We start from the raw sequence: 144,179 nt of genomic DNA on the forward strand, positions 1-144,179 counted from the left end.
ATAAAATGTTAGCAAAAGTGACATGTGTTACTTCTAAGCAGAGACTTGAAGAGCCATGGCATGGTTTGTTATTCCTTCTGCCTCAAGACCGATAATAATGTCCCAGAGAGAGGCTGCTCGATCGGCCTGGGTTCCAGAGTAAAGCACAGAGACTTGTAGCATGGTGAGAAACAAATCTTTGTTTGTTGTGAGCTTTGGAGATAAGAGATAATTTGTTACAGGGGCAAAACATAGCCCAAGCTGATCGGTTCAGGTGGGGATTATTCTCAGCTTGAAGCAGCCCGACAGTGCCCCATTAATTTATATGACTATCACATTCTCTGCATAATATAGATTCTTTTTCAGGGAGGAAGCCATTTAGAGGAAGAGAAGTGAGAGCCATACCAAAATTATCTGAATCCTTTTTAGCCAGCCAGCAGTGGCACTTTAATTTGGAGTCATGGAACCATCCCAGAATCCAGCGAAAATTATAAACCCTGCCCCCAATGAAAATGCACATTTGAAATCAAACACACACACATACACACACACACACACACACACGTTTTGTGAATAATTTCAAGAAGAAATTCACATCACAGACTCTCTGAAGCCATTCGTGAATCCCTGATTTAAGATTTAACTTCAGTCTTAGCTTCTTCAAAAACTCCCAATAGCAGAGACTAAGACCGCTAGCTGAAACCTGACATAGCACTTAAAAAAATTTCCACTAGAAGACAGGGACTGTATCATTCAGCTCTGGGTCATTACAATATTTAGCACAAAGTAGACAGTTAAGTAATAGAAGCTGGAGCCAGTTAGCTCAGTTGTTTAGTGCGTGGTACTGATAACACTGAGGTCCAGGGTTTAATCCCTATATCAGCCAGCAAAGTTGTACTAAACACAGCAGCCCTGTGAAAAAATGCATTGTTATGACCAGTTGTATAAGAGAAATCCTCAAGGTCATCCAGTTATTAACTGATGGGTGAATTTGAACCCCAAATCTACTAATCTTAAAACCTTGCATTGTCCATTGTCCCAAAGTTACTCACACTCAGGGGGACGGGAGACTTAAGGAGAATTGTGGTACATTTTTCTGGGGCATCAGTTTCACTAGGATTTCTTTTTATCGGTTAATATTAAGTTCATCTACATATAAAAGGAAAGAAACCCAAAATAATAGTGACTTATATAAAAGAGAAGTTTGTTTATGTCTCACTTGTAGGAGGTCAGGGGCTAGACAGGGCAAACCTGGGATGGCAGCTCCATTGGTTCATTGGGACATAGGCTTCTAGCGTTCAGCTCTTGCCATCCTTAGTATGTGGTTTCCATCCTTAAGGTTCCCTCATGGTTCAAGATAATGGATAGAGTTCCAGGCATCACATTCAAGTTCCAAGTTGGAAAGCTAAAAGATGCTTACCTCCCCACCCCTACCCACCCCCATCATTCGAGGACATTCCCCAAAAGTGACACATGACACTTCAGCTTGCTTCCTCCTGGCTAGAATATAGTCACATGGCCATACTTAGCAGCAAGAGAGGCGGGGGAATGTTGTCTTTATCCCAGAAGGCATCTACCCTGATTGGGATTCCACTATAAAAAAGAAAGGACATAATGGAGATAAAAAGTCAATTAAGAGTCTCTACCACACAATTGGAGATGGCGATGTTTTTATATTCAAATACAGCCCTTCTACTCAGATGCACCTGGTTTTCAGTCTGGCTGTGCACTTTGTGACACTGGGCAGGGGGGGCTCGAGACATAAGGACTGTCATGTGTGTGCACGGTCGAGGATGGTTGTTGAGTGGGAGGCCAGGCCACACTCTCGTTTCTGGGGTGGATGCCTTGTGGGAGAAGATTTAAGGGAGGGTAGAAGTGAAAGTAAGTACGACAAATGGAAAGGCGGCCAGACCGAGGCACACACAACTCAGAGGACAAAATGTTGAGCTGCTTCGAAGCCACAGTGGCAGGCTGACCAGCATCTCGGCTCCTCTCTAGGGCCTGCTGCCTCTTGGGGTGCAAACCCAGCAGGATCCGTGGCCCTGGAATGGGAGCGCCTGTTCTCCAAGGGGATTACAGGGCAGAACAGGAATCTTTGGTGTGGGGAGGAGTTGGGGAAGGGGGTGAGGGTATCAGCTAGGTTACCATCTTGGAACCATGTCCTTTGAACATCAAACAGCTGCAGAGTCAATGCTGGTCTTCCTGAGGGGGTACTAGTTTTGGTGGCGGGGGGGGGCAGAGACAAGCTAAGAAGAGAGGAAGGCTCTGGGCCAACTCTCACATGGTTGGTTCTCATGCTTTCTAGAGGCATTCAGGAGCATGTGTGAGAGAGGGCTGCTGGCTCTATCTGCCACCTGCCAGAGACTAGCAAATGCACATGGTAGGGCCTGGAACTCATGCCTTGTCAAATATATATTTACCCCTCCTCCTTGCCTTCCCAAACTAGGCACCATGTAGTAGAGGGTAGGAAAGTAGCAGCTTTTCTCAAACTTTCCAACTGAAGCCCCCATGGAGGCAGAAGAGTGTACTGAGAACAGGAAATTTCTGAGGTCTTGCATCGTGTTCTTAGAATACGTGTTGAATTTGCATTTCACCACACTCCATAATTCTGTCGATGACATTATCTATTGAGCTCCTGCTCTGTGCCAGGTGGCATACCACCTCCTCTCTCTTCCCTTCGGGGAATGCCAGCCACTCCAAGGCAAGCAAGGCAGGCACTGATGAGGGAATTAGCCTGGCTCAGGCGGAGCTGGTCCCAAGGCTAGACTCGCTAAGCCCCGACACATCTCTCCAGCAGCAGAGTCTATTAAGCAAAATCTTCAGATGTCTGGGTCGCAGGGCAGCTGGGGATTTTCACAGGCACTGAAGTGGATGGTCACGTCAAGAGGCTGCCAGCGTCTCACCTGCTGTCAGGAAGAAAGGCTTCTGGTGTCCAGGGAGTCAAGAACGACTCACTTAAGCAGGAGTGTGACTAAGATGAGAGCAGATTCAAGAGCGCCACTGACAGCCAGAGTACACTGTTAGATCTCTCCCAGAAAATGACGAACGAGGAGAAACCCACCAGGAGGGGAGGGTAGCTCCCTGCCAAAGCGCTGAGCCACGGCCACACTGCTGGCACACAGACACTCTGGGAGCATTTTCTAGTCTGCAACCAGGATGCTAGAACTTTCTGTTTTCTGCAGTTTGGGTCGTGTTTGATGGCTCTGAATGGTCCTATCTGTAACTATTAGGTACCTGAATGTGAAATGAGCTGCCACTTTGCAAAGCTACAGTGGTTCCCAATGTGGCCTTTATGGTGGGAAATGGCAGGTTGCAGGATACCCGACTTACCCAAGGGCAGGGCAAGGAACTAACATTTCTGAGCATCTACAGGGAGCCAGGAACTCAACAGCTCACTAAATTCTTACAAGCACTTTAACATTATACAGAGAAAGAAACTGAGGTTCAGATAGGCTCAGTGATGTGCTCAAGGTCACAGAGATGCAATTTTTACCTAATATGTCTGAACTGCCAAGTCCCTTTCTCTGTTCAACTAAAGCTTTCTCCAAAGTTATATTAGTTGATGGAAAGTAGGTAGGTCAAATAAGTTTTAAAAACACCACAGCAAAGAAAGTTAAATGGGTCTCTTCCCTGCAGGACTTCTCAGAGCCTCTGATATGCTAATGATCACTATGAAACTCCAAGAGGGCATCTATATTAAACAGTATTTACCAAACATATTTGGCCACAGCTGGGCATCTGGCCCTAGTGGTGTTCCGAAGAACACACTCTGAGGCCAGCTGCCTATCCAACCTCCTGAAAACTAACAGACAGGACTCTGGATTAGATAACCTTGATTTGAATCTTAACTCCTCCACTTACTAGCTGAGTGACCTCAGACAAACTTCTCAACCTTTCTGTGCCTAAGTTTCTTCATTCATAAAACAGGGAGTGAGTGATTCCTTCATTCCACAACTATTTGAGTGCCAACTCTGTGCCAGTAACTGCCCCAAACACTGAGGGCTATATCAGTGCTACCTCACAGAATGTAACTAAGAGGGAAGCATATTCCTGGGGTTAGCACACAAAAAGTGTGCTTCTGTGAAGGGCCAAAGTGTAAATATTTTAGGCTCTGTGGGCCACACAGTCTCTGTCACAACAACTCCACTCTGCCATTGTACTGGGGAAAACAGCCATAGACAATACATAAATGAGCAAGTGTGCTGCGTTCCAATAAAACTTTATTTATAGATACTGAAATTTGAATTTCATATTTTCACATCACAAATATTATTCTTTAAAAAAATGTTTCAACCATTAAAAAATGTAAAAACCATTCTCAGCTCCTGGGTTATACAACAACAGGCATCGGGATGGATTTGGCCCACAGGTGCCCACCTCTGCTGGATTCAACAGAGACACTGCAAGGATTAAATGAGTTGCTATATGAGGCATTTGAAATACCAGCAAAACGTGCTTTTCTTTCCACTCAAATTTTACTGTGCCAATGCTGGTCCATGTTGTGTACAACCGGTTTAAGGACTCAGACCACAACGAGGACCTGTCATAGAACAGGAAACATAAAGACAGGTCACAGAGTGAACTGCATTTCTGCCACTCTCCATTCGTTTCCATGTCTCCATTTCCAGTTCACTCGGCCTCATTTGGGCACATACGCCCGTCAGGGATTCATCGCCTCTACAGAAGAATGGCAAGCCCGGCCAAGTGTTGGCAGGGCTGCATCTGCCCATCAGCCTACCAAAACGGTCCCCATCTCCTGCCGGCCACCACACATGATTAACAGCACAGGCAGCTGCTGATTGTTCCAAGATGAATGGGAGCCGCTCGCAATTCTCTCTTATTACCCTATTTGTTTGCTCCTTCGTCTGCATTATCACGGTGATCTCTGCAAGCAGGAGTCACTTGGAACTTTATAGTGTAATTTATTAGAGGGTCTTGCCTCTTGGGAATGTCTCAAATTCACACATTTTCCAGATTGTTATAATTCCGGCCAATGAGATAACTCTACTGTAGACTTCTCCAAACAGATACAAATTCTTTAAATGTGAAGAGGCAATGAATACAATTTATAAATCTGCCTTGCTCCCAGACACCGAGCTCTTTTTATTCTGTGGCCACTGTGATGGTTGCATTACTCAGGCTGAAAAAATGATTCTCATCTAGAATTCACTCTCTGTGAGTATATTTGTGGTTTATCTAGTGGTTTGTTGCTCAAACTTTTCTGTGCTAGGAGCTTGTGGCATTTATGCATCAAGGAAAGAATTCCATTCTCAATTAAAAAGAAATATGTGTGTGTATATGTGTGTGTATACGTATACATATGAATACATGTATATGTAACCCAGCAACTAATGCTTATTAATAAGCTTCTCCTGTGTGATAATGGCAGGTACTCTGGATCTGTAATTCTCCTGACTCTAAACTTTTTCTTTCTTAAAAATAACGGGACAATAAACATCATTTAAAAATCAAACTTTAATAATGAAAGAAAAGCCATATTCATTGTAACACCATTTGTAGACACAGGAACATCAAGCAGCTGTCAAAAATACCACTGAACTTTATTTACATGTGGTCTTTAACCAACTGCTCCTTCCTCTGGGCCAAATTAAGTAAAACAATCACAAAATAAACCCGTCTTGTTCCTGTGTTATCAGTAAAGCATCAGAATGAAAGTTCAGAAAAAAAATTTAACATGGTAAAACAACCAACCTCTGGGGCATTGTTCCACGACTCCTTGGAGCAGAGAACAGGGCAGGAGTGCATATGCTGCTTGTCTCTGTTTTAGAAATGAGGAAAAAGAGGTCAGAAGACTGACCTGCCCAAGGTCACCCCGTCACGTGGAGGTGGGAGTCTCGCCCAGCTGTCTCCAAAGGTTAGCCTGTTGTTTCCAAGAATCACATCCATTTGGTATTCTGCCCTGTTATTTGAGAGCCTGAGGTTGACAGAACCGGTACAACAGCCCAGGCAGGTCCTGGTCTGGCCTATCTGGCCTACATGGCAAGACTGGCAGGCAGGCCTCTGGGTCTGGGGTTCAGGGCTGCGTTTAAAGCAGCAGCAGTGCTCAACACTGGCATCCCTAAGAATCATCCAGTCTGGAGCTGTTTTCAACAGGAAACAAAGTTCTTTTAAGAGTTGGGTGTTGAATACTAATTTTCTTGTTTCCTGACTCCTCCAAGCCTCTCAGCCAGTCTACTCCTTGGATTCCTATGGTTCCACAATTGAAGAGTTGATTAAATACTGTCTTGTAGGGTTCCCCAAAGGTTTTGGCTGGGTTTTTGTCCAGGGCAGGAATGGCAAATGGGTTTTAGCTCAGGGGAACATGTGCTATTAATAGCTGTGTTGATTCTGAGTCTGGATTCAGCTGCAAAAGAGGACTGTGATTGACTAGTGATGCCAGGTGCAAGTTCAAGGTGGGACCATTACAGGTGTCACTCACTTGCCAGTCTACATCAAAAGCACTTGCAGAAGTGGGCCACTTTTAGTCTGTGCTATCCCCTCCACATATCCATACCTGTTCTGTTTTTTCAGCACAGCACTGGATGCATAACTGGGAATATATAAATGCTTAGTGACTGGATACCTTATAGGGAACCCCCACCCCAGCCTTGTGGTTCATGCCTGGAGAGAAGCATTATCAGGCAGAACATAACAGGTGCAGGTATACTTTCACTCCAGTGACTTCCCACCCCCCAACCCCTCTCCACGTTTTCAGACATGTCCTATGACTCTTTCTAGAAATATCAGAGGCTTTCCAAAAGCCAGGACAGTCAGGTCAGTCTCAGGCTTCTTTCAGTGATTAACAAACAGGACCTTGCTTGAGTTTTGATCCTAACACAAGGATGGCTCTAATCCATTCCTTGCTATGATTTTAAGGGTTAGGAGTGGTTCTTCCAAATTGCTGGGAGGTCAGAAGAGACAGAGACCAAGGGTCTCCCTGACATCCCTCCCGTTCTCACTGCCCCAAGAAGAGGCTAGCTGGTTTCCATTTCCATGCCATGTGACTGTGAAAGCAGATGAGCACTTTCCGGCTTAAGACATCATTCTCTTCTTGATCAGGCTAAGTCAGCAGGAGCCTCTTACCACTACGTTGTTACACCCTAGCTTTTGCATTCCTTAATAGGGAGTCTGGATGCTTGATGTCCACACTAGAATTCAGCTGAGGACAAATCAGAAGTCTTTTACCTCCCTTCCTGTCTGGAAAGAATCTATACTCTTCCTAAAAGACATCCTTGCGCTTCCACTGTAAATGCCAAGCACTTGCTGCTCCTATCCTCCCAGAAAGGGTGGTACCAGTGCCACCAGAAGCAAGGACCCTCACGAAGGACTCCTCAGATACCAAAGAAAGCAGAGAGGAGCAGAGGCTACAGCAGATTGCCACCTGTATCCAAAATGGCCTGTGGGAAACAGACATGCCACCTAATCCCTGCCCTTCAATCCTTCCAGATCGAAGACTTTTCTGAAGCCAAGCTTGGGTCATGACACGGTACTGGAAAATGAAGACAAAGAAGAATGTAGTATTCTTTTACAAAGACAAACCCATTTTCAAATATCACGGTCCTGCATTACTTACACTCTCTTCCTTTCAGTTCTAACTTGAGGGCAGACCCAGGACAGAAGCAATTGGGGATGGATCTTGAAGTGCTGTAAGTGGTTTCATAATCCTTTGGAAGGTTAAAGTGACTGGTGTGGCCTCAGCAGCAAGTAGGGAGTCTTCCCAGCATGGGGCAGTAAGCCAGCTTTGCTTGTGTGGCTTTAAGGTTTGACACCATTCTTCGTGAACACCTGAGTCATGGTTGACCAACCTGCAGTTGGCCAGAAACAGGGTTGTCTTTTGAGAGTTTTGTCAAAAACACTGAATTAGCCATTTTTAGCCATCATCTTTACTTCCTTTAAATCATTGCAACTTATCTCAAAGGATGCACTTACACCGGTTCATTTTCTTCCAAATGCTTGCAATTCTTTTGCTCAGTTACATCTTCTGCTGCATCTCTGAGGCAAGTACTAAGACACCCAAGGCAACTTCAGCTTCTGATAAATAACTCAAGTTCTAAAAAATGAAATGAGCTTCCTATTCACATTGGAAATATTCCACAAGTTAATCTGGGTAAAAAAAAAACTATTTTTCTAAGGGCTAAAATCTACACACACAAAAATAAAGATTTCCAATGTAAATTTTACTATTTTATTTGTGAAAAAACTACAAGCAGGATTCATAAATAGACATTTCTATTTAAAGCAGGAAAATGATAAAGTGGCTTCTAATAACATAGTCGTGCACATGCCAGTAACAGGAATATATTAACATCTTTTATTTGCTAGACAAAGAGCAGTGTCCAATATAAATTTCCCCAAAACATTTAAGACCTGTGAATTTCTGACCAGTTCACAAAACCACCAACTGACACTTTAGCATGAAGGAAAAAACAAACCTAACAGACTGTCAGCTCTAAAGACATTACAGAGCAGAAACTTCCAAAAGCGTTATACAAGCTGTCTTTCTGGGCAAATGAAAAATATAGCTCGTATAATACATTAACAAAAATTCACAAGATAAGATTATGTTTTGACATACTTAACAAGCATTCTCTATTTGTCTCCAACAAACAAAGCTAAGGAAATAATGTAACCATCTTTACACAGTAAATTAAGGTTACAAGTCATACACAAGAACAGAACTGCTTGCGCATTAAAAACTGTTCAGCTCCATTGTCATACTCTAAATGTTGGCTCTTAAACCATTTTTCGGGTACATACAAGCAAAGGTTATTATATATTCAGCAATTAATAAATTTTCAATAATTTAAGATACGGTAGCTTAAAAAAGTAGACTGAGAATGGTCTTGATAAGGCAGGAGAAACATCTTAGTGGAACTAAACTCACAGAAGCTTCTGCCAATGTTTTGAAATTTCCAGATTGAAACCGAAAGGTTTTGATTAAAATATTTTGTGGGTGTCAAGACGTCTTCATTTTTTTTTTTTTAAACTGCATGACAAGCAGAGCAAGTCAGGTAAGCTCTGTGTGTGCGTGCACACGCACAAGTGTGAAAGATTGTGTAAAACAAATGGAAACTTGCAAGCATAACACTGTGCTTTTGTTTGTTTTGTTTTAACCTGCTTTCTGTGCCTCTGAATACCAAGTATTTCTGGTCCTCTCAATATATGTCTTTATAATCTACACTAGTGTTTTACGCATCGCCTACTAATTGTAGGGCAAACTGTGAATGCAGAAGTTACAGGAATTCCATTTCCAGATACATGCCTGAGGGATGTCATCAACTTCAGAAATTAAAAGTCTAAAGTACCTACCACACCATCTCACTACCCCAACAGAAAATATAACAGCAGCTAAAGGGCTGACCCTATAACATCTCATTCTTAGGTAACTCCTGCTGTTAGCTGCAGTTTCTACCAAAACAGCAATTTAATCCCACTTGTTCCAAAGCAATCCTCCCCCTCCTTTACCCCTCCCCATTCTTTAATTTATCACGGAGGCAAAACTGAAAAACCAAGACACTGGCAATGAATTAATTAGCAGCCTATGAGTAGCTGGTTAATCAGCTTTTTCCACTAATCTAGGGGATCCAATCACTTTACATGAAACTAATTTTGAAAAAGTACACAGTGTTTCTGAACAAAGTGCATACCAACACTTATTGGTTCAAAGAGCAGTGCAACCCACATGAGTTTGGTGGCATTTAAATTTCTTTTTAAAAAGTTAATTTAAAAACTTAGCAATTTCTTACACCTCTGGAAAATAAATATGGCTGACTAATTTACCCTCCCTGAGACCCTTAGTAATAAGGAATATTAAAACCTTTTAGTTTTTAGAAGGAATGTCTTTGCAATATCCCACTAATATTAAAATGTGGGTTTAAAATTCATAGTCAAATCACTATGTATTATATATTCTGATACTTATAGAAAGCATCTGATTTCCTTTGGTTCATTAATAAATACTTTAAAAATGTATTTAAAAAGATAAGCATAGCTTGCATCCCAGATACAAGCATTATTTTACAAAGAGGGGAACATTGTCCATGCACTTGAGAATAGGACCACAACAACAAATGGCACTGCTTTATAATCTATATCTTTGAGAACAGAATTTAAATTATGACGCATTAGTGACTACAGAATAGTTTTAATGTAAATGTGAAAGGAACCTTTCCTGTTGGCTACTCAATTCAAGCTGTTAATTTTTTTTTACTCGTTGCCTCCACAGACAGAAATTACTTCTATAATTAAGAATACCAGGTTTTTAACACCAAAATGTGGTGCTTCGTTACAAATTGGCTGCCCTCCCATGAGTCCCTAAGGTATGTCAAATAAATGAAGGTAAACATCAAGTCCTCATGCTTGAACTGACTCTGAAGTACTATAAACTCTGTGGATATAAAGTTAAAGGTCAAAAAGAAAAGAGACCCCAAATCCAAACAAAATCAAAGCAAAACCAGAAAAAAGAAAGAAAACCCATCTTTCTTAAAAATGACGATGGGTAGAGAATCTTATTAATGGTCTTTGATTTTTTGCGAGACAGTATTAAAAAAGAAAAAGAAAAGAAACTTTAAGAGAGTTTACTCAAACTATATGTTAAGGAAGAAAAAGATCACGTGCTGCTCACAGTTAAGTATGAGCTCTCCCTGCAACTCTACCTGTTAGGGCTCAAGTCATTCACACTTGAGTTCCTTCCCACAGCAGGGAATTGAGAAATGTCTCCCAACAGTGAAAAGCTCCGTGTTGGGATTGGATGTGTGGTTGATAACCTTTGTTCAGTAAAATAAGTCATTGTAGGCTTTAAGAAAGAAAAAGAATTCTCACAACTGAACTGCTAAGGTAAGGGGTTTATGAGACAAGGTGACATGAGGCAAACAAATTTGTTACAAAAACCATCACTGCAATGTTACATAGAAAGAAAGTGGAAACAAGGGATTGCTTCCTGTATGGACCAAAAATATAGTTTAGAATGTTTCAATCCTAAAACTAAGAGACAATTTCTAGATTTACCTCAGACACGAGTAGAGGTCTGGAAAATGGATGGAATTCGAGTTACAGAATACCATATTTTCATGAATGCTTATGTAAGAACAGCAATAATAACATGTAACTGTAATTTACACGAATACTTGGCATTCTGGAGCTGTTACTTATGAATGATCCAAGCCCTCCCCAACTAAACCACCTGTGATTTGTCAGTTATTCCATTGCAAATGCAGGCTACTGGAGCAGTCTTTAAACTTGAGATCACATTGTTTAAAAAATATATATTTTTATAACATCCAGTATTCTTTAGACAGATGAGAGAGTCAAGTTCCCATGCGAGCTGGAACATACTTCATGTAAGACTGATTTTAATTAATTTCAGCACTTTCATAGAAGGGACTGTTCCAGATCTGTAACTGTTCAATGTTGTATTCACTTCACAGTGTATCAAGCACCAGCGTTGCCATGGATTGGTTTCAAATAACCCTTTATATATAATTTTATATTTATATATATATATAGTTATATCAAAACTGATAGTACATAGTATAACTGGAAGAGAAAGAACTAAACTTATAAGGATATGCTGAAAGGATGGAGTTTGTGAACACAATAAATAAAAATTCCCTCCCCCTCCCAACCCTCCTCCCAACAAAAAACAAAAAACCAGTTGCAATGTACATGTAAAATTGTGCACAGCAGATTTTTTTTTTTTTTTTTTTTATAAAAAGTAGATTCAGGAGCACATCCAATTATAAATGATTGTTAGGAAAATCATATAAAACAATGGAATACATAAAAGTGTCAAGAGTAATCGTCAGGGTGCGAAATTCCTTGGTGGCCAGATGCCCATGGCAAGCAGAAATCATCCTGGCAGCATCACTAAGAGGTCGATGTCCACAGAAGATTCTCCAGGGGTGCAAGCAGCATGGGCAGGTGGAGGATTTGAATTTCATACCCTGATTCATAGTTTTCACAATTCCATGTGCAATTTCAGAAAGATTCATCATTTACTGCTGACATGTCGCCCTTTGGCGTGGAGGAACGGGAGGAGCCCTTGTCTGTGCTCTCTGACCCCGAGCTGCTCTGGTTCTGCTGTTCTGACCCTGCACTGGAGGTCACTGTGGATGAGGATGTTGAGGAGGAGCGAGTCTTTTCCTTAAAGTCTGTGATAATGACGGTGACATTGCCCACAGTTACTGCCAACTGCTGTGCGGTGCTCCTGTCCACGTTTTTCAGCCGGGGCCTGAAAGCAATACCATGAGGGAACAGCCAATTAAAGAAGCTATGGATTAAAATAGCATCTGACAGAAAGTCGCCAATACAAAGACTTCATGACACTGTGGCAATGAATCTAAACTGCCTACCACACATATCAAAACTGACTAAACAAAGTTTGCTGATCGACGTTAGCAATAATGGAAATGACCATCAGCTAGCAAAGCTCTGCACCACTGCAAAATTACTATTAGTTTATCTTTTTCCTGTTTGGCCACAGTATTTAAGCATCAAAAAACCCCAAAAAACAAAAGGTCAACAGCCCTACATCTAGTTCTTCACCCCATCGTCTTAGCCTATATACTCACAGGCACAAAACTACCCTAGGTTCTTGATTGTGAGTAAATAAATCAGAGCAGCAAATTTAGTATTTCATTCTAGTTTCAAAGTACCTTGAGGTGTGATTCGTTTCGCTGGTCTTTGTGGTGGCATTCGCAGACTGTATACTATTCGCTTCGCTAGGAGGATCTTTCAGAATATCAGACTTTGGTCTAAAAGTAGGGGATACAAACAAGAGGCATTCAAAAGATAGCTCTGATTCACCTGCAGATCAATATAATGTGCTTACCCAGCAACTTACTTTGTTTTCTTGTTGGTATTTTTCTTGGTAACACTAGGACTAATTTCCTTATCTTTCTCAGGCTTCTCTTTGTCTTGCTTTTCCACTTTTTCTTTCTTCTCCTTTTTCGGGGGTGGGGGAGTGGCGTACTGTTGTGCCACTTGCTGTGCCACCAGCTGAGAATTGATCCGAGGTTTTCTAAAACGTCCAAGAAAAGATATATCATTACTTGCTTTATACACTTTTTAAAATTTTTTATTTGGTGTCATAATTTCTTAGGTGTTTTAATATTGGTGTCTGGCAACTCTAAATTACATGGTAGGTGTTATTTGTACATTATTATTTTAATTTAGTATGGGTAAGTCCATAAAACTTTTCCTTTTTCAAAGGAAATGATATATTCCCGTGTGCTCACACAGACACACACATCCCTGTGCAGTAAAATGGTCTTGCAGTAAAATGGTCTTTCAGCCAATAGAACATGACAGGATTTGTAAGAGTGCTGAGAACACTACTACTTTTGAGCTGTCAAGATTATACTGACTGACAGCTTTCAAATACTCCTGCTACAGGGGGTTAATCTCATTTTATTAAATGGACACCAGTAATCCCTTGAAAAGAGAATGAAATTAGAAGTGTGACATTCGTGCCTCAATCTAATTGTTCCGACTTGTTCTGCTCCCCTGCAACTCTGTGATTGGCACGGACAGCACATATAGAGCAATAAAAGGTAACTGTGGTTCATACTAGCTCCCAAGGGGATGAAGACTGAAAGTCACTATTTTAAAAAATCTTAGACAAGTGATACATTCATTGTGCCATCAACCATTATGTCTGTCCCAATCTCCAACTGACACTGACTCTTAGCACTATTGTTTACAAATTTTAAGGGGTGCCAGTAAACAAACACTTCTCAGAAAGCAGGACCATTCACAAACCCAAGTGAGAAAGGGAAAAAAGGAATGCCTGTGCGCTATTTCCATATAACAATTTTCCCATCTAGACAGACACTTAATAATATAAATTCTCCAGGTACAAGATAGAAAACAAATATTCAAATGAGTCATTAATGAGGTGAAGCAACTGGCTGCCACAATGTAAAGGTCACTTTCAGATTCTACAGCTCCCTTTCCATTCTCCAGGATGAAGGAATTGACCAGAGAAAAATAACTGGACAGACGAAGTCTGGCTCATCAACGGGACAGTCAGTGGAGGATTGGAAAAAACAAAAACAAAAACAAATCCAGGAAATACAAAACAAACAAAGCTGCCTTTTTACATACTTCTGCTATTCTTCACCAGGAGACAAAGAGAGACAGCTAGTTGCCAGGACCAACTCTAGGTCATCCTACAAAGTTTTATGATGTCACTGACCATGCTAGCTGCCAATCAACTGTGTACTCCTCAGTGGCAAAGAATACATCTCACTCGCCTTTGTCACCATGGCACTCAGCAGTGCCAGGTAGTCAGTACAATTATCTACTGGATGAAAGACAAAATAAAATGCAGACTGAGAAGAGGACCCCAAGTTTTGGTGACAAAAGGGCCGCTGGTGTTATTTAGGAGAGCAGGCCACAAGGGATCAGGGGCTGCAAAGATTAAGGGACTGAAGGCTGCTGGAGGAACAGCACACAGGCGTCAACAGACTCCGCTTTGAGATCTGTGGTGCTTGACTAAGGGGAGGCTCTGGCCGTTACCCGAAGGAGTAAGCAGGCTCTGGGAGGATTTCTATAGGAAAGGGGGTCTTGCATCATGCTGCACATTGGAAGAAAGAGAAAAACTGAGGGCAGGCAGGAGAGAGGGATTAGCTCACAGGGAAAAGAGAGAGAATACGACCAAAAGTCCTAGGGAAAGGAATGAGGACACTTTCTACGGAGACATGAGAAAGATGCTAGGTAAAGATAAAGCGACATTTTTACTAGGAAGATGATAACCTGAAGAGAGCTCTCTCTTCGGGCCTCTTCCTTTCCAGGGGAAGTAGGTGATAAGACAGAGCTAGGGTGGGGGTGCTCGTGGGCAGAATCTGGAAATGAGAAATCAGAGATTAAAAAACTGTGATTAGAAGTGGCACCTGGGGTTGGTGAACAGCAGGCACTAACAGTACAGTAGAAAAGAGAGCTGGTGATGAGCAAAGAGAGAGAAGGGATTTACTCACAAATTATCCTAAATGGCATAAGTGTGGTATGCCAAAAAGCAGCAGCTCTCAGCTACCCAGAGATCCAGCTTATCCCGAGTGTGTTATTCCCTAATGAGGCCAGCTTGCCAAGGCTCTGGGCATACTGTAGACAGCAGGTAAGGTGCGTGTCTGAATGCTGCTGCCACTGTAATCACACAACACTTTAGCAAATACATTCTCAATTCTTCAGTGTATGCAACACAATCCAATACCTACAGGACAAAATCTATCACACAAAAGGCAAACTTCAGGCATAACTCCTTCAATACGCAGCAAATGAGCACAGCCGTGTGCATTTCTCACTTGATTCTAAGAAAACATTTGAGTAGAATGGTGAAGTAAGGGTTCTCTCTCTGCTGGTCAACAAGCCAAAGTTTCACAAATGAGAAGCACCCAAGGCTAATTGGGATCTGATGATTACCAAGAAAAATGGGGCATCTGCTAAAATCAACGCCTGTGTTGTCTGAAAAGTACTGATGTGTTCTAAATGTCATACATATATCTCTAAATGACAACCTAACTTTTAAGCCACCACTCACCCCTTCCCCACCAAAACCCCTCAACAACGGGTAAGCACTCATCCATATAACTGCTTTTGCAAACTAGGTTCTCCCAATAAGTGCCACTGTATTCTAGGTCAGGGAGCAGGGTATGAGGCAGGGAAATTCACCTATTGGAAAGGGAAGGTAAAGAGAAGGAAAAGGGCCACCAGTGAGAGCCCTCCCAAGTAGAGGGGCCAACCTGTCAGAACTGTTCTGGCAGCTCTTGCCATCTGCCCCCCTCTTTACTTCCAGGCTAATACTCTCCTGGCTGCATGTGGAAAAACGGGAATGTGCCATCTCCACTGGGAGAGCTACATACTTTCCCATGAGGCCGCACTGGGTTCTAGACTTGATATTACAAACTGTGCCTGAAGCAGGAGAGGAAGAACCATTTCACAGCCATCATAGGACAGGCACAGCATGAAGCCAGATTTAACACAACAATCCCTAGAGGAAGACTGTCATCTCTTTTACAAATTACAAAGACTGAAGAGCAGAAAGATTAAGAAACTCATCCGAAGTTCACAGTTAAGTGCCTGAGCTGGGATTTGAACCTGGCTCCCTCTGAACTCTCTATGGACCCCTTCCTATGAAGGTATCCTCAAGCTAGTGTTCCTGCCTTTCTTTGAAGAGCCCAGCCTTGTCTTCATGTGTGTATAAAAGTTTGTGGGGGGGGGGGGGGGGGACAATGTGACTTGGGCATAGGGAACTAAGGATGGAAAACCCTGGTTCACCCAAGTTCTGGTTTAGCTAAACACCTCTCCGAGAATCCCAATGCCCTCATTATTCTCTACGTCTCACTCTGGCAAGAAGGGTACTACCTGGTTATCCTTAAGGGAAGAGAAAAGGGCAGAGGGAGCTGGCTAGATTGTTTTCCTTGCTTTCCACTGCCTTTGGAACATTCTCTGTAAGGAATGAACCCATACTATTCAACACCGCTGATCAATGAGAAACAGTGACTTCCCACAAATTCTCATGGCTTAATAAAGTCTTCTAAGTGTCACACAATGCACTGCAAATGGCTCTTGTTTAATGGGCAGAACTTTCAACAAGTAGAGTCAATTCTTCAATGCGGAGCTAGCTGACAGCCTGTCTCCAAGATTTGCCAAGTTTCCCAACTAATAAACCTTTAAAAAGCAACTAACAGTCTTCACAATACAGTGGAAAATATCTGATCAAAACACATGGCCTATAGCTTTTCGTGTCTAGACCTCAAATTAAAACCAATCAAGTAACAACAACCAAAAAATCCTACAAAACGAAAAAACTACTTCAGAGATATAATATAGTAAACAGAGAACCAGTTTCTCTCATAAGTTTGGCACCAAACAAGTTTCTAGTATCTTCTTCAAGACAATAATTTCTTATGGGAAAAAAATCTTCTTGAAATACATTATTTTATAGGTTTATTGTTGCTATTTCAATAGTTTACAAATGAAAATGTGCTATGAGATTTCAATACATAGACATCAAGAAAACATTTCTATTTATTTGCATTTATTTTTTATTTTTTATTTTTGTCTTTTTTTGTGACCGGCCGCACACCAGTGAGCGCACCGGCCATCCCTATATAGGATCCGAACCAGCGGCGGGAGCACTCCCAGCACCGCACTCTCCCGAATGCGCCACGGAGTCGGCCCTTATTTGCATTTAGATGGCTAATATTTCAGAAAAGAGTCCATTTCATAAAAAATAAAGGAAATCTTTACCTGGGACATCCTTAATTTTTGAAAAGGAAAAATTTCAGAGTTTGAGCACATGTGAACACAAATGAGAACACAAGATACTTTTCTGGATGGCTTTGATACATGTACTCATACCACTCCTGGAGAACACAGGCAAAAGTGGTTTTGTTTGTTTTGGGGGTTTTTTTAAAGAGGAATTTCCCCCACATACCTTTTTGTTCCTTTTCCTCTTATGTTCTCATGGAAATCTTAGATCTTACTGCTCATTTCTCAAGTACTTCTGTATATCTCAGCAACCATAACAAGCAATGAGACAAAGCCATCTTCTTGTGGTTCAGGCAACAAAGACCATGAAGAATCTCAAACAAATTGTATTTTTCCTTGACTGTGTTTTGCCTGCTTTTGGAATTCCACCTGGTGTTTCACCTTTCAACTAAAATACCCCAAAGGCTCTGGAATCAGAGATCAACTCCATCTCAAAAAGGGATACTTTGGGGCCGGCCCGTGGCTCACTCGGGAGAGTGCGGTGCTAATAACACCAAGGCCCCGGGTTCGGATCCCATATACGGATGGCCGGTTCGCTCACTGGGTGAGCGTGGTGCTGACAACACCAAGTCAAGGGTTAAGATCCCCTTACCGGTCATCTTTTAAAAAAAAAAAAAAAAAAAAAAAAAAAAAGGGATACTTTACAATTAACAATTCCTTACAACTTACAAAATGTCTTCACCAAATCAGTTTACACAGTCCTTGAGTTCTTTGTAAGTTGCTTTTATGTTCCCCAAGACCCTTCCTTGCCTTGGTAATCTGTTAGTTGAAGAATAAGCAACCTCAAGTATTTAACAACTTTGAGCAGGCCTTTCCACTGAGTATACTTGTTGTCAGGATTCTTTATGACAGGTCACATCATGGTATGGTAATTAACAGGAGACTTCTCCACATGACCTGTTGTCCTGTGCCTACACTCAAAAGGCCATCCTATGTACATGTATGGGTGGGCTAGAATTTTACCTCATTCAACAATGACTGGAGTTTTGTATTACTGCTGCCCCAAAATGTACATATCCCAGCTGGGAACATACCAAAGTACTCTGTGCACAGTTGCAATCCTATAACACCTGCTGACTAAAATGTTTTAAAAACAAAACAAGAATGGTAGTAAATCCAACCTCAGGGAACCGAGTAGGCCAAATGTGTGAAAAGTGCTTTATAAACTGCCCAGAATTTTTTTCTTTGCAAAAGTGCCTTGATAAAGGTATACTGAGGCTAAATAAATCGATCTTTGTTTAAACTAGTTTGTATAAGGTGATATAATCTGAGTTATAAACACCAAATTGCAAATACATTTTTGGAATATGATCCATTTTTAAATTGGGTAATGCCTGTATTTACCTTTAAGGCAACACAGTGTTAAGAATCAGAGTTTTTCTATTCCAAAAGGATTGTCCACTAAATACTAATGGTCCCTGGCTTTGATGACTAGTACAACTCGTTTTCTGTTCACCTGACCCACCCACTGCTGACCCATTATATTTTCTAAATACCAAGGAACCTATATGACTTTGCGATTTCACGGAAGCCAACACTCATTATAATATAGATAATTATACTCACCTATCAATTAACTTTACTAGGATCATGTATTGCAGTGCATTATTAATTTTCCTTTACTTCCCAAGCAGTATGTCTTTTTACAGTTCTTTTCTCTCCTAAGATGTACTTTCCTCTCTCATGGAATCACTTATCTTCAATTTCTCAAATCCTTTGGCACATTGGATCAATCCACTAGGTAAGGGGTCTTGGTCTCTTTCTAGATTACTCTTTCCCACCAGAAATACATCCTTGACTTTAGAAAATCACTCTGCTTTGAATTAGAAAACTAAAAACTTCCCCCAAACCTGACTCCAACTATTAAATTTAAAAACTCAGGTCATACCCTTTCTCCCACATATCTATCCTTTGGTCATCTTCACAGGTAATAGGGAAATAGTATAGTATAAAGGAAGAAAAATAAACAAGCAAACAAATAAACGGCTTTGGAGTTAAGACAACCTTTGGATTTTATCCAGACCCTGCTACTGAGCTTAGGTAAATTACTTGAAATAGGAATGGGTCCACACCTAATTTACAGTGCTGAAGTCTAGATGAAATGAGGTATCGTTCACTTAGCTTTTGTCATAGCACATGTAGACAATCTACAAAATTATTCCCTGTGAAAGTAATACACGCATTCCAAAGCACTACTTTTCCAGCTGTAGATGTGTGTAACACCCTTCCTCAGATACTAGTGGGAGACAAATGGAAAGATTTACAAGTGAAAGAAGCTGGTACGCCTGCCCTGGGAAATGGTTCTAGAGACATAAATCCTTCACATACGTTAGCATCCTAGTTAATTAGGCTGTCTACCAGCAAGAGCAGCACGAAGGAGCCTCATCAACATACTGGCTGCCAATTTTTCTGTGTATTTCAGGGAGAATTTTGGTTTTGCAGATATCCTTTTTAAAAGAGGAGACCTTTAGGAGAGGCCACCAGACTTTGATTGTACAGTATACATGGTATGACACAAACTCTCACCAGATACAGCTTGGTTAGGAATAACTGGCTCCAATGGAACTAATGAGCATCCTTAACTTAGAAGGTAGCAGATTCTGAAATGTTCTGCCCTAGATTCAAAATTGTCACTTTGAATATTCAAATGTCTCATCCCCTGAAAACACACTTACTTAAATACTTGATCACTAGTAAGTGAAAAGCACTATAACTATTTGCAAGTCAGGAACATATTTTCAACAAATAAAAGGAGCTACAAGTGGTTTTGATTCTTGGAAACAAAACACCTATTTTATAAACCAATCTGGCAGCAATGGACAGACTACAAATCTGGCATCCTTCCATTTCCTCTCCCCTGTGGTGCCTATAACAGAATTCTATTGTGGTCAAATATTTTAAGTAAATGTCCCATAATAAATATGCCCTGTAGGTCTTCCATAGCACTTCAAAAAGCAAGGCCACTGGCAAAGAATGTATTAGTTGAATGTATCATGTAATGAAAAACATTTTCTGAATTGTTTTGAAAATGGACCTTTTTTGAAGATGGCTAGATTTGATATCTCCATTGCACATTTTCAACACAAATTTTATTCCACAGTAAAAAAAAAACTTCACTGTTAAGACTGAAAAGGGCCTTTCTTTTGCCTGTTGAGGATTTGGTCTCAGTCACGTTTTAGGATTATTGTCACACTTGAGGAAGCGTGAGTCTCACAGCAAGTGCTGGTACTGCAACTACAGGCAAGGTAGAGACAAACCTCTCTGCACCTGCCTAGTCTGAAGGAGGAAAAGCCTATATGAGTGTAAGCATCCAACCCTACTCCCTGGGGCCAGCATCCTCTGCTTCTGAAATACAGCGTGAATAAAGGGGCAGAGATGTAACATTCCTTGTGCCACCTCCTCTCCCATCTCAGTTTCACATTTGGCATTTTGGCTTATGTTCTGAAATTCATACACTTTTCCTGGTGCCTACTATATGCCAAGGCAGGGTGCTGTGCATTTGGTGTATGTGTGGACATATGCTTATTTTCCAAGGTGTAAGCTAGATATGACACAACAAGTTTCAATGGCCCAGACCTCTGGTTTTATGTGGAGTCCTCCCTGTCACACGAGCTTGGAAACAGGACACAATAGGAGAGTTGCCTAAGCTCTCCATTCTCTGCTTTTTTGTATTTATTTTCGATCCCTAACTCTGTGACTTTGGACAAGCTATACAACCTCTTCAAAGTTTAGTTTCTTATGGATAAAAGCAGTGGAGTAGGCGATCTTTAAGGTTTCTTTAGCTGAGACACTTACATTCAATATTTAATAGAGACAACAATACAAAGTACCTGTTCTTGAGGTGAGGTGCAGGCAAGTTTCCAGTTTATGCTGTTAGTAACTCATTTAGTTTGTTTTTTACAGTCAGAAATAAGCACCACATTTTACAAACATTCTACAAACTATATACTGTTGATTTAGTGACCAGTACATGACCTCTCCCTCTTCTCCAAATATATACTAAATTACCTTATAAATCATGTCAATGATTAACATGAATACAAGAAACTACAAATCTCTAAGCAAACCATATTTTCAGATGCAAATAAACTTGATAAATCAAGTTTTTCTCCAAGAAACACTATACTAAGGCAATCCAATTTGCTCTGCAAATTACTTTATAGCTGTCAAAGATCCCACTTAAAGTACATTTAACCATTTTGAAATTAACAGTTCATGTCACAAAAGTTGATACTTGCAAAACACAAAATAACTAGTAATTCTTCAAAGGAAAAGAACTATTAGATAATTCAAAGAAATTCAAGGTCTAATAAATTGGTTGCCTTCCTCAGGTGTTGGTTTCCTCATCTGTTAAATTAAGGGTTGGACCAAACCAAGATAATCTTTGATATTTCCCTCCAATCTAATCTTTAAAACAAAAACTTACGTGCTGTACTAGAAAATAACAGTTCTGACAAACAAGCTATTTCATGGTCAAGTGACTGCGTTATAACAGGTTTTCTAAATCACTGGTAATTAAAACATACTTGAAGCCCACTATCACTTCAGAAGGCAGCCTCGTAGTCTACTGCAGTGTTTTCACAACCTCAGCACTACTGATATTTTGGTACTCATAATTCTCTGTAGTGGGGTCTTGTACTATGCACCATAGGATGTTTAGCAGCCCACTAGATGCCAGTAGTATCACTCACCCCCCTCAAGTTGTGACATCCAAAACTGTCTCCAGACATTGTCAAATGTCCTTGGTGGGTGAGGAGCAAAATCCCCCCAGGTGAGAATCACTGATCTCTTACCTACCCTTATACAGTATAAGGGAATAGGAGTATCTGCAAAATGGGAAGGCAGCCCAGAAGAAATAGAACTTCCTCCATCAAAGTTTTATCAAAAGATAACTGCCCACAACATCCACGATGTTGGACGTTGTTAATTACTCTAATTGACGGGGTAGCTACAGGAGGGTAGGACACAGGAAGAAAAACCTAAGAACGCCGAACATACGATGCCGTGTTCTCTCTACACAAAGCTGTGTGATCACTCTTCTCATACCAGACAAACCCTTGAGGGAAAACCACTTGATGGTCTCTACACAATTACAACTCTGACAATATCATCTATACCTTAGACATTTCAGGTTAATCATGGTCTTTATTTCCAGTAAGGGAAGAAAATGGCTTTTGAATAAGGGAAGAAAAACTTTAGGGTATCTTTATTACTTTAAATGGTTGAAAAATTAGATGTGAATGAAGGTGAAGACTCTGAAATTACCAAGTGAGTTTGACAATTCCTTCAAATCAATAAATATAGTTTTGTTTTGCTGGGAGTGGTGGGGGACAGTGTGGCACGGGAATAAGATGAGAACTCATATGCCAGTTAAACAGTAATATTTGAATTTAATATTGGTCACATTTATTACATATATATGAAACATTTCTCAGAAGAAATAACCAAAAATAATTAGATGCATAAAAATAGAAATTTGAATGAGAATATTTGGAGACACATTGTGAATAGTCATGCGTCACATCCTAACACACCCAAGCATATACCATATCTTTGCGTCTAAGGAATTAATTGCGCAAGTATCAAAATTCACACTAGTTAGAGAAAACATCTGTCAGAAGATCTTAATAGTCAATGCTTTCTAGACTGTGCCTTTCTCATTTTGAAGGACCAAAGGAACTGGTGTTTAAGACACTACATTAACAAATATTTCTATATAAAAAATTAATTCTGTATCCCCCCCACCTTGGGTACTTTTCTCATGTAGGCAAAATTCTCAAAAGAACTTTCCTAGCAAGTAAGTTTGGTAAAACGATGCTAAATGAATGTAGCAGAATGGGTGCTATCTAATTTTTTCAGCATCAAAATTTATGACTATTATGTTCAGAACACACTGTTGGGGATACTGTGGTATGAACACTCCCCCCCCCCTTCCTCATTCTTCATGTGCCAGTGGGACCTCATAAAGGTTGAGAAAAGAATCTCAAATCTATCCCATCCCTACTTCTCATCTTCATTGCCTCCCTCCATCCTAGTTCAGGACCTAAACACTTTCCAAGGTCTCATCTGGTCTTTTTTGGTCTTCCTTCTAGCTATCTCATACAATGCTATGAGACCAAAGGTCCTAAAAAGAATAGGTAATTGCCTATTTTTCTCCTTCAAAGCCCTGCCACAGCCTGCTGCTTACAGAATGAAATTTTAACTCCCTCTTCTTGACATACAGGGGTCTTCACAATTCTGTTCCAACATTCCTCACCAGCTCGCCTTTCCTTCATACTCACTACTCCAGGCTGTTTATGCATCATAGCTTAAGCCACAATGGATAAAGTCTCTTTCAGAAGATTCACCACTTGCTCTATGTGCTTAACTGCTATCCCTTAGTGTTTGAACAGCCCTTCTCCATACTTCATCTGCAAAACCCATACCTACTTAAAATGTCACTTCTTTTTCAATTTCTCCTGGCAAGTAACAGTTTGTGGCCAACTTTTCAGGGTTCCCAAACCACCTTAACATACCTCCACCACTTAATGCTCTACACTGTAATTTGCCATCCTATTTGTCTCTCTCCCTACTAGATTATGAACACCTCTGAGGCAGGACTGACCTTTTCAATGTTATGCTATACTCCCCAAACTTGCTTCAAAATAATTGTTTCTTGACAGTAGCTCGGTTAATACTGGCTGTAAGAACGTATGTCCTCTGTATAACGTGGTGCAGACAGCAGATGCTGTATCAACATGTAGCATAACACTTTGTTATGATGCTGTACTTAACTGTCTCTCTTGGCCTCAGAACTGAGCTCTTTAGGGACTTCCTCATATATCATCTTTTATACTGCCATTCCCTAGCAAAAAGCCTGGGAAACAGTAGGTTCTCAATGAATATAAATATCTACCCCAGAGATAGAACAACTCCCAGTTTACAAGAGGGGAAGTAGTAAGAAAATTAACAGGTAATAATGCTTCCTATGAGGAGGCACCGTGTTAAGCGATCCACGTACATCACCTCTCACAATCCTCACACTTTTTAAAGTTATTAAAGGAACCAAAGGCTGAAGGTCAACAACAAATACAAGGCTAGTGAAAGAAGATTTTAATCCAAGTTGCTGCCATTTCCACTAACCCACACTCAATGAGCTTTACCTTAAGAAGTTAGAAACATGAATGGAAGACAGTAAAAAAAAGGAAAATGGGATACTATTGGGGGGGGGGCGGTTGAGGGAGAAGAGAGAATATTTCCAGGAAAGGATGGTCAATAGCATTAAAAGCTGCAGAAAATGAGGACTGAAAACAGGCCTCTGAATTTGGCAATCAAAGAGGTATCCTTCCAAAGTGTTTCTTTTCCAATTCCTTCACTAGATTACATACATGCCCCTTATCCCATCACCTTTCCTTCCATCTCAAAAACCCCAACCACTTAAACATATCCCACTTATATTCACAACAATACCGTTTGAAAAAAAGCAAAGTTTTACAATCTGCTTGCCAGTGCCTGTTATGTTTAAATATCTAAGGCCAGAAACTAGGACAAAATTCTAGGGAAGTCTAAGTCCTTCAGAAATGGTCTCGGTCTTTTCTGTTTCTCTACCAAAGTAAAAAAAAAATCTATGGGTAGTAAAATTTGAGTCCCCAAAGCATGGCACAATTAATAAGCTGCTTAACCTTAGAGAAACCACATTATCAGAAGAGTAAGTACTGTGGCATCAAGTGGGATTCCCATATTACCAGCAAGGTCTCCAAATACACAGATTTATCTAAATCCTTAGCTTATAAAAAAGTAATATTTGGATAAACTGGAATGATCATATATTGCATACATGACAGTACCTGCATGGGTCTAATCACTCTGATTTTGAAATGTCTGTCTGAAATGAACAGGACTTTTCCCCTCTAAAACTAAATTTGTACAAATGCACTTTCTGCAAAGATTTGCTGCAAATCTGATTCACTCATGTGCAAAGACAAATTAGAGATTTTTCAAATGCTTTTTTAGAAGTAGAAATCTTAAATGTTTTATTTTTAACTAATTTTAGACTTACAGAAAAGTTGCAAAAATAGTACAGTTCCCATATACCCCTCCCCCAATTTCCCCTAATGTCAGCATCTTATGTGAACATGGTACAATGATCAAAACCAGAACATTAACACCTGTATAATATGCAGACCTTTTTTGGATCTTACCAGTTTTCCCATTACTGTCTTTTTTCTATTTCAGGATCCTATCTAAGCTCCCAAACCACATTCTGTTGTTATTCCTCATTTTTCAGTACCCTCCTATAATAGTTTATCAGTCTTTATGTTTCATGACCTTGATAGTTTTGAAGAGGGCTGGTCAGTCACTCTGCAGAAATGCCCCTAAATCTGGGTCTGTCTGATGTTTTCTCAAGATCAGAATGAGGTTGTTCATTTTGATAGTACCTTGGCAGTGATGCTGTGCTGCTCTCAGTGCATCATATCACAGGGTTCCTGATGTTGCTATGTCTTGTTTCTCTACCTTAAAGTTAACCATCTTTCAAATAATTATCTTGGCGGAGATACTTTGAGATTATATAAGAGTACTTCAAAAAGTTCATGGAAAGAGTCTATTATCTTCCCATTTTGTATTTCCACGAACTGTCTGAAGTATTCTCAAATACCCTGTTTCTCCTCAAACTTTCAGCCACTACATTTAGCATCCAAACATGGATTCTGCACAAATTACTACTGGTTTTTGTGGGTTTGGGTGTTTTTTTGTAGTTTGTTTTTGTCCTGACAGTGATTTTCTAGTTCCCTCTTATGTTCTACATTTGTTAATTGGGATTCTTCTTTAAGAACTCTCTTCTCTCCATTATATTTGTTTATTCAATTATTTATATCAGTATAAATTCATGGACATTTATTTTATCCTATGGGTAAAAAAATCCAACACTACATTATGTATCTTTTTACTCAAATTGTACCAGCTTTGGCCACCAGGAGCTCCTCTTTCAGGATGACTCCTGTGTTCTTTTGACAAGCCCCCATCCTTTTTTGAGCCCTTAAAAATCTACAAATTTTTAAGGACCAAATGTTCCTCAGACTATTTTACATTCCTAAGCACTGCACTCAAAGAAAACCATTAAAGACCACCTAGAGAAGAAATAAAATATTCTAACTAGTCAGTCATGCAAAGTGATAAATCATTACCACCCTATACTACCTTATATTCCAGACAGCATAACCAATGCCAAAAATTAAGTGAGGTCTAAGCAAGTGGGGGCTCTGGTTACCACAATAAGTACATTTTCTTAGAGTTTTAAACCAATTCACACCACTAATCAAATGCCTCTGCTAAAGGAAAACTGCTGTGTTCTAAAGACATATCTGATAAAAAAAATTTGTGGTCAAAAGCAGAAATGTCAGGAGAAATAATGATAGATTCCAGTTAGTTAGATAAATTGTTCTTTAAAACATAAAATATATGTTTTCTGGGGAGTAAAAAAGAAAAGATTTCAACTGTGAAAAAAACTTGGACCTATTTTGCCCAGGAATAATAAGGGCACAAGAGCCAAGGCTAAGTTCATGTTCCAAAGAAGACCAAATAGTTTGTAATGGAGGAAAGCAACAAAGAATCCATTTCTTGACTTAATCTAGCCTTCTCCACAGCTCTAGTATAACTAAAGACTAGAATACTTTCAAAATTTCTCCCTGCTTGCTCACAGGTACATGATCACCTGCCATCCAAACAAAATTAAAAACAAAACAAAACAAAGAAGGATAAGAATAACTGGTGTTGCAGTTTGCTGACTCAGCCAATTTTGCCTAGGATACATTTTAATGAGGTGGAATTTACATATAGTAAAATACACATAGTTTTGTGTGCAGTTTAAGAAGTTTTGACAAGTGCATACAGCAGTGACTCACTACCCCCAATCTTCCTCTGTGCCCTTTCCCAGACAATCTCCATTCCTAGCTCCAGGAGGCCACTGATATGTTTTCTGTTACTATGGATTAGATCTGTTTTTCCTTGAGTTTCACATAAACAGAATTATACAGTATACACTCTTTATGTGTATGGCTACTTTCACTTAGCATAGTATTTCTGAGAGTCATCCATGTTGTTATATGCTTTTTTTTTTTTTTTAACCAGTCTCCTATTGGTGGACATTTGAACTTTTTCCAGTTTCCCACTATCATGAATAAAACTCAGATGAACACTGACATGCAAGTCTTTGTGTGGATGTACGTTCTCATTTCTCTTGGTTAAAATACATGGCAAGCGTATATTTAACTTTACGGCAAGTATACATTCAACTTTATAAGAAATCGCCAAACTTTCTTCCAAAGTGATTATATGATTTTACATTTCCTCCTGCAAAGCATGAGTGTTCCAATTGCTCCACATTCTCAACAATACTTGGTACTGTCAGTCTTTTTAATTTGAGCCATTAAATGGTTGCATAGTACAATAGCATCTCAAAGTGGTTTTAACTCCCAACTCCCCAGTGATTAATGATGTTGAACCAACTTTTTACGTTAACATGCACTTTTTTACAAATGTAGTTGATGGCTTAACAGAAACAATAAGCCTATATACAATTTGAAGATCAAGAAGTCTGCCAATATGATAACTGTCGAAGCTGGATGAAGAGCAGGTAGACTGTTATTTCTTCTTTTGTGTTTCAAATATATTCATTTAAAAAAGTTACAAATAAACCAGAAACCTGCTGAGTTGTGTACCCAGAGAATGTCTTAATGTCTTACTTGAGGTACGGGGACTCAAAGTAGACAACGAAAGTAAGAAGACAGCTACTTGCCTGATTGAGGCACAGAGTAACAGAATACAGCATTTCTGACTCTGAGCTAAACAGCTTTACAAGAACCACTGCCAACCAACTCTTAAAAATTAACCAACTGACTCAGATGAGTGAAAGCATATGTACTATACAAAGGTTTATAAAATCAGCGAATTGGCTGTAGGCACAGCAGACAGGTGACAAGACTGGAAAGGTTGGCTGGAGGGATACCTAGCACTTCAGTCAACATTATCAAAATCTGAAGGGGTTCAGTGAACTGGAATAGTGTATTTGAGATCAGACAATAAGATTTCACAGGACAGCAATATTTATGGGAGATAATCTGCTTGCTGTATTTCTTAATTTGAATGTAACGGGTGTACTAAAAAGAGTAAAAGATGTTAAGAAAATGGCATTTTAAACCTGGTTCTTTTTTCAATTTGCAGATGACTTATAACAAAGAGCCACAGCCTTCAGCCTCAGTTTTCCCAACTGTTAAAAGGGTGAAAATACCTGTCCTACAGTCCTCTCAGCATAGATGAGGATAAAATGCTGGAATCAGTAAAATAAACAATTGGGGGAAAGAGTACAGAAGAGCTATTTGTTTCTCATACACACTTTTGTATACATATTCATAAAGCAAACTGAAGTTTTAAAAACTTTGTTTTAGTGAATCCATAAGATTATTTTCCCCCAAGTTTCAGAAAAATATATGCCCTAGAGAGTTGATACAGAATAATCCCACAGGAAAAAAAAAGACAAGCTGTAATTGCTACACTATATTTATTGAGCACCACCAGTGATTCTAGTTTTTAAAAACTGTATTTCATATTCCCTGTATTATTAAACACTATATGGAAAATAATTTGCCCCTCCTCTGACTGCTTTAGGCTGCAATTAACAGTGAGATTCCCTGGAGACGTATTCAGAGCTGCTCTCCCCTGTTTTCATGGTCTATAGCAATGATAGTGCCCTGCAGTCGGGCCACTTCTGTTACACTAGCAGCTGTCCGTGGTTCTTGCTGTTATCCTAAGAGTCTACCACACTGGCACCCAGCTCTCATTCTGGGAGACAGGAATGCATTTAAAACAAAGTGCTAGAATTGAGAATACAATTGTTTCAGAAGACCACATTTTCAAGTTCCATGTTGACCACTAATTCAGTGTCTTTTAAAGGGACTTATTCTCATAAATGAGGTATTACTGCATTAAATCTCCGTCATAAAAAGTACATTTAAAACTTCCTCCAATACTTAACTGTTCCTAATAAACAGGCCACAGCCATGTTATTTTAGTTTGTATCCATATCCCAAACTTAAAAATTAGTAAGGAAAACTTCAAGAAGACCTGAACATACCAATAGCCATATTCATCTATTAAAATGAAGTATTATCCCATGCAAACAACTAAATACAGTAAACTGTAGCCAAAACCCTCTCCCCTTCAAACAGCTAGGAATTATATTTTTGATTGGCAGGGATATGAATGAGGATATATCAAGACTAACCATTATAAAAGAGGTGATGCCTACCCTACCAATGACCCATCTTTTCCTGAAAGAATTGGTGTGATGAAAAATATCTTTGGAGGAGGAGGAGGTTTCAGGTGGACTGTAAGGAATAAACAAGATTTGCAAACTTTTGAAGACCTAGCTTAGACTTCAGTCATAACCCGACTTTACAGAAACCTAGCAGTTCCCAGGTAGTGTCTGATGAGGTGCAAGTAGATGTTTCATGAAGAAAAGAAGTTGGAAACCATGTCATAGTATCCTCTTTAAGGCTTACAATAGACAGTAAACATTAAAGACTAAAAAGTTCTATATTAAATCTGCATAACTTTGTTTTTACCCAGATTCCACATTTATTTGATCACAGAGCCTTCTTTGGCTGTCTTGCTTGTTTTCTGTATTTATAATTCACTAAAATCCTAACTTTCATAGGGTTTTCTTTCTGTGTTCCATCTGTGTTACCATCAAACTAAAGAAATTATGAGGACAGGTGCTGGAGCGGGGAAGGAAGATATTCTGTTATCTGAAAGAAAGTTATGGTTCATTGTTTTCCCTTTTACTAGTAATGAAAGCAAACTCCAAAAAGTGCTAACTGTCTGTGATAAAAGTTTGAGTTAGTAACCAAAGGATAATGAATTTATACAACAATATAACTCTCAGGGTAACCTTACTGCACAATTATAAATGACATCAAGGAATGGTAATACAGAAGCAGGAGAGTACCTGCAGAGGAGACAAGAGTAAATTACATGCTCTCCCTTTTTTGCTTTGTTTTGAAGTAACTTATTTCATAATAAACAATGAAAAATTCCTCCTACTTTACAGATGAGTAAACAGACTTGGAGAGAACCAGTAATTTTCTCTAGAATTCGGATTTTAATCTGCCTCCATGCTATTAACAAATAGGTAAGAGACTATCAAAGATTCCTAAAATCTTTTCCCAGTTTATAACAGAAGGGTCAGGACCTAACTGTTGTTTCATCTACTCTATGCCTCAAATGATGCCATGTTTTCTTAATCTCACGAGGTGTCAAAGGGAAATTTTTACACAACTACTTCACACTTCCACTTTCCAATACTGACTGAGATGTCAACAATTTCAATGTGTGCCACAATTGATTCAGAGAGGTGAAATATGGAAAACATGTATCAGAACAAGCAAAATGGGATGATTTGATTTATCCCTATGGGTCACTTAACACTTGCCTAGAGTAGTTACCACGGCAATGAAAAGACATAGTGCTTTAAAATAAATGAATTAATTTTAAAATACTTTAATAGTCAAGTTTTAGGTCAGATTGGACTTCTGCCCCCCCCCCCCCCCCCAGTTAGTTCAAAATGGTTATTAACACTTATTACCATTTAAGCTAAAGCTTCAGGGAGGTTTGACTAAAGTTACCATGTCTATCAATTGCCTTAAAAAATGGCTACTATTACTTACAAAACAAAATTATTTTAAAGGCTCCAGGAAATATGATTTCCTTAACATGCTTTGCATTTTAGGTGAGAGGGTGGGCAGTAGGAAAAAAAAAAACAAAATTTGTATTTTATTCTGCCATTCTGGGCCCAAGTAGAAACAGGAAGCAAGAACATGGGTCAGTGAAGGGAATTACGTGGCATCTACAATAATTCATTTTCCCAAAAAAATACCAGATTGTGTCCCTGGGAGATATTTATTCACTGTGCTAAGTGCTAGGGAAACAGATGAATATACTCTACCTCAAATCAAATATTCAGTACTTCTTAACTTGGGTGGGTGAGTAGGGTCTCTCTTAGAAAGCTTTTGTGAAGATGATGAAAACTATGAATCTATTCAGAAAAAAGTGCATGCACATGCAATTTCAGATTTTTGGATCCCAAGTTTCAAACGTCTCATCAGGGCCCAAGAGAGAGACTCCTCACCCCTTCCACCACGTAAGGATACAGTGAGAAGGCGCCATAAACCAGGAAACAGGCCCTCACTGAACGCTGAGTCAATTTGCCAGCACCTTAATACTGGACTTCCCAGCCACCAGAACTATGAGAAATAAATTTCTGTTGTTTACAAACTATACAATCTATGGTATTTTGTTAAAGCAGCCTGAACAGACTAAGACAGGGGTGGTGGTGGTGGTGGTGGTGGTAATGTTCCCAGCAAATAAATCTATCATCAAGCAAGTAAGGAGTCTGAGTAGCAAAGCTGACATACTGGTTGCCCGATGTAGAGGCAATCAGACAATTTATCTTCAACTATTACTATTAACACATCCTTTGGCTTTAAAATTCTCCAAGTCACAGGCTTCCCAGTATATTTATAAGAAAATAAATAAAAAATAAAAAAAGAGCACCCAGTGCTGTAAACTCAACTTATTTGGAACAATGGATGCCTGGAATGAGGTCACTTGGATTAAATTAGCCCTCATAATAGTCAGGAGGCCTCCAGCATCTTGCCTCACACTGCAGCTAGCTGTGCGACCCTTGCCCAATCACGTTTTCTTTGGGATTCAGATTCTTCATGATGGAGCTATAAACTTATTATACCTGAATGCTTTGAGTGACAAACCTCCATGACTCTAATATATATTTAAAACAAATATGAAGAAGCCTGGAATAATTTAATTTTGTCTACTTAACAGGTATTAGATGGTGAGCAGGTGTTCTTAAACTAAAAGGAGGCAAGAAAAAGAAAAGAAAGTAAGGTCTGAAAAATACTCCATTTGCTCAGGTTCTCATTTTAGGAAAGTTTTCTTAAGAAGTCAGTGAAGGGCCGCCCTGTGGCTCACTCGGGAGAGTGCAGCGCTCCCACCGCGGGTTCGGATCCTATATAGGGATGGCCGGTGCTCTCACTGGCTGAGCGCGGTGCAGGCGACACCACACCAAGGCTTGCAATCCCCTTACCGGTCAAAAAAAAAGAAAAAAGAAAAAAGAAGAAAAAAAAAAAAAAAGAAGTCAGTGAAATGTTTTCTAAAAGGAATGCCAGTCTCCTTGTTTAATTTGCCTTAATATAGTGTTTTGTCTCTGTCTCTAAAATTATAGACCCATTAATCATCTCAGTAGAATTCCTTTTCCCCCAATAAAAGCTTCCCATTAAATGTCCTTTCTCAAGTGAAAATATCACTGAGAGCACTTGAAATCAGTCTAGTAGGCCAATCTATGACCCTAAATACCCTCACAGGAAAAATAACGGGATCAAGCTACATCTGCCAAAAATGGAGAGCCAGGCACTCAATGGGAAATTACATATATAAAGTCTAGCTTTCACTTGGCTACATGGTCTCCTGCTTGGTGGCTGAGAGCATTTAAGGAAGGCTTCATTACCCTCTATTTGGTATCAGGCAGCAAGTAAAGATCCAGCTTGAGTCCAAGTATAAATATGTATTAAAAAATTGCTTAAAGTCTTCAATATTTCAGACATATGTAGCATAAAGCTGTGAATGTATTTAAAAGAGTACATACTGAAATAAAATCCTTTAAAAATGGAAAAATATCAAGTATCTTAGGAAAACTAAATATTTTAAGAAAACTTTATTTTCTTAAATTTATTTTTTAATAAATTTAGTACTGCATTATGGCTAATAAGCTCCCCTCCAATAAATCTATTTTATGTATTACTATTTTAATGGGGTTTGAGGAGAGGAATAGAAAACATCTAAATTGTTTTGAAGAGTGGAAATGAAACTCATATTTAAATGAGCTTGTTTGGGATTCCCATTCTAATTTAACCAAGTATTTCCCCTCCTTTTTGTTCCACAAAGGATGAGGTATGGCTTACAAAAAATAAAAAATAAAAAAAATCACAAACTATAAAAAAGGTATAAATAAAAAATGAAAGCGGAAAATTAGGACTAGGAAAAAGAACAAATAAACAAGTTTTGCTGCAGTTAGTTGAACTTCAAATTTTGGTTCTGAGTTTCTAGGTAAATTTGATGAAAAAGAAGAGACAATGAGAAAGGGGGCATAAATGGGGGGGAGTGGAGGGGGACAGACACAGACAGATACTCTAGCAACACAACTGAGTTCCTTAGGGTAAGAAAAATAAGGTTCCCACAGGACTGAACCCCACTGGGCTTAACAATCTCTGGTTAGTGCCACTTGATCCTTAAGAAAAGCCTTGTGGCAAATGAGATAAGAAGTCTCTAATCTTCCTTAAATATATATATATATATTCCCCCCCCCAATTTTGGGGAGAAGTTGAATAGAAAGCAAGCAGTTGGAAGAAGCATTTTCTGAGAGTCTAGATATTAGAAACCAGATACAAAGGTAGGTGCTGAAGCATGACAAAAATTCAGGCAGTTCTATATCACAGGCCATTTAAGGCAACCTTTTCATGGAAAATTTTTGGAGCAGGTGCCCACCATGATCACAGTAAATCCTTCAAGATATGGCCATGGATACTGGCTTTGACAATGCTTTCTGGTGAGCTTAACTGTTAAGCAGGCTTAGCCTTCCTGCAAGGCTAGTCATTAGCAAAGCACACTGATAAATCCCCATGCATTTTATTATCGGGACAATTAAAAACAGAAACAACTAATGAAAAAAATGATAACCATGATTACCATTTTTCCTTGTATTAGAGATATGTTCTCTTTTAAGCTGTGGATAAGTCCAGACAATAAAAAATAGTAGTTAATCATGGTCTGTTGGCTCTCCTCCACTTAGAATATATTTAGTCTTATTTCTTCTATTTTACAGACGGCAAAAATAAAAGGCAGATACTAAGTGATCTGCCAAACGTTTCACTACTGTTTAGTGCCTTGCCATCAGCACCCAAAACTGAAATTCTACTTAAACTAATCCCTGATTTTAACATCTGGGTACAGTGGTCTTGCTTTTTTAATTCTATAATACTGCCTAGAAGTAACGTTCATTGATATGTGAGAATACATTCCAAAAGTATTAGAATTTTGTCCTAAGACTCATCTGCTATTAATAAGCATCAAACAATTAATGAACAAGTGGTTTGCCTGCCAATTTAGAACTTTAAAAGGTTTGGATTATTCCTCATCTCTTTAAAAAAGCAACTCAGAAATCCTAACTACTTTCTTTATGTCAATAAATTTCGCTATAGCAAGCTTTAGCTATCATTTGATAATAACAGTTCTTCTAAAAATTAACCACTCTTTATGAACACTGGCTATTTACTTCTCCTGCACAGGTTTCTCACATGACTCCTTACCATTCATTCGTCCACAGTCATCCCTTAAAGCCCAGAGATGACAAATACCCAGCATACATGCTCTCCCTTCCAAACCCGTAAGAAACACATCAAGAGCCCAAAAGGGGCTCCAGAATCCTTAAAACTACACTCCAGGAAGCTGAGGTAAAACTCATATCCTACTCTTTTCTCATACTTAATACTCCTAGTTCTTTCTTGCCCTTCCCCTTTAGCCTCCAGCCTAATGCCAAATTTATCTTTTAAAACACTGCTTTGATCTCTCCTCTAAGGCCTTCAGTGTCTTTCAACTAAAGCTGAAATCCCACAATTTGATACCAACCTAAAACCTACCTTTCCCTAGCATGATCCCTATACCCTGAACAAATAGGTCTGGCTACTTACTCCTTTTCCCATTACCTCTCACCCCCAAACCAGCCAACCATTACCCTTCCTCCCTACTTCTATCTCCAATTCAAAGCTTTCCCTGACTGCACCTAACAATTTCTTCAGCCCCAGGAGCCTTTGCATTATTATTGTGTACTAGCTATCCGATTTGGTTCTATAGACACATAACAGCTAATGAAATTCTGTCCATTTACCTTGTACTTTATTTTATTCATTCATTCAATATACCCTATTCTCAAGCATGTGTAGATCCTAGAAATCCAAAAGTGGATAAAAACAGGCAGATCCTGCTCTTTAAGAGCTTGGTCTAATAAGGGAGCCAAACAGGCAAATAATCACACACATAAATAGAAAGCTGCAACTGAGGGAAGTGCTCCAAAGGACAGGAACATCAAGGGCATAGTCAAAGAAAGTGGCCATGTCTGGGGGTGAGGGAGTTAACTAGAATTGACGGGGAGGGAGATGTCAAGGATGGGTGGTCTCAGGCAGGGGAAACATAAAAAATGGCCCTGTGGTAGAAAGGAAAATCATACATTGCTAGTTAACACTAACAGAAGACCAGGGTGGCTGAGTTGCGGATACTGAGCACTACGAGATGAGCCAGAACTGCAGTCAGGGAGCCAGATCAAGCACTGTTTTTTAGGGTTCGTGTATTCAGCTACAATGAGCCCCCTATACTATTCACTACTGTACTATTTAGTTGGAAACTGAAAATTCACCTGCTGAATGAGTAAATTAAATGCTTCAATAGAAATGTGCTGAAAGATTAAACACAACATGCACAAATTGCTAAAGAAACCAGCAGTTGGGTAGGCAATTCCTCTAGATCTATCAATGATTCTCAATGATGCTTACCTTTAGACCAGTACATTCCAAATCTGACTGCACATCAGATCAGCTGTGGAGCTTTTAAACAAAGATGCTCTGGCCTCCACTAATTACTGACTTAATGGGTGGGATTTGGGGCCCACCTAGGCAAAGGTATTAAAGGTATTATAAATAGCTCCTCAGGAGACTCTAATGTGAAATTCCAGTAGAGAACCACTTGTCTTAGTGATAGCTCTCCTAACAAGCTTCTCAGAAATACCCTTCTGTTTCTCACAGCCTTTCCTTCAAACGCTAGAAGATTTTCTACCTGATTCCTCCTAGATTTAACCCAACTGCTGGGGTCCTCAAACATATCTGAGTAGATTAATCCCAGGACTCACAATCATTCTTTTCATACCGTTTCAAACAAGCAGCTTGCAACAAAACAAAGTGTGGGGGCGGTTTGGGGTTGAAATAATAGAGCTACCCTAAAAGTAAGCAGTTCAGTCTTGAATATTTTAGTCAAAACTCTAGTTTGTGGATGAGGGGGTAAAACCCATAAAGTGGCAGGCAAAATGAGAAGAGGAGTAACTTTTGTCCAAGAAAGAGGCTTCTCTCCCAACCCTATCAAAAAAAGAAAGGGAAACCATGGGATTCGTATCTGCTTGTTGTGTTCCAGGCAAAAAGCTTTTGAGAATCGGACAGACACAAGGTCCCAAGAAACTGGAGGAAGGGAGTGCACTCAAAATTGCTCCTGAAATTGCTGGCATATTACAGTTATAAGAACTCAAATACAGGTCAAATATAGGTCAATTCTTAAGCTATTAAAAGCTATCATAAACAGAGAACACTTGGCTAAAGCTTGTGCTTTGTTATATAAGAAAACTGCTAGCCAATGTTACCTGTAGTAACAGGCTCAGGTTACCCCAATACTGGTTATATACACAGGTAATGTTTATAATAATTCAAAATTAAATACTCCTTATGAATAATTTTAGATTTCACTGGCTACTTTGTATTATCTGCACACCTATTCAGTATCAGGTTGTTAAATTAAAGCATTAGGAGATTTTTAAGCATTAAGTAGCCAATTTTACATATAAACAAATAAATGAAAACTTGTTTACCAAAATTCATCTCAAAAGTAAAATTGACGCAATGCAGTTTTCAGTGCTTCTATTTTAAAACTAAATCTATTCTAAGAACAATTAAAATGCCATGATGAGAAAAATTAAAATAGTACCCCTCCATGAACTTTCCATTCTAAAATAAACCTGGGCCACCTGTAAAATCACACCATCCTGGCACTATTATTTGAAGTCATTTTCCATTTTTCCATTTAAAGTCTCACATCAATGTCAGAAGTGCCTTTCATTACTCATCCCATTTAATGCCCACAATCTCTCCACAGCTACACTTGTAGTGTCCACTGACGAGAGTATACAAACTGAGGTGAGAAAGAATTATGAGGCTTTTTAATGCTTTTACCTCCTGATAACTAAAGGGTGAACACTTGGCATTTTGCCTCAACTATGTAACACATGTGGGTCTGTCAGCCTGACACAGATGTCATATGGAGTACTGAATGAATGAATGAGAAGAAAAACAATTTCTGCTGAGCAAATGCCTTTGGCCTTCAAAATTTCTAAGTTTAGAACATTCATTTGAATTGTTATTGTTCCTTTAAATCCATGAGCAAGAACATTCCTTTCTACCTTTTGATGACATAATTTAAAGTACATTTCATTCATATTTTTATTTCCTTCCCAAACACAGTTACACTTTGGGGGAAAAAAGGATGACTTGAAAATGTCTCAATAGAAATCCTTCCTTCCTTCCACATTCCTGCCCCCCTCCTCAAGGTAATATTTAATAAATCAGAAAAAGATGTTAAAGTGGCAGAAGAAATCCTTCTTTTAACAATAGCTGCATTCTCGGAAATGTGTTCTGCTCTACCATCAGCATTAAGATTACAGTATGTCTTTATACTAAATACTAAACAAATCTTAGGGCTGGCAGAAATAATGCAAAATTACTTTATCATGCATCAGGCATCTTTTTGAAATACATTTCTTTTTGTGTAGTACTTATAAGTTATTTCTATAAATTCAGCAATTTCATACTTCCAAAGCCATTTCCTCTACTTTCAGTATTTCGTCCAATTGATACAGCTTAAAACATTAAAATATATTAAAACTTCCTACTGAAACTTTTTAAAAAAGTAATGAGCCTGTTTCACACTTGACAAATAAGTTAAAGTTATTACAATTCCCCTTTGGAGATCATCATCTAAACCTATAAACAACAAAAAACATTCAGGGCATACAATCTAAAAAAAAAAACAAAATATTTGAGACACACTAAAAATAGTACATTCAGCAGACTGCTGAATGAACAGGTGAAGGAATAACAGCAGTACATGCAATAAATCGTGACTTCCTATAGAATAGTTGAATGTTTCTTCTTGGTATTATAAGAATTTACTTGATTCAAATCTCTGGGGGTGAAGGGAGAAAGCTGACAAGATGTGTGCAGCCAAATACTTGAATGATGAAAATTTTATTTTCATCTCTTCTTTGGATGGCTAATATGGTTACATTACTCATTGATGTGAGAGGTTAGATTACTGGATGGAGTTTTCAGTTTTACTTTCAAAAGTATGTAATTTTTATTTTTCTCCAAAAATTCAGAGTTTTCATAATACATTACCAACCCTTATTCATCAGATGATCTTTTAAAAATAATATACATTATCAAAGTGTGAACCTTTCTTACAGTAAAACCAATATTCAACATAACACAACAAACTTAAAGGTCTGACTTACTCTTAGAACAAAACAAGTAACTAGTTTCCAAAGGAAGCAAAACCAGCATCACCTTAGCTCCTCACCAAATCTCTGAAGGGACTCAGAGGTCCAGCGTGAAGGGCAATCCTTCACAACAACACAACACACCCTCGCCCGGGCTCTCCCCTCCCATGGAACTCCTTTCTCTGCAACCCAAATGACTCTGTCATACTACTTTCTATGTCATACTGGATGGGTTATTCCTATCCTCATCTTTTAAATGGGGGTAATAACTGGTGCCTTCAGGGCTGCTGTAAATATAAAAATCATCTCTAAAGTGCCTAACATAATGGTTACTCAATAAATGCTTATCTCACCTCCTGCTTTAGATCAAAGCACAGCTAACCTGAGCTTAGTTTATCACAAGGAATGTCGAAATTCATTCTTCCACTGTCATTGCTTACACCATTCCCTTCCTCAATAGTATCAGTATGGGTTCCCACAATGCACTGTGTCTGTTCCCATGTAGCACTGGCTCTTCTAAACATTCTTCAGAGGCACCTTTTGCCTAGACTTCTCTTTGTGGGCCCCAATTCAACCTGTAATGCCACTATTGTTAATTATATCCTGATGTCTCACTTCTTTGACTGACAACAAATATTTACTGAACATCCACTATATGCCACGCTTTATTTATTAGTCTCTTTCACTGACAAGAGAAGTGATATCTAGAAACCTATCAACAATGCAAAATTTGTTAGGTTTCACTACATTTCACGTTTATTTTGTTGCTTTCTCACTTGCAACACATGTTTATATATATTCTCAAGAAATTCTCTCAAAACAACAATTTCACAAATGAGAATGTAATACGAGAGGCCCAGAGATGGTAGTAACCATTCTGACTGCATAGGGGAAAAGGAAATTGACCACCTACAATGGACGTCTTGGGGCGATAGGGCTTAATTCTCTCAGAACTGGTTAAAAAAGGCTGTCAAGTATAAGAACTCTGTCTTTGCAGTTATCTCGGTACTGAACACAGTAGGTACTTTGAGAATACTTTGGAAAGTTCATGGAAGCAGAATAAAAGACAATACAAATCTTTCCATGAACTTTTTGAAGTACCCTCATACAGGATGAGTATCCCCCTTATCTGAAATGCTTGGGATCACTGGTGTTTTGGATTTTTTCACATTTTTGAATATTTGCATTACACATACTGGTTGGGCAACTCTAATCCGAAAATCTGAACTTCTCCGATGAGCATTTCCTTTGAGCATCATGTTGGTGCTCAAAAAGTTTCAGATTTTGGAGAATTCTGGATTTCAAATTTTCCGATTTGAGATGCTCAATTAACTCAAGCTGAGGTTTGTGCTCTTACCTGAAAGCTACTAAAAGGTAAGGAACTTCCATTGTTACACTTTCCTATCAGATGAGAGAAAAAAAGCAAAAGTATGCTATTTTCCACAATCTATAAAATATTTACAAATAATTTAACTGCTAAGCATATCAGATGATGTACTTACTGAAAACAAAACTTTAAAAAAAAATCACAATGCACAAATTAGAAGATTTGCAGCTGGAAAGCACTGCTGAGATCTAGTAAGTCTGAGCCTTTCATTTCATAGATCAGAAAACAAAAACCAGGGAAAGTTTAGGTGACTTGCTCCAAGTCCTACATGTTGCTCAGGGCAGAGCCCACACTGAGCCCAAGGTTTCCTGGGCACATCCTTTCAGTTCACTAACCATCCTTTTTTCATTCCACAATACCTACCTTCAAAAAAGAGACAATGGATGTCTTCCTTGAGTAATAATTAGCAGTACCAATAATGGGGAAGAAAAAGCATTACTTTGCAATGTTTCCCAAACTCAGCATTTACATCCACTTGAATACATGGCAGTATAACTTGGCTTATCTAGTTGTATTTCAGTGTTGACTTTTTAAAGTCTGAAAATACTAATTTGTTTACTGTACTACTGACATTGTTCTAGTCAGTAAGAGAATATGGTTACTATCAGGAGGGATATTCTCTAATGTGCTAACATCTAACAAATATTCAGCTTCGTAGTAATTAAAAAAATAAAGTTAAAAATAAAACTTCCATCTTTAAGGCTTCTGTAAGAAGATATTTTACAAACTCAACTTTAATAATATATCTTATACCTCATTTACACCTTTGCTTTACCAGAAGGAATAAGCAAAGTTTAAATTTACTTAGCTCAAACAGTTATTTTATTTTCATTATCTATACTGTAGTTTTTAATAGCATTTTTTACTTATCTTTTGCTATGAGCTATTAAGAAATTTGAAACTGTACCCTAAACCATATAGACATCTTGAACACAAATCTAAGTACATTTTATATATAAGGAGAATGCGCAATCAACTTTAGCCCAGAGGACACATTCTAGACCAACAAAGAGCAAAGATTAAGAATGACTCAGACAATTCATATATGTGATGAGAAGTCATCTCAGTGTTAATCTCTGGAAACTAATATTTAAAAATACCCCATGAAACCATTTCATAGGTGACCAGGACTACACAGATGCACCTCAGAAACATTAAAGGCCAAGATCTACAGGGAGGTGAAAGTGAGACTGGTTCACTCTTTCTTTTTCCCCATTATAACTTGTAGCAATGATTGCTATCAAACTCCACTCATTGGGCTAGAGATCCTTGCAGTGTTAGCGAAAATTTGCCCCTCATATAGCACACTACCTACACTTGTGAGTTCGCTAGCCAGTCAATAGCCTCAACTCTAAGCTCAAAAAATATGTAAGGTTGGTTCTTTCTTATCAGTCTCAAAATATTCAGAACAGTTCTAATCAATCCTTACACAGCCATACTAATGATACCAAAAAGAGAATAAATAATTCAATTATTTTTCTATATTGCACCAAATGGAATTGCAGTATTTGTTAGCAGATTTACCTTTTTATGCACATTATGCCTATGTAAAGTAGAGCAGCCTAGAGAATAAGGTGGCAGAGCCGAAGTCTCCTGGCCAAATCAGCATTCCTTCACCAAACACCCTCCTTCCCAAAATACCCTCCCCCTCCCCACTCTCAAAGACACTGGCAAACAAGAGAATCAGAGATCACTCTTCAAAAACAGAAAAATAAAATGCATCATTAGCAGATAAATGTTGTTAGTAAAACCTAATTAAACCTTACACTGAAAATATAGCTAAGGAGAGCAAAACCTATTATGCTTGGGGAAAAAAACTAAAGAAGGGAGGTTAAGTCCAGTCACCTGCTATCCACATTTCTTCAACAGTCTGCAAAACGTGCTTTCTGGTTTGTAATTAAGCATCCAAATCAGCTTGGGGGTGGGGGAATGATCCATTCAGTTTATTGAACTATGGTTGGTGACAGGACAAGATCAGACTACCTATATAAAGCTACACACTGCTTTGCTAACTGTAGCCTAACCAAAAGCCTGTAGTTAACTCTGCAGGATTCATTACCATAGAAGAATTGAAATAGCTTACACGAAGTCCATTTCAGGCAAACTCCATGACAGTAGATGTTTAAAAGATTATAACATACTTATTAAAACATTTTCCATATATTCCACATTAGCATTTCTGTGTATCAACTTTGTTGGGGAAAAAAATTGTGTTAAGTTAAACGTCTGCAAGAAGCAAGTGCTCCATCTATAAGATGAACCTCCACCTAATTGTGTACAATGCAAAACAAAGGAGACACCTTCCAAAAAGGCATAGCTAATTTTCTAATGGGAATGATCTTGCACAAGAACTTCACATGTTGCTCCACCAACACTTCAAATGCCACACACATTTTCTCTTTCACAGAATTCACTCATTTGAGAAGCTTCTCTGTGAAGTCCCAATGAAATTCCAATTAACTTTTCCTCCATCTTACCACCTAGTTTAAATAAGTCGTTTTACTTTTTAGCAAGAGAAATGTGTAGCTTTTGCAGGCAAAAAATATGCATATGATTTAGAAAATGTATACTCCTGCTAAGGTTTGAATGTGTGTGTCCCCTACAAAATTCATGTTCAACTTTAATCCCCAATGCAGCAGTATTAAGAGGTGGGGGACTTTAGGAGGTGATTAGTTCATGAGGGCCTCAACCCCATACTAATCAGTATGGGATCACTGCCTCATAGAAGGGCAGTGGGAAATTAGCTATGCCTTTTTGCCCTTCCACCTTCTGCCATGAGAGGACACAGCAACAAGGCCAGAAGCAGAGAGCAACCTTCCTCACCAAACACAATATGCTGGTGCCTTGATCTTGGACATCCCAGCCTCCAGAAGTGTGAGAAAATAAATTCCTGTTCTTTATAAATTGCCCGGTCTCAGGTATTTTGTTATAAAGGCACTAAGATAACTCTTTAGTCTGTATTACCCTATCCCAGCTGAAACGTGATGTAGGCCCCTGCAGCTTCTGATCTTCATTATCAGAGTCGCTTATATGACATGTGGTCCATACATTTTTATACACTGCCCAAAAGCCAGGACAGTTTATCAAAGAAGAGATTCATGAAAGATGGTTGATGCATAGAAGTGCAAAGGATACAGAAAAAGTACTCAAATCACCTCTTTAACTTGTACCCATCTTGAAATCCAATGAGAGGTTCACTTCCAATTAAATGTTATCGTTGCACTGCCTTTTGCATATGAAGCTGATAAAAGAAATCCAACCCTAATGCCATAACTTAGTGTACATTTTGTATTCCTTCCTTTAACAGATTTTCTTTAATAGTATGTACTCAAGATCTACCCTGCACTTTGATAATTTATTATTAGTGAGCTGATGGCAAACCAAGACAAAATTAAGGTATATTACTTATAAAGGAAAAGAAAAAGATGACAAAAATTTGGCAGCTCTCAATCCAGAATTACACTGTGGTCCTTAACCTCCAAATGGCAATTGTAAAAAGGCTTAAATTGTAACAATAAAGACTATATTAAAAAGTTGCAGAAGAAGAAATTAAAGAGCTTTTTAATTTTTTCTACTAGTTCTGTATAATATAAGGACAGACAACAGACCTCAAATGGAGACATGAGTTCCCCACTAGCTTGCATTTCTAATAATCAGACGGCATTTGGCATTAGTTATAAAACACATATATTGTGTATCTCAATCAAGCTTAATTACTTGCTCTTCAAGAAAATGTCCTGAGCAGGCCTAGGCTGAGAATACTTATTGCTTTTTTTACTATAAAGTAATATGAAAACAAAATTTTTCACACAAGACTAGTAATACATCCAGAAGGTCATGGAAAAAAATATAGAAATTATAAATTGTTTTTCATTGTTAGTTACACGGACATGCAATGAAATAGTCTTTTCATTGTTGAGTAAGAAAACTAAAAGCCAAGAAAAAAATCAGGGATGCATCCCAACATGGTTTTAGAAACAGACTAAAAAAGGCTCATACTATATATACATGCTTCTTTCACAGGTAAAATTGCCTTCTTAAAAAATCTACTCCTATAAGAAGTAAAAAATATATAAATTGGACTGTCTCAGTCCACTTGGGCTGCTCCAACAAAATACCTTCGACTGAATAATGTATAAGAAACAGAAATTGACTGCTCACAGTTCTGGAGGTTAGAGAGTCCCAAATCAAGACACCAGCAGATTCGGTATCTGCACATGAGAAAGGAGCAAATCAGCTCCCTTGGGCCTTTTTATAAGGACATTAATCCCCTTGGGCCTTTTTATAAGGACATTAATCCCATTCATGACCTAATCACCTCCCAACAACCTCACTTTTTAATACCAAACACATTGGAGATTAGATTTCAACATACATATGAATTTTGGAGAGACACAAACATTCAGGTCACAGCAGATTCCATGAAAAACAAAAATTTTGCTCTTCAAAAGACATCAATAAGAAAATTAAAAGGTACATATATCTGATAAAAGATGAATATCCAGACTATACAATGTATTCTTTACAACTTAATAAAAAGAAAACTCAGTTTTTTAAATGAGCAAAATATTTGAATAGACACTTGACCAAAGAAGATTTACAAATGGCTAATAAGCTTATTAGTCACTTGAGACATGCAAATTAAAACCACAATGAGGTTTCACAATACACCCACTCAACGACCATACATAATAAAAAAGACTATACTGGGCCGAGCCCGTGGCGCACTTGGTAGAGTGCTGCGCTGGGAGCGCGGCGACGCTCCCGCCGCGGGTTCGGATCCTATATAGGAATGACTGGTGCACTCACTGGCTGAGTGCCGGTCACGAAAAAAACGACAAAAAAAAAAAAAAAAAAAAGACTATACTAAGTGCTGGTGAGGAAATGGAGAAACTGAAACCCTCACATGTTGTTGTAGGTAATATAAAATGGTACAACCACTCTGGAAAAGTTTGGCAGTTTCTTAAAATGTTAAAAGAACAATTACTATACAACTCAGCCATCAGCCATCTACTCCCAGGTATGTACTCAAGAGAAACAAAAAGACATGTCCACACAAAGACTTCTACACAAATGTTTATGGCAGCATTACTCAAAAGAGTAACACACTGGAAACAATCCTGACATCCATGAACTAGTGAATACAGAAAATGTGGCTTATGCATGCAATAAATACTACTCAGCAACAAAAAGAAATGAAGTAGTGATAATGCAATGAGGCAGACAAACCCACTAAGCTGAATGAAAGAGGCCAGACTCAAAGACTATATGTTTCACAGACACGAAATTTCCATACACTACAAGCAGATCAATGGTTGCCTAGGGAGAGAGAACTGATTACAAACAGGCATGAGGGAACTTTTGGGGATGATGTAGGTGTTTTAAAACTGGACTAGGGGTGCCGGCCCGTGGCTCACTCGGGAGGGTGTGGTGCTGATAACACCAAGGCCACAGGTTCAGATCCCATATAGGGATGGCCGGTTAGCTCACTGGGTGAGCATGGTGCTGACAACACCAAGTCAAGGGTTAAGATCCCCTTACCGGTCATCTTTACATTAAAAAAAAAAAAAAAAAAAAAAAAAACTGGACTATGGTGATGGTTACACAACTGTGTAAATTCACTAAAAATCATTGAACTGTTTGACGCAATTTATATAGTACATAAATTATACTGCAATAAAGCTATTAAAATGAAAAGTTTAACAATGCAATCTTCTACAACTTTTAATACACAGGCTAATTTTTCAGAATATTCTCACATCTTATTCCTTATTTGCTAATAGACAATAGGTTATGTTTACAAGCATAAATTGTACATAGGATTAAAAGAAACTCAAAAGAGTAGCAGTTTCCCATTTAAAACATGATGTTTAGAAATTTCTAACATAGCACCCATATTCTAGTCTTATCGATAAGGTCAATATATATATATATGTATGTATGTATATATCAGTCCATTGCCCAGTGACTGTGGCTATAAAGGAACAGCATGAAGGATTCTTGTGATGGGACTATTCTTTATCTTGATTGTAATGGTGGTAACACAAACTACACATGTAGTAACATTACATAAAATTAACTATGAGCATGCACACATACAGGCGCCCGCACGTGTGTGCACACACACGGTGACAGGTAAAAAGGAATAATCTGAATAAAGTCTACTGATTGTACTTCTATGGAATACCAATACAACAAAGATTCTGAAGCTGAATTATGTTTAAGTCCTGCAACGTATTATTCTTTCTATGGGCAGAAACCTTTTCCTGAACAGCAGGAGACCTAAGACATGTTGTGAACAAAAATCAATCATTAACTACTGATTCCTAAAACCAGAGGAAAAAAGGGTAGAAAAGAAATTCAGCTCTTAATTTTCATACCACACTACATAAAACAATCTCTAGAGGTGGATTTGAAATTTTCAGAGGACAAAGACAATCTCATCAATCAGAAGTTATTTTCTACAGTGTGGTATAGATGGAGCCATGTCTTCAAGACTTTTATAAAGCACACAATGTACACACATCTTACCTTCTGAATTCCAGATTTACCAGGCAAATTCAAATCACTAATCTAGCTTCTCAGGGCTCTGACATGTAACAAAGGGGGTCTGATAGGATAACCTGAGCATTCTGATTAGTGGAAAGAAGTATCACGATAAACTGCCATTCTGCTTATACTCCAGTCTGTTGGAAGCCTGATTTCATCTTGATCTATTATACCCACGCATAGGCTGCAAAGAGTAGCCCCTTGAACCTCATGATGGCACCCCATTTGGTACCCCAAGAAAGGAGTAGCTATAAAGGAGCCATCTGAAAAACTGTAACATACCTGATATTTAAAACAACACAAAGAAAAACAAGGTGAGTACAGACTCCAGTCTTTTTGCTCCCTGAACTAAACAGATAACTAAAAATAAAGGATAAAAAAGAGAAAAGACTATAAAGGACCAAGAGAAAGGAATGCCAAAGTCAAAATTATAACTTAGGGAAGTATACCACAGAAAATTAAAAACCCTCAACATTTCAAAGCATAGTTAATTAATTTAGGAGGATTTTAAATACCTCACAAACACAGGGAAAAACCACATTTAACCTTCTTGATAAGGGAAATGTATATTAAAACAATAAAATACCATTTCCCACCCTATAATTCCAGCCCCCCAATGTAAATCTGATAACCCAAAATGTTGGTATCATGTAGGAAAACAGGAATTCTGCTGTTGGGAAAAATACTATGGAGAACAATTTGACAATTGTTAATGCTGAAGAAGCCCACATCCTACCTTTCAGCAACTCCATTTAAAAGTCTCTAACCTAAAAAAAACAAACCTTAACTACTTATCACAAGAAGACATTTACAAACATGCTCACAACAGTTCTATTTGTAATAGAGAAAAGTAGAAGCATTCTATTATTCAGCTGAAGAACGGGTAAGCTGTATTTTACACAACAAAAATACTATACAACTTAAAATTTGCATACCATGACTGTATCTCAAACAATGGTGGGTGGGGGGAAAAAAAGCCAAGATACAAAAGGATATGTACAGTATACCATTTACGTAGATTTTCCAAAGGGAAAAAGAGATACATTTATTATTGATGATGGATTCATACAGTTACTAAAAATAGGAAGAAATACAAAGAATGATGTATACCAACTTCAATAACAGTGGTTAGAAAAGGCACTGAGGGAAGAATCAGAGAAGAGGTGTTCTTAACAAACTGCTAAATGTTCACTGCTTAAAAAATTTTAATTGAAGCTATCTTAAAAAAAAATGTGAAAAGACATTAACATTTATTAATATTAGGTGGTGAGCATATGGATATCCTACATTACTTTTTTTGTGCTTTTCTATTAATTTAAACCATTATTATTTTTTACTTAAGTTTTAAAAGGGATAGCATAATAAATCAAGAAAAAAAGTTATACACTCTCTGTATCAGGAATGAAAGAGGAGACACATCACTACAAGTCTTACAGACATTAAAGGGTAAAAAGGAAGAAATTATAAACAATTCTATACTTATTTAAGGTTGACAGCTTAGATGCAATGTGTCTCTCAAAGAATTTTTCCCAACTGCCAAAGCTCACTTAGGAAGAAATAGATAACATAAATAGACCTATATCTATGAAATAAACCCATTTCTGGCAGAAACCCTTCAACAATTAAAACAACCCCCCATCCCCAAGGCCACAATGGCTTTTCATTTTAAGAAAGAAAGATTTCTACACAATCTCTACGAGGGAGAAGGTAGTGGAACACTTCTCACCTCAATGTTATAAGGTCACCATTATCAGAACACCAAAACTAGACAAAGACTATGCAAGATAACTATTTCAAGAACACAAATCCAATTTATTAGTAAACTGAACCCAGCAATATATAAAAAGGATAATATATGATGACCAAATGGGACACCATGATAGAGTTGGTTAAATATTTGAAAAATCAATATAATTCACCACAGCAACAGATTAAAGAAAAACTATATGATCATCTCAATAGACACAGTAAAAGCATTAATAAAATTCAACATCCATTCATAGTGATGACTTTTAAAGCACAGCAAACTAAGACTTATAGCCAACACTGTACTGGTGGTCCTAGCCCATTTAGTAAGGGGAAAAAATACAGACTGAAAAGAAAGAAATAAAACTGTCTTTACTAAAATTTTACACAACTGCCTATGCAGAAAATCCCAAAAACCTACAAAAAATTACTAGAATAAGTAAAATTAACAAGGTCACAGGATACAAAGTCAATACAGGTATTCAAAGTTCAACTTTATTTCTACATACTAGCAATGAACAGTTGGAAATTAAAATGAAGGAAGAAAATATACCATTTACAATAGCATCCCAAAACATGAAACGCTCAGGGACAAACCTAACAAAAGATGTACAAGAGCTGTGTGCTGCAATCTATAAAACATCAATGAGAGAATCAAAAACTTAACTAAATAGGGAAATACACCACATTTGTGGGTTGGAAGACTCAATACTGTTAAAGAAGCAAATTGCCTCAAAATGATCTATAGTTATGCTGTCCAACACCCACTTAGAGACATGTGTCTATATTTGAATTTAATTAAAATCAAATAAACTTTAAAATTTATTTCCTCACTCTCGCCACACTTTAAGTCATCAATAGTCATATATGGCTAGTGATTACCATACACTGAAAAGTGTAAATGTAGAAGAACATTTCCATTACAGAAAGTTCTAGTGGACAGTGCTGATCTATAGACTCGATGTGATCCTGTCAAAAATCACAAAGTTTCATAGAAATTGACATGCTGATTCTAAAATTCACACAGAAAAACAGATGCCCTAAAAAAAGCAAAACAATTCTGGAAAAAAAAAAAAAGTACCAATTTGAAGGGCTAATGCTACCCAACTTCTTGATTTACCTTGATTATTTACAACATTCAAGACAATGTTGTACTGGTGAAAGGTCAGACACAAAGAATCAACAGGACAAAACAGACAGTCCAGAAATACACACACATTTTTGGTCAACAGATGCCAATGTAATCTGGTGGAAGAAAAGAGTCTTTTCAACAAATGGTGTAGAAAAAATGGGACATCCATGTGCAAAAATTAAAATCTCAATCCATACTTTCCTCCATACACAAGAATTAAATTGGATCACAGACCTAAATGTAAAAAATCAAACTTTATTATAAAACTTCTAAGAAAACATAAAGAGAAAATCTTTATCACTCTGGTTTAAGCAAAGACTTCTTCCAACATAAAAATAATAAGCCATAAATGAAAAAAGTTTATGTATTAGTTTATTTTTCTTATTTTTTAATTAATTATTTTATTTTATTTTATTCTAAGATGTTGCAGAACAATTAGGGTATTTTGGTTGGTTTTTTTTTTTGTTGTTGTTGTTGTTGTTGTTGTTGTTGTTGTTGTTTTGTTTTTGACCAGTAAGGGGATCGCAACCCTCCGCACGGTGTGGTCTGCACCATGCTCAGCCAGTGAGCACACCGACCATCCCTATATGGGATCCGAACCCGTGGCCTCGGTGCTCCCAGCGCCGCACTCTCCCGAGTGAGCCACAGGGCTGGCCCCAGTTAAGGTGTTTTTATTTATTTTTCTTATTTCTTTAATTTACTTATCATTATTATTTTTGAAAATTGATATATTAGATTTCATAAAAATTGTTTGTTCTTCAAAAGACACTAGTTAAAAAAAATAAACACTAGTAAGAAAATGAAAGGCTATGAGAAAAAATTTTCAAAACACATACCTGATTAAGAACTGTTATCCAGAATATATGAAAAACTTTAAAAGCTCAATAATAAGGAAGCAACACAATTATTAAATGGGCAAAATAATCTAAACTCACTTCATCAAAGAAATACATGGATGACTTACACAGGCACATGAAAAAATGCTGATCATTAGACATCAAGGAAATGAAAATTAAAACTACAATGAGCTATCACTGCACACCTACAATGATGGCTATTAAAAACAACAATCTGGCAACACCAAGTACTGAGGATGATGCATAGAAATTGGAATTCATTCTGCTGGTGACAATGCAAAATGGTACTTTCGGGGAATATTTTTCTTAGTTGTCAAAGTTCACAGAGTGTGGTGCTGGTAACAGTGAGGATCCAGTATTTGATCCCTCTACCAACCAGCCGGCAAAAACAAAAAACAAACAAAAAAAAAAAACCCAAAGAAAACACAGACTATAGGTCAAAAAGGATTAAACTTACTATATATAAATACTTCAATAAACCTGACTTTAAAATAAATTCTCAAATTTTTTTCTTAATATTTTCCGTAAAATACTGTAAAACTCCAACTTTCCATTCCTCTCATCATGCACTTCTAAATGGCCTTCTAAGAGCCTCATATATCCAGCTTCATCAAACCTGAACTCTGTAAGATAAGGTGACTGGATGTTCCATATTACTAGACAATCTGTTTCTAATGCATAGGAATGTACAACCAATCAGATAAGCTTCAAAAAGAACAAAGACATCTAAAGCCATTCCACCTCTGCCAAAATGGTCCAGGTGCTCCACAATTATCTACAAAGAAAGCCATCAAGAATAGTCAATATGAAAAGATTCTAAAAACAAAGGAAATCTCACAAAGGGAAAAGAAGTGCTACGGATGCGATACAGATGGTAACTTCAAATCACCAACCCATACTCATACATACTTCCCATTGGGGGAAATCACGTGGGCAGAACAGAAACATATGTCAAGAGAAAGCAAGTTCAAACCTGAAGCCCCTCATACCAAATAAAAAGATCAGCTGTCAAGCAAACCACTGTTTGAGAACAGCAAGCCAAACCAAGTCATAGACTTCCTAAGATAACATATAAGCACTGGAGGTCTGAGGTAGTTATTGTTTATAGACTGCAACAGGGAGTATTTCACTGACGTGTCTGTATGGAGAAATGAAGAGCTGGAAATGGAGAAGAGACAGTTCTTATTTCATTCTGAAGTACACGAGTCTGTCATAGTTCTGAAAGACAGAGAAAGATGGATAATGGGGAAATGAAGGGGAATGAGACACACCATTTCTGTCTCTATCTCAGAGGTAAAGAAATCCTAAAATATAGAATATTGTAGTGGTCACACTCTCTCATAGCGTCCAAAGCAATATCCCCTACTCATCTTCCTACTGCTTGGTTTGTCAAAGAGTGGTAAATTTGATGGGAAGAGATCAAGGCTAAGCTAGGAGTCTAGTCCAGGATCTACTACTATTAACCTGCTCCATGACCTTGGGCCAATCACTTAACCTCACTGGATTTTAGTTTCCTTGTATGTAATGGCCATGTAAAATAATCTCAAAGCCTGTTTTAAAGAATTTTTTTGAGGAGGAAAAAACAGTATTTACCAACGGCAATTTAAAGGATTTCAGCTCTTCTCAGCTTGATATGCTATGGCATATTTCTTACCTCAAATAAGAATTTAACACTCATTTCGTAAAATTATCTTTATTTATTTCCTAATAGGCATAAGCTTTAAGTAAGCAAAATGCTGCTCAACAAACCCCAAGCACAAGAAACATGAAGAAAACTATGCCAAAGCCCATCATAATCAAATTGCTAAAAACCAGTGAAGAGAAATCTTAAAAGCAAACACAGAAAACTAAGGACACATTCTGTACAAGTACAAAGATGATAGCAGATTGCTCGTCTGAAATGAGGTAACCCAGAAGACAATAAAGCAGCATCCTTAAGGTAACTAAAAGAAAAAACAACCTAAAATTTTACACGCACTGGAAATATCTTTTGAAACAAGGGCAAGACATTGGAAGCCTCACACACTGTTGGTGGAAATATAAAATGGTACAGCTACTTTGGAAAGTGGGGCGGTTTCTCAAAAGGTTAAACAGTTACTCTTTCTTTGACCCAGCAATTCCACTCCCTGAGGTATACACAAGGAAAATGAAAACATACATACACACAAAAATGCATACATGAATGTTCACAGCAGCATTATTTAACAGCCCAAATGTGCAACAATGCAAATGTCCATCAACTGATGAATAAATCTATGCACTGGAATATTATTAAGCCATAAACAGGAATGAAGTACTGACTGGTAACATTACATTAATGAAAGAAGCCAGTCACAAATGACTACATATTGTAGGATTCCATTTATATAAAGTACCCAGATTAGGCAAATCTTTAGAGAAGGTATATTAGAGGCTCCCTAGTACTGGGGGCGAGAAGCAGGGGATAGCTAGGAGCTGATGACTAAAAGGAAGGTTTCTTGTGGGGGTGATGAAATGTGGAAATGGTTCATAACTCTGTGAATATACTAACCATCACTGAAATGCATACTTTAAATGGATGAATTGTATGATATGTGAATTATATCTTAATTATGTCCTTATATAGCTATTACCAGAAAATGGGCAAAATAAAAGCTTGAGACATTAAAAAAAAAAAAAAATCACCAGTAGATGATCTGCACTGTAAGAATTATTAAAAGTCCCTCAGGCAATAGGAAATGTTACCAGTTGGAAATGTGCATCTATACAAAGGAATGAAGAGCACCCGAAGTGGTAAATATGTGGGAAAATATAAAAGATTCCTTTTGTAATATTTTAAAAATTTGTTTAAAAGGTAACTGACAACTTAAAGCCAAAATTTAACATTACATATACTGTGGGGGATTATAACATAAGTAGAAGTAAATGTATGACAATAACAGCACAAAAGCCAGGAGAACGAATGGGACATTGTACTACTACAAAGTGTGAAGAAGTATAGTTCACCTGAAAGTAGATTGTGTTCAGTTAAATATGTACACTAAAGCAACAACTAAAATAACTCATGTTATAGCTAGTAGGTTAATAGAGAACATAACATGGATTTTTAAAAACCCAATTAAGCCAAAGAAAGCCGAAGAGAAAAGAGAAACAAAGAATGGGTGGGGAAAATAGAAAAACAGCAAGATAACAGATTTAAAAGCAATCATATCAATAAGCACATTAAATGTGAATGGTCTAAACATCACAATTAAAAGGCAGAGATTGTGATGTTTGCTTAGAAAAACAAAACCCAACTATATACTGCCTATAAGAAACCCATTTCAATATAAAAGACACAAACATGGGGAAAGCTAATGCCATGCTGACACTAGTAAAAAGAAAGCTGAAGTGTCTATATTAATGAGACAAAGCACATTTCAGAGCAAATGATATTAGATATTACCAGGGACAGAGAATTATTTCATAATGATAAAGGGGTCAATTCATCAAGAAGACATAAAAATCCCAAAAGCTTATGCACCTAATAAAAAAGCTAATCATAATTAAGTTAAATGAGAAAGCAAAAACAGAAGGATATCTGGAATATGCTCACATATCTGGAAACTAAGTAACAATTCCAAATAACACATCAGACAAAAAAGCAATTAAAAGTAAAATAAGAAAGTGTTTTAGACTAAATAAAAATGAAAACAATAATCAAAATTTGTGGGTTGCAACTAATGTAGGAATTGAGAGGGAAATTTATACCACCAAATACCTACACTTGAAAAAAGAGAAAGGTCTTACTCCTTAAGAAACTAAAAATTAGACAAGCAAATGAAACTCAAAATATGCAAAAGGAAAGATATAAAACAGATCAGACCAGAAGTCAATGAAATACAAAACAGAAACAAAGAGAAAAGCAGTGAAATAAAAAGTGTGGGATCAATACAATTCTTATTCAACAGATTCATCAAGATAAAGAAGACAGAAATTACCCATAAAGAATGAGAGGTTCAATCTCCACAAAGTCTACAGGTATCTAATAAGGGAATATTTTACAAACAACTTCATTTCAATAAAATGGGCAAATCCTAAATTTCTTGAAAGGTACAAACTGCCAAAGCTCACTCAAGAAGAAATAATCAGAATATTCCTACATATTTTAAAGAAATTCAATTTGTAGTTAAAATCTACCTATAAAGAAAAATATTCCCCTAGGCCCAGATGGCTTCACTGGTGAAGTCTACCAAACATTTAAGGAAGAAATAATACCAATTCTATACAAACTCTTTCAGAAAATTGAAGAAAAGTGAACATTTTCTAACTCATTCTAGAAGACCTATACTACCCTGAGTATAAAACCAGACAAAAAAATTTTACAAGATAAGAAAATCTACAGACCAACATCCTTCATGAACACAGATGCAAATATTCTTAACAAAATAATCCAACGTGGATTATCACCATGAGAATACACATTATGACAAAGTGTGATTTATCCCAGGAATGCCAAGTTGGGTTTAAAATTCCAAAATCAACCAATACAATTCAGTGTTATATATGAAAAACTGTATGACTGTCTTAATAAATACAGGAGGAAAAAAAATCTGACAAAACCCAACTTCTGTTCCTTAATAAAAACTCTCAGCAGATTGAAATAGAAAGGAACTCCCTAAAACTACAAAAAAAACTATAGCTAAACTCATACTTAACAGTGAAAGAATGAATGCTTAATCCCTGCCACCCTCAAATCTGGAATAATGAGTACATCCACTCTTAAAACTTCTATTCAACATGGTTTTAGTCAACACAATAGGCAACTAAAAGAAATAAAAGGCATCCAAACCAGAAAGGAAGACAAAACTGTCTTAATTCAGACGAGATCACCTATGGAGAAAATTCTATGGAGCACGCGTGTGTGTACACACACACTACTAGAATAGATAATTTTAGAAACATTACAGGATAGAAGATACACAAAAATAATCTATATTTCTATAAACTAGCCACAAACAACCAGAAATTTAAAATTGTAAAGTAGTAACATTTACACAGCATTAAAAAAAAAAAAATGAAATAGTGATAAACTAGACAAAAGATATGCAAAAAGCTTGTAGATTGAAATACCACAAAACACTGCTGAGGGAAGACCTAAACAAGTACAGAAATATACCATGTTCATGGACTGAAATACTAGTCCAATCTTTCAGATTATCAATTTTTCCCAAATTTATCTATAGATTCAGTGCATCCCAACAAAAATCCCAGCAGCCTTTTATGTAGAAATTGACAAGCAAATTCTAAAATTTTTATGGAAATGCAAAGGACCTATAACAGCCAAAATCACTTTGAAAAAGAACAAAGTTGAAGGTCTTACTCCCTGATTTCAAGACTTATTATAAAGACCTCCATACTGGTGTAAGGAAAGACAAAGAGATAGACCCACACATACATAGTCCATTGATTTTCATCAAAGATCCCAAGGCACTTCAAATGAGGAAAGTACAATCATTCCAATAAATGGTGCTGGAACAAATGAACAGCCATATGTAAAAAAAGAAAACTTACCTCACACTTACGAATTTGTATTTAAACTAACTCAAAATGGATCAGTCTTAAATGTAACAACTTATAAATCTGCTGAAAAGTAAAGCTATGAGTAAATCTTACTAACCTTAGGCCTGGCAAAGATTTCTTAAATATGACACAAAAAGTTATAAAAAAATAATAAACTGAGGGCCAGCCCATGGCTCACTCGGGAGAGTATGGTGCTGATAACACCAAGGCCACAGGTTCAGATCCCTATATAAGGATGGTCGGTTAGCTCACTTGGGAGAGCGTGGTGCTGACAACACCAAGTCAAGGGTTATGATCCCCTTGCCAGTCATCTTTTAAAAAATAAAAATAAAATAATAATAATAATAATAATAATAAACTGGACTTCATCAAAATTAGTGAGTCTGCTCTTCAAGACACTCTTAAAACATCTGAATCTGGAATATAGAACTCTCACAATTCAATAGTAAGTCAAACAACCAAATTTTAAAAAATCAGTAAACGATATGAGCAGATACTTAAAACATACAGACAGCTAATAAGCACATGAATACATGCTCAACATCCTTAACTGTTAGGGAGACACAAGTTAAAACTGCAATGAGGGCTGGCTGGTTAGCTCGGTTGGCTAGAGTGTGGTGCCAATAACACCAAGGTCCAGGGTTTGAACCCTGTACCAGCCAGCCACCAAAAAAATTAAAAACTTTAAAAAATAAAAATACACACACAGAGTAATGAGATACCAGACACCAGCTATAAACCTAAAATTAAAAAGACTGATTGGAACTCATACAGTACTGGTGGGAGTTTCAAGTGATATAACCACTTTGAGAAACACTTTGGCAGTTTCTTAAAAGGTTAAAACATACCTAGAAATTCCATTCCTAGGTAATTTACTCAAGAGAAGTGAAAGTGTTATGTCCACACAAAGACTTATTCAGGAATGTACAGAGTCCTTTTTACTTATAACAGCCAGAAACTGGACACAACTCATATTTCATCAACAGGTAAATGGATAGACAAATTGTAGACTATCCATACAATGGAATATTATTCAGCAATAAAAAGGAAAAACACAAATTAATCTCAAATTAAGCATGGTTATTATAGAAGTCAGACCAAAGAAAGAATATATTGTTATATATATGAAATATATATATATTTCAAATAAACATATATATTCAAATGTATATATATTTGTTCTTTTTCAAAGTTATTTTAGCTGTTCTAGGTCCTTTGCATTTCCATAAAAATTTTAGAACTAGCTTGTCAATTTCTACATAAAAGGCATGCTGGGATTTTTGTTGGGATGCATTGAATATATATACTGTATGATTACATATATATACAAGAAAATGCAATCTATAGTGACAGAAAGCTTATTAGTGGCTGCCAAGGGACAGAAAGGAACAAGGAGGAATTACCAACAAGAAAGCTTTTTAAGAGTTTTCTTAATCTCAAAATAAGCACAGTGATAGAAAGAAGCCAGACCAAAGAAATGAAAAACATACATATATACACATATATAAAGCTAAAACTGTATGATTACCTTTACATAAAATTCATGAAAATGCAAACTAATCTATAGTAACAGAAAGCACATTGGTGGCTGCCCAGGGAAAGAAAGGAACGAAAAATTACCAAGAGAAAACTTTTAGGGGCAACAGATGTTATTATCATTTCTGTGGTGGTTTTCCAGATTACATTTTAAATGCGAAGTTTCTTATCTGTCAATTATACTTTAATAAAGCTAAAAAAGATTAATGATGGCAAATGATGTGATTATTATCCTGTTTCATATAACACTTTTTGGTTTTTCTTAAATAATAACAGAGCTAAATAGCACAGAAATTACACCCTAGTCTATAAAATCTACTTTAGACAAGTTTTACTGTTTATCATCTTTAAAATCAGGAAATAAAACCTAGTTATTCAGTACTATTTGAGGATATATTCTAAAAATGCTATGAATAAGTCATATTTTTGTATAATAAACTATTTTACCTCTAGCTTATAAGTATTTCAAAGTGCTCTGAGTAATTTTAATTGGCAGTAGATTCTCACACTTTAGCCATAAAGTTAGATTGATACCATCATTACCATTATACCCACATGCAAAACACATCACATAAATTATAACATGGATCTCTTCAGAAAGAACCCATACTACTAGGGTTCTACTAAGGAATAAAGTGGTCTTTGTGATGACTGGAAGTGAACATCAATGTAACAATACAGCTTCATGTATTTTGGTCATTATGTTATTTTCCATATTACCAACAGTATAGTAATCCTATTCTTCCTTATCTTCACACCAGTATCTGGTCCAGAAGTTTGTCAGACAACCTGAGTTTACTCAAAAGTCAACTATCTAGTTAGTTCTTTCTTGCTTCCTATCATCTGAAAGTTCTCCTGGGCAGGACACAAGGAGAGGTGTAACATGACTCTTGAAAGATCAGAGGTAAGGAAAGAAAAGTAAATGAACTTCCTTTGCCAGAAAACTTTTTTTCTGTTTAACTCTAGGGTTTGGGTTTTGGATGTTTTTTGTTTGTTCACTTGCTTTTTGGGAGGAGGGAAAAGAGATGATGAAAAGGTTAAAACTAATGATTAAAATGAATTTTAGGCCTAGAAGAAGAAATTCCAGGGGACTGGCCACTGCTGTTGCTGTTCACCACTTGCCTGTGGGTTTCAGGCCAAAGGGCACATGATGCTGCTAGATGCTGCTAGGGAGCATAGTGGAGAAGGTCAGCCAGTATCCTGATGGGAGGGCCCATTCATGGCTGCACGGCACCAGGGCTGCTCCTGGAGAGGAAGCCTGACCTGCCCATGCCTAATGTGAGGATGCAGCTGGGAGGACTACATGCTGCCTCCACCCCTCTTCTTTCTGCACTCACCAAGCCCCACCCTCAAGTATGTGGAAGGGTCATTTAGCCCGTGCAGTAGTTAACAGTTCAACAGTATCTAAGCACCTGCTGTGTTTGATTCCTTCTAGGCTTTGGGGAGTGGCTGTGAACAAGGAGCTGATACTCCTACCAGAGGAGTTAGATAAATAAGTAAAGTTTGTAGTGTGTCAGTCAGCAATCAGGGTAAATAGAGCAGGATAGGGGAACCCCAGGGCAGGGAGGGAAGGCTGCCCCTACCCCAATAAAAGATGAGAAAATTCCAAATCATGTAAGACAATTGGAAATTGGCTGCTAACAGTGATGTATGCAGAACAGAAGCAGAAGCAGAAAAGGTCAACAAGCCTTGCTTTCTCTGATTCTAAATACAGTTGGCTCTCTGTATCTGTGGGTTCTAAACCCCTGGATTCAACCAACCACGGATCAAAAATATTTTTTAAAAAATTGCATCTATACTAAACACGTAAACTTTTTTTCTTGTCATTATTCCCTAAACAATACAGTATAACACTATTTACATAGCACTTACACTGTATTAGGTATTATAAGTAATCTAGAGATGACCAAGTATACGGGAGGATGTGCATCAGTTACTTGCAAATACTATGCCATTTTATATCAGGGACTTGAGCATCCTGATTCTGGTATCTAGAGGAGGTCCTGGAACCAACTCCCAAGGATACAAAGACAACTGTACAGCCTGTAGTAAGAATTAAAAATGTGTTCATTTGTAGACAATAAAAAGAATCCCACAACTTAATGCAAACATTCTGCTAATCTGAAGGCCAAATTATATCCTCACACACAGAACCTATAAAAAACTTCTGATTCATCTATATATGACAGATGTACAGAACAACCCATCAGTCCAAAAGCCTATTCTTCACAGAAAAGAAAATATAAATAAACACAAGACCACCACATATCTTACTTTCTTAAAAACAAAATCTACAATCTAGGTAGGTTTTAAAGTCTCATTCATTAGCACTAGGATTAGAAAAGTTAAAATGAAAAGAGACCTACACAAAAATATACAAGACATATTTGTCATTATGTTAGAGTTTAAAGAGTTTTTCCACTTCATCACACTGTCTATTGCTGAGAAGTCAGAGAACAATAAAAACTACTGTAAATTTGAATTTCACTTTATACACAAGATAGCTAAACAAAAATTACAAATAAAAATCCCACTCCTAAAGCATTATTTATACAAAACCCTAGCCTGGACAAATGATAGGGAAACAGGAATAGATAATTAGAACCTATTTACTTGACAAGATCATTAACCTGAGAACATAAATAAACTACCAGTGATACCTAAACTAAAAAAGTAAACCTTAAAAGATTATTATTGGTCACTGAGAAAAGCAAAGCATTATCTTTATACCAATGTTCCGTGAGCATGTTATGAGGGTAATAAAATTAATTCTGAAAACACATCTTTCAAAACCACAAGAGAGGGCCAGCCAGTGGCTCACTCGGGAGAGTGCGGTGCTGATAATACGAAGGCTATGGGTTCAGATCCCTATATAAGGATGACCGGTTAGCTCACTTCAGAGAGCCTGGTGCTGACAACACCAAGTCAAGGGTTGAGATCCCCTTACCGGTATCTTTAAAAAAAAAAAAAAAAAACACAAGAGGATCAAAATGATTCATGGAGTTACCATTAGCTGATTTAACTATTAGGATTAAATCTAATGTTAAATTAGTGAAAGTTACAATCAGGTCACTGTGTATTATATTTCCTCACTTTTGTACAGAGCATTTCCTGTTTGTAAAAATTTTTTAAAACTAGATATTGAAATTACAAAAGTTTCTATGTAACATCTACTGAGAAACCAACTTTGTAGACCAGCATCAGTGTCCACTTTCATTGATTACTTATTCTGAAAGTTCATGCTCCAAAACTTAAGTGCTAATTAATGTCCAACAAATTAATTGAAAATGTAAAAAAATCCACTTTTTACCAAAACACTCCAATTAATCAGGAGAAATATGTCTTTTCTTATGAAACTCATTATTAGGTCAAAGAGTTCTGAAAATACTAATAAACAATTCAGAAGCTTCATTTATAAAACAGCACCACCCGAAAGGGAAGGATCATCTAGAACTTCACCTCTGAAAAAGAAGAGAAAATTCTAGTATCTAAATTATTAATCAGTTCAAAAAATTCTCTAGCCCACCTCTTGAAAAGTATTCACTAAGAGAATTTCAACCATTCTGAATCCTAATCCACTGTAAAATCTCTAAGAAAAAACATAGACTTCATGACCTTGTTGATTTTAACCCACATGTAGCAGATTGAATTATGTCCCCCCAAAACTCATTGGAGCTTGAGTTGTGTTCCCCAAGTTTTATGTATTGCAAACTTAGCCCACACTGAGACTGTTAAGAAAGTGGGAAATTCTATTACGGTAATTGAAAGGTGAAGCACTGGAGAGGTGATTGGACTGTAGGACTGTACAGTTGTGAATGGATTAAAAACGGTGGTGAGGGGCATGGTTCTGAGGACTTTAAAAGAGGAGAATCTGTCTGTCTGTCTATCTCTCTCTTTCTGCTTCCACCATCTTGCAATGTGAGAACCCTGGGTCACTGTTGCCACCACCAGAGGGACTGTGGACTTCTCAGTCTCAGAAACTATAAGCAATAAATTCCATTTTCTTTATAAATCACCCAGTTCCAAGTATTTTGTTATAAGCAACAAAAACAGACTAATATACCACCTTTGCCTGCTTAAACCATATTCTGAATCTAAACCCCTCTAGGTGCTGTTTCTAAAACCTTTAGCCAGCAAGTACATAGCAGAAGAGAACTTCAGGGGCAGGGATTCTCTGCAAGCCCTCCTGAGAGGGATCACCTTTTAAAAACAGACAGTGCTTCAGAAGAATCCTATTTTGCAACCAACTGTTGTCTCAGCTGTGAGCAGAAAAGCAGGTAAGAACTTGAAAGGGAGGTAGATAATCAAGGGAATTATCTTAAGAGTAACAACAGAGATTGACTATGCAAAGAGTAAGATTAGAAACTAAAGCAAGGAAGGAAACTAGTGTGGCAGTATTTCCAAGGTATTTACCTAGTGTTCTAATTTTTTTTTTAACGAACATACCATTTGCAAAGAGTTAGCCAACATATGACACAATTATTTTAAAAAGAAAACTGTAAATAAGAGATCAGAAGAATGAACTGCACTCTAAAAGAGTACATTGAAAAATACAAAAGCAGCTCAGTAAGACCTTGCCTCTGAAGACTTAACAGTTAAGTCACTATCTCTGCCCAAGGGCTTCAAATATTAATTGGGTTAACAAATGTAAACAAGAAATTCCAGTACAAAATGATTGTGTGCTATGCTAGAGCTATAGCACAAAGTATTTCAATGATCACAAAAGAAAAGAATCAAGGAAGGTTTCCCAAGAGTTAACATGAGCTGGGCCTTGAAGCAGAAGCTGGTTTTTACCATGTCACAACAAGAGATAAGAGTCTTCAAGCAGTTATAAGTGCATGTGGCAGGCAGCATGGTGGCACAAAAGCACATGTTCAGGGAACACTAAACAGTTTAACCAAAAAATGCATGCTAAGAAGGCCAAAGACCTCCATGGGCAATGAGGCAGCACCCAAGGTTTTTAAGCACATAAGCTACACGATCTATGTATTTTCCAGAGATATTTCTGGGCAGTACAAGAGACTAGACTCAAGAGGTCAGTTTAAAGGCTACTGCAGTGGTACAGGTAGAGGTCTGGGAAATAGAGGCTTGCAATTATTTAAGTTCACACTGAAATAAAAAATGAAATAAAGAGGAACTAAATTAAAGTAGTAGCAAGAGAAATACCAGAAGAATAAAATTGGTATAATTTGCTATCTGACTGAATGCTATGGATGAGTGTCTACATTAATGTCTACAGATTGAACAGATGTGTAGGTGGTAATGCCATTATCAGAAGAAAAGACTAAACAGAATAACAGGCAATCCTGCCTAGTTGGAAAAGATCAAGTCAAATGCAACTCTGCTAATATAAACTTAGTTTGGGAACATAATCTCAAAGCCTCATTTCCTTGTCTGCAAAATGGGGATACCTATGCATACATCACAGTCTTGTAAGGATTAAATGAGAAACTGCACAAAATGGGCTTTACATAGTGCCTGCTATACTTTAAATGCCCATTAAATGTGGGCCCTTACTTATCAGCACTGGGTAGGGTGCATGATCACTGATGAAGCCTTTGATGAGCTGTGTCCCAATGTTCTTCCTGTGCCCTAATGAACCAAGCTCCTTCCGGGTCTGTGTTACACTTATAGCACTTAGCACACTCAAACCAGTTGATATTTAATAAATGTTAAGTAAACATGAAAAACATCCAATGCATGCCTGTTTTATCAGAACCAAGCTTGCCTTCTGGCATGATTCAGTTCTATTTCAGTAATAAAAATATTTTCAAATGTATTAGTATCATTCTTTCAATTAAATAATACAACAAAGGTCTAAGTAAGAATAGCCTTTGGGCTGTAGTACACCTGTTTATACTTTTAAAAAAAAACACACTTGTATTTCACACCAGATGTTCTATCCTGAAGCCCTTATCTTAGAGATCCTGACTAGGAGATTGACTGAATATAGTTTTTGGTTAGTTTGCAGAGTTTAATTTCTTAGAAAGGGAAAATCAGGGGCAAGGATCTGTTAGCCCTTATTATATTGAAATGAAGGATTTCAAAATAAAAACTAACTATAACTTAAATAAGAGAACTATCCAACTATACATAAACACAATACTACCAAAAATTTTTAATAAAGCTTTTCTATTCAGGGATCTCAAAATGCATTAATATCTATTTATACATCATGGGAGGGCACTTTACAAATAAACCATTTTCTGTATATATTTCGGACAAATCATTTGACATGGTGATATTTAAATCACCTTATTATATTGCCAAAACTGACAAAAATCACAACTAGAAAAGACATAGAAATCATGTAGCTCTGTGAACTTCAGAAAATTTCAAATTTTAATTGGAACATGCAATTTTAAATCCCAACCTAGAATATATATCTGTACATATATGAGTTGTCTTACAATAATGTGGTATTTTAAAGCTTTTATTCACAACATAATTGCAGTAGCAGAAACTGTACAGCAATCCTAGGCCATGAGATCCCCCTTCCAAGACAGAAAATCTTTGAAACATGATTACATTGCATCAAATTTCATCCCAAAAGTCAATCAGGTTAGCCATGTTCCACAATCCTCACAATCACCCTTCAACTTAAAATCAAGAAAACTAATGCAGAATCTCACGTTACTAAGATTCAAAAAGATCAGAAATGGTGAGTTCTTCGTATAGGATTCTGATGGGTTCTTTGTTTAAGATTTACAGTCCTCAATCTACAGTAAAGAATGATGGATAGGGAAAGAGGGAGGCATTGCCAGACAAATCATGCTGCGCCAAGGAAAAAAAATCTGGAAACAAAACAAAACAAAACAAAAACCAACAAAGAACACTCTACATACCTATCATACATACACTATCACCGCTCCCATTCTGACCACCAAAATATAATTCCTCTTCTTACAAATATGTTTAATAGTGCATACCAGAAGTACTTGCCAAGATGAGCTGATAGTTTACTGTCATACATTTTGTTCCGTAGTACTCAGAAACAAACTGGATGTCCTGCGACTTCTTCAATATTTTAATTGGAAGAGAACTGGAAATAAAGCCAGCAATGTATATGGTGAAAGCAGAATGTACATATTAGAACACAGCCTGAACACATAATGATATATGCTCCATGTGACTGTGCCCAGGAGCTAAGTGCCTTCCACTGCACCACTGCCTTGGAAGAGTCAATCATTCACAAACTCACTGCCTGTCACCAGTGATTTTAATGGTGGCATGCAATGTTCTTTCAAAGAATTGTATAATTTTCTGAGTAAGTCAAGCAACGAACAGCACTTCAAAGAATCTTGATTTTAAGACACTCAGCATATATTGCACATTCTCAGCCCATTTTTATGGGTATATATATCCAAGAGACAGGATGAGAAACACTCAACTTTATAAAGAAAAATACCACAACAAGCAAAACAAATTGCCTCATCTATACAGGATCATGATAACTTTTTATATTATAGGTGATCTGATTAGGCTAATAATCTCAGGATAATTCTAAGCAAGGTATTATAACTGGCATTATATTATTGTCCGTCTCTAATTTAAATGGTCCTGGAAAAGGGTGATGTGTTCTCCCTTGAGATGGCAAAAGTGGAAGGAAAAGAATTAAAAGAATGCAGTTAAAACACTTTGGTACCATATTAATCTGTCCATTTAATTAAATCAACTTTCTTCTATTCTTCTAACTGGATATAAAAGTAAGTTACTTTTCTAAGCCTCAGCTTCTTCAACTGTGGAAGGCAGAATAACAACTACCTCTCAGGATTGCTTTGAGTATTACACTGGGAAAAAAAGACTAAAAACTGGCAGGCAAAATGTGAAGTGCTATGCAAATAAACAGTATTTGAGGATACCACCTTAAGACTTTCAGTCTTGCCTGGTGCAGTATTTTGCACATGAGTGCTCAAATATTTGTCTACTCAGTCAGTCATAATTTAAAAGTTAGGGTCCAAAACTTTAATTCTAATTATAGAAAATGAGGATTACTTCATGTACCACTTATATATTTATTCACTAATATTAAGAAATCAAACTTTTAGAATAATTATTCAATACAATACATAATATCTTGGAATAACAACATTACCACTGTATAACATATATTGTTTACAGTATGATTCTGTGCCAGATCCTATTCTAAATATACTACATATATTCACTCATTTAATCCTTATAATTCCCCTGTGAAGAAGTTATTATCCATATCTTATACGGTTGACCCTTGAAAAAACATGGGTTGAACAGCACAGATCCACTTATATGTGGATTATTTTCAGTAAATACTGTACAGTACTGTAAATGTATTTTCTCTTCCTTATGATTTTCTTTTTTTTTTTTTTTTTTGTCTTTTGTGACCGGCCACACCGCGCTCAGCCAGTGAGCGCACCAGCCATCCGTATATAGGATCTGAACCCGCGGCGGGAGCGCTGCTGCATTCCCAGCGCCGCACTCTCCCGAGTGCGCCACGGGGTCGGCCCGATTTTCTTAATAACATTTTCTTTTCTCTAGCTTATTTTATTGTAAGAATACAGTATATAATACACAAAATATGCTATTAATCCACTTTATGTTTATCAGTAAGGCTTTTGGTCAACAGCAGGCCTTTTGTAGTTAAGTTTTGGAGGACTCAAGAGGACTCAAAAGTTAAACACAGAGCAGATTTTTGATGACTATAGAGGGAGCCAGCACTCCTAATCCCCATGTTGTTCAAGGGTCAAATGTAAATGAAAAACTAAACCACAGGTTCAAGGAATATATCCAAGGTCACAAGGTTAGCAAACTGGCAGAGACTCAAACTTAGGTCTGACACCAAAGCCTTGGCTTTCATCTATTACTACTCCTCTCCGATATGGTAGCCACTAGCCACAAGTGGTTACCAAGCCCTTAAAACGCAGCTAGTCTGAATTGTGCTGTCATTATGAAACACCAGATTTGGAAGACTTAATATGAAGAATTAAAGTGAAATATTTCACTATAATTTTATATTTGTTACATGTTGAAATAATATTTTGTATATAACTGGTTAAATAAAACATTCTTAAAACTAATTTCCTCTGCTTCTTATTTTACTTTCATCCTGTGGCTACTACAAAGTTTAAAATTACAGTGCCTTGTAATATATTTATTTTGGACAGCACTGATTTAGAACTTCATAGGATATCTTGTAATACAAAGAGCACAAACCAATTTTAAATTCACAAATACGTGTTTTAGAGCGTACATCCAAAAACTTTCCAATCTTAATAGTTATTTTAATACTAAGTTAGCATAATCAATAAAACCAATTCTAAAATCCCTTAACACAAAAACAGTTTCACTTATTTAAATTTCAATATCCCGAATTAGATAATTTTCTTAAAATTCCCTATTATAAAACTTTTTTTCAACTACATAATTTATACAGATTCATCCAGACACCCACTACATAAATTACAGAAAAGCACAAAAAAGAATCCATCATATCAATCAGTTAATATTTTGATCAGTCATTCCTTCTAGATGTGTACTAGGTTGAGTGGTATAAAATTATTAAAGTAGGATCATATATTTTATCATTTTATAACTTGCTTTTTTCTAATACTTTATGAACATTTTCCTGTATCATTACATCTTCTTTCTAAACATTTTCTTAACTTTTTGAAATAAGTATTGATTCAGAGGAAGTTGCAAAAACAGTACACAGAGGATCCATGTAATCTTTACCCAGTTTCCTCCCAATATATATTCTTCATTATAGTACAATGTGAAAACCAGGAAACTGACATTGGTACGATGTCTGTGTATGCAGTATGCCATTTTATCACATGCATAAATTCACCTAATTACTACCACAACAGAAATACAGATCTACCTCATCACCACAAAGATCACCCTTCTCCCCTTTCTCCTGCCACCAGCCCTAATCCCTGGCAACCACTAACCTGTTCTCGTTCTCAATTTTGTCATTTTAAGAAAGTTAATGGTCCTCTTTCCCTAAAAGGCCTAAGGTGACTTATGAAAATGGTGATGCAGAAAATCCCACAAAATCATGCAAATCAGGAGGTTCAAATCTTCGTGCTCACTTTAAGAACACCCACGAAACTGCCCAGGCCATCAAGGGTATGCATATCTGAAAAGCCACCATGTATCTGAAAGACGTCACTTTACACAAACAATGTGTACTGTTCCGGTATTACAATGGTGGAGTTGGTAGGTGTGTCCAGGCCAAACAGTGGGGCTGGACGCAGATCCAGTGGCCAAAAAAAGAGTGCTGAATTTTTGCTGCACATTCTTAAAAATGCAGAGAGTAATGCTGAACTTAAGGGTTTATTTAGATGTAGATTCTTTGGTCAATGAGCATATCCAGATGAACAAAGTACCCAAGATGAACCGCCGCACTTACAGTAGTTCTACATGGTTTTATTAACCCATACATGAGCCCCCACTGCCACACAGAGATGATCCTTACTGAAAAGGAACAAACTGTTACTAAACCAGACGAAGATGTTGCACAGAAGAAAGAGATATTCCAGAAGAAACTCAAAAAATTAAAATTTATGGCATGAGAATAAATTCAGCATAAAATAAATGCTAATAAAAGTTTTAAAAAATAACAATAAGAAGGTTAATGGCGTCATACAGCATGAGACCTTTTAAGACTGACCTTTTTCACTCTATACTGCCCTTGAGATCCAGTCGAGTTATTGTATGTATCAATAGTCTGTTCCTTTTTCTTGCTAAATAGTATTCCACAGTGTGGATGTACCATTCACCTAGTAAAGGACATTTGGGTTGTTTCTAGTTTTGGGCTATCATAAATAAAGCCATGAACAGGTTTTGTGTGAACATAAGTTCTCATTTCTCTGGGATAAATGCCCAGGAGTGCAACTGCTAGATCATATGGTAAGGACACGTTAGTTTTGTAAAAAACTGTCCAACTATTTTCCAGAGTGGAATGTACCATTTTACATCTCACCAGCAATGTATGACAGACCTCAAAATATTTTTAACAGCTGCAAAATATTTCATCATGACTATTCCATAATTTTTAACAACTCTCTACTGATCCCTATTTAGATAATGTTACATTGTTTTGTTATAATAATGATGTCATTAGTATACTTACAGAAGTTTTTATGCGCAGGTCACACAAATTTCCTAGAAGTTATACTGCTGGGTCACAGGGCACAAATATTTTAAAGGTATTTGATACTAACTGCCATACTGGTGTCCAGAAAATTTAAATTAATTTACATACCCACCAAGCGTCTAAGAGAATACCTATTTCTCAGCCTCATGAAAATTATTATTTTTTTAATCTTTAAAATTTAATTTGCCAAAAATGTTATTTTATTTTGCACTTCTTTGAGTAACGGGAAGGTTATACATTTCTCATATTTACTGACTTAGTTTGTAGTTCTTTTATGAATAACATGTTCATGTTACTTGCCAGCTTTTTATTGAAATATTGGTTTACTGACTAAGATCTGGTTCTGTCTCACCAATGTACAGTGCAAAGAAATAGGATTTTTTTCCTTGAACATTATATCTGAAATTCAATCCAAGTGTTAATATTGCAAGATAATAGCTGATTTTAGAATGTAAAAAAGATACAAGTTTAGCTGGTATGGTGCAATTCATAAATATTCCAGTACTGTACTTTGTACAATGTATTTATTAATTAAGGAAGCACCTCCAATGCCAAATCTAGGCTAAAAACATGGTTCCTAGAATATGGATCACTTCTCCTAAATTCACTTTGAAATGCCAACACATAATTTTCCCATAACGTCAAAATCAACTTCATTAGGAAGCTTGGCTGGCTTCTCTTTAGGAGGATTTAAGGTTGTCTACACCAGCAGTTCTCAACAGTGTGATATCCAGACCAGCAGTTATCAAAATTACCTGTGAACTCGTTAGAAATGTAAATTCCCAAACCCTACACCAAAACTACTTAACCAGAAACTCTGGTTGTGGGACCTAGCAATCTGCGTTTCAATAAGCCTTCTAGGTGATTCTGATGTATGCTAAAGTTTGAAAACCATCACTCTAAACAAACTTAGAATAAAAACATTAAATCTGCATTTCCTTGTAGTCATGCACTGCATAACAACATACTTTTCAGTTAACGACTTTTCGGTCAATGATGGTACATACAGTGGTGGTCCCATAAAATTACAATGGAGCTGAAATATTCCTATCACCTAGTGAAGTCGCAGCCATATTAACATAGTGCAACTCATTGCTCATGTGCTTGTGGTGATGCTGGTGGAAACAAACCTACTGATTGAAACTAATGAAAACAATGATACATCATACCAAAACCTGTGGGATATTGCAAAAGCAGTATTGAGGGGGAAATTTATTGCATTAAACGCTCACTTCAGAAGAATGGAAAGATGGCAAGTGAACAACCTAACACTTCACCTTAAACAACTAGAAAAACAAGAACAACCCAAACCTAACTAAAGTTAGCAGATGGAAAGAAATCATTAAGATCAGAGCAGAACTAAATGAAATTGAAAACCAAAAAACAATTCAAAAGATCAACGAATCAAAAAGTTGGTTTTTTGAAAAGATAAATAAAATTGACAAACCATTAGCATGGCTAACAAAAAAAAGAAGACAGAAGACTCAAATAACAAAAATTAGAAATGAAAAAGGCGATATTACAACTGATTCATCTGAAATACAAGGAATCATTCGAGACTACTACAAACAACTATACGCCAACAAATTTGAAAATCTGGAGGAAATGGATAAATTCCTGGACACACAGAAGCTCCCAAAACTGAACCATGAAGACGTAGAAAATTTGAACAGACCAATAACAATAAAGGAGATTGAAGCTGTTATCAGAAGGCTCCCAACAAAGAAAAGCCCAGGACCAGATGGATTCACAGCAGAATTTTACCAAACATTCAAAGAGGAATTGACACCAATTCTTTACAAACTATTCCAAAAGATTGAAACGGACGCAAATCTCCCAAACTCATTCTATGAAGCAAACATCATCCTGATACCAAAACCAGGTAAAGATATAACCAAAAAAGAAAACTACAGGCCGATATCCTTGATGAATATAGATGCAAAAATCCTCACTAAAATACTAGCAAACAGAATACAGCAACACATACGAAAAATTATTCACCACGATCAAGTGGGATTCATTCCAGGGATGCAAGGTTGGTTCAACATACGCAAATCAATAAATGTGATACACCATATTAATAAACTCAAACACAAGGACCATATGATCATCTCTATAGATGCTGAAAAAGCATTTGATAAAGTTCAGCACTCATTCATGACAAAGACCCTCTATAAGTTAGGTATAGAGGGAAAGTATCTCAACATAATTAAAGCCATATATGCCAAACCCACTGCCAGTATCATCCTGAATGGGGAAAAGCTGAAAGCTTTTCCTTTAAGAACAGGAACTAGACAAGGATGCCCACTCTCACCACTCCTATTCAACATAGTGTTGGAAGTACTAGCCAGAGCAATCAGAGAAGAGAAGGAAATAAAGGGCATCCAGATTGGAAAAGATGAAGTCAAACTGTCCCTGTTTGCAGATGACATGATCCTATATATCGAACAGCCTAAAACCTCTACAAAAAACCTGCTGGAATTGATAAACGATTTCAGCACAGTAGCAGGATACAAAATCAACACACAAAAATCAGTAGCATTTCTTTTCTCCAATAGTGAACATGCAGAACGAGAAATCAAGAAAGCCTGCCCATTTACAATAGCCAACAAAAAAATAAAACACTTAGGAATTGAGTTAACCAAGGAGGTGAAAAATCTCTATAATGAGAACTACAAACCACTGCTGAGAGAAATTAGAGAGGATACAAGAAGATGGAAAGATATTCCATGCTCTTGGATTGGAAGAATCAACATAGTGAAAATGTCCATACTACCCAAAGTGATATACAAATTCAATGCAATCCCCATCAAAATTCCAAAGACATTTTTCTCAGAAATGGAAAAAACTATCCAGTCTTTTATATGGAACAATAAAAGACCACGCATAGCCAAAGCAATGCTGAGCAAAAAAAAATAAAGCTGGAGGCATAACACTACCTGACTTTAAGCTATACTACAAAGCTATAATAACCAAAACAGTATGGTACTGGCATAAAAACAGACACACTGACCAATGGAATAGAATAGAGAATCCAGAAATCAACCCACACACTTACTGCCATCTGATCTTTGACAAAGGCACCAAGCCTATTCACTGGGGAAGGGACTGCCTCTTCAGCAAATGGTGCTGGGATAACTGGATATCCATATGCAGGAGAATGAAACTAGATCCATACCTCTCACAGTATACTAAAATCAACTCAAAATGGATTAAGGATTCAAATATACACCCTGAAACAATAAAACTTCTTAAAGAAAACATAGGAGAAACACTTCACAGGAAATAGGACTGGGCACAGACTTCATGAATACGACCCCAAAAGCACGGGCAACCAAAGGAAAAATAAACAAATGGGATTATATCAAACTAAAAAGCTTCTGCACAGCAAAAGAAACAATTAACAGAGTTAAAAGACAACCAACAGAGTGGGAGAAAATATTTGCAAAATATACATCTGACAAAGGATTAATATCCAGAATATACAAGGAATTCAAACAACTTTACAAGAAGAAAACAAGCAACCCAATTAAAAAATGGGCAAAAGAGCTAAGCAGGCATTTCTCTAAGGAAGATATACAAATGGCCAACAGACATATGAAAAAATGCTCAACATCACTGAGCATCCGGGAAATGCAAATCAAAACCACACTGAGATACCACCTAACCCCAGTTAGGATGGCTAAAATCCAAAAGACTCTGAACGATAAATGCTGGCGAGGTTGCGGAGAAAAAGGAACTCTCATACATTGTTGGTGGGACTGCAAAATGGTGCAGCCTCTATGGAAAATGGTATGGAGGTTCCTCAAACAACTGCAGATAGATCTACCATACGACCCAGCTATCCCACTGTTGGGAATATACCCAGAGGAAAGGAAATCATCAAGTCGAAGGTATACCTGTTCCCCAATGTTCATCGCAGCACTCTTTACAATAGCCAAGAGTTGGAACCAGCCCAAATGTCCATCATCAGATGAGTGGATACGGAAAATGTGGTACATCTACACAATGGAATACTACTCAGCTATAAAAACGAATGAAATACTGCCATTTGCAACAACATGAATGGACCTCGAGAGAATTATATTAAGTGAAACAAGTCAGGCACAGAAAGAGAAATACCACATGTTCTCACTTATTGGTGGGAGCTAAAAATTAAATTAATATATAAATTCACACTCACACACACACACACACACAAAACCGGGGGGGGGGGGGGGAGAAGATATAACAACCACAATTATTTGAAGTTGATACGACAAGCAAACAGAAAGGACATTGTTGGGGGGGAGAGGGGGAGGGAGAAGGGAGGGAGGTTTTGGTGATGGTGAGCAATAATCAGCCACAATGTATATCGAGAAAATAAAATTAAAAAAAATAAAAAAATAAAATAAAAAATTTTAAAAAAATAAAAAAATAAACCTACTGCACTGCTAGTTGCATAAAAGTATGGCACATACAATTATGTATAGTACATAATACTTGATAATGATAATAAATGACTGTTACTGGTTTATGTATTTACTATACTATACTTTTTATTGTTATTTTAGAGTACAGTCCTACTTGTTTAAAAAAAAAAAGGATAACTGTAGAACAGCCTTGGATAGGTCTTTCAGGAGATATTACAGAAGAAGGCACTGTTACCCTAGGAGATGACAGCTCCATACGTCCGTATGTGTTATTCCCCCTGAAAACCTTCCAGTGAGACAAGATGTGGAGGTGGAAGCCAGTGATATTGATGGTCCTGACCCCGTGTAAGTTCTAGGCTAATGTGTATTTATGTCTTAGATTTTAACAAAAAAGTTTAAAAAGTGAAACAATATTTTTAAAATGGAAAAAAGCTTATAGAATAAGTATATAAAGAAATTATTTTTGTACAGCTATACAATGTGTCTGTGTTCTAAGCCAAGTGTTATTACAAGAGTCAAAAGCTAAAAATATTTAAAAGTTTATAAACTAAAAATTTAAGTAACCTAAGGTTAATTTATTATTGGAGGAAAAAATTTATTTTTCCACAAATTCAGCATAGCCTAACTGTATAGTGTTAATAAAGTCTACAGTACTGTACAATGTCCTAGACCTTCATATTCACTCACCAGCTCACCCAGACCAACTTCCAGTCCTGCAAGCTCCATTCAAGGTAAGAGCCCCTACATGGTTATACCATTTTTTACCTTTTTTTTTTTTTTTTTTTACCATATTCTTACTGCATTTTCTCTATGTTAAGATCTGTATGAGATACACAAATACTATTGTGTTAAAATAGCCTACAGTATTCAGTACAGTAACATGCTGTACAGATCTGTAGCCTAGGAGCAATAGGTTACACCATATAAGCTAGGTGTGTATAGTAGACTATACTAGCTAGGTTTGTGTAAGTACACTCTATGATGACAACCACAGAATCGCCTAACAACACTTCTCAAGTGATGCATAACTGTATACAAAATTGCTCTTTAATGGAGGACTTGGGCAAAGTTAATTATGCTACAGATATTAAGAATTCAGTATTTTGGTCCTCCCCCAAATCAAAACAATCCAGAAAGAAAACTAGATTCTAACTTTATTTTGTACAAATAGGAATCCTAAAACCACGAAGTATTCACAAAACTTCTACCTGAAAAGAATCCAAAATGAACCACAACAACCAACAGGCCAGAATACATGTCTTTGAAATCAGAGACTCATTTTGTTTCCTATTACACACAGCCTGATTTTCCCACTCTCACATGAAACTTTGCCTATATTGTTTTGAAAATTCAATGAAATAGCATGTTTAAAATACAGCACCTGGAAGTGTAGTTACTCAAATATTTGTGGTCCAATGAATAAATAAATTGTTCAATAGATAAAAATAATTCTGGGTGGGAGGATTATGGTTGACCTTTGTTTATGTTTTTGTTTTGTCCCCAAGTTTTCTGTAATAAGTATGTATTACCTTCATAACTAAAATTAAAAAGAACAAAGGATCAGTGACCCAATGTATAAAAGAAAATAACCAACAGGAGAGCAGTACCTTTAGATTTTACCAATCTTCACTAACATTCTTTCTTTCATTTATCCATATAAAAACAAACTTATAATTTACAAGATACTGGGATGATACCAGATAAACTAAATATAGCTCCCACCTTCAAGGAGCTTGTAGTTCAAAATTAGAACCGCACATATATTGTAAGTATTAACCCAACAACTACACTGGTGTAGTAAAGTATGGTAGCTACTTTCTATCCACCTAGTATCATATCTCCCTTTTCAAGTAAGGGACCCTGAAGATTAATTAGGCTTGGCCAATCACAGTATCCTAACCTCTAAGCAACAAAAAATGATCCAGGGATTGAGCAAGTGACAGGAGTCCTGATTCCTGCAGTTCTTTCTTTGATTCTCGAGTTCAAATGGTATCCCTCTCTCACTAGCTATGTGGGCCAGTAACTTTTGTTTTGTTTTTACATGGCTTATGGTAGCTTGAGCTGAATTCTTATTTCTTGCAACTTTGACCATTCTCATAGCACTTAAGATATTAAAACAATGCTTATAGTTTTGTAAAAGAATGAAGAGAGCAGTTAATAAACCTCCTAACCTACCTATGAAATCTGGTATGTTCTTAGAAAGCAGTCACCAGACTTGTTTTCTCCTTATGACTAAACCACCATGCACTGTATGTGTTATACATCCAACACGCTGGTGAAAATGGCATCTTACATCACCCTTAATTTCTTGTCCCTCCTAAGGGCTATCAAAGTTTCATCTTAAATTGTATTGCTGATGCTCTTAAATTGTTAAAAAAAATTTTTTTTGAACAAATTTTCAAGAAAGATGGTTTTTTTACATATCCCTCTGCTAGTTTCTTTTCCTAACCACAAGATAATCTGAACAAATTTTCTAAATTGGTAGAGGAAGAAGAAAAAAGGAAAGTAATATCTAATACTACTTAAAAATAGAATTTTCAGCTGTTTACCCTATAATTTCAACTGTTCATGACTTCTGTGTAATACAGTAGTTTATTTGCATTGCTTTTACTGAGAATTCATTTTTGGCACCATAGTCTGTGTCAATTATTTTATGGATCCAAAAATACAGCTAAATAAATGAATGAGTCAAGACTTCAACTTAAATAGAAGTAATTAATCCAAATTACTCAACAGAATAGTAGTGTACATGATGTACAAGATACAACTATGAAGTGTATAAGATGCAACCATTAAGTTATAGAATGTTAATATAGCAGAACAATGTACATGACATTTCCAACAATACTCAAAATGTTTGGAACCGTTTTTAAACTGCCTTAGGTGCCAGTTTACAAACACAGATTTAGTTCCTTATCACACCTTATGACTCCCACAAATTGGTGTTATATGGTATGACTGATCCCCTGGTTTATTATCAGACTTTCCACTATTTCTGGCTACTGAAATTACGAAATGAACAACCAAAAAGGATAAGAAAATGTCACAGTTAATGTTTACATAATTGTGCCAAAACTCTGAGCCTCAAAACCACTCCGAGAAGTACTTTAAATGCACTGTCTACAGCCTCCAAGACTGTAGTTCTGTGTTTAAGTTCTAGTACTTGTTTAGAAAACAAAATCAGAAAAACAGGAATACTACTTTAAGGGTACACTTCATAAAGACAACCTTCCCCTAATCCAATAACATTAAACACACACACAAAAGCCCTAATATGAAAGAACATTTATTAGAGCTCAGCTGGAACTCCTTCGACCAGTCTTCATTTATTCTACACCTTATCAAGTGCCAAGCACTAAAACAGACACAGGAAAATAAAGTGATAAAAAGAAAAGGTCCTGCCCTCAAAAAAGGTAACAACATAATGGAGACAGATTGAAAATCATATAAAAATACAGTGTAAGTGTTATGACAGAGATAAAGCATGATTAGAAGGGGATGAAAAGGCTTCCTGAAACATCTAGGACAAACAGGAGTCAGCCAGGACACAAAAGGAAGGAAAAGCATGTGAAGGTATGGACGTGAGACACCATGGTCCATGCTTGGAAAACACCAAGCAGTATGGTATAAAACACACACATGCTGTGTGTGGAAGGGACATGGGGTGGTGGCAGGCTGCTTCCAAAAAATCTAAAGAAAGGCATAGTAAAGTACCAAACAAATCACAAGCCCTTTGTGATACCCAGAATTTGGATTTTATCCTAAAGGCAACAAAAAACCAGGAGATAGGTTACGAAAGAACCGGAAGTGCTGTATTCAACACTTTAGAAAACTCTAATAGATGAATTCTGCTTTTCAACCTGTGGGATTTGAACTGCCTTTAATCTAAGTGGAGATGTCCAGGAAGAAGCTGGATTTGTTTGTCCTACGCACACATGCATGGGGCTGGTGAGTGGTGGTTAATACAGTATCTGGGAATCAACAGCCTGTAGGAAGAAGTGAAAAAGTGTGGATGACACCATCTAAAGAGGGGGAACAGTTAAAAATGGGGTGAGAAAGGGGCGAGGAACTAACAAAATAGCTTGTATCCTGTACAACAAATCCCACACCCAAGAATCATGAAGACCCAGAGGCTGAATGTCTCTAACCTCCTCTAAAAAGCACTTATGGTGTCTACCATGTACTCACTCATTCCAGGCCTACTAAGACATTCACATCATCAGGTGCTTTACACATCACTGGTTATTGTTCTATGCTCTTATCTTCTCAATGAGTTTAAGTTCCCTGAAAGCAGAAATCTTCCATGTGTTTAACCAATGCCTTGAAATATAAATTACTGATGAACTATTGTTCAACTGATGAGAGGCAAAAGTTGATCCCTTTTATGTCCTCAAGAAAGCTTCACACACCAGGTTTCATTCTTTTCACATAACGATGTGTGGACTCATGCTACTGTCTAGAGGAGACAGCTATTCAAGTATGTAGTTAATGAACACTGGGTAAAGAGGGGTCCTCTCTCTAGAACGTGTAAGGAAGGACCTGCAGGTAAAAAGTTGAGCTCTAAGCTATTCTTAGGATAAAACAGCACTGGTAAAATAAACAAGAACTGCACACAATATGGATGAAACTTACAAAAATAACAATGAAAGAAGCCAGACTCAGAAGCATACATACCATATTGCTCCACTCATATAAAGTTCAAAAACAAGCAAAACTAATCTCTAGTGTTAGAAGTCAGGATGGGGGGTTGGCGGTATACAAACAGCCAAAGGTGTGCTCACTTTGTGAAAGTTCATCAAACCTTTTTACTTACAATTTGTGCACTTCCCTGTGTGTATGCTACAGTTCAAAAAGTTTAAAGAGGGAAAACCGGGTAGGAGGGAGGGGGAACACTAGTTAAAGGGAGTATAAAGGAAGATGTCACAAAAGAGAAAAAAGCATTGGTGATGGAGCAAAAGAGAAGGAGAGCCAGAAAGACTGGAATGTACTAGCTCAAGTTGTAAAGGAGACATTGGAGAACTACCATCACTTAAAGTACTAATGAACTGAATTTGTTCTGATAACCGTTTTGGTAAACTACAGCTACATGAGGAAGTTTTTCTCAATCTTGGAATTTTTCCAGCACTTACTGAAGTACACAATAAAATATATGATGTATGAATAAATAATACATAAAAAAAATCCATTCATAACCTCTCATCCTAATGACTAAGAGAAAAAGCTAGCTGGCCTGGATTTAGTCCACAATGTTCAACTAAGAAAAATTTAATAGCCTGCGCACCCTAAAAACAGTCCCGAACAAATGAGCTAAATGGCACAGGTAAACCATAACAATCCCCCTGGCTCCAAAAGAAAGCAGCATTACTGTTTCCCAAAAATGCAAATGTGTATCTCAACACTGTATACAGCAGTCACTTCACCCAGTTCTCATCACTCGGTAGTTCCTTATCCTGCTCTAATTTCTTCATAGCACTTGTCATTAGCCAAAATTATCTTATTTTTCTGTTTACTTGTTTATTTTCTCTTCCTCCCCGTAGAATTTAAAGCTCTGTGTGAACAAGGACCTTGTCTGTCTTTACACCACCATACACCCAGAGCCCAGATGGCTGTGTGCTCAATAAAAACTTGTCAAATGACCACAACTACCCAGGTAATTTACTTTAAGGTCACCAAGTACACACAAGATCAAGTCAGCACCAATAAATCAGTACGTCCAATACAACAGCAAACACAAAATAAATTATTACTCCGTTCCTGGGTTAAGAGTGATCTTTAAAACTATACCAGTTTTTATACCAGCTTTGAGGTTGAAAGGTTTGATAAGGTTTGATGATTTGGAAGAGTGTGGTAATTTTTTGATGTATTTTACGGAGAATTTTTATCAAAGACAAACACTACAGCAAAACCAATGAGACCTAAGGAGCAAAACCACTTTTGTGGATTACCAGGGAACATGGCTAAGAGGCCTGGCTCTGCCCCAGTGTAGGTACCTCCTCTTCTTTCTGGCAGTTTACCTATCTGAAAAGCTTCACAAGATGATGCTCTTTTGTTGTGGTTTTCCATAAAATTTCTAAAATACTTCATGACCATTTAAGAGATTTATGAGTTGTCAGGGTATATGAACTAAAGTAGAGGAAAAAGTCCAAAGTAACAACCTGCAAAAAATCAGGGAGTTCCCAAACGAGGAAAATGTTTTACACACAAAACAGCTGCTTCTGCAACCCTTCCATTTCAATATCCTAAGTATCACCTTTTTTTAAAGTTAGTGATTTCTACACAATCTTATTACACATCAGAAATAACTTCCTCACTTCTACATGTCTAAAAAAGCTCTAAAAACAGTAAACTTTTCAGAGGAGCAGTATTCAAATAAACAGGAATCAAATAAAACATGATTTCAATTCAACACTGATAAAATCGGGCCGGCCTGTGGCTCACTCGGGAGAGTGCGGTGCTGATAACACCAAGGCCACAGGTTCGGATCCCATATAGGGATGGCCGGTTTGCTCACTGGGTGGGCGTGGTGCTGACAACACCAAGTCAAGGGTTAAGATCCCCTTATACTGGTCATCTTTTTAAAAAACAAACAAACAACAAAAAAAAAAACACTGATAAAATCTAAAGAGTTAAAGATTAGAAAACACTAGAAAAGCTCTAAATCTATAATTATCTAAAGCAAAAATTTTCCAATTTTTCAAGTGAGTGTGATTTAAGCAGTAGCTGAGGGTAAAAATGTAGTACTACTATCAAAGAAATAGCAATCAACAAGAATATGCAGGAATGTCTTAGTAATTTTTATTTTACAATAAAGATAACACTGCATTCAGAGAAAAAACAAAACCACAGAAAATATATCTAACTTATCACCAAGTGTAGGAAGTTACTGTGCCCAACACTTGAGAACTTCAACATAACAGAATAAATTAAGTAAATTCATGCATTTGTAGGTGTGTTTTTTCCTTCATCTTTAAAAGCTGGTATCCTCTTTCTTGAAACTGGCAAAGCAGGATGGGAAATACTACTTTAGCTATCACCTAGGAAAGGGATAGTGTTTCTTCCCCACCCACCTGCCACTTTACACACACACTTTAACATACAGTCTTTTATTTTCTACCCTAAAAGGCTTAGAGTACATCAGCATGGTGGGGAAGCAACCTTCCCAGTTGCCCATGACTCCTCCAAGCTATGTTAAAGATTTAAAAGTATATCACAGAATGGGCATGATGAGGAAACCATTTGATGCAATGGAAATGTTCTAAAACTACATTCTGGTGGCTGCACAACTCTTTAAATGGCTAGAAGTCATTGAACTGCACACTTACGGAGGGTGAATGTTATGGTGTGTAAATTATATCTCAATAAAGCTTTTAAAAAAACAGTAACCAGCAAGCGGTAAATAGTGGGACAGTAGAATTGGAAAAAGAAGTATCAAAGAACCAAAGAGACCAACACATAATTGATAACATATATAAAATATAGACCTCTACTGTCCCCTGAATCTCCAAGTAACCTGTTAAGTGTCCCCTCCTTCTTCCCTTAACATATTCCTTAGGACCTTCTGACCTTCCTTACATTCTGCCCCATGCTGCTACAAAAGAAAAGGGAAAAAAAGATCTCTTTCTGAATCAACTTCACGATTCTACAAGCAGAATTAAAAATATCTGACACACATGGCAAATAGTAGTGAAAAGTTGACAGATTTTTCAGAAATCAATTCTACTTGCCCAAAAGAAATGGAGGAGAGGGAATGCTTCAAATTGATTTCCCAAGCCAGACTGCTCTGACTTCTGATAGCATTTTATCTGTACCTTTCATAGAGCGTTTATGACTTGAATTATGGTCATTTGGGCACATCTTATCAACCTTTTAACATCCCCCCCCCCCTCTTCCCAAAGTCTTCAGCATCCTAGGAATTTAATACCTGCTCTTTGGACAAATGGCAATATTTTCCTAACCAAACTGAGTACCAATTCTATCCTCAAAGGGCAAATAAAATTCTGTGTGTCCTTCTGGAATACCACTAATTCAAAGGTGGTTTCCTTGGTTGACTGGTGACAATAATGACAAGAATGATCAAAAATTCCAAAATAACCACTGGCTAGCCAACTAGGTAAGGCTGTTAAAATACAAAACACTAGCTCAGAGCAATTAAACACAATTTCTGTGCCAGTCAACAAATTATTCTAAAATCACAAATTTTGCCTACTACTCAGCATCCAAAACCCAACAAGTTTTGTACTACCAATAATCCAAGTCTAGTTAATATGTGAGAGAAAACGTCCAGTTCATATCAAACTTTTGAGATACAAAAAAAAGAAAGAAAGAAAAAGGCCCAAGAAAAAAACCAGCATCACAATTAACCAACAGATAATACAAGGGATACTACACGATGAAAACCTGTCAAATTCACTTCTCCACATGGTATAACATAGAAAAGCCAAAATGTTATTTGCATTCTGATTAATGATGACTTTTGAACAGACCTAAAACACCAGAATGTTGACAACAACCACATTGAAATGAACTTTGGCCAGTAAAGTATCATGAATGGATGAGTTGTGTGAAATCTGTGTTCTAATCCTACTCCTACTTGTTGACAGACATCAAGAAATTACATGAAGATGGGCCAGTCCTTGGCTCACTGGGGAGACTGTGGTGCTGATAAAACCAAGGCCACAGGTTCGGATCCCTATATAGGGACGGCTGGTTAGCTCACTTGGGAGAGCGTGGTGCTGACAACACCAAGCCAAGGGTGAAGATCCCCTTACCGGTCATCTTTAAAAAAAAAAATTACATGAAGACCCTTAAAGCCAGTAGGTGAGTATCCTGTTCCTGAACAGACTCTAAAATATTTTAATTATTAATAATTTAACAAATATCCAAGGGTTCAGATCCCAGTACTGGCCAGCTGCACCCCCCCCCCCAAAAAAAGAAAACACAAATTTAAAAAAATTCTAATAAATTTGTTTAAAAACTGAATTTCACTATCATCATCTGTGGCTCTGAAAAAACTTTCTTAAAGTTTTTACATTTTTAAAAGTCCTTCCACATGCTTCCAAAAATTTGATGAGTCAGATTGTTTAAATGCATGTAGAAACTGAAGTGCATTTCATTATGAGACAATTATTCCCAGCAATAAATCAAATGTAAAAACCGAATATGGCTTAAGTTTCTCTTCACCAGTAAGGTTCTCAAGTTCTTAGGAGTTTCCTAGTCATTTACTTCAACATCATCTACGGTAATACTCAAACCAAAACCACAATAAAGAGGTTTGGCCTCTGAGGGATTCTACATGTAAAAAACATTACTCATAAAAAACATACAATCGCTATTGCTTTAAATAACCAATACATTTCTTAACTTGCATGCCATTTGACGGAATTCCCTACTTTGGATAGCAAAACAAAATCTGTGAAACCACCGATGTGTGTTTTTTATTTTAACTAAATATGTTCTATGATAATACAAAAAGCTGGCATACACTTACTTAAAAAAACATTCATGGGAAATATTTTTATAGTTCTTAAGTATTTGTATTCAAAGGTCTCATTATTTAGTAAGTGGAATTCACAGAGCTGTCTTACCTGTAAGTGGGCCAATTAATCCCAGAGTTATATCCTTTTAGGTTGTCCAATATGCCATTTAGTCCCAGGTATAAATAAAGCAATGAAAAATCTTAACAAGACACATTCATTTGTCAAAGAACAATACCAGTTGAATCTGTGGAGTACTACTACTACACAGTCACTGGAATGCTACCAATTCAAAAACAAGTACCTGATTAAATGAGACTTCGGCAATCAACTTCAAGTCCTAAAGGATCCACCAAGAACTCTCATTCTGTCTCACCTTCACACACACCCCAATGCCTGTCCGTTAAATGACACTAAGAATAGTTTAACTTCATACTCTGACATCACTGAAACAAAGTCCAGTTGCAAGCTAAAAGATGACTGGAAGAAAATCAGTCTTGACATTTTATTCAAGTATATCTAAATGTTAAATCTAGAGTAGTTCAACTCGTTTTGATACCATATGCAGCTTACTACCTTTATCTAAATGGAAAGGAATTTTTCCAACACTCTTTTCATCATAATAAAGCTTTAAGCAAACTTCAATATAGTCCTCCTATTCATTTCACCATTTTGCAAAATCGTCCTCCATCACTACTCTACATAAGCTAATCAAAAAAAACCTGACAGCTCAGCCTTCCAAAAAATGCACTTTCTTTATCAAACCCCAACATTTATTTCCAACTGCAAGAAAATAACAGACATATGCAGCTCAAGATTGGAAAAACACTAGCAGTCTTACTGTGATACCACCACCAAAATTTTTCAGAGAAAAAAAATAATAATAATAATTCAGGTCAAGCAAATTAAAACCATTCTGCACATGGCGAAAATACAAATGTCTAACGTCCTACAATCCATAGTAAACAGCCCTGCTTCTTCTCTTTCCACGCCAATACCAAAAAGCCAATGGATACTAGTGTCGAAGAAATCCAGTGTCTGAAATAGGACGAAAACCTGGAAAAATTCCCTGCCATAAATCATTTAGTGAGCACGAGGCTTTGCACCCAACACGAAATACACACAACCCAAAACACACATAACCCACCCCCAAATGCAGAAAAGGCCGCAATCAACAAGTTGGAAAGAGGGCAAAAGTATGGCACGCTACCCTCTCCCCCACCCTTTAACAAAAGGTATCACATCTCCAAGTACCTGGTGGAAGTGCCTTTCCTCACATCGCAGATGCTGCATTTAAAAGCTTCAGCGCTGTTTCTGAAGGTGCAGACGCTACAATCCCAAAAGCCTTCGTCTGCGGCAGGTTTCGCTTGTCTTTTCGGCCTTTGGAGGAGTGGGGAGTGGGGGAAAGGAGAGGGAAGAGACAGGGAGCAGGAAAAAGGGAGAGAAACGGCAAAACACAGGCGCTGGTGAGCCGTCGTAATTTCGCAGGAATCCAGCGCTGGAAACTTCGCTCGGGCGACCACCCACCTATCCACCCTTTTCGGGGACTGGAAGAGGGAGCGGGGAAGGGAACCGGCGCCCCCACCGGCACCCTGCAAACCCCGGGCCCGGGCCGGATTGCCTCGCTCACCAGGCGGCGGCAGCGGCGCCCCGGGAAGGGCCGCGGCGGGCGCAGGAAGCGGGCGGACTTGTGGACTTGAGCATGGGGCTGGGGGGGCCGGGAGGGGAGCCGCGGGCCGGATCTGGAGGGGGCGCGCAGGGGCGGCCCGAGGCCGGCGGCGGGGAGTGGGCCGGCTCCTTCCCTCTCCCCTCCCTGGCTCGCGCCCTCCCTCCCTCCCCACCTGGTTAAATCTCTCTTTGTCTGGGAGGAGTGGCGGCGGCGGCGGCGGCGGCGGCGGAGGGCGGCTGAAGAGGAGCCGCCATGGCTGCGGCGCGCACGGCCGCCGGCCCCGAGCGGGAGCGACACCGCCTCCCGCTGCCACCGCCCGCCGCCGCCGCCTCCCCCCGCCTCCGGATCTCCATCTTAGCAGCGCCTCCCCCCGCCCCGGGTGGCTCCGGGGCCTAGTCGTCGCCGGCCCCCACCCGCCCCCAGCCCTCCCTCCCCTTCCGCCCCCTCAGCTCTGAGCAGGTACCTGGTCGGGCTCTTCTTGTCGCCCATGGTCATGGATGGGATGTATCCCCGGCCTCCCCAAGCCGAAACCGGCGCCGCTCGGAGGAGAAACGCCGTCCGGGGAGTCGTCGCGGACCGGCCCCCCTCCCTCCCCCGCGCCCGCCCTCAGCCGCTGGGGCTCGAAGCTCCGGCCGCCGCCGCTGCCGCCGCCGCCGCCGCCGCCAGTCTCCGGACGAGACTAGTCCCCACCAGCGCCGCCTCCGCCGAGTGACTGACGAGGGGCGGGGCCGGGCGCCGCGCGTCACGCGCCGTGCGGCCAATGGGAGCGCGGCAGCGGGAGCCGCGAGGGCGGGGACGGGGCGCGGGGGAGGGCGGGGCGTGGCGGACGTGGGCCGGGCCGTCGGTGTGCGTGCCCGGGAGTGTGTGCGCGCTGGGGGCGCGCGTGCTTGCCCGTGGCCCCGCGGCCCGACGCGGCGGAGCGTGCGAGCCCGGTTGGGTGCACGTGGCCGCGCCCGGGAGCCGACAACGGGCTTCGGGTCTGCACGGCCGCCCCGTGGGGCTGACGCCCGAACCCCAGCCCCGAAGCTGCCCCGGGGAAGTAGTTCCACGCAGTTTGCGCGCGCCGCGGAGGTTTGCAACAGCCACGCCGCTCGCAGCGCCTCGAGGCTGGCAATACCCCGGGAACCAGTAGGGATTCCTTTGGCTCGCGTTCCCCCACGTCCTCTGCTCCTCTGCCACGCGGAGCTTTGTATCTGCCTTTCCTGAAGTCCCTGCCTCCAGCCTAGACGCTAGCCTGAAATCCACCCCCAGGCCCCTGACGCGGGAGGGAACGAGGCAGAAAGGGTGTGGCAGAACTAAATACCCCCAAGGCCGGGCGCAGAGCTCCCGCGTGCTAACTCCTCCTTAGATCCCCACTGAGCATAAATAGGGCGTTTCCCTAGGGAATTTGCTATTGAAATCCTGGCGACCACATGCAAGCGTCTAATCTTGAGCCTCAGCTCCTTAGTCTTCAAAATGGGGCTAATAACTCTCCTCCTGGGGTTGTTTTGAAAATTCAGAGACATAATGTTTGGAAAGCACGCAGATCAGTGCCTGGCACTTAGGAAGGACCAACACAAGGTATTGGGTTGGGAGCTATTATAACTGGGCCTAGGTTGTGCACCGTTTCTCCCCCATTAGATTTTTGAAGGTGAGAAACAGGTAGTTCCCTTCATTTTCTGCCCTACTCCAAGAATGCTTGCCAAATTGACTTCAACGTGACACAGGACTCTCTGTCCTCAGGCACTGGGGAGGCATGGTAGGGGGAAGACCCCAGATGTTAGGATGAAAGGCACAAGCACGGTAGAGCTGAAGGCCCAGGTGGGGGGAGGGACAGGGTCATTGGATAGTGCTAGAAGTTGGGGGGTGGGGTGGGGAGTGGAGGGAAGATAAGCCAGACCCTAAGCCCGGTTTATATGAAGACACAAAGTAGGTTGTTATCAGGTCATCTGCCCCCGTAAAGGGAAGCACACCAGTGCATGAAACCAGGGAAGCTCACTGAAACTCAGCGCTCAGGGGGCTAGAAGTCCTAGGATCAGTCCAGGGATCAGAAGGGAGAAAATAATAGAGGGAGGGAATGTGTCAATGATAAGCTTGATCAGCACAAGATGTCCTCTTCAGGCAAGCACAACCTGGAGGGCCAGGAAGAGCAACACTGTTTAGCAAAAGTAGCAACCTGCCAAGCCTCCCTGCCACAGAAGCGAGGAGGAAGGAGGTGGAGGATCGGGAGGTGTGGAGCCCAAGGGCAGAGGGACCAGAGAAAGCCAAGGGGCGTGCACACAGTCATGGCCCAGTGCAGCCATGCCATGTGCAGCCTTGGCCCTGGTGTCTGCCTGGCATGCTCCCAGGACTCTGCCCCTAGTGTGAAGGTACTGAGAGAAAAGGAGCATTAAGAAATCCCAGCTGGAGGAGTAGCCTCTGGGGAGGAAAACTGGATAGCTGGGAGTCACAGTAGTGGAAAGGAGATTGGCTTTATTATCATTAGTTACATAGAGTAAGAAATGCACATCTTCACTTTGCAGCTCAGTGCATCTATTTACACCCTTGTACCCACCGTCCAGGTTAAGATGTAGAGCATTTTCATCCTCCCAATGGGTTACCCCTCTCCCCCCAGGTAACCACTATTCCAACTTCTGTCACCGAAGATTAGTTTGGCTGTTCATGGATGTCATATACATGAGTCATATGGAATGTACTCTTGCATCTGGCTGGCACCTTTTGCTCAACATATTTGTGATATTTATCCACGTTGTTGCCTACATCCATAGTTCATTCTTGTTTGTTTGCTTAAGTGTGTAGAATTCCACTGCAAATACACCATAATTTATCCATAGGAGATTGACTTTTTTTAGTATATCTTTTTGTATCTTTGTCCTGTGTTACCTTTTCAAAAAAAGAAAGTTTTTTAAATGTTTTTAAGAAAAAGGAGGTTCCAGAATAGAGGATTTATTTATAGGAGTTTACCAGACCCACAGGTCACCATGTGGTTATAACGTAAAGGCTCTAATTTCTTTCAGATGTTGGAGGTAAATGTGCATTGAAAAGTCTCCTCACAGTTACAGGAGCCAGATGGAACTACCTGAGGAGCTGCGATCTCTAGAGCAGTGTAGCTCTAGGCAGAGTGTTCTGTGATTCTAGAGTGCTGGTTTTCAACCTGAGCTGAGTGGGGAACAAATGTTCCTCCAAGGTGTTGCCTTGGACCAGTGTGGGGTGAGGGGACAAGTGAGAATTGACAGCCCCTTCTCACTCCTCTGTTTCCTATCTTGAATTTCCTTTTCATGTTTTATTTGAAGGAAGGATTCTACTACTTAAAAAATAATTTGAAACCCACGGTTTTAGTGTAGATGCTGTTTAGAAGCACTCCCCAAGAAATGTCTCGTGTAAAGGATTCCGTGGATACATGGGACAAATTAAAAGACTACATTTGGGGGCCGGCCCGTGGCTCACTCGGGAGAGTGCGGTGCTGATAACACCAAGGCCCCGGGTTCGGATCCCATATACGGATGGCCGGTTCGCTCACTGGCTGAGCGTGGTGCTGCCAACACCAAGTCAAGGGTTAAGATCCCCTTACCGGTCATCTTTAAAAAAAAAAAAAAAAAAAGACTACATTTGGACTCCCTTCCCCTCATTAACTGGCTTCTCTGCTGCTCCTGGAACAGTTTACTGCCTTCAGGGCCTCAGGGCCTTCGCACTTACTGTTCCCTCTGCCTGGAATGCTCTTTCCCCAGATACCCACGTTGTCAGCTGCCTTACTTCCTCAGGTCTTTATTCAAAAGTCACATTCTCAGTGAAATTTTCCTTGGTCACCCAATCTAAAAGTGTCACACACCAGCCCACATCCTGCCTCATGCCCCCCTTTTCTGCTTTACTTTTTTCTCCTTAGCACTTATCACCATGTAACATACTTATCTTATTTAGCAGATCCTTGCCCCAGTAGAACAGATACTCCATAATTGCAGGGAGTTTTTTTTTCTATTGTGCTTTTCCTTCAACTATTATACATCAATTGCCTAGAACAGCACCTGGCATATGTGTGCTAAAGAACATTTTTTTCATTTAGTAATAGCATATTGAGCAGCAACTAGGTGCCATGCCGGTGCTGGAGCCTAGGAGATAAGACAAACAACACAGACTTGCTTCCTAATCTTTTGGAGTTTACATTCTTGTTGAAGAGCCAGCCATTATACAAGTAATCACAATTGTTACAATTGCTACAAAGAGAAAACACAGGATGCAAGGTGAGAGGACACTAAGGGAGTGTGGGTGTTGATGCAGCTGGGGTGGGGGGTTCCCTGAAAAAGTGAAGGTTGCCTAGAAGGAGACGAGGCAAGAGTATTCAGGGCCATGGAGCTTTGGAGAAGCTGAAGGCAAGTAGCTGTGGCTGGAGTCCGGAGGAGAGAAGAGAGAGGAAGTTGGAGAGGCAGAGACGGGCTAGATCACATATGGCAGGGTAGGCTGAGTTGGTAGTTAGGTCTGTATCCCGAATGTCATGAAAGCCACTGATGGGTTTACCAAGAATGTTTGATCTAATGCATACCCCCTGGGAGAGGGGAGGTAGTGGAAGGACCTTGAAAATGGCCAGGGATTCAGACCAAGACAGGCAGCTTGGGTGGGCTTCCCTCCATTCTTCAGTTCAAGAAAGAAACAAAAGCCACAGGTGCCTGCCAGTGGAACGGGAATGGTCTGGGAAGTTATCAGCTCAGCTTCCTCCTGTATTTAAATTTGCAAGTGCTACTCTCAGGCAGGAAACTTGAATACTCACTAAGCCTAGGACTTTGAACCTTAGGGAATACTGAATAAAGATATTACAAACAAGTGAGAGAAAAAAGTCTTTCTCCAAATACCTTAGGGCTTACCCCTGCCCCACCCATATTACACCTTCTTATGGTCTGAGTCCCAAACTGTGGTCTTGGGTGAGGTTTTCACCAATCTGCAGTGAAATGAGAAAAATAAGGGGCAAATGTATGAATACTTTCCTGTGTCCAAGTAAATTACCATTGGTTGATTCTTGGGAAAGACTACTTTTTATTCTGAGATTATATTCTTCTGATTTTTTCTTTTCTCAGAGAGTTCGGTAATTTAAATGTCCCTCTTTTAATAGAGTTATGCGATAGTTATGGTAGTTGCCTTTCTTAAAATGGCCTCAATTGGCCACATCACCAGTTGACAACTCTGTGCTGGTTTCCCAACTCTCTTCCCTCACTGATTTTATCCTTGAAGTTTTAAGGGTACCAAGATCTAAATGACTTTAATTAAACTTTCAGAGTTAGAGTGATTAAGGGGGAAAGGAGGGAGAGAATGGAATCACAAGGTGTCTGAAAAAAGCCATTCAGGAAGGACTGAATTTAGAAAGGTTAAGATTTCAATCCAAATTGCTAAGAATTAATGCCTTACTTTGCACTGAATGTTCCTTCAGTGGTTTAAGAGAAAATTGTTTCTTGGAGCAACTAACCACCTGTATGTAATGTCTTAGTAACTGGGGAGAACCTAGCTCATTTCACTTAAAGACAGGGCTTGTGCTGGTATCACTGGGGACATCTGGAGAGTGATGCTAAACATAGGATTAACTTTTAAAGAAGCAACCCTGGAATCAGACAGGGGTAGAGCTTCCCTGACCATCTGCATTGAATCTTAACCAGATTTTGCAACCAGTTACAATGTTACCATGCACATGCTTATCAGAGATGTGAAGTTTCATTGATCTGCCTCTTCCACAGTAGGAAATACCAGAAGTCAACATTTTCTTGGGTTATACCTCACACCATTTACAAAAATTAACTCAAAAGAGATCATAGAACTAAATGTAAAACCTAAACCTATAAAACTTCCATAAGAGAATATAGGAAAAAATCTTTGTGGCTTTGAGTAGGCAAAGATTTCTTAGATATGATCCATTAAAAAAAAGTTGATAGCTTCTACTTCACCCAAATTAAAAACTTCTGCTCTTCGAAAAACACTGTTAAAATAAAAGAAAAATAAAAAGAAAGAAAGAAAAATACTGTTAAGAACATGAAAAGACAAATCAAAGCCAGGAGAAAATATTTGCAAAATACATATCTGATAAAGAACTTGCATCCAGAATATATGAGGAACTTTTACTGTACAATAAGAAGACAATCAGCCTAATGAAAACATAAGCAGAAGATGTGCGTGGCCATTTCTCCAAAAGATATACGAATGGCTGTTAAGCACAGGAAAATATGCTGAACATCATTATTCATTAGGGAAATGCAAATTAAAGCCACAATGAGATACCACTGCACATAAGAATGACTTAAATTAAAAAAGAGAAACTGATAATTCCATGTGCTAGGGAGGATGTGGAACAACCCTCATATATTGCCAGTGGGAGTACAATATGGTACAGTTCCTCTAGAAAAACAGTTCAGCAGTTTCTATAAAGTTAAACATACATTTACTGTATGAGCCAGTAATCCCACTCTTAGGGATTTACTGAGAGAAATGGAGACATATGTTCACACAAAAGACCTGTACTCCAATCTTTGCAGCAGCTTTATGCAATCACCAAAATGGGAAAACAACCCAAATGCCTTGTAGCTGATGCATGATAAGCAAACTGTGGTACATCATGCCGTGGAATACTACTCAGCGGTTAAAAGAAATTACTGACCCATGCAACATACATGAATCTCAAATGTGTTATCCTAAGTGAAAGAAGCCAGACTCAAAAGGTGACATACTGTGTGATTCCATTTATGTGACTTTCTGGTAAAAGCAAAACTATAGCAAGAGAGAAAAGATCAGTGGTTGCTAGGGGTTAGAGATGGAGGGATTATTTGACTAAAAAGCGGGAACAGCAAAAGAGAATTGGAGGGTTGGAAGTAGTCTACATCTTGATTGTGGAGGTGTTTACAAGACAAAATGCATTTGTCAAAACTTGGACCCATACAATAAGGGTAAATTTCACTGCCTATAAATTATACCCCAATAAATCTGTCTTTTAATCATTCTGAATTGAAAAGTTCCCTAAGCCTCTTCATTCCGTATCACTTGCCTTCTTAGAGTAATAACCACAACAGCTCACATTTTGTAGTTTTGCTGTGTGTCTGACACTGTGAGTAATCCTGTGCTTTCCTGAGTACAGGAAAATTCTTTTCAGTACTTTTCCTGAGTACTGAAATTCTATTTGGTAATTGACCCAATTACTGAGACCATAGTCCTTGAAGTTATCTTTGCCTCTTCTCTTTTCTTCATATCCTACTTCAGTCCATCAGCACATCCTCTGCTCTTGACCTCCAATATATACTCTGAAGCTGACCACTTCTTCTTCTTTTTTTTTTTTTTTTTTAAAGATGACCAGTAAGGGGATCTTAACCCTTGACTTGGTGTTGTCAGCACCATGCTCTCCTAAGTGAGCCATGGGCCGGCCCTGACCACTTCTCATTATCTCTACTGCTGTCACTCCAATCCAAGCTAGGACCAACTTTCAGCCTCCTAACTGGTCTCCCTGCTTCCCCTCTTGCCCTCTGTACCTGTCAGGATATGCTCGGTTATGCTATGGCAGCAACTCCCAAATCTTTGTGATTTATCCCAACAAACATTGATTTCTTGCTGAATCCACATGTCTGCAGGTTGGCTGCAGCTCCACCCAGTGAATCCTCACTCTGGAACCCAGGCTTCTGTGGTCTGAATGTGTCCCCCAAGATTCATGTATTGGAAACTTAATCCCTAATGAAGCAGTGTTGGGAGGTGGGCCTTTTGGGAGATGTTTAGGTCATGGGGCTCCACCTTCATGAATGGATTAATGCTGTCATAAAAGGGCTTCATGGAGAGAGTTGGTTCCTTTTTGCCCTTCCACCTTCTGCTATGTGAGGAACAGCACTCCTCCTCTCCATCCTGGAAGCAGAGAATAGCCCTCACCACATGATGGTGCCTTGATCTTGGACTTTCCAACCTTCAGAACTGTGAGGAATAAATTTCCGATCCTTATAGATTACCCCATTTGGGGTATTTTGCTTTAGCAGCACAAACGGATTAAGAGAGACTGAACAAATTGCCTCTACCTTGAACAGTTCGTTGCTGAAAAGGAGCTCTGGAGAGCCTCACACTGGCAATTCAGAGCTTGGCCTGGAAGTGACACAGGTGACTGGTGCTCACAATTCATTGGTCAGAGTCTCATGGCCACACTCAATAACAGGAAGTGCAACCCACTGTGTGCCTGGGAGGTGGAGAGCTGGAAATATTTGGCCATCAGCTTTGTGGTTATCACAGTTCTTAAAGTCCTTCTCCAAACAACAGTTAGAGGGATCCTTTTATGATATAAATGACAAATCACTCCCCTGCCCAAAATCCTCTAGTGACTTCTCATGGCAGTTAGATTGAAATCCAGAATCTTGACCCTAGACTTCAAGGCTTGCTAACTTCATCCACTTCTGGCTCCTTCACCCCCAACTCAGCTCTAGGTACATGGGCCCCTTGCTGTTTCCTGCCAAGCCTGACTCCACCTTAGGGCCTTTCTACCTGTTCTCCCCTGGAAATTCCCATGGCCCCTTTGCTCTCATCGTCCAGGTGTCTGCTAAATGCCCCTCTTCAAAGAGGACTTCCCTGACTAGGATATCTTACACAGCATAGCATAACCCCCAGTCACTGCCATCCCCTCTCCCTACTTTATTTTTCTTTATACACTTATCATGATCTGCCATTACATGATATATTATTTGTTTTTTGCCTGACTCTTCCACTAGAATTTAATTTTTATTAGGATAGTGAGTTTCTTTGTCTTGAAAGAGGTAATTAAGTTAAAATGAGGCTATTAGGGTGGGCCTAATATGACAAGTGTTCCTATAAGAAGAGAAAATTTGGGCACATAGAAACATCAGACATGCACACACAGAGAAAAGACCATGTGAGGACTCAGCAAGCAGGCAGCCGTCCACAAGCCAAGGAGAGAAGCCTCAGAAGAAACCCACCCTGCCAACACCTTGATCTTGGACCTCTAGCTCCAGAGCTGTAAGAAAATGTCTGTTGTTTAAACTGCCCAGTCTGTGGCATTTTGTTATGGAAGCCCTAGCAAACTAATACATGTCATGAGTTTGTGGGTAGCTAAAGAGAACTGCCCTGTGGGATGAAAATAACCAACATGTGTTTATGCAGGTGAGGTGCTGAGCGCTTTAGGTATTTTAACTCAGTGAACATTAACAATAACCCTGTGAGGTACATTCTATTGTAATGCCCTTTTTATAAATATGGAAACTAAGTCAAAGAAAAGTTGTCACTTGCACTGAGTCACACATTTGGAAAGTGACGGGGCTGAAATTTGAACCCAGGCAGCCTAGGCTTCAAAGCTCATCCTGTCAAGGATCTAGTGTATCAGTTATCATTATTCCCGTCTTCAGACGAGGAAACCAAGACTCAAACACGTGTTCAACATCCCACAGTCAGGGTGTGGCAGACCAGAATTTCATGTCCTTTGTACCTCAGCACAAACTGAATCCCTGGAACTCAAGAATCCTGGAAGTTAGTAAGTGGAGGAAGGAAAGGGACCCACCTGCAAGAGTAAGAGCAAAAATCTGTCTATCTGTAGAAGCATCTGATATAGAAGTTTAGGCTACTGGAAGGATGAGGGGAGATGGTAAAATCGAGCCAGAATCTGCAAAGGCAGGGAAGAGGGAAAGTACAAGGTACAGAGCTATGAAGAACACCTGTCCCTCCTCTTCCTGTCTTCTCTGTTGCTACCACCCATAGACAAGTTGAAGTACGTTGCTCGAGTCACATGACTCTAGCAAGGCAGCTGGCAGGATTCATTCAGGTCTCCTGAATCCAAAGTCCATTCTCCTCTTACTCCTGTTTTTAGTTTTGGCAGATATTTATGAGGTACCTACTATGCACCAGATCTCGGGTGGTGACTATTCTCGGATGAGGGAGTCAGCAGGCCTTGGCCGCTGGAACTTGCAGTCTGGGAGAAAGGGACATGTAAGCAGATAACGACAGCAGGCGGTGGCCTGGTGATTGCTCATTGTCACTCTATGTTCTTTCATTCCCTGGTTTTTACCCCATCCCCATTTAGTGTCGGGCCTATCTTGAGGAAGAAACATGACAGAGTGCAAACAAAAAAGGCCTGTCAATCTCCACCTCTCGTGGGACTGAGAGGAGGGCGGTAGACAAGTGTTCTGAAGAAGGAAGGGAAAGGGACAGTTTTTTCCGGACAGGAAAATGATTCCCAGGTGCCGGAGGAAGGAGAGAGGCATGGAGTTCATGAGGCACAGAGGGCTGTGGGCCGGAGAGCAGCGGGCATCTTCCCACAAACAGGTCCCTGGGAAGACCCAAGAGCAGGAGTGGTGGTGGTCGTAGCCACACAGACAAAGCCAAAGGCTACCTTGCAGAGAATCCAAGGACTCTAGCCTGGGATGGGCATTGCCAAGACAGCTCCTGGACTCAAAGGGGCCATGAAGAGAAAACCAGGGGCATCTCTACGGCAACCTGTGATTAAAAGATGTCCCAAGACCAGGTAAGCACTCCCCTCCACACTGAGGTTCAATCACAATGGGGGTTCAAATACAAGCCAAGGGGAGAGAGAGAACAATAAGGAAAGATGTTTCTGGTATGCCTGAAACTCACACCTGCTATGTCGTAAGAGAGGCAAACCAAGGTGCGTGAGAACACACTGGCCAGCCACTGTCATCCAGGGGGACAAGTCAGGGGTGGCATCCTAGGGCAGGGAACAGCACCTGCAGGGATATTAAGGAGTAGTGGCTGTGGGCTGCAAAGTCAGTGTGCTGGATCTGGGAGTGCGTGCAGAGGGCTGGAGGTGAGGGTGCAGAGAGGTACATACGCCTTGTCTCAAAGCATCTTACAAACTATGTTGATGGGTTGGATTTCATGTTGCAGACAATGGTAGACTATTCACAGACTGTAATTAGGGAAGCTGCAGGATTCATACTGAATTTTAAAAACCTCTTTGGGAGCAATGTAGATGGTAGTGGCTTGGGTCAGAGCAAGAAAGGGGACAGAAGACTGGTAAACATGGCCAAGAGCTGAAAAGGACTTCATGGAGAGAAAGAATGAGAGGTTTTCAACAGTAACATCTTCTGGACTTAGTTCATGAACGAACTTGGGGATAAGGCTGAGAGAGGAGTCAAGGATAATGCCCAGGTTTCTGATTTGGGCAGCCGAGTGGGTAATGGTGATATTAGCAGAGATAGAGTCACAGGAGGAGAGGCTATTCACAGGAGGAGAAAGTGAATTGAGTTCTAATGAATTTGCTGTGCCATTTAGGATGGTTTTGACTGCAAGTAACAACAACAAAAACAAAACAAAAAACCCAACAACAACAAAAAAATGAAGAAATATAATATTTAACACAGTTGGAAGCCCCAGTCCCAGATAAGATACAATCAGCTGGTCATTAAGGACCCAGAGTCTACCCTTCTCTTGTCAGCTTCGCCTTAAGGTTGGTTCTCCTCACGGTTGCACATGGTTGTCACACTCCAATATTACCAGACATAATATCTAGAGAAAGAAAAGGGACCATTTTTCATGTATCTTTTCAGGAGAGAGAAAAAACTTTTCTAGACATCCTGGCGGTCTTCCTTTCATGTCCTTCTGGAAGCACTGGGTCACATGCCCACTCCTTAAACACTTGCTGGCTTTGGCCAATCATCAGGAATGGAATGACAGTTGGGAAGTCCACTGTCCCCACCACTACAAGGTGACTGTGGAACATGCAAACGGAGATATCCTGGAAACAGTAGGAACCAAGGATCAAGGAGGATCTAACTATGGGCAAGGCTATGAATGAGACCCTGCAGGGACGGGCAAAGAGAAGAAAAGGAGCCAAACATAGAACTCTGGAGAATACCTCTATTTAAGGGAGGGGCCACCTGAGAAAGAGAAATTGAAGTTTAACAGCTGAGAACTTGACTCTGGATTCAAACAGACCTAGGTTGGGATTTGAGTTCTGCTACTTATTAGCTATGTGACCTTCAGTGAGGATCCCTTAATCACTCAGAGCCTTAGTTTCCTTATCTACAAAATGGAACCAATAAGCCCTGCCTCCTGGGGTGCTGTGAAGACTTGCTAAGAAAATACGTACAAATCCTCAGCACAACTTTGGTCCACAGTGGCATCTTCATAGCTGCTGAGAAAAAGAATAGCCTAGGAGAGGGTCTCAGAAGGAGTGACAGGGAAGGCTGGAGAATAACTGGGATGGGATGGCTTCATTGAAGCCACAGCGTGAGAGAATGTTAAAGGAGGAAAGAGTGGGCAATTATGTCATCTGGCTGAAGAGAGGTCAGGTCAGAAGAGGACTGAAAAATGCCCTTTGGATTTAGCAATTAGAAGGTCACTGGTACCCTTGACAAGAGCACTTTGAGTGGAGTGCTGGGGCTGGATGCCAGGAAGCAGGGGTCAGCCGTCAAGACCAGAATCCAAGTCACCCGGCTGCCAACATCAGTGCTTTTTTCACTATGCCAGGAGCTGCTTCGTTTTGAAAATTTCTGTTTAAGTCAGGCCTCAGAAATACTCATTTGAAGAGCAGTAAACAGTAGGATTCCACAATCTGTGAATGAAATGGCTCCTCTTCATCATTTTTTATGTGTTTGTGGATAAAGCGAAGGTGGATGTTTCCCTTCATTAGAAATATGTTACATCCTTTTGGAGGGTTTGTGTTTACATTACCATTTTATTGCTATACGGTTCTTTTTTCTATAACATATTTTGCAAAAATAAAAACAAACAAACAAACAAAACCCAAACAACATATGTGCTTTGCATTAAGCTCAAAAAGTTCAAACCCCTTGCTTGGTGTACATGTTTGAGGCAAAGTGTGGGACTAGAAAAACACTGGAAGAACTGTGCCATTTGGTAAATCCTCCCTTAATAGATGATAGCACTTGCTTTTGAGGTTGATTTGGTCATACGGATCGTGTTTGTCAGGGCTGTTATTAAAAGCCTACTATTTTTCCCATTGCAGAATATCTCCAAGTAATCCAAACGTGGGCAGCGGCTAAGCACGGTCAATTTCATGACCTCCTTCCTGCTACCCACCTCCCCCTGCTGACTATCTCAGCTCCCAAGTGGATGATCTCTCATGCCTAGCAACAACTGCAGCTGCTACTGTTTCTTGACTCTGGCAAGGAATGTAGGCTTGGGGCCAGGTCTACTGTCCAGCACTCCCCATGGAAGATGCTAGAAGAGAGCAGAACACACTTTCTCACTGTCAGTGACCCGAGTTCATCACCTTTGCAGAACATCTGGATTGCAACACAGAGAGTTCAAAGGTCCAGAGTGTGTGTGTCTGCACCTGGCCTAGCTGTTTAAAGGGAGCTGACCTCAAACCAAACACCGGGCCCCTACGCTGTTATTTATGCAGAGGGTTGGATGCCAAGTATAAATATTAACTTCAGCATCTTCTCCCCATAGGCCTTTGTGACTAAAGGATGTATATTAACCATCTACCATGCGTAAAAAGCTATCCAGCTCATCTCTGCGTACTGAACTCCCAAGCAGACAGATCTTCTTTCTGACAACCATTACTAATGTTTGTTTAATAATCTCACAGCTCCCTTCCACCAGAGAGCCCATGGTAGCCTCTTGCATTTCAGGTCATCAGGTGGTGGGCATGCTGCAGAGGTGGTTTTTCCCATCCCTGAGAGAGACTTGTGAGTGAATACCAGGCTATTAACAACTCCCAGGACTCAGTGCTGGGGCTAGAGGCACAGTCAGGGAAGAGAGAGGCCTCAGAGGGGAAGAGTAGTCTCACTTCTCAGCCACTCTGAGTGCTTCCTCCTCTGGGTAAGCACATGTGTAGGGGGTGTGGCTGAGAGCAGCCAGAGGCAGAGCAGGTGTAGCAGTATAGCGACAGGTTAGACCATGAGATTCCTGGCACAGAACTGGACCTGATTTTTCTGTTTCTGGAAAGAGGCCTCAAGATAGAGTATGACTTTATTTCACAAACATTCATTGATATATTGTCTTGATTGTCATTGTTATTTAATGTACTAAGTGCTGGGGGACAGAGTTATGTGCAAAATATGTGGTAAAGACCAGATAAGACTCAGCACCTTGACTAGGATACTTAAAAGTTTCTCAGAGAAAGAAGTGTTTGAATGGGATCATTCCTTCATTCAGCAAATATTTATTGAGTACTTATTATGTCAGCACCTTGCTGGGCATTAGGGATAAAATAGTGAAGATGACTGACAATGTTGCCTCCATCATGGAGCCACTCTTGTGAAGCTGGACTGCATGCCTACTGGGTGCCAGGCCATGGGAGACCCACCCTCACCTTGGAAATAATAAGCAGACGAGACAATCTTATAAGTCACTTCGAAAATGTGACATGGGAAGTTGGGGGAAGGTAGAGGGGTGTTGGGGAGAGGTTGGGTGGGGAACATGGGGAATAATTGCAATTTGAGGTGGTGCACATGCCAATAGTATTGATCTGATCACCACATCTTGGGCACAGGTGCTGCCGGTCATCTCTATGCCCCATGAATAGGTATAATCAATTTTTTTTTAAAAGTGCCATGGTGGTATGATCAGGGTAGACCAGGAAGCTATGGGATGATAAAAAGAGAACTTGGTCTAGTTCATTCATTCTCAACTGGGGACAATTCTGCTCTTCATGGGACATGTGGCAATGTCTAGAGACATTGTTGGTTGTCACAACTGGAGGAGGCATCTAGTGAGCAGAGGCCAGGGCTGCTGCTGAACAGCTACAAGGCAGAAGTCAGCCCCTACAACAAGCAATTAACCTTAGAGGTCAACAGTGCTGAGGTTCAGAAATTTAGGTCTAGTCCTAGGGCTAGGGAATGCTTCTGAGAAGAACTGCAGTTTGATTTGAGAACTGGAAGATGGTGGGAATCCAGAATGCTGGGAGTTGATATCAAATGATAAATGGAGGTTGTGGCACTGAACTTGGGAAGCTGCAACAGACCCCTGAGGATAGAGAAATTTTTATACCTGGTGATTAATTGGATGCTGGGAGAGAAGAAATTGCTTAGGATGGACTGAGGTTACTAGCTGCTGGCTAGTGTAAGTGGTGAAGTGTGTTATAGAAAAGTAATTTGTAGGGGACACAATTCAGTTTAGGAAATATGGGGACATCCAAGTGGGCATATCCTGCTCACAGAAATGTGGATCTTGTGCTGAAGAATGATCTGCCCTGTAGATATGGGTGGAGGGGAGAGGGGAGATCACTAACACCCACAGGTGGTAACCAGTCTTGGATGTGAAGGCAGCATTTAGGGAAGGCACCTAGTGAGAGAAGAGAAGGCAAGGGGCTGAATGTCAGGTTCACCCATAGTAAAGGGGCAGAATGAGAAAGGACCACAGAGGAAGGACCAGAGAGGTAAAAAGAAAGATCAGGGAGGCCCACCAAGAGAGGGATTCACTTTGAGAACAAGAAAGTGGTCAAGCTGTCCAGTGGAGCGGAGGTTAAGCAGGATGCAAGATTAGATGAAGTTGTTAGATATGTCAATCAAGAGGTCTTTGGTGACCTTTTCAAAAGCAGTTTCACTACAATGGTGAGGGTGGAATTTATTTAAAGACACTTGATTACTCAAATGGAGAGGAAGAAAATGGGAACAGAATGTCTTTATATCTAGGCAGAATTTGAATAGCAGTCATTTTCCAGGCTTGGCAAACAGAAAAGGAATATACCAATTAGGTTGCAGAAAACCAGGTTAGCGATAGCCTGAATCATAAGAACAGTTATTGCATACTAAAAGAGAAGTCTGGAGACAAGCAGCCTCAGAGTTGATTCGGAAGCTTAGCAATGTCATTAAGAATCTGGACTTCTTCTATTTTTCTGCTCTGCCATCTTGAACATGTTAGCTTTTGTCCTCATGCTTATATCCTCATGGTCGCAAAATAGCAGCTGCAGCTCCAAGCATCACATCCTCATAGGACAGTACCTAAAGCAGGAAGAAAGAGGGCAGGGACCAACATGAGGCTCATCTCATGCTCCTCTCTCCTTTCATTATGACAACTTTCCTTATGTCTCATTGGCCAAAACTCATACACATGCCCTCCCCTAGACCAATGAAAGTCAAGGTAAATGGAACTGCCATAAATGGCTTGTATCAATTTTGATTCCTACACTGAGGTTAGGCACATGGCTGCCTGGACAAAGCTGGTATTCTGTTGACAAGGAAGAAGGGGGACTAGCAGCTTGGGTGACCACAACAGTGTCTGCGACAGGAAACCATCCTTTCATAGGGGTGACTACAAGCTATAGGGGGCAAACCAAAGGACTTACAGAATCGGATAAGCCCTTGGAGGGCTTTGAAAAGAATAATTAGCTTCTGTAGATGGTATTCACAACAGAAACATCATAATATCCACCATTGATTGGGTATTAATTTTGTCAGCACCATGCTCAGCCAGTGAGCAAACCGGCCATCCCTACATAGGATCCGAACCCGTGGCCTTGGTGTCATCAGCACCGCACTCTACCGAGTGAGCCACGGGCCGGCCCGATTGGGTATTAATTTTGGACAGGAGGCTGGTTTCTTTGCAGAAGATTTCATACCTTACACTCAGTAATACCAAGAGATAGATAATAATGATAGAGATGGTGTTGGTGATAAAATATACCTATTCAGTGCTTACTATGTGTCAGGCACTTTACATTCATTATCTCAATCCTCAAAACACAAATGAGATAGATGTTATTAATATTTCCATTTTATAGAGGGGAAAACTGGGGTATATGGAGGTTCAATACCTTGCCCAAGTCTCTCAGCTAGTAGTATTCAACCCAGGACTGTCTCAACCCAACGTCAGAGCATGTACTTACTATACTCTACTACCTCCTTAGATAACAAGAAGCCACCGGAGAGTTTTGTTGTACCCTGGAGGTAGAAGCAATTATACGTTAGAATGGAAATTTTGTGGCCATGAGCATTCTTTTTATCAGTGTCCTGAGTTTTCACCATTTCCTTTTTCCAGATAACTTTGCAACTAAAGCAAATCCAATGGACAGCCCATTCCTACCAGTTTTGCACCCTTGTTAACCAGCTCACTAGTCTTACATGGTGCTCCTGGGACCTGGAGAAGGAGATTGTTAAGCACACTCACAGGATCACAGGTTCAACAAATTTCCAACCGGAATTTAGGTTCTTATCGTGAGATGCGAGAAGAAGAACTGGCATTTCTGGGTGCTAACTTTGTTCTCAGCTCTATGCTAAGCATTCTACAGGCATCAGCTCACTGAAACTCACAATGGGATTAGGAAGAAAAAATTTTTATTATCTCTGTTTTACAGATGAGGAAAATGGGGCTTAGAGCATTTAAGCAATTTGGTTAAGGAGACACAGCTAGTGAGTGGAAGAGATGAGATTTGAACCCACCCAGATCTGTCCCTCCAGACTGATAATTTTAAACTACACTTTAATGCCTAGGTACACCTTAGGTATTTGCTTACCTTAGGTACATAAGTATCTCCAGGTATCAAATGAAAACCTGGGTATTCAATACCTGAAGATAGGGGGAGGAGGAAAGAGATCTTGAAACTCACAATTTTTCTGTCTCTTTAAAAATCCTAATTCTGTTCTAAATATATTCCAAAGTATGTATATTTCAGGATGAACATACATACATAATTAAAGTTATGGCAGCCTGTTGGAACAGCATTTTAATAATACCTAGAAACGAAAGTAAAGAGGCCAGAAATATTATGTACACCCTTAGCCATGCCTGTGATGTCCTGTGGAGGACTTTCCATTTCTAAGACAAGCCAGCCTTTCTCCAGGTTGATAGTGGCTTTCCCTAGGTTGTGTCTTTTTTTTTTTTTTTTTCCCTAGGTTGTGTCTTTACAGAATTGTTTTACTAAACCAAGTTCCAGTTTCCTGCCCCACCATTCCCAAGACTGCTAAGATTGCCCCCGTGGATAGGACTGGGAGTGCATGGGTGGACAGCAGGAAGACAACCTGGGAGGTGGCAAGGACAAAACCCTCCCACCAACACCTGGAAACCCAGTTCTAGGTGCCAATGTCAACCCCTCTCTCCCTTGCAATGACTTGCAGAATTTGGATTCTTCTTGCCAAAATAGAGATTAAAGACTTTATTCAGAAATGGAATTATCACAAGTCATAATCAAAACCTAAAGCAGGGGAAATCTGAAACAATGCTGTATTCATCAAGGCTGCCCCTCACAGAGCACCCACAGGGCACCCTAAAATAAGGCACCTCTTGCTCTAGGCAGTTGACCTTTTGCCAGCGTACACAACTGGGTGAGTGGAGGCCAGGCTGGATTTCAGCCCTCACAGTGCAAGGCACGGTAAAAAATGGCAGCCCTGACCCAGGTCTTCACTCAGATTCCCAGAATGTTTTCCAGTGGTTAAAACAGGAAGCTGGTAGACACATTCTCATCCAGCCAAATGGGAAAGGAGGAAAATTCTGAGAACTCTTTTGTTGTTGAATTGCTTAAATCCTGCAGCTCAGACTGGAAACACTCAATTAAGAGGAGTTGTAGGAAAACCTCAGAACCATGAAAGGCCCAAGGCCATGTTCAAAAAGCTTTCAAAAACTGTTAGCACAGAACAATTTTGTTTAGTTCCACAAGATTGACATTGACCCAGCCAACACCTCTCCTCTTAGCCCCATCTCTCAGCCTCATTCACAACTGCTCCTAGCTTGGGAGCAAGGACAATGCAGGGCTTCACAGGGCTGGGCTATGATTTAGGTTTAGATTTGGCCACAGTACTTTGGGGCTATGTGTGTTGGAGCAAGTTACTTTACTTTGTGAGCTCCAGCTTCCTCACGGGAGTCTTGTAGTGGATAAATGAGATAATAATGCATAAGGCATTTTACACAATACTTGCCCCATGAAAAATGAACAAGAAATACTAGGTATTACTAACCCAAGCAGTTCTGGAAGAAAGAACTCAAGAGTGGTCAGCCTATCTGACCCCCCAAGTCCCTTTTTCTTGCCTCAACACCCAGTTGGGTTATAATCAGCACTATCAGAAGTATGTATGATTGTGGGCTGGCTTGTGGCTCACTTGGGAGAGTGTGGTGCTGATAACACCAAGGCCACGGGTTCGGATCCCTATATAGGGATGGCCGGTCAGCTCACTTCAGAGAGCATGGTGCTGACAACACCAAATCAAGGGTTAAGATCCCCTTACCAGTCATCTTTTTTAAAAAAAAATAAAAGTATGTATGATTGAAAGTAGACATGACCAACTTTATTTTTTGTTGTTGTTGTTGGTTTTTCGTGACCGGCACTCAGCCAGTGAGTGCACTGGCCATTCCTATATAGGATCCGAACCCGCGGCGGGAGCGTCGCGGCGCTCCCAGCACCGCACTCTACCGAGTGCGCCACAGGCTCGGCCCGACATGACCAACTTTATATCTTTTTTTAGTTATCAAGCATCCTCTATGTATGAGGCACTGAGTTAAGTATTGTGTTGAAGATGGATTGAAAGAAGTCCTCTACCCTTAAAGAGTTTGCAGATTGGTAAGAAAAGAAATAGCAAAGAGGCATCTGCTATTAGCAGTTGAGAAAATACTCTGGAGGTATCGGCATTTCCTCCCTGCCTTACCCACCACCTGGAAGAGTCAGCCCCACATGTCATGTGACTCCTGATTCATCCTGGGTACAGCTGATTGGACCAGAGCTAGACACCTGGCCACACCAAGCCCATCAAATTTTCTCCTAGGAATTTTACATTGAGTGAATTTGGATGAAGTTAGTCTGTGGAGCCAATGCCGTGGAGTTGGAAGTGATGTAAACTCAAGGCTGATGGAATTTTCAACCTCACACATGCTAATGAGTGAGCAGAGGCAGAGAATTTCAGAGGAAAGCAATGCAGATAGCCCAAGCAGCTCCAGAGAGAAGAGAGAAGGAGATGGAGGGAATAGCCTTCTTCATTCCTAACGGCTTTTCAGTCCCTGCAAGGCTCTGCTATCCTTTCTTCAATGGTTTCATGCATCTTCTCTTCTGATAAACCCACTTTTATTACTAGACCCCTCAATGCCCCCCTGGCTCCACACAAGGGCTGAATGTGTTGGCCCCACCAATTGGTTATAAGAAGCTGCCAAAGGCCATTCAAATATGATCCTTTTAATCAAAATAGCCTCTTGAAAGCCTGATTAGATTAACCATTTGGTTTTAATCCAAATGGCTGTTTAGCAATTGAGCTTATTTGAACAGATCCAGAAAAACAGGAGTATCATCACCTTTTACTGGGAATTACTGCAATGTTATGTGCTGATAGACCTTTATGAAGAGTTCCCTGGAAAATGCATATTTCTGGGGAAATAAAATTCCAAAAGTTGTAGATAAACGAAAAGTGCAATTAAAGTTCCTTCAGGCCTGCCTTATGATTTTTAGGAGGCCCATCTGCTTACTCTTAGGCCTATAGGCATGTGCTTATTTTCATGGCTGTCTTAATGGACACTTTATACCAGCACCACCCAGTTATGCAGAACACAGGGACATCTAGTCAACATTCCAAATGCAGTATTCATCCAAATGATCTTTTTTGAAAGCATTAACACAATTACTTTATTTTATTTATTTATTTAAAAGATGACCGGTAAGGGGATCTCAACCCTTGACTTGGTGTTGTCAACACCACGCTCAGCCAGTGAGCTAACCGGCCATCCCTATATAGGGATCCAAACCTGTGGCCTTGGTGTTATCAGCACCACACTCTCCCGAGTGAGCCACGGGCCTGCTCTAACACAATTACTTTAATCCAAGCACCCTTTCTAAATATCCTGGGCTTGCTTGTACATTAGCAACATTATTTTGCCATTGTGAAAGCCTCTAAAATTTAATTCAGGGAAGTCTATGAAAGGGGTATTGTATTCGTGGAATATGTATGTTGCCTGTACCTCAATTGGCATCTTGGGACTGCTCTGGGTCACAGAGGTCAAAGTTTAGTGATGCATGGAGTTGTCGTCCTAATGGGAAGTATTGATCAGTAGCCTCAGAAACAACCAGCAGGCATTCGGTCTTTCTCCAGCCAGACGCCAGGCTCCCAAAGAAGGAGTGTCTCTCCCAGTGAGCCTTGAAAACAATGCGGGAAACACTCAAGCCTGCAATACAGAGAAGCACTAAGATAATGAATGATTGCTTCAGCAAGACAAGTGGAAAATGATAAAAAGCATCATGCAACATCTGCATAGCAATGACGCCTGATAGGAAAGTACTGAAAACCAATAAATATCATATATATGTACATGTATGTGTGTATGTATATATGTGTGTGTGTGTTTTCTACTGCTGCCATAATAAATTACCTCAAACTTAGTGATTGAAAATAACACAAATTTATTCATCTCATACCTCTGTAGGTCCGAAGTCCCAGTGGCTCGACTGGTTTTTCTGCTCTGGGTTTCACAAGGCAGAAATCAAGGTGTCAACAGGGCTGCGTTCCTTTCTGGAGACTCTGGGGATGAATGGCTTCCAGGCTCTATCCAGGTTGTTGGCTGAATTTATTTCACTACCACTGTAGGGCCCAGGTCCCCATGTCCTTGCTGGTTGTCAGCTGGGCACTGGTCTTTGCTCCTACAGGCAGCCCGTATTCATTCTCATGCTTTACATGTTGCTCCCTCCAGCAACAGCGAGTTCCTCTCACATTTTGAATTTCTCCAACTTCCTTTTCTGCCTAAGTTCTCTTTTTAAGGGCCTGTGCAATTATATCAGGCCCATTCAGATCATCTAGGATAAACTTTTTTTTTTTTTTAAATGACCATTAAGGGGATCTTAACCCTTGACTTGGTGTTGTCGGCACCACGCTCTCCCAAGTAAGCTAACCAGCCATCTCTATATAGGGATCCGAACTCGCAGCCTTGGTGTTATCAACACCACACTCTCCCAAGTGAGCCACGGGCCGGCCCTAGGATAATCTATTTTAAAGTAGGTAACCTTAACTACATCTGCAAAGTCCCTTTTGTCATGTGATGTAACATATTCAGAAGTTCCAAAAATTAAGGGCCTGCCTGTGGCTCACTTGGGAGAGTGCGGTGCTGATAACACCAAGGCCATGGGTTCGGATCCCTATATAGGGATGGCCGGTTGCTCACAGCGGAGAACGTGGTGCTGACAACACCAAGTCAAGGGTTGAGATCCCCTTACCGGACATCTTTAAAAAAAAAAAAAAAAAAAAATTTCCAAGAATTAGGATGTGGACACTCTGGGAGCCCATTAGTTGGTCTACCAGAATAGATACACTTTTATATCCTGAAAAGCAAGGTTGCCTCTGGAATGCTGGTAAGGTCTGCATTGCAATCTGAGCAAAATGCACTTGATGGTATATTAGTTCTCTATTGCTGCATTAACAAATTACTACAAAATTTAGTGGCTTGAAACAATAGATCTTCATTATTCCACAGCTTTGGTGTATAGGAAATCTGGTACGTCTCGGCTGGGTGCTTGTACTCCAAGGTATCTTATGAGGTTGCAGTCAAGCCATCTGCCAGGGCATGAGTTTCATCTGAAGGCTTAACTTGAGGGTCAAAGATCCGCTTCCAAGCTTATCCACATGTTGGCAGGCATCAGAAGATTTACATCCACGTTCACCTGTGTGATTGTTGGCAGGCTTCTACTCATCACCACGTGAGTCTCTCCACAGGCTGCTTGAGTGTCTTCCCGACATGGCAGCTGGTGGTCTGAAAGAGAGACAGAACCAGTGAGCAAGAGAGAGTGAGCTCACCAAGAAAGAGCAAGAGAGAGCCTGAGATGGAAGCCACAATCTTTTTTTTCAAGCCATCTTAACCATTTTTAAGTGTACGGTTTAGTAGTGTTAAATAAGATCATGTTATTGTGCAACTGATCAGAACTTTTCATCCTGAAAAACTGAAACTTCATACTCATTAGACAACAACCCTCATTTTCCCCTCTCTCCAGCCCCCAGCAGCCACCTTTCTTTCTGTTTCTATGTGTTTGACTGCTCTAGGTACCTCACATAAGTGGAACCATACAGTGTTTGCCCTTCTGTGACTGGTTTATTTCACTTAGCATAATGTCCTCAAGGATCATCCATGCTATATGTACCACGTGTCAGAATTTCCTTCCTGTTTAAGACTGAATAATATTCCATTGTATGTTGCTATGGTTTGAATGTTCCCTGCAAAACCCATGTTGAAATTTAATTGCCAGGTCTGGCCCATGGCTCACTTGGGAGAGCGTGGTGCTGACAACACCAAGTCAAGGGTTAAGATCCCCTTACCAGTCATCTTTTGAAAAAAAAAAAAAAGAAATTTAATTGCTATTGTAACCATAGTAAAAGGTAGGATCTTTAAGAGGCGATTAGGCCATATGGGCTGTGCCCTCATGGGTGGGTTTAATGCCTTTTTAAAAGGGCTTTTGAGAGAGGGTTCTCTCTCTTTGCTCTTCCACTGTTATTTATAAGTTACCTAGTATCAAGTATTCTGTTATAGCAGCATAAAATGGACAAAGACATATATATATATCACATTTTCTTTATCCATTCATCCATCAGTGCACACTGGGTTGGGTTGTTTCTACCTTTTGGCTATTGTGAATAATGCAACTATGAACATGGGTGTACAAATATTTGTTCAAGTCCCTGCTTTCAGTTCTTTCAGGGTATACACCTAGAAATGGAATTTCTGGATCATATGGTGATTCTATGTTTAATTTTTTGAGGAACCTCCATAATGTTTCCCATAGCAGCTGCAAAATCTTACATTCCCACAAGAAAACACAAAGGTTCTAATTTCTCCACATCCTTATCAATCAACACTTGCTATTTTCTAATTTTTTTTTATAGTGGCCTTACTAATGGGTATGAGGTAATATCTCATTGTTGTTTTGATTTGCATTTCTCTAATAACTAGTGATGTTAAGCATCTTTTCATATGCTTGCTGGCCATTTGTATATCTTCTTGGGATGGAAGCCACAATCTTTTAAAAACCTAGTATTAGAAGTGATATCCCATCACTTCTGCTGTATTCTGTTTATTGGAAGTGAGACAATAAGTCCAGTCCACATTTGAGGGGAGCAGATTACTAGGAGGCAGGCACCACAGGGGACCCTCTTAGAGGCTATCAACCACAGATGGGACAGAAGGGTCCATGCAGGAGGACAGCTCAGGCCTTCAATGTACCAAGGAGCTTTTCCTAAACTTCCTTTTTAATAAGTTTCACTTGGGGAGTTTATTGAAAAACAGATTCTTAGTTTCCTCTACTGTAAGACTTAAATCAGTGAGTCTAGGATGGGGCCTAGGAATCTGCTTTTCTAAACAATTACGCAGGGAATTCTTTGCCTTTTCAAAAATTAAAATATAATTCTCGTACCATAAAATTCACCCTTTTAAAGTCGCAATTCGGTGGTTTTTGGTATACTTGTATTCACAAAGTTGTGCAACTACCACATGAGGACTCTCTGAGAACATTTCATCACCACATAAAGAACCCACACCCATTAGCAGTCACTCCCCACTCCTGTCTCCCTCTAAGCCTTTTACAACCATGGATCTACTTTTTGTCTGAGTTTTCCTATTCAGTTTATCTCATATAAATGGAGTCTTACAATATGTGGCCTCCTGTGACTGTCTCCTTTCTCTTAGCATAATGTTTTCAAGGTTAATCCATGTTGTAGCATGTATCAGTACTTCATTCCTTTTATGGCTAAATAATATTCCATTGTATGTTTGTAGAGTGGGAGGAAAAATGGAAAAAAGAAAAAAATATTCCACTGTATGGATAAACCATGTTTTATTTATCCATTCATTTGTTGATACCTTAAGGAAATTCTTACCACAAGGAGAGTTTGGGGAAAGGCTGCAAGCTAAATCGTACAGGGAGATAAAAAAATAGGTTGGTCCCCGTATCAGCCAGCCACCAAAAGAAAAAAAATGTACACACACACACACACACACACACACAAAGAAAAAAGCAGGTTGGATCACACACACACACACACACACAAAGAAAAAAGCAGGTTGGATACCTAGGGTATTTAAATATGCAGGTCTCTGGACCAACCCCAAATCTTCTCAATTAGAATCAGGTGGAGGCCCAGCAATCTGTGTTTTAAACCAGGGTGATTCTTTTGCACACTGTAACAGACTTTGAGCAGAAGTGAAGTGAGGTGGGTAGGAGGAAAAAGTAATTATTCCCTCTAAGAACATTATCCCCAAGGGGCACCTTCTCAACAGTTTTTAAAGGTAATGTGTGGAAATGGTGGTTCAACATTTAGCAATTCAACTATGATGAGACAGTCACAAAACCTTGAGACACAGGACGAGGCACTCAAAGATGATGCTGTTTTTTTCTGTTTTCTGTGCTCTCTCTCTCTGTAGACCCTGCCGTCTGGCCAGGCCCTGCCCCCAAACCTGCTTCTTCTGATATAGGAATTTAACTAAGTAGGTCTAAGGTCATAGATTATTAGAGCGGGAAAGGATTTAGGAGCTTATCTTATCAGGTGGCTTTCAAACACAGCTGATCCTCCAAGGATTCTTTTTAAAAATCCACATTTCCAAAACTCCCCCTTTTCCTCAAGGTCCCTGACCTTGAAATCTGTGGCTTTGAAAAGCTCGCCAGGTGAATCTGATGATCAGCCAGATTCAAGAACTGCTGGTCCAACACCCTCATTTTTCACAGCAGGAAATTGACCCCAACATTGAACAACTCAGAGAAAGAACTTAGGGCTCTTAAATCCTCATCAACATTCTTTCAAATCTGTGTTGTTGAAAAGTTCTAATTATTGGAGTAAATACTGTATGGAATTTGAGAATTCAGTTGTTGACAGCAGGGTACAAGCCTGTACACAAATAAACTATCAGAATGTAGGTCAGTCTTCGATATCATGAATATTAGCTTGGCAATGTTAAATTCTGAAAGAATGGACGATTAACAAAATTGTCATTGCCAAAGTAAAACCATTTGTAATCAGCAGCCATTAGTATTTCAATTTAGTTGATACTTCCTGGTGGTTTCATTATTGTTAAGATTTAGAAATTAGAAAATTTGAACTTTAGACATATCATAAATTCTCACCCACATATATTTATTGTAAACCTGGAAAATAACAACTTTCCAGCTCATTGGTTCTCCAATCTCACTCTGCATTAACATCACCTGGGAGTGTTTAAAAATATACCCTTGACCAACTCTGACCCCTAAGACTTCAAGAAATAGAATGTAGGGCCAGAGCCCCGGCTCATGTATTTTTAAATCAAACTCCCCAAGTTAATCTGATACATAACCAGGATTGATAACCACTATTCTAGCTTCTTAGATGTCTAATAAAATGAGAATAATTAGAAAACTTCAAATTTCACATTATATTCCTTAGAAACATTTTCACCCAGAATGGGCTCATGAAGGATATTATTCTGTGATCATACAGCCTAAGAATTACAATAAGTAACATTTGTTCACCGCTTTATAATTTACTAAGTGCTTTCACATATATTTCATCACTCAGTTATGATTATTTAAGTTTCTATTATGCCTTTTCTGCTAGAAGTTCAAGGTACTGTATTCACCTGCCCATTCTAAAAATGATTGCATTAATGAGGCTTTTCTTTTTAGAATTTGAGGTAAAGAAAAGGAAAACACGTCAGAAAACAGGACAGAAATCTTTTCTCCCAGAAAACTGTACTGTATTGAATGACACCAAGACTTCTTGAGTATTATTATATGTTGAGATTGGGCTAAATTCAACCTGGGATGTTTACAGACTCTTGCGGTTGAAGTAATGGTGAGAAAGGAACCCGGGGCGGGGAGGGAATGTGAGTTCTAGACCAGTGGTTTTCAAATTCTCAAGAACATGTGAATAACTGGGGATCTTGTTAAAATGCAGATTCTGTTCCAGGGCTGGAGTTGGATTTGAGGTTCTATATTTATAACAGGCTCCCAGGTGACATTGATGCTCTGGTCTACAGATCACATTTGAGTTGAAAGGTTCTGGAATTTGGGACAGGCAGTAGGAAAAAGGTCAGGAGAGCTCTTTGGTTTTTTCTCCCACAGGTTCTGCTTCAAAGTTACCATGAGACTTCACCTCCAAGAGTCTTAGATTTCTCATCCATAAAATGGGGCCAGGGGGATTGGTCTAGATCAGAGATGACAAGCACCCAACCCTTGGGACTGCTCTCCCAGATGCTGTGGAAAGACAGAAGATCCTGGAGGCCAAGATGGGAATGATTTCTAGTCCTGCAGCCCAGAAAATGCAGGTGGTATCTTCAGAAAGCACCCTAGTTAATTGTAAGTTTTCACATATTGCAAACTGTGACCCAGTAACTCCTTCACATGGATCTGATTGTCAAAGCAATTAGGTTTCCAGAGAATCAGACACTCTCAAAGTGCTAGTGGATACATTTTGATGGGGAAAGAAGTTGCCACAGTAGAGAGTCTGCAGCACCAAGAGCCCCTTTGACAAGAAAGATGCCAAAAGGGAGGAAAGGAGTTTAGCAGGAGATTGGCAGGGGAATCACAGGGTACAAACAACCCACTTTGTAATATCCAGGTCCATGGATCATCTGAAACTTTGATCGTCCTGTGATGTTAGCGTTAGCCCTCAAAACCTGGATTCCTGCTAGAGAAGGACCCTCTGCCCCAACAGAAGCAGAAGAAGAAAGGAGACCCCCATGGGCAGAGTCTGAAGCTGTCTTCTGCCTACATCCTTTCCTCAGGACCCAAGTATCCTTTCCATCCCTGACTGGTGCTGAGAGTATGCTCCTGGGACTTCCCAATAGGGACTTAGCCCTATTGCCTGGAGTTGTGCTCCAGTACCTCCTAATCTTCACTGGTGGCAACAGGGGTGGGTTGGGGGGGGTTGTTCTATATCAGTGAATAGAGAGGCCATTCATGGGAAGAATTTACTTATCAACACTCTCTTCACACAAAAGCCTTGGGGGTCACATGGCTGGCACTGCTTTCACATTCTCAAGGTTAAGGGAGATACTCCCAGAGGGAAAAATGTATGTTCTCAGGCACAATGTGTCAAGGCATTGTGCTAGGAACTCTCACTTTTATCTCATTTAAGCACCACAGCACTGCAAATTTCGTGTTATTCCCATTTTATAGATGAGAAAACTGAGGCTCAGAGAGATCAACAAAACTCCCCCATTCACACAGCTGGCATGTAGAGGATTTGATTTCAAACTGGCATTTGATTTCCAGTTCATCTAAGTCCAGTGCTCATAACACTACCTCACTGTCTCCCAGACACAGCACTGGGAAGGAATCCTTAGAAGCTGAGACTGAGACTGATGAAACAGTGAATTTTATTTCATCTCTCTAGTTCAGGACAAAACAGATGCCCAATACATCAGAACAGTCCTTGCGGTTCTTGGAAGAAAAAATGTGGCTCTTCTGTCTGCAGGTAGTGGCAACTTGACTTTGGGAGTCCCGAGTTACAAACAGATGACATAGAGGAGGTGCCTGGGACTCTGACTACACCCCTTTAGTGGTGTCTGGTTCCTTCTAGATACGAATTATGGATGCCCTTAGCAACCATCTTGCAGACACCCTCCCCCAAAACCGTAAGTCAATTTCATTCAAATATGTTTTGAGAAATACAACCTGCCAGACACTGAGACAGGTGCTGAGAAGCAGATGCAGGAGAACATGGCAGATGAGGCCCCTTCTCTGGGGCTGACTGGTTGGGGGAGGGGCAGGGGAGACGGTCACAAACATTTCATGTGTAAGGAATATGATGAAAGGGGGTCTTGGAGTACCTTGGGAGTGCACAGGGACTCAACCTTAGCAGGCAACTTAGAATCCCAAATGGATTGAATTACGTTTAATCCACCTTCCCCTGCCTAGAGGAACTTGAACCAAACCGGAGGACAGGCCATTTTTGCCATCTGGAGCCATAGCCACCTGCCTCTCGTTTGAAGAAACACTCTCTGCTAAGGTTGTAATAAATTCCCTGCCAACTTGGCTAACTGCTGGTGTTCTGGGCCTCTCTAGGTCTGGGCAGAGATGCATCAGGTGTGTACATATGTGTGCACATATGCACACACATGTGCACACATGTACATACATACAGCTCACTGCACTCATCAGGTCGTATTTCCTACTCTTCCTCCTGCAAGTGAATCTGAGTGGATGGGGTTTCCTTTCCAGCTTGCCCTGGAGATGCTGTTAATATGATGTATTTTAGACCATTTCCTTTGTTCTTAGGGGAATATGCTAAGAAATTAACAGCGGTAGATCTGGGTGGTTGAATTATGGGGGAAACTTCCTTTTTTTCCCTCCCTTAATTATTTCTCTTTTGTAGCTTTTCTGCAATGAGCATGGTCACCTGTGTAATAAAAAAAATTAAAGGTAAGAAGAATGAGATTTTCCTTGCTACACTACAGCTGCTTTCTAATTCACATTTGCCCTGGGAGATAAGGAGGCCTGGGCTGTCTTTGAGGCTTTGTAGCACCTGTGTGATGCGATGGAAAGGGTGCCGGACTAGGAGCCACCACACACCAGTTCAGCTCCCAGCCCTGCAGAACTAACTTTGGGACACTGGGAAGTCACTTAACTTCTCTGAGCCTTCATTTTCCCATCTGTAGCATGGGTCAGTAATAGTTCCCAGGAGATGAAGTTGTGCACAAATGTTGAGATTATCATTATAATTATTCATGTAACTGATAGTTGGTCAATTTTGCACTCACATAGAAAGAAAAAAAAATAGTGGTTCTGAGAACTGCAGCATGGCCAGTTTTAGTTTGGTACCTGGGGAGGTGCCATCATGACCCCAGATGATTCTCACCTCCTATTATTCATGCCCCTCCCACAGTAGTAGGGTCAACCTATATAACCAATATGATATTGCAGAAATGACAGCATGTGACTTCTGAGGCTGGGCCATCAAACACATCATCACTCTGCCTTACTCTCTCTTGAATCACTGATTCTGGGGGAAGCCAGCTGCCATGTTATGAAGACACTCAAGTGGCCTTATGGAGAGGTCCTCTTGGAGGGAGAAATGGAGGCCTCCTGCCAACTTGCCAGCCATGTGAGTGAGCCACCTTAGAAGCAGATTCTCCATCCCTAAACCGTCAGATGACTGTGGCTCCAGGTCACATCTTGATTCCAACCTCATGAGCAACCCCAAGCCACAACCACTCAGTTAAGCCATGCCCCTATTTCCTGACCCACAGAACTGTGTGAGAGAATGAAAGTTGTTGATTTAGGCTAATAAGTTTGGGGGTAATCTGTTGGGCAGCCACAGATAAACAGTTCTTCAGCTTTTCAGCCATCTAGGAAAGCTTAGGGACCAGAATGGCCTTGAGAGATGCAATTCATTTGCAGCCAGTTTAATTTCCTCTCACAATGAAATGACCAGGCCTGTGGATAAGAGAGCAGTAAGTGTATCTCCCTGCCTCAAGAGGGCTATTAATTTGATACCACATGCCACTCTCATCAACATGCAGGGAGATGGGGTCTGAGCAGCGGTTCATTGATTTGGCACTAGGAGAATGGATGCAGGAGCTAATCCAGGACTTGAGGGAAGGGAAGAAATATGGATACTACTGAGGTCTGAATATGTCCCCCAAAATTCATGTTGTCCGTTAGTCCACTTTTTGTTGTTTAGAATACCTGAAACTGGGTAATTTATAAGAAAATGACATTTATTTCTTACAGTTTTGGAGGTTGGGAAGTCCAAAGTCCAGGGAACACATCTAGTGAAGGCCTTCTTCTGGCTAGGAACTCTTTATAGGGTTTTGTGATGACACAGGTTATCACATGGTGAAGATGGCAAGAGTTTTCTGATATGCTCACTTGCTCTCCTTATAAAGCCACTCATGCCCCTCCTGTGACAACCCACCAAACCATTAATCCATTACTTCATGAATGGATTAACCCATTCATGACAGCACAGTCCTCATGATCCAATCACCTATTAAAGGCCCTACCTTTCAGATACCATAGTTGGATTTCCTACCTTCTTAACACTGTTAAAATAGGGATCAAGCTTCAGTAAGTTATGGGAGGGCATTCAATCCACAGCATGTTGAACACTTAATCCCAAATTCAATGCTGTTGGGAGGTAAGGCCTTTGGGGAGGTGTTTAGGTCATGAGGGCTCTGCCCTCATAATGGATTAATGCCATTGTAAAAGGGATTGACAGAGGGAGTTTGGTCCCTTTTTGACTTCCTATCCCTTCTGTCATGTGAGGACATAGCGTTCAGGGTGCTATCTTGGAAGCAGAGGCTTTTCCCAGACACTGAACCTGCCAGCAGCTTGATGCTGGACTTCCCAGATTCCAGAACTATGAGAAATAAATTTCTATTATTTATGAATTACCCAGTATGTGGTATTTTGTTATAGTAGCACAAACAGACTAAGATAGATACCACTACACTACCAATATCAATACTAATGGTAATACTCTTCACTAATCCTCGTGTTAACACTGTTAATACTCATCACCTAGACACCTCCCCCTTGGAGAGCCCCAGGTTCTTCAGAATTCAGTAATTGCCCTTTCCTTGAATAAACAAAGAAAATCGTTTTAGCCCTCACTGCAGCACTTTGACACATCTCCTTCAAAAACTCCACAGATTTCCAGAAAGTTGTACCTTCTCCTGGTGAGCAGGAGCAGCAGCCCTGGTCACTACTGTCACCTGGCCCTTAGCCATCATCCTCTACCCTTGAGGCTGTCGTCTCCTCTCTCCCTCTTTGTTACCCCTGAAGCACCTCACCTCCTCCATGTCCCAAAGCACCACGAGCACAAGGCTGGTTTCTGAAAGTTTTTGTGGGTAATGGAGGTGGTATTATAGTCCTGCACAGCAGATAAATTAACACAGAACATAGCCTCCTGGTTCTTGAGTTCCCTGATCTGTTGCTACAAGGGGTTTCTCTTGCTCTATGTATGTCCTTGCTCACCACTGTTCTCCTAAGCTGCCTCCTCATTTTTCTTCTCCTCTCAATCTCTGCCTGCTTCCCATTCCAAGGACTCTCATTTCCTTCCCACAGGCTCACCACTGCCAGCTCCAAATTCCGGTCACTTTTCTTGTAGACAAGCTACCTGTGTCTGTGTCTTGGCTTTTTTTCCATGGGGGTGGTATAGACATGGTTAAACACATGGGCTCTGATGCTGGACGGTCCACCCCCCACCCCCTTTTTTAAGATGATCGGTAAGGGGATCTTAACCCTTGACTTGGTGTTGTCAGCACCATGCTCTCCCAAGTGAGCTAACCGGCCATCCCTATATATGGATCCGAACCTGTGGCTTTGGTGTTATCAGCACCACACTCTAGCAAGTGAGCCATGGGCCAGCCCTGGGTGGTCCCCTTTTAACTCCCAGCTCTGCATTATCTCTTTGAATCCTTTGTATCCCTATTTTACGGTTGACAAAAGCAATTTCCAGGAGGATTTGGTGTTGTTCAAAGACCCAGGGTAAGTAGAAAAGATCTGGGACAATTCCCAGGCCTCTTCCAGGCAGGAGAACTAGGTTGGAGATCACTGGTTGAGGGCCCCTGCAAAAGCTAAATCAAGCCAGCATGAAGCTTAGGAGGAAGGAAATGTATGTAGATTTAGTTCCTAGAGGGCTTATAAATAGGACCATTGCTCATCTGTCCTGAAAAGTCGCAAGGCAACCTTCCCGAGGTGAGGGGAGGGGGCGAGGTCATATGCCCTACTGGGGTCATTTCTAGCTTGATGATTCATGTGACAAAATCCCAGCGTGGGTTCAGCACCCCCTCCCTGAATGTACTTTCATTTTGCATTATGATTTGTCACTTGAGCTGATGTGAACCCAAATTGATGTCATTTCCCTCCCAATAAGCTCTTGACCAGAAAACATCTATTTCTCCATCTAACTGGGAATTTTTTTTTCACCTAGTTCCTACAAAATCGTGTTGCAGTTTGCCTCAATATTTTTCTTCTCTTTTAAAGACAGCATTGTTAGGGCTTATCTTCTGGTCATAAAAGTAATATACAGGCTCATTGCAAAAGAATCTGGAAAACAAAGGGAGCTGAAAGAAGAAAATAAAAATTAAACATAATGTCACACCCACAGATAAACTTTGAAGATTTATAGTGTTTTCTTTTTGTCTTTTCCCCATGTATATATTTTCATCATAATTAGAGCAAATGCTTTTTTAAATCTCCTATTTAAGAGTGGGGAGGGAGGAATAGTGCATTCTAGCATCTATGGAACATGAGTTTAATAGTTTATACTTATCAAGTTCCAAAAATGTTCCAGGCATTTACTAAGTGTGCATTGGTAGGATGTTAGTCATTTATGTGCATTGCCTTATTGAATCCTCACAATAGCCCACCAAGGAAGATATTAATACCATGCCCATTCTACAGATGAGAAAACTGAGCCTGTGAGAAGTGACATGCCCCAGTACAGCTAGTTCATAGAGCAGCTGGGATGGATTTGAACTAAGATCTTTTTGCCTCCACAGACTGGGCTATTAACCTCTATAGTATATATAGAGTTTGCCTCTCCTTAGCAATAAGTGCCTCTACTGGGAACGCCGCAGTGGAAATACTGGCATGCTTCTCATGTAACTGGTAATATTTTAATTAAACCACAGTATATTCATGGAACAAAGATCATGCTCTATTCTGACCTCTGCAACACTTTGCTTTAAAAAAATATAGGGAGAAAGAAAACTGGAAGAAAAGGTCAAATGTATAATAGACAGTGCTACCACAAGCTTGCCTATACTTTCCTACAAACTGTTGATGTTCTAGTGCTTGACAGCCATCTACAGTGTCTCTGGGCACGGGGCAGCTGACAGATGTTTAGGGTCAGTACAAATGCTGTAAATTGACTGTTCACTCTTTCTATGGCCATTCATTGAGCACCTACCATGAGTCTCTCAGGCACAGTGCTTGGCACAGACTCCAGATATAATCTGTATAAAGCCAGGGCACTCAAGGGGTCAACTTCAAAGTAGTGAAGTGGTGTCATAATTAAAACACAGAGAGAGACAGAGAGAGAGTGTCTGGAAATGAAACATTATTTCAAAATAGCTCAAAATGTTAAACTGGCTGTATTTGATTGGAAGCAACAGAAACTGACTCTGGCTGAACTAGGCAAAAAGGAAATTTCTTGGAAGGATATTGGAAAGTACACTAGAGCAAAGGGAAGGCTAAAGAGTCAGGCTTGGAGCCATTAGGCACCCAGCATCTCTGGAAGATTCTTGGCAGCAGAAAATACTCAACAATCTTAGTCAGCTGCTCTGGCTGGAAGGAGAACACTCAAACTTTTCCCTGTTTGGGCCTGAATCCATGATTCAGATTTCAGGGAAGGAGGCTTCACGGCCTTGCCTGCGGTCCTCTGCTGGGGAGGGAGGGCTAACCTGGTTAACCCTCCCACCAGACAATATTACAGAGCTATTAGCAGAAGAAGATGGGCTAGAGGCTGGGCAGCTGACAAACAATGACGGTCCTTACATTTCTTGAGAATGATGAGAGTCAAATACAGAGGTTGTGACAACTCTTATAAAAAACCCCCTTTTCTCTTCTATCCATTTCCCGCACATGCTAAAGCTGCTCCACAGAAGTTATCTCTACAGTTATGTGCAAACCTCCCTGACGTCCTGTCCTTTATATACCCTTGCTGTGCAAAATGTGGTCCAAGGACCAGCAGCATATGTGTCACTTGGGAGCTTGTTAGAAATGCAGAGTCTCAGGTTGTGCCCCAGACCTGCTGAATCAGGATCTGCATTTTAACAAGATCCCAGATGGTTCTGATACACATGAAATTTGAGAATCACTCACCAATACATTTTCCTCTCCCCTCTTCTCTCCATGTCTTTATTATACAGATCAACCTAGTCTCCCACCAGCCTAAACAAATCCCTTCTCTTCAGCAAGACATGGTTGCATCTGGTGAGGTGAGAGAGAAGAAACGTGAGCAGTTGCAGGCTAATAATTTTTGTACCATAAACAAGGATGAAGTCTGTGACTTTGGAGAGCTCGTGTTCTGGAGGGAGGAGCTGGTTAACCAGTCCAAATGGATATTGAGGGCTTCCAAGCGGCATGGCACTGTTCTCAGGGCGAAACTGGCTTAGAACAGCTTGCTCTTGTGGGCGATCTCAGGGGCAGAGGGACAGAATGGGGAACTGAGTTTTATTGGGCTGCACAGATTCAAGGGCCAGCTTTGAGTGTCCTCCCTAATGCCATGCTGAGGTATCAGACAGCACCAGGATACTCATGGCTGGTCTATCTTCTCCTCAAAGAAAACAAATGAGGAGCCAGTCCTGGGGAAACACACAGAGGGAGCTCAGGGGCCTATACAATGTAAAAATTTGAATGTAGAGTTTTGAAAGCTCTTGTCGGCAGGTACCCATCTTTTGGCTTCACATCACATTGGCCTTTGCAACACCCAAACAAAGCAGGCACAAAGAAAGCAAAGATTTCCCCCAAAGTGAGCAGTCTCCTATGAGTCATTTCTCAGGAACTTGGTGGCAGCCACTTGGCTGAAGGCGGCTGTGAGGAGGGAATGTTCATGCGGGGTGGCCCAAGCCAGCCATGGGCGTGACTGGTGACTGTGTGGGCGTGGCTGAAGCCATGGGCGTGGCAGTCAGTTTTCTAGCAGCAGTGGTAACCTACAGAGGAGCCATTGACTGGCCTCATCTCAGTGACCCCATGGCAGGACTCAAAGAACTGTGCCCCTAGTCCCAGCACGGGTAGAACTTTAGGCAGAATCAGAAGATCAACTGAACCAAAGGCGGTACCTACTTGGGCCTTGAACCCTAAGGAGGCTGGGAAAAGATCAGTGAAGAGAACCCAGTCACACACCTTGGTGTTTTCTGTCGATGTCAGTGGCAGTGGGGTCTGGCATGAGGGTGACTTTAAACATCTGGACCCCTTTTGTCTGGAGGATACCTGGGTCAGGGAGCCTGTGCTGACAGCATCTGTGGCAGAGGGCGTGACTTGAGCACGCCCTCTCCAAATCCCTTGGTCTTGCAGCCACACCCTCCTGCAGCACGGCTCTCACCTCCCACCACCCCCACCCCATCATTCAAGTCCCTCCGGCCACGTGAAGGGACAGATGCCATCTCACCCCCCTCCTCCTCTTCTGTTTTCCTCAGACTTGCTGTTTACAGAATATTCTCCTCCCTTCCACCTGCCAGAAACAAGCAAAACTGGGCGCACCGGGAGGGCTCTTCTCCAAACAGCAGAATTCAGTCTGGGCTCCGCTAGAATACTTGGTCACAGTGGCCAATGAGTTAATGGTTGTGAAAGCCCTTGTGCTCATGGAAGAGTATGATTTGCATTTCTCTGACATTCTCCAGTTTCAAAGCCACTTGCAAAAGCTAATACTTGTACATACAAAGAAAGGCACCTCTCATTTAAAAGCTTTTTAAACCACGGCACTTCAAGAAGGGAGAAGCTAAGATGCAAAAAATAATGATAAAACAAATAGGTTTGTGAAGTAGGCTCAGCCACAATTTCACACCATTCTGGGACCGCCTCATATATGCTGATGGCTAAGGTTTATTGAGCCCTTATTTGGTGTCAGGTACTCTTCTGAGCACCTTACATATATCATCTCATGTGACACCTATAGTAACTCTAAAACAGTGACTCTTTTGTCCCCTACCCAGGGGACATTTGGCAACGTCTAGAGACACTTTTACTTGTCACAACTAGGAGGAATGCTACTGGCATCTAGTGGGTAGAGATCGGGGATGATGCTAAACATCCCTTGATATTTAGGAGAGCCCCACAGCAAAGAATTACCCAGATCTAACTGTCAATAGTGCCAGGTTGAGAAGCCACACTCTCAGAGATAGCGATGATTATTCACCCATTTTACAGATGAGGACACAGAAGTACAGAGAGGTACTTCAAGATATATAAGTTAAATGCTGGCCGGTTAGCTCGGTTGGTTAGAGCATGGTGCTGATAACACCAAGGTCCGGGTTCGATCCCTGTACTGGCCAGCTGCCAAAAAAAGAAAGAAAGGTACATAAGCTCCTGACCAAACGTAATCAGCAAACATGAGTGTGAACAAGAGACTGAGAAATCTTTGCCAATATTTGAAATGAACTAAGAGTAGGAGGAGAAGGGAAACCATTAGCTTTGTCTCTGTCCTGCAATTTTCTGTTTTAAGGTGACGTTCATCTGTGGATCTTACTGAAATCAACACATTGCAGTCGTTCATGTGCAAGACAAGCTGTCCGAGACACTTTCAGTGGCCGTAGTGACACTGATTTCCAAACTCATTGCCTGCTTCCCCTTTACCGTCACTGTTGTCCAATCTCACTGCTGCACGTCATTCTCATCTCAATTTGCAGCTGGTCTTTCCATTCTATTAGGCCCATTTGTGATCGTTTGGTCTGGTGGCGGAGGGTTTTCTCACCTCAGACAGCCCGCAGCTGTCCGGGGCCTGTGGTGGATGGGGTAGGGGGCCAACTCTGTCCGGGCCTCTCCTGAGTAAAGCCTCGGAATCATCGCAGATGTTAGCTGACAGCCTATACAAGAGACAAGGCCAAAAGAAATTAAAAAGAGAAGAAGGCTCCTTCCATATGGTCTATGATGAAAAAATATTTTCATGCTATTTTGAGTGAAAAAGCCAAGTACAAAACCAAATGTACACTGATGACTTTTTTAAAACTTTGCTCTTTTGGATGTTCCGTTGTCTAAGTGAGTGTATATTACTTAGATCAGAAACAAACAATAATTATTTTAACAAAAAATTTTCTTTTTTTTTTTTTTAAAAGATGACCGGTAAGGGGATCTTAACCCTTGACTTGGTGTTGTCAGCACCACGCTCTCCCAAGTGAGCTAACCGGCCATCCCTATGTAGGGATCTGAACCCGTGGCCTTGGTGTTATTAGCACCACACTCTCCCGAGTGAGCCACAGTCTGGCGCCCCTTTTTTAAAAAAAAACCCACATAGTAAGAGAAATGCGTAACGTCCACAGAAGGGCATAAACAAGAATACTCATACTAGCTGTTTTTGTGTGATAACCAGAATGGAAATGATCTGAATGAGGCGTGGAAGGGCTAATGAGTGGAGGGCATTTGCTAGAGCAGAAGGCTACATGGCCACGAAAAAGAGCGAACCGCTGCTACCTGCAGCAATGCCGGTGAGTGTCAGACAAAATGTTGAGCAGAGGAGGACATGCTGCGCTATTGTATATGTATGCAGTTCAAGAACAGGCCAAATTAATCTGTGGTGATCAGGATGGGCTGGAAAGGGACACCAGGGAGCCCTCTGGGGTGGCTGGAAAGGATGCCAGTGTCCTCTCCCCTTCAATGCCCAGAGCCACTGGCTGGCTGGCTTCACATTTGCGTAACCCACTCAACCGAGCAAAGCCCTGGAGGTAGCATGAAGCTGCGTGTTGAGAAGGCAGTTCAGCCACAATTTATTGGTACTCAAGAGTGCTGCTACCTTGAGGTCTCACCGGCCAACCCCAAACTGATACCCCCTCCACCCGCAGAGGAGTTCTCATTACAATTGAACCGGGATCCTATTTCCCCAGTGCTATGCCTTTGTGCTTTAGCTTCCCACTGTAAAATGTACTTTGCCACTTCCCAGCTCTAGGGCTGAGCCAGGAGGCTTATTGCCCCAGGGAAGGAGAAAGAGAAGAGAATAAAGAGTCCATTGATCAGCATTAGAGTCTCCAAGCTGACATTCTTGACCTCTGCAGAGGGACGAGCCTTGAAAACAAGGCTTTATGGAAGGGGGAAGGTATTTCTCAACTACTCAGTTCCCCTCTGGCAAAGTCAGGTTGAAAACTCTAAGGAGGTCTTCCCAATCGGAGTAACTCAACACACCCCGGGAGCTTTGGTTCCCTCTACCCTCAGAGAAGCCTGGCAAGATCAGGCTGGCTGGGGACTCCATTAGTTTTCTGGATCCCCTCCTCTGAGGTTCCAGATCCCCTCTGGGTCAACCAGAGCATCACAGACTTATTATTTTCTATGTGTGCTACCCCATGAAGCAGGTGTTAAAGTACCAACCTAGATCGTTAAGTTTCGCCATTTGTAGGCATGCTTCAAACGTACTCAAGCTACCCTGGGAGGGTGGTGCACAGAAGAAAAACCTCAAGGCCACTGATAAGGTCAGATGTCTTTAGGGAGGGGAGGAGATTTAGACTCATCCAGGCAATGACGGGAGAAGTGTAAGAGCATCAGGGGAAGTGGATCCCATCCCAGAGCACAGCGGGAGGAAGTCTGCCAGCCCCTGGGGACCTCAACTCTCGCTTAACGCCGTGTCACCCTGTGCCCCGGAGCAGTGGCATGCAGGAGGTAGTAGGAATGAGGGTAGAGGAGTCAGAGGAAGATGCCCTGGCCCTCCATGGCCTGTACATGGCATGCAGGGGACCCAGAATTTTTTGTGGGCCTGGTGTGGAGCCAGAGATGTGTCAAAAGAGCTCTGGCCTGTGATCAGGACCAGCAGGCTGCCACAGGCAAGGAATGCAAGGCCAGGAGCAAATAACCCGGTATCTGGGTGCCGGCCAGGGCTTGTACCAGCCCTCGGGATGTCTTTGTGCAAATTAGAAGAAAGGATCACTCTTCTGACTCACTCAGCCCCATGGGCTTGTTGGCTACCAGAGTACTGGCCAGATTTCAGCCCCTCAGTGGACACCCTCGTGCAGGGCATTACCCCTCACCCATTAGAGTTGACTCTAGTTCCAGAATATCACTACAAAAAGATAGGTGGCCCAATAGTCCTTCAGAGGCCTCCAGTCCAGGGAGACTCTGAGACCAGCCATTCCTCAGAGGAGACTCTGAGGATCCTGTTTCCCCCTCCTCTTTCCAGTTCCCCCATCCCCCGCCACATGCTCAAGTACCATCTTAAGGGGATGGAGGGGGTGATGATGGAGGGGTGGGACTCAGAGCTCCGACTGCACTTCTCCTCTACTCAGCCACATAATGACTGAATGATCTCAGAGATTATTTAAATTACCAGGCTGGCAAAAAATATTATCTTCCTCCTTCACTATCTAGCTGGATGGAGACATGCCTGGAGAAAGATCTGTTATAAGAAAATTAAGAGCTACATTTTCTTTGCATGTCTAAGCACTGGGCAAATAAAGCCACAATTCCGCTAAACAATTTCCTTCCCTTTCTTACATTTCTGGGGAGGTGTTGGCACCTCTTGAAGATAGGGTGACTGAATGTTGTAGTTTGCTCTGGAACTGTCCTGGATTTTGCTGTTTCCCAGGATCATTATTAATAACACCCCCCTTCACTCTTGGAAATGTCTCAGTATGGATGATAAATTATGTGGTCACCTATTAATAAAGACACAACAGATGTCAGGTCGGGCTGAGCTGCCCTTCCTTCTAGCTCTAGTTAGTGTCAAAGAAGGACAGGTGTGGTGATGAAGCTTAGAGAAAACAGAAATCCCTCTGGGCTGGGGAATCCAGGCAAGAAGAGGAATTTGACTTGAGCCTTGAGGGAGAGTGAATTTGGAGAGGAAAAGAATAAGCCTTCTATACAAGAGGATGTGTGTACTAATTACCTATTGCTGCATAATGAATTACTGCAAAATTTAGCACCTTAAAATAAAAATAAGTACTACTTCCCACATTTTCTGTAGATTAGGAATTTGAAAGTGGCTTGGATGGTTGGTTCTGTCTCAGGGTCTCTCATGAGATTGTGGTCAAGCTATTGGCTGAACTGTGCTCATCTAAAGCTTCCCTGGTGACTCTCTGATGCGTCTAGTGGCAGGAGCTCCTCACCACATGGACCTCTCCATAGGGCTGCTTGAGTGTCCTCACAACACGGCAGCTGCCCATCCACCTCCCCCACTGGAGAAAGTGATCCAAGAGAAAGCAGGATAGAAGCTGCAATGACTTTTATGACATAGCTATGGAAGTCACACTCCTTCATTTCTACAATATCCTATTGATTACTTAAGTCAACCCATATAAACATGTGCGTATCGAGAGGCAGGGATTGTTGGGTGACATTGTGGAGGCTGGCTTCCACACCAAGTGTACACAAGGCACAGAGACAGAAAGAGGGAGAGCATGCTCAGGAAACCAGTGACTGAGCAGCTTGTTTAGAACATTTCCTGACTTCCCTTCCTGCTCAACCCAAACGTCCCGTCTAGCCTAAGTCCAGCCATCCAGTATTGAAGAGTAGTGATCCACTGAGCACATTTGAAGAAATGAGCATTTGCAAGCCTTTTTCCATGGCTGAACTCCACAGCAAAGTGTGAGGAAACATCTTGTTTTCTCTAGCACGAGAAATGCACTACATGCAAAGCACATGGTTGCCTTATAGAGGAGTTTAAGATTACCACTTTTTAAAAATACACTCCAGGGGAAAAAAACCCATTAAAAAACAATTTTTAAAAACTCATTTTTTTAAAACTTATATGCATTCTTCTCATTTTAAAAAGTGATGTATGGCTTATGTAATTTTTAAAAGATTAAAAAAAAGTTTAAGAAATACACTGTGCACAGATTTGCTATCATTCTCTTCCAATATCTGACTCTTCTGCTCTTCTGAAATAAAAGAGAATGAAACAGAGTTTCCAGGAGTCTGCAGTGCTATTGAAGAATAAAATGCAGCCAAGGTTGAGCCAACTGGGGTCCGCTGTGGTTACGGGCTGCCTGGCTGCCGGCGAGGTCAGCATTTTAAGCAGGTTAGGGTAAGGCTTAGGCCTAGCATTTGGGTTTTGGAGTCACAACTCATCTTTATTTTACTCTGTCATCCTGGGAATACTAACCTTTTTCTAGATTTTTTCTCCATTCTTAGCTAATGTGTTAACAATGTGTTACATCCTTGTTTTAAATGTTTTGGTGTTATTGCTTGCAACTGGCTTGGATGTCCTTTTAGAGAACAGTTCCTCCATGCATGACATTTATTTATTTAGCAATCATTCCTTGGTAAATTCCTAGGGATACTGTGATACACATGGCGGACACAGTTCTGCCTATGTGAACCTTCCATTCTGGTGAGCAAGGAAAGGAATACTGGCTTGGAACTCTATTTACAGAGAATCCGCCTGAGGGAAAAGCCTGTTATCTCTCAGTCTCTCAGTGGGCTTTAGAGTTAACTAGAAGGAAGACTGGATCAAGATGTTAGTTTAACAGATAAACACCACATAAACACACCAAACAGCCAAAGAATGTCAGAACCATTTGTATCTTATTTATATCTATGATTTCTCTCTTTCTTTTTCCCATTTCCATAACAATAAATGATGCCAACTATTGGAGCTATTAAGAATACATCATTTTCCATATTAAAAAAACTCATTTAGTGAATGCTCACAGTGCACCAGGCACAAGGCTGATGTCCTCCCTTATATTACCTCAATTAAATCTTACAGCAACCATGAGGTAGGTTCTCTTTTTATCCCCATTTCACAGATGAGGAAACTGCAGCTTCCAAAGGTCAGCATCATGTTCAAGGTCAGTGCTGTACATTCATGATCCAGTTAGTAAAGGACAGAACTAGATTTAAATCCTGTGCACCTGAAACTTTTAACTACCACTGCGTTGGTGCCAGTCACAACTTTTGGGTTTTATTTGCCTATGGAGTCTATTTTGACATTAGTCAGAACCAAAATCTAGTTGTAGCTCCTATGAACTGAAATGGCAAACTGAAAAAGAGGAAAGAAAACAGCTTGAAACCTGTTTCAGACCCTGCATGAGGCAAAGAACAAAGTCAGCGGAAATGAGAAGCCAGCTGGATTCAGCAAGTACACAAGGAAGGGGGGCATGGGAACCAGCTTAATTGGATGATTATTTCAATTATCTAATTAAGAAAGATTATAGCTGAACAAAGACGGAGAAGACCTCCAAGGTGATTCAAAAAAATAAAATAAAATAAAGTTGATTAGCTGGGTCGGCCCTTGGCAGAATTGGAAGGTTGAAGGGACTCCCCATTGGAGGCCCTGATCCTTGGGACAATTAGTCATCTAGGCCCTTCTTTCTTTCCCCTTCCCGCCCCTGTTGAAAGCTGTCTGTCTTCAACCTTAGTTATGACTTGAGATTCAAGTGGTTAAGTAGCCGGCTTCCTTCCTTCCTTCCTTCCTTCCTTCTTTTTCCTTTTCCTCATTTTTCTTCCTTTTTTTGTACTAACTTAGCAAACATACAAGCAAAAAACAAAAAACTCATCAAGCTTTCTCCCCAAAGTTTAGGACAAAGGTTATAATCTGGTTACTGCTCCCACTTCCACACCCATGTCTGGCCCATAGACTTTCTAAAAAATATATAAATTATTTGCCAGTATTTAAAAGCAAAGAATTTCACATAAAAGTCCAGATCTCTGGCTTTATTTGAAAAACCGTTTTGACAGCACTGGGTCAACCTTCTTAGGGGTCAGATGCAAAATCTTGAACACTATGTGTGGCCTGGTGCTGTCCAATCTGAACAGATGCCAGGCATGAACCACCTGGGTGGATGTTTCCACGCACCACAGCTGGAGTGTGGGACCTCTGCCCCTTCCAATGGGCCATGTGCTCTGTAGCTCCCAGAGTCGCCATCTGTGTCTGTCCTTTTGTCTCTTTAACACTGAGGTGAAGGTCACCTGCTATTTATCATCACCCTTACTTGGCCAACTTATGGTAAGAAGGGAAGAAATTGTTTCGTGAGCTTGGCTTTTGACTCTCAGTTACATCATCTGGCTGGCCCGAATTGACTTTGAGCTTCTTACACTTAGTTTAAGGAGCCAAGGACTTTTATTTCTTATACAAATTTAACAAATGTTGGTTGAAGGATTTCATTATGCAACACACTTTAGCAGAGCTGTGAAGAACTAGGCTATGAAGTCAACAGTTCTAGGTTCACAGCCTGATTCTATCGCTTACTAATTGTATGACCTTGCTCTATTTCCTGATTTACAAATAGGGGAAAATGATACGTGTTTCCCTTATAATATAGTTGGGAGGATTCAATGAGAAAACATAATAAAGGGCCTTGCACAGTGCCTGGTACGCAGTAAGCACTGAACAAATGGTCATCAGTTTAGGGGATTAGTACTAGCTACCATTATTGTGTATCTACAGTATGATAGGCACTGTGCCATGCACCCATGTGTGTTATTCCATTCAATCCTCATGAAATCCCTAGAAGGTGTCTTAGACCATTTTGTGCTGCTATAACAGAATACCGAAGACTGGGTAATTTATAAAGAACAAAAATTTATTTCTTACATTTCTGGAAACTGGGAAGTCCAAGGTCAAGGTGCCGGCAGGTGTGGTGTCTAGTGAGGGCCCAGTCTCTACTTTCAAGATGGTGCTTTGAACGCTGCATTCTCTGAAGATGAGGAACTGTTCCTCACATGGCAGAAGAGCAGAAGAGAGAGAAGCCACTTTAACAAGCCTTTTTTATACTGGTGTTCATTCATGAGAGCGGAACCCTCTTGACCTAAACACCTCCAATTAGGCCTCACCTCCTAACACTGTTGCATTGGGGATTAAGCTTCCAACACATGAATTTGGAGAAAACAGAAACATTCAAACCATAGCAGGTAAATAGTGTTATCCCATTTTACAGAAGAAGACACTGTTCATCTGACATTGGATTCTGTCTTTAAGGACCAGGTGTGATGGGAGAGATGAGATATGCACACAAAAGATAGTTAAGAGGGTCAAAAGAGAAAAGTTCTCTACCAAACAAGAGAGAGGGGGTAAGTTGACATATGAGATGAGAAGGAGAGATTACTTTTTGCTAAACATATATTATGCAGTGCTTCTCAAATTTTAATGCACATGTAAATCATCTGGGGATCTTGTTAAAATACAAATTCTGATTCAGAGAGACTGAAGATGGGCCTAAGATCTGACATTTCAAACAAGCCCCAAGGTGCTGCTGGTCCATGGACACTTTGAGAAACAAGCTAGTAATGACCAGGGTACTGGTAGCCAATCACAGTGCCCCATTTCCCTCGCCACAGTTATTGGTTCAGACACAGGCATGAGAATTAAACTTGGCCAATTATAGTCTTCCCTGGATTTATATATGAATGTTGGGGTAGGGAAGGCCTGTGTGTAGGGCTGTTACGTAGGAACGAAGAAATTCTCTAGCCAATCCATACTGTATATAGAGAAAGTATCTCTTTAGTAGGAAAGAATAAAGTCACTAGAGAAAAACCACTAAGAGCCAATAGAGAGATGAAGAGAGAAGGAATGAATCCTGATGACATCATTTAAATACCTGGAATCCCTAAAGCTAGCTCCATCTCTGGTCTCCCCAAGTACAGGAGCAATAATTTTTTTTCTTTAGATGAATTGGATTTTTATCACTTCCAAGTCAGAGTCCTGAGTAAATCAAGTATTAGCTATCTTAGTGTATTAGTTATTTATCACTGCTTAACAATTACCCCAAAACTTAGTAGCTGAAAACAACAAGAATAATCATGTATTATCTTCTACAATTTCGGTGAGTGAGGAATTTTGTAGCAACTTAGCTGGGCAGTTCCATCCCACACTCTCTCATGAAGTTGCAATCAAAATGTCAGTGGGGGCTGCAGTTATCTGAAGGCTTGATTGGGACTAGAAAATCAGCTTCCAAGGTGGCTCATTCATACGGCTGGCAGGTTAGTATTACCCCCAAAGGCCTCGGAGTATCTGCAAAACATTATGGCTAGATTCAGAGAAAAAGGGAGAGAATGGGAGAGGAAGAACACCAGGCAAAAGTTGTATAATTCTTGTTATGATACAATCTCAGATGTCACATAGTATCATTTCCTCAAATTCTGTTTATTAGAAGTGAGTCACTAAGTACAGCACATATTGAAGTGGAGGGAATTACCGTCTGCTGAAATTCTTTGAACCGTCAAAGAATTTGAGGACATATTTGCAGACATATTTTTAATCACACTTAGCACGTCACATGGCTGGTTAATTGTAGAACCAGGATCTGGACTCTTGTCAGGGCTTTACCATCAATAGACTATGTGGCCCTGAGAGGGTCATTCCATATCTCCAAGTCGTGGTTTCTTCATCTGTCAAATGAAGAGGTTGAATTTGACCCATTTAGTCTTAAAATCCTACAAGTGTTTATACTAAAGATACTTAAGGCCAAGTGTGTTGATGTCCTTGTAGGAGCCTAATTATCTTTGCCCTTCCTGTCTCCTGAAAAACAACTCTTGTACATGAGGAACAAAAATGTTTTGCATCTGTAAATATAACTTGTACCATATTGCCACCCCTCAACCTCATCAAACAGGACCAGCCACCTTATTAAACATATCCTAACCATGTATGAATCCAGAGGAATGTATGAATCCATGTATGAATCTATGTGTGTTTTAACCAGGGCCATTTGGAAATAATTACTCTCACTCTGCTGCTTAATGAAGTCAAGCTTGAGATGATGGAGATTTCAGGATGGGATGGAGGATGAACATGACAACCCAGATGGTGAAATATTTGGAAGGAAGACAGACTTTAATACTATTGATATTAGTAGTAATGATAATGATAATGCCTTTAATTGAGTGCATATGGTTTGCAGGCTCTGTGTTGAACAAGCCTTTTAACTCTTTTATCCCCATAACAACCTCATGAAGAAGGTAGTATTAGCACCATCTTATGGATGAGGAAATAGAGGTTAAGATGAGTAGAATGACTTGTACAAGTTCATGTAATTAATAAAGGACAAAAATGGGATTAAATCTGGGTCTACTGGATTTATAAGACTGTACCCTCTGTCACTAAACTGTCTATTCTTGTAGGTGGCCAGATAGTCTCAAAACTCAAATAATAAAATGAGAAAATAAAAAAAAAATTAAATTAAATAATTTTTAAAAAGCATAAAGAAACCAAAACAAAAAGTCTTAAGAATGGGTTTGATTTTATCATTATTTTCAATTTGTTTTATCATAAATTTTTTTAAATCACTTTGGCCTTCCTCTACATTTAAAAGAATGATTAAAATTTAAGTTACTCATCATTATAAAACATTAATGATATCCCCATCGGTGTGATCCTGCATTCATCAAAGATAATTAAATAGACTGCCTCAAATCTACTTAAAACACTCAATCAAGGGTCACCCAAAATGGTGCTGTGACTGGTAAGTGATGCCAAAGCAGTGGGTGGCTCTGGAAGAGGAAGGAGAATTAATCAGAAAAGTCAAGGTCAGGAGGCTTGTGGGGAAGGGAGGTGGAGGAGGGGACGATGTTGGTAACTGTAAGGTCCTGGATGGAGGCTCCGCTGGGGATCAAGAGCTGGGACCCTGTTATACCCAAGTCAGTCAGCATAGTCAACCCAGCAGAAGTAAGGGGACAAGCAGGTGCCAGGGGTCAGGACAAGTAGAAATCAGGCTGACGGCTAGAAATCGGGAGGGCGATGAAATTCAGAATGGAATGAGGAAGTCGGAAGGCACAGGCAAGTAGGCTACAGACCCACGGACAGGAAAAAGTAAGTGGTAAGGACCCCAGAGACGTGGTTTAGGCAGTAGCAGAGGTGACTGGACAAAGAAAAACTTCCATTTCCACTAATGGTGGGTTAGGTTATTTGGACCAATCCTCTTTCAGGAAGCAATTAGACATGCTGGATGAATGAAACATCTTAAAAGCACTTAAGAGTTAAATCATATAACAAGACATTATCAGGCCAAAACTGAAGGGAAAACAGGAAGCCAAAGAGATAAGCAGAGCTTGGAAGCTACTTTTGAACCAAGGGCATTAGCTGATTCCAGCAATTTGAACTTTTGTTTTGATGGCCTTGCGGGATAAGGGAGGCAGAAATCAGAAGGGCAGTCTAACTGCAGACCCTCTCCATAACAACAGGGACCTCAAAGCCCTAGATCCTCAGGGAAAAAGTAAACCAAAAGTAAACCAGGCCTTATGTATTGGATTTAGGCCAGGATTCAGTGCTTGGTGGTCCAGGAAACTCAAAACTTGAACCTGATTAAAGGGTGGTCCCCAGGCACCTGGCAAATGCAGACACAAATCATCTCTGGAGAAAGATACCTTTACCCTAGATCTCAAATTACCACTAAAGATTATTTTTCAGGTATAATGAGCATCATACAGTCAAAGATAACCAGGGATTAAAAGAAATAAGGCACCATGAATAAGAACAAGCAAGAAACAGCAGCCAACAGAAATAGTTCTGCTAAGACATTAGATATTAAAATTATCAGGCACAGATTATAAACTAACAGTGTTTAGTATGTTTACAGAAATAAAAGACAAGGTCAAGGACATCTACATGGAACGGGAAACTATCAAAAGCCACCCAGTAGATCTGAAAAAGAATCAAGTAGGACTTCCAGAAATAAAAAATACAAACTGAAAATCAAAGAAAAACTTTATTTTAAAGACAAAATTATATTCCATCAAGGAAACTTCTTGGAAACAAGTACAAGGCATAACATTAGGGTGATTTTTGGTTTCAACTAAATGTGGCTTAAATCATAAAGACTATTTTCTATTTAACATAACAAGAAATCCAGTGGTTGAGCTGTTCCAGGGTTATTTCTTTGGTGAGATGGTGCCATCTAGGACTTTCTATGCCACATTCCTCAGTGTGTTGGCTTTTATCTTAGACTTGTCCCCTTGTGGTAGCAAGATGTCTCCAGCGGCTCCAGCCATCACGTCTTTATATTATCGTATTCAAAGGCAGAAATAAAGGTGGGTTTTCCTTGTACATCTCTCTTTTATAAAGAAGGAAAACCATTCCCAGGAGTAACTCCAACAGACTTCCCTTCATGTCTAATTGGTCGGGAATAAGTCACACACTTTAGCTGCAAAGCAGGCTGGGAAAGTGAGTTGGTGGTATTTTCAGCCTCTAAAGTTGGAGGTGGAATCTGTGGGCAGGGAGAGGAGGAAGAGAATGGCTTCTGGCTCAGCAGCCCTGAGTCTGTGTAGGAATGCTTAGAAGGATAATATGGTGACAGAGAGAGAAGAAGGTTATGAAATTGGAGCAGTCTGTCTTCTGGAGATTTGAACTCCCCTTTCTGTACCACTTTCCCTCTTTTTCTTTTCTTTAAAGAAGACCAGTAAGGGGATCTCAACGCTTGGCTTGGTGTTGTCAGCACCACACTCAGCCAGGGAGCGAACCGGCCATCCCTATATAGGATCCGAACCCGTGGCCTTGGTGTTACCAGCACCACACTCTCCCAAGTGAGTCACGGGCCGGCCCCCATTTCCCTCTTTTAAAACAATTGCCACATCCATTCCTTTCTCCAATCCATTCTCCTAAGACACCTGAAGCCCTTTCTTCTCTGAACCTTTCCCTTTGGGAGGAAAGAGGATCTTCAAAGCGATTGATCTGATAGTTTAAATTAGTTGTCTGTATTACCACTCCCACAAGAAGCATAAAAAGGAGAACCCAAAGGAATCAATACTATCATGGCATTTCAGACACTGTTGGTTTGATGATAGACAGGGGCCAAGGTAAGAAGAATTAGGGAGCAGTGAGTGTGGAAAGACATCATTCAGAGACTTGGTATTACACACGCCAATAGCCAGCAAGTTAGCCAACTAAGCTGAGAGAACGCTGCGCACTAAGGTGGCCACAGGGGAGGAGCTCTGGTCTTGGAGTCTGAAGACTGGCTTAGATGCTGGATGGCTTGGAAGAAGGGGCTTCCCCTCCCGACCCCATTTTATTCATCTGGAAAACAATCAAAGTTGACTGGATGATTTTTAAAGCACACTCTTGTTCTAAAACAAAAACAAAACCAAAACTAAAATCAAAAGTAATAATAGTGACAAAAAAGAATTCAAAAGAAACATAAACAATGCTCTTGGGACTCCCTCTCTCCTTACAGATCAGTTTCTCTTTGTGCACTGGCTTTATTTTCACCCCATGTCAGCTCAAAGGAGAAGGTGGAGGGGAGAAGGAGATGGGAGAGGGGTGGGGAGGCTACCAGGAGCTCCAGACATTCATAACTTAGTTCAGCAAAGGAAAGAGAGACAGTCTCTCTCCCAGCATTTGTGTATAACATCTTAAGGAAGGATGCTGCCCAGTTCACATGCACCTGCTTTATTAGTCAAGCCTAGGTCCCATTGAGGGCATGGAGGGGTGGGGCAGGTCATGGATATTACTATGATTGGCACCTCCACCAGAACCATGGGGAATAGGAGATGCTATTACCAGAAGATGGAATCTTTCTGGGCAGACCAAAAAAAAAAAAAAAAATTTTTTTTTCTGCGTAGTATAACTTGCTGCATTTATAATGACAAAGAAATTGAGAACCAGAGAAGTTAAGCAACTTACCTACAACACACAGCAAGTAACTGTTGTAGCAGTTCAATCCCAGGTCTTTCTACGTCTGAGGTCCAGGCTCCTTTCACTGTGCCTCAGTTCATACTTGTAATCACAAAAGTATTTTCTTCGCTTTATTTTAAATGACAATTCTCTGTAATCATTATATTCTGAACTAGATCAAGAGATAACTTACTCATTTGTCATCTTGTATTACTGGAAAACTCTTCTCATTAACCAGTAACATGCTCAATAAGGCATAGGAAGAGACATAGATGCAGGGCAGGGTAGTCACTGAGCAGGTGTTGCCGACAGCCTGACTTCACACCATGCTTTTTTTTTTTTTTTTTTAAAAGATGACTGGTAAGGGGATCTCAACCCTTGGCTTGGTGTTGTCAGCACCACGCTCAGCCAGTGAGCAAACCAGCCATCCCTATATAGGATCCGAACCTGTGGCCTTGGTGTTATCAGCACCGCACTCTACCGAGTGAGCCACGGGCCGGCCCTCATACCATGCTTTTAAGGAGATCAAAAGGACGGAGAGGGAAAAGGGGGCCCCCAACAGAGCCATAATGGTCTTTGGTTTCCATAAAGTGCCCCAATTGCTTAGGAAGTCGGAGAGTGTGATGATGAACAGTGGGTTTTTAATGAAGACATTCCCCAAACCCGATAGATGATTAAAGGTTGGGGGACATTAGTGCAATGAGTAGGAAATCTCTACTAATTGTGCTGAAGACATAGAACTTGTCACCATTGCAGAAGGTGTCAGAGCAGACTATATTCTGCCTGCTCCTCATGACAGCTGCTCACTAAATGACAGACACCCCCTCATGATTGCTAAACATCTGTTTAGCCCACCCTGTCTCTGGTCTTGAAAACTGCCCTGTGCTTTTGGTCAGTGTTCTCGGCCTAAGTCAGGGCCTCTTGCTTTCTTCAACAAAATCAGCCTTGGAATTGGTGCTTTCTTGTGGCAAGTAGGAAAATCGAGCAAGGCAGAGAGTGCAGGCGGGACAGGGGTGGTCCCAGTTCTGAAAGTGGAGAGAGAACAGCCTTGGTTTAGCACACAATGTCCTTCAATTTGTCCACACTTAGTTGAAAAAAGAATTTGAAGAGTTTTATTAACCAGATAGCTCCTGCAGCTCTGAGTGGACATGGGAAATTCTATCACATCTTAATCAGGAGTGGGAGACCCAGACCTCAAATAGCCCTATGGTGCTCCTAGCTCAGGACTGGAGGTATATGGAGTGTGAGTGTGTAATTGCGTCTGTGCATGCATGTGTGGGCTCACATATGTACACATGAGTGGTAGAGTGACAGAGACCAGAGAGTGGGCCAGATTTGACTTTTTCAATAATAATTAGAGTCATTAGTTATTAAGCACTTATCAGAGCCAGATATTCCACAGACAATGTCTTATTTTAAGCCTGTCTTAGTTTGGGTTCTCCAAAAGCAGAGGCTGAGAAAAGAACTTGGGTGCTGAAAGTTTCTTTGGGAGGTGAGTTCAGTAAGCAGGAGGGAGGGAACGGGGAGAATGAGAAAGGGAAAGGGACAGGAAGAAATGTCCGTATAAGATAAGTTAGTGAGGTCACAGCTATGGGCAACAGAGACCTCCTGAGGAGAGGTGGAATACTTCCTAGAATTGCCTGCCCCAAGGACCAGGGTAGCTGCGGTGTTTGTTGTGCAGTTCCTGTACCTTTGGTTGGGGTTGCCCGTGGGGACATTAGGGCTGTGTGTGCTTGAGCAGAGCAGAGACCTTCACCACAGCCCTAGGAGGAAGTAGCTTTTTTCCTGTTAGAAATAAGAAACTGGAGGCCTAGAGAAATGGATCTGCCCAGTATCACCCAACTGGAAGTGGCAAAGCCAGAGCAGAAATCCAGGCCAGGGCTGTCTGCTCTGGGCTCATGACATTTCTTGGAGACACTCAGAATGGATTTCAAAGAGGGACATTTCTTAAGCTCCTACAGTGTGTCAGATAACATGTTTTCATTGCCCATGATGCCCCGACCTTGATCTTCAGCAGACCAGAGGGGACCCCAAGGTGAAAGGCAGTCAGTTTGGCTCCTCAGCCATTAACTGGAGCTGTCCAGCATCATTCTTTACTCCAAAAAGCTCCTTTCTTGGTGTCGTTCTAAGTCAAACCCAAAATCCCAGGGCTAGAACAGAAAACCAGCACAGCACCCAGAGCCGAAAGAACTGACATGAGATTTTCATGTCCCTCAGTCCCATTGTGGACCAAAGGCTACATCCCTGTGGGCATCCAGCCTTTGCACACTTCCCTTAATGAGAAGCTCACTACCTCTGGTAGCACAATCTTTTTTCAGACAACTCCAACTGTGTTTTTCCAAAGGATTTTCTGTGGCAAACTAATCCCCAAGGATGCCCTGGGGGCAAAAAATGACTGTAGGTAAATATGTTTAGAAAAAGCATCTTGTAATAATATCTTTTCAGGATTTATACCACATTAGCATATTCTGGCTCTGATAAATGCAGCCATTGAGAAATGCATTTGACTTTGCTTAGCTGAGAATTTCCCGAATTTATTTAACTACAGAATTCTTTCTTCAAGAATCATCTACCAACACCCTGCATGTCTTGGAAATGTGGTTGAGTAAGTTTTTCCTGGGGTTGGAATTGCTCTTCCTGAAGGTTCCACCAACTGGCTTCCTTACTAAGCTTTGAGGCACAAGATCTGGAAATTGGAATTGTAAGATCTGACCCATATTGAACACTCAGGTGGAACCGGGCACTGTGCTGAGTGCTTTCCACAAGTTACCCCAGGCCCCTTTTCTAACACATGAAGGAACTGAGGCTCACAGGGTTTAAGGGATGTCCCACAGCTAGATAGTGGCAGAGCTGGAAAGCAAACCCAGCATTAAGTAAGATGTATGGAGAAACACGTAGAAGAGTGTTTGGCACATGCGGAATGTTCAATAAATGTTATCCATGGTAGTGGTGGTGGTATCTGACCTCAGAGTAAGTTCTCGTAACCACTCCTCATGCCTTGCTGGAACTTTCTGTTCTCTGGGTTAAATATTCCTAACATTTTCCCATGTTTATATGATGTCTCCTTCCTACCCATTTCTCTACACTGTTCAAACCAGGAAGAAGGATTGAGTGCCCAGGACATCTCATGTTTTCTAGCTGGAAGCAATCTTCCGTTTGCTGATTCCACAGAAGAATGACTATCATCACCCTCTGTCTAAATCCTCAGAAACACAAAGGAAACGAATCCTTCAAATAGATCATGGGATGCCTGGTGAGGGGAAGGGTGCGGGGGTGGGGGTACAGCATACAGAACAAGGAGTGGGGAAGAAACCATTAGGAGAAGGATAATCTTTCAGACCAGGGGCCAGCAACCTACAGCCCACAGGCCAAATTCAGCCAGCCCACTGTTTTTTGTAAATAAGGTTTTATTGGAACACAGCTATATTCATTCATACGTGTATTACCTATGCTGCTTTTTTGCACTATAACAACAGAGTTAGGTAGTTGCAGAAAAGACCTAAAATATTTACTATGTGGTCCTTTACAGAAAAAGCCTGCCAACCCTTGCTCTAGGTTGTGGAGAGGAGAAAGTTGGGCTGCAGAGGGTTTGGGATGAACTGGGTGTCTGTCTTTTATTGCTTTCTGGATGCTCTTGGAAAGCCACCTGGGAGTTGCTGGTCCCAGAGTGAGACGCCTTCTAAGAACTTCAACAAGTAAGGAAAATGTCACTCTCCGTCTATCCATGATGGATCAGATCTGAGATACGTGAAGTCCTCTGAAGGCCACCACATCACTCCAAGGCCAGACATATGTGTCTCTCAATGGATCAAGGTCATAGCCTATCTAAAGAAAGATTAGTCAACGAAATGGAGTTTGGTTGGCCTTGTTCACTGAGACAAAGGAGAGGTTATTGTTGGCAGGACTCCATTCAGGCACTGCTCCAGGTAGGGGAAACGTCCAGTGAGTAGAGTATCTCCAGAGGCAAGGCCGTTTCTGCAAGGCCTTCCATGTTGAAGGGGATCTTAGCTTATTGCCCTTGAACATTCAATTCACCTAAATGAGGCCCTTGTTCCAACTCTGTGATCTCAAAGCAGTCTCCGGTTATGACTCGGTTGCTTCCCAGGTAGGTCTGCCAATGCCCCGTATTCCCGGATGGGTTTCAGAGTGACTGAGGAGCCTTGAAACTGTGTGCACAATGTTGTGCATATGTGAGAATGCACATCGTTCTAAGGACAAGGACACTCATGTTCATTAGATTCTCAAAGGGCTCCATGAAACCAAGACAGGGACTTGAAATTTACCTGTGTGAATTTTTTGGTTGGGATTTCCTCCCACCCCTCAGGCTGGGGGCAGAAACTCTGCTTGTTTCACACTGTTCTTCCTCCAGCACTCAGCTTCATGCCTGGCTCATAAGATGCACTCACTATGCACTTGTTGGAGCAAAGCAGAAGGAAGGAAAGGAAGAGGAGAGGCTAGGAAGGATGGAGAATGGGAGAGAGGAAGGCTGGGGTTGGTCATGCAGACATGAGTGTTCAGGTCCCTATGATAGAATTTTCTTTGTAAATTAATAAACTGACCTTCTGGTTTTATGCAGCAGCCTCATGAGCGTGGTTAATGGATTTTCCCTGGGGTGTAGATCTGTTCCTGGTGGGCTGTCAAATCAGAATTCTTAAGCTTGCAAAGCTCATGGCCAGAGCCTGCGCCTGGGTGAATTCACAAGCAGGGTTCCTTGGGAGACAGACCACTGGCTTTTTCCCCAGGTGGAGAGGGAGGGCTTTAGCTATCCTGTTATTGCATTTCTACTGCAAAATGGTGTTTTCTGTCTTCCTGCAGTGCTGGGGATATTTAAAGCCAGTATTCCTGGGCCTGGGACAGTGCTGGCACACAGTAGGTGCTCGGCAAATATCTGTTGAACAAATGGATGTTGTATTATTTTGGATAACTGATAAAATATAGATTGTACCATTGTTTTTGCTATTAAACCTAAAAAGCATGATCAAATAACCCACGAGCTACTTACCATAGTCTGCAACTACACACATACTAGAGTAATAAGACTAATAAGAATTCCAAAGAACAAATCATTGCTAGTTTTGAAGCACAGTGCCCTGAACATACACAAGAGTCCGATGCCCAAACAGGCCATCTTCAGTGAGGGGATTCCCAGGCCTTGTTTGACACACCTAAGTGGTAGCAGTGACAACTTGGTAGGCAGCAGCCTCCAGCGTTAAAAAAGAATAATTTCAATTTAAGATTTGGTTGAGGATTTCTAGGTGTTTAGTGAAAACTCAGAAGCTCTAGCTCAGGTGATTACAAAGTGAAACTCAGAAGCTCTAGCTCAGGTGGTTACAAAGTGGTACTGATAACACCAAGGTCCCGGGTTTGATCCCTGCACCAACCAGCCACCACAAAATCAAAAAATTCAGAAGCTGGAAATCACTGCTCTGTGAGGACTGATAGTCACGTCTCTCTTTGGCGATTTAGGTAGATTCATATCTTATCTCTCATTCTCTTCTCAAGGAACACACACACACACACACACACACACACACACACACACACACACACACACACACACACACACCCCTACCTTTATTTCTTCTGGGAAAAAAGTAATGTGTGTATGGTGGTATATTAGTTATCTATTACTGTGTAACAAGTTACTCCAAAACTTAGCAATTTAAAACAACAGTCATTTATTATTAGGCTTTGAGGGTCAGGAATTCGGGAGAGTTTATCTGTATGGTTTTGGCTCAAGATCTCATGAGGAGCAGCAGTCAGATTGTCAGCCCAGGCTGCAGTCTTATCAAGGTTTACCTGGGGCTGGAGGATCTGCTTCCAGTCTCATTCATGTGGTTGTCAGCTGGCCTCAGTTCCCTGCTGGCTCTTAGCTGGAGGCTTTGTTTCCTTCCCACAGAGGCTTCTCCATAAGTGCTCACATGCGGGTGCTTGCTTCCACCAGAGAGGAGAGAGACCGAGACAGAAAGACAGAGAGAGGAAAGAGAGGGAGAGCAGTTGTGGTTTTTTATAACCTAATTTTGCTGCCATTGTGGGGCACAGATCCCACACACTCTACGGACAGGGTGCTGCCCCCAGGACTGCTGCCCCCAGGACTACTGCCATTTGCCTCTGTAAACTGGCTGTCTTCACCACCACCAATAATGGATTCCATATGACACTTACTTTCAGGCCAAAGCCTTGTGTAAGGATTAGGTCATATGTCTGTACCCGGATGCTATAGTTAATTTTATGTGTCAACTTGGCTGGGCCATGGTGCCCAGATAGTTGGTCAACCATTATTTTGGATTTTTCTGTGATGGCGTTTTTGGATGAGATTAATATTTAAATTGGTGGGCTTTGAGTAAAGCAAATTGCCTGCCCTAATGTGTGTGGGCCTCATTCAATCAGTTGAAGTCCCGCATAGAACAAAGACTGATATCTTCCAAGCAAGGAATTCTGCCAGGAAGACTACCTTTGGACTTGCACTGCAACATTGGCTTTTTCCTGTTCTCCATAATTGCATGAGCCAAATCCCTTAAAATCAGTCTCTCTCTCTCTCTCTACACACACACACACACACACACACACATATACACACACACACACACACACACACACACACCTTATTGGTTCTGTTTTTCTGGAGAATTCGGATTAATACACCTACTTACAAAAGAGGCTTGGAAATGAGTTTCTGGCTTAGGCATGTTCAGACCCATAACAAGAGAAATTCTAAAAATATAGGAAAGGTGTTCTAGTTGCTATTTGGCCAAACCAATACCCACTTTACACATTACTTAAATAGTCAAACATCACAGCCATCTTTCATATCAAATTAAACCTATCCCTCAATACCATCTCTTTCCCCAGTCCACAGAGAAAAGCATAGATAATAGTTTGATGTATATCCCCCAAGCTATGTTTTTCCAAGTTGTAGACTTTAATATGGGTTTGGAACATGGGCCTGGTGAGATCCCAGAGAATTCTACTTAGATTTAAGCTCTACAGACACTATGGTCTTTCTTCTGTATATATCTTCTTCCTATAATTATGTACATTTGTAAATAATGAATGACATTCCCCTCAAGAGCTTTTCTAATTTAATCTCTTGATCCAAATTAAAATCTGACCATAATTCCTTCTCTGGGAATGATATTGTGTGCCTATAAGTAAAGCTCTAAGCATTCCAGTCCCATGGAAGGAGAGTGGCAGATATTTCCTGGCTGAAAAAATCGCATGAATTCTCCTTATTTCAGATTCCTTAAAATTGGAATTTGTGATTATTCAAACTTCTCTGGATTGAACTTTGCTTTTTATTTTCTCTGGGCAAAGTGATTAATAAAAAACCTAGACTACAAGAGGAATATCTTAGTAGCTACAGCTGTAGAACATTTTAGCATACAATTTATTGGGGTCCAAATGGAACCTGCTAAATAGAAGTAATTATTTCTTTCCTAAGTTGAAAAGAGCAAACATGAAGACTGATTCTATCATAGGATCTTTATGAGTTTTCTGACAAGATCACCATAAAACTTTGTTCCTTGCTTTAAACAATGGAAAAGCTAGAATGTATGTGGAACTTTCAACTCTGAGACACAGCATTCATCTAGGATTATGATTCAAGAATAATCAGTGATCTAATAGAATTATCCAAGAGAACGGGGATACCAAAATGATTGCCAAAGTTGTCCTACAAAATAAAAAATCTTCTAAATAAAGAGTACAAGCAGAATTCAGGCACAATAAGAGTATAATTATGGGGCTGGCCAGTTAGCTCAGTTGGTTGGAGCACAGCCTTGTAACACCAAGGTCAAGGGTTTGGATACCCATACTGGCCAGCTGCCAAAAAAAAAAGAGTGTAATTATGAATTCCATGAATACTTTAACATCAAAATAAAAACCTGTTATACTGCCAGTCAAGTTTCTGAACTTTGAGATAGATACAATTCCCTTGGCATGAAGGAGAAGCAAAATTGTGCTTAGCATTTGTGCTCTTTGAACAGAGAGAGCCTCTGACCTGTAACCATGGCCTGTTGTTCCTTGGTGAATGGATTCCATGTAAATAGACATTGATCCCCTCAGTCCTTGGGACAACTGCACAGAGTCTGGGGCCGACAGAGTGCCCAGGAAGAAATTCTGGCTTCATGTGGCCTTGTTTGTTTTCTCCCTGAGCCATGAAGACATTACCATCTTCCAGCTGTCCTTCCATGAAAAAGGTTGGAAAACTCTGCAGCAAAGAGAGTAAGGGGACCCCTCATTTATCTTGTTCCCTTGGCAGCTGTGAGTGACTCTGAGTAATGGTCCTTCGACACCTTATTGTGTGTTCTGTAGGGATGTTGTTGGGGACATACTTCCCTGCCATCCCACGGGCTTCTGTGTCCACACCCTTCCAGGTTTGTATTTTTTAAAAATATTAAAAGTGATTCATGCTTGTTTTTAAGTGCAAAAATTACAAAAGCTGATAATTTAAAAGTGAAATCCCCTTTCTCTCACCTCAAAGTATTAATTGTGCTAAGAGTTAGTGGGCGTGTATCTTTCCGATCCTTTTCTCCATGCATGGACAAGCACTAACTTTTACCTGTGTCAATCAGCCCATCAAGCTATCTAGCTACTATCTGTCTATTCAGGCTTCTGCTGAACCATCTAAAATTTATTCATACCTGCCAGAAGGGAAGGAGGCACATACGTCAGGCAGTGGTTAGACTGAACACTCAGCTGTATAAGATAGAATTCTTCCTGGTGCAAGTAACATAAAACATGACTCAAACCATCTTAGGCAAAAAAAAAAAAAAAAAAAAAAAAAAGTTATGGGCTTCTCTTATACAAAAGTTTAGGGGCAGATCTAATATCAAGTACAGCATGATTTAAGGGCTCAAGGACATCATCAGAATGCTGTGTGTCTCTCTTCCGCTACTCCCTTCTTTCCCCACATTGTCTTCATTCTCAGCCTCCTGCCAGCAGTCACAGACCAAACCCTTTCCAGTTCAAGTGGAAATGTGAAGAGCCCCGCACAAGTCTTACTACAACTCACTGGGTCTGGCCACCCTCTCTAAAAGAGCTGAACCCCTGCCCCTTGTTACTCTCATATCTGATTACCCTGTTTTATTTTCTTTACAATACTTATTACAAATTGAAATTATACTAAGTATTTGTTACTTGTTTATTGTCTATCTGCCCCCACTGGAAAATAAGTGTAACCGGAGCAGCATCCTGGTCTGTCTTGTTCTCTGCTGTATATGAGGGTACATCAAAAACTTCATGGAAAGATTCATATTATCTTTCAATTCTATTTTTTCATGAACTTTTTGAAGTACGCTCCTATCCCAGTTCCTCTCAATAAACATGTCGAATGAATGAATAAATGAATGAAAGAGCAAGTCGCTGAAGCCAAGGGAGATGCAATGCACTGATTGGCCAGAGTGAGTCCCATGACCCTGCCTAACACCTGGAATGAGAGTTGAGGAGTAAACGGTGGCCCAGAGAAAATCAGGGTACCATTAGCAGAAGAAAGGTGACTGGAATGGCTGTTGAGGGGTACAAGCCACAAAGGTCTACCACATCAGCTAAGCTTAGAAGTAAGTTTCCAAATGTGGACTGAAATACTGTAGTGCTATGTTTGAATGTTGGATTCACCACACAGTAGCTAGATGACCTTTTGCAAGTCACTTTGCTTCGCTACGACTTGGCTTCCCTCATGAATAAAATATGAAACAGACCTAACTCTTCATGTGATGATTAGAAGTAATATACGCTATGAGGCCAATAAACAAGAGACTCAGTAAATAGTTGCTTGTACTATTTTTTTTTTTTTTTTTGGCACTGGCCAGTACAGGGATCCAAACTCTTGCCCTTGGGGTTATCAACACCCTCATTCTAACGAACTGAGCCAACTGGTCAGCCTCCAGCTTTTACTATTTTTGTGGCCCTGTTTATTTTCCATCTCTAGTGATTATACCCTTTTGGTATTTTAAACAAAATACAATGCAAAACACATTTTGAAGGCCCCATATATAAAGAAATTGAGTGTTGGTTCAACGGCCACTCCACTTTTTTGAAGTAGTTATCAGAAAAGTTGGTGCTAGTGTGGCGTCGCTCTGGAGGCTGCGGGCAAATGATGATGTTAGGGGGATCCCTT

General features: G+C 40.2%; 1 protein-coding gene, 1 non-coding gene and 1 pseudogene across 2 annotated transcripts; 1 reads left to right on the forward strand and 2 right to left on the reverse strand.

Moving 5' to 3' along the window:
• Positions 1-11,664: 11,664 nt before the first annotated feature.
• On the reverse strand, positions 11,665-84,690 carry RYBP (RING1 and YY1 binding protein). The gene is made up of 5 exons (XM_063114038.1): positions 84,565-84,690; positions 83,687-83,812; positions 12,821-12,997; positions 12,633-12,731; positions 11,665-12,208 (listed from the first exon to the last, which is right to left on the reverse strand). The coding sequence occupies exons 1-5, from the start codon at positions 84,594-84,596 to the stop codon at positions 11,956-11,958; spliced, it is 687 nt and encodes a 228-aa protein (XP_062970108.1). The 5' UTR covers positions 84,597-84,690; the 3' UTR covers positions 11,665-11,955.
• Positions 41,270-41,422, reverse strand: LOC134391420 (small nucleolar RNA SNORA62/SNORA6 family). The gene has a single exon (XR_010024961.1). It is a non-coding gene; the product is annotated as a small nucleolar RNA SNORA62/SNORA6 family (small nucleolar RNA).
• LOC134390558 (large ribosomal subunit protein uL22-like) lies at positions 67,436-67,963 on the forward strand (annotated as a pseudogene).
• Positions 84,691-144,179: the final 59,489 nt, after the last annotated feature.

This window comes from Cynocephalus volans, chromosome 11 (assembly GCF_027409185.1).
Source record: "Cynocephalus volans isolate mCynVol1 chromosome 11, mCynVol1.pri, whole genome shotgun sequence".
Classification (NCBI taxonomy): Eukaryota; Metazoa; Chordata; class Mammalia; order Dermoptera; family Cynocephalidae; genus Cynocephalus; species Cynocephalus volans.

Coding starts and splice junctions, on each gene's coding strand:
- RYBP (XM_063114038.1), bottom strand. CDS start 84,596: ATGACCATGGGCGACAAGAAGAGCCCGACCAG. Junction 12,998..83,686: donor AGGAAAGGCACTTCCACCAG/GTACTTGGAGAT, acceptor TGGACGTTTTAG/AAAACCTCGGATCAATTCTC. Junction 12,732..12,820: donor AATACCAACAAGAAAACAAA/GTAAGTTGCTGG, acceptor CCCTACTTTTAG/ACCAAAGTCTGATATTCTGA.